The 144,179-nt window shown below is 45.1% G+C and overlaps 1 protein-coding gene across 2 annotated transcripts; it reads right to left on the bottom strand.

Moving 5' to 3' along the window:
* Positions 1 to 4,034: 4,034 nt before the first annotated feature.
* On the bottom strand, positions 4,035 to 104,391 carry DDX54 (DEAD-box helicase 54). 2 transcript variants are annotated; one of them, XM_085635628.1, is made up of 20 exons: positions 104,138 to 104,391; positions 70,626 to 70,752; positions 53,737 to 53,807; positions 47,466 to 47,654; positions 46,544 to 46,593; positions 46,163 to 46,204; positions 45,471 to 45,566; positions 44,789 to 44,910; positions 44,330 to 44,391; positions 32,174 to 32,305; positions 30,741 to 30,951; positions 19,844 to 19,978; positions 19,373 to 19,594; positions 18,824 to 18,897; positions 11,492 to 11,683; positions 9,670 to 9,812; positions 9,290 to 9,406; positions 8,744 to 8,848; positions 6,664 to 6,761; positions 4,035 to 5,654 (listed from the first exon to the last, which is right to left on the bottom strand). In XM_085635628.1, exons 1-20 carry the CDS (start codon positions 104,261 to 104,263, stop codon positions 5,407 to 5,409), a joined length of 2,562 nt encoding a protein of 853 aa, XP_085491754.1. In that variant the 5' UTR covers positions 104,264 to 104,391; the 3' UTR covers positions 4,035 to 5,406. The 2 variants fall into 2 exon arrangements, with proteins under 2 accessions (XP_085491754.1, XP_085491753.1); XM_085635627.1 differs by having other exon boundaries at positions 70,626 to 70,755.
* Between the last annotated feature and the right edge of the window lie 39,788 nt (positions 104,392 to 144,179).

Below are 144,179 nucleotides of genomic sequence, written 5' to 3' on the forward strand. Positions count from 1 at the left end.
ATATTGTACCATTTAGTTATGCCACAATCAGACACTTAGTGGCCTTACCTCAAGAACAAGTAGTCTTCCCCACTCTTCAGGGTTATTGTATTATATACATTCATGGAAAGACTTAAGTGCGTTCACCCAACACGCTGCATTCCACACTGCATTTTGAACCTGAATTTGGTCATCACTATGTTAGTGTTTCTTTAAATTGAACCAATGCACTGCTATCTACTCAACCACTTATCCTAAAGGTTGTCATTTGTGCTGTTTACATTAAGCAAAATGTAAGCACTAGCAGACAACCATATGAACAGGTACACATTGACTATATCTACAGGTGCATAGTGTTAAGGTTGTCTTGCGTACCCACTCGAACTATGTGTCTAAGCTATCATATAAACCCAACAAACATTAAGACTACACTTTCAGGAATCATTCCTAGTTTGAGGCAAACTAGAGTAGGAAACATTCTCTCATCTTAGTGAAAGAGGATTTCAATAGGACAGGAGATGTAAGGCCATCATAACAAACCATAGTGTCTTATATTTCTGCAAGCTTAGGCCATTCTTCCATCAAAGCGACCATTATACACTGTATTGTACAGTCCATTCAGCTCTGCTGTTTATTAGCAAACTGCACATTAGACAATGAACATATGTGACAAGAAAAAAGCTGCACCGTTGGTAATGTCTCGTTAGTGGACATGCACTAAGTAGTAACGTGGTCCTCCACATTTCTTCAGCAAACACTACTGTGTTGATATTCAGGTTAGGCAAGAACTATTCAGAAGATAAACTACATTAGAAAAAGGTGTTTCTAACTCCTCATTCTTCACACACAAGCCACAAAAAAGTGTCTCACAACCAATGCATTGTATGTGAAGCTAGAATAGATTAATGCTGGAAAAGGAAATAAGTTACTTACCTGTAAATCCGGTTCTCCAGCATTGGTATCTTTCACAGATTCACATGCTCGAATCCTTGTCCGCTTTCGGACTGAGAACCCCCGGTAACATTACCAACAGCAGTACAAACATGCCTTTTGTATTAACATTCATTGTTTTCCCTAGTCCCTCTCGTGGTTTCTGAGGTGGAAGTCTTTTACAGATATCTGCAATCATGTCTTGCAGTGATGTGAACATTTTCATTGATACTTGTACCAATTTTTCGGTTACCTGCATCCCTAACTTTCCTCTCTTGGCCTGAAAGTGATCCACATATTCGATCTGATCCTCTATGTAGTGTATATTCAAATCCTCTGGAAGAGCTGCCCTTTCCTCCTCACCTGCACTTTATTCTTCACTAAAAAACGCCTCTATCTCATCTAGATCAGGTACTGTACTTCCCTGATAAAACTGCAACGAACCTTTGGTGAAGCATCCTGTAATATCTTCTGTGGCAGTTTGAAAAGCACAGGAGACACTTGCATTGTCTCCAATATTGGCTCTACTCCTTAAATACTAAATCTTATCAGGATTTTTGGTTTAATGCCTATTGACATTATTTGTTTTTCTTCAAGCACCCTTTTTCCACTCGTCTACGGTATTATTTTTGTTGACAATTCTCCCGTCAACGTCAATACACACGACAGTGCTCTCTTGATTGACAATACTTCCTTTGACGGCAATACACTCGTAGGTGGCATTGCCTCCTTTGACGACGATGATCCCTTTGTGGACAATACATCCTTTTGCGGCATTGCCTCCGTCAATTATTTCTTTGCACTCGTCCACTCTGCCATCAGCGATCTTCCATTAGTTGACGTGGAAGGTATATCTAACCTGGTTCCCTCCCTCCATTATATTCTCTGCAACACTCAATGTCGTCGGCGCTGACGTTGACTACTCCAAACCTTTTCCCATCCTCGTCGACCTAGGACTAGTCGACTTAAATATAACTCCTTTTTTCGGTGGAGTTTTGGCATTTGTTAATGACTCAACCATTTGTTTTTTCTTATGTATTGTGTGCTCATAATCCAGTAACTTGTGTTTCTTTGTCTTTCGTTTGTCACCTGAGTTTTGTTTACCAGATGTCTAACTCCTATCAGCAGAGTCAGAGGGTCCTTTCGTCTGTTTTTATTTTATTTTACATTTTTGGTATTTCTTTTCTAAAATAATCAGTGCCAGCAGCCTCTCACGATCTGTCAGTGTTTGAACTGAAAATGTCTGGCATTGGGCCCACATCTCACACGGTGACGATCTGGCATCAAGCGAACACCCGTCTGGGATGGTCAAATGTCCTTACCAAAGCCACGCCCCTATGGTATACCAAGAGACTGGGACACTTATGTCATCAACCCGGCTTTGATAAATGGGACCTTATAGGAATCTCCACTATTGGAGATATTATTAAAAAAGGTTTGATTATCGGGTTTGAGGAGCTTAGGGAAAGATATGGAATGGCCCGAGGTGAAATGTACAGATACTTGCAAATTAGACACGCCCTCATCACAGCAATACCCAATCTCACGGATATACCCGAGGCATCACCGCTGGAAGATCGATTACTAGACGGAACACTACACTCAAAAGCTATATCACTGACATACAAAAAGTTGTGCAACAACATACCTGACAAGTTCCACAAACTACGAGAGCAATGGCAGAGAGACTTGAGACTCATTGACGATGAGGACTGGCAGACGGCACTAATGTCTCCCAGAGAAGCAGCAATTACTCTCTGTTTCAGATTGATTCAACTCAAAATCTTACACAGGTCGTATCTAACCGGGGTTACTCTAGCAAAGATAGGCGCCAGACTGGATCCGCTGTGTCTCCGGGGCTGCCAGCACACTGCCACCTTTTATCACACGATCTGGGAATGCCCGGAAATACGGATCCTGTGAAAGGGAGCCACGACCCATATTCAGAACGCCTTAGAAAAGGAAGTCACCCTCACACCGCGCCTGGGTCTTCTTAATATATGGGAACCGACTGACCTCACAGAGGTGGAACAACTAACTAACTACACTGGGTTACACCCTTGTTAAGCGTGAGATTGCGAAGGGATGGGGGTGCGGTGGCTGCGCCTATTACCCGAGTGTGGGTGAAAGAAACAGATAAATGCATGATTGCAGAAACGGAAGTATTCAAATTGTGGGGGTGTACGAAGAAGTGGGATAGAAAATGGGGCAAATGGAATGCTTACCGTGGTAACCTAAGTGTATCCCCAACAGTGGAGCTACAAATGCAAAGGGAAGAATGTGATGATGAGATATAATGTTTGTAACCATTTCTCCCCACTTACGAGGAAGCAACACTGTACAATCACTTGAAATGTCAACTTGATAATGTATGTGACTTATGTTGAATTAATAAAAAGATGAAAAAAAGAAAATGTCTGGCAAATACTGCACTCCACTGGCTTGCGCTCTGGGTGCAGGCACTGTAAACATTTTAAATGTGGATCCTCCACATAAATTCTTTTTCCCACAAGACTTACATGCCTTAAATAAAGATTTTGTAAGCGCTGCCTCTGCCATAACTAAAATTGTTGCATCTTTACAGATCTGTTAAATAGTGTTGCTCACACCTGCATGTGCAGAAGAAAATCTGACGGAAGCATCAGCAGGTGAACTGCTGAGTGTGGTGGGTTCCTAATTGGCTGAAGTTCGGATCAATATAATGATGATGATAGGTTAGAAAAAGTTGCAATGAATGTTAATGTAAAGGCATGTTTGTACTGCTGTTGATAATGTATACCAAGGGGTTCCAGTCCAACGACGGGTGAAGGATTCAGGCACATGAATCCATGAAAGATCCAGTGCTGGAGAACAAAAAGTGCCCTACCCGTGGTGAGAGTTTTGAAGTTTCAGCTATTCAATAACCACAGTACACTCTCCCATCATCCCAGTCAAAATGGGTGCTTTCATACGGTTGTTATACACTTGAACATAAGTCTCAAAAGGAATGATGACATAGTAGAACACAGTCTGAAGATGGCATTCACAATGTGGTGGCTTTGGGTCCTACTGGCTTTAGCTAAGGTTGAAGTTCAAAGAACCTTTAAAGCTGAGAACAAGCTATTTTGGAAAAAAAAACATTGGATGGTATGGTAATGCACAACAAATGTATTTAGAATGCTGAAAAACAATTGCTACAAGGGAGTAGAATGTACCATATCACCTTCTATCACATTCCCCTTCAAACCTTGAGACAACCGTCTAAAAATGTGCAGCTCTTACGGTATCTAAACATTTCAAGTTTTTCCCAGATGCTTCTAGCTTGTGTCTCTTAACCATTAGGAGGAAGGGCACTTCTTCTTGATGCTGCTTCAAAGGACCTGTTCAGCGTCATTTAGCTCATAAGGCACAATGAAGAATCTTCTAGTATTTATTTTCTGGTGTTACAGCTGGGGGAGTTAGAGAAGTGTGTCTTTAACTCATGAATGTTTATTCTGTGGCACTTCCAGGGAGTTGTACAGGAAGAAAGCCATTGTTCTTTCCATATTTAAAGACTTCTCTAGGTTTTTTCTGCAACTTTCTCAAATACCAGAAACATCTAGAAGGGGAAGGTGAATCATTCCAATTGTACGCAGGAAACTTTTATCAATTTTTGGCAGCACAAGACTTCTGCACTAGGTTTTCAAAATAATGCAAAATACTAAATTTGTAAATAACTCTCTCACAAGACACAACAACCTAAGTCTACATGGTAGGCAACCTGGAAGTTTTGCATTCAGCGGATGCCTAAAAGCCAACTGGTGGCCTCTGTTCCTCAGGTCTGAGTGCTATAATTTGTAGCTCATCATCCAATATGCGTTGAGAGGTAAAATGCCCTGGAGAATGTTAAAAAAGGTGAAGCCTCAAGACATACTGCTGCTAAATTGAAAGGTTTAGCATAAGTGTCACAGTATAGCAGTGATTTGGCTTTCACCAGAAGCTATTTCGATCGCTTTCGTAATTTGTATCTTGAAGATATTCAGTATAAATCATGTACTTTTCAATATGAACAACAACTCAAGTCTCCACTGGTGATACCTCCAACCCTAATTAATGGATCTCTGAATGCCATATGAAACCAGCAAAGGGGGGGTGAGGGGGGCAGCAGAATGGAGAAGCCAGGCCATCAGTGACCAGAATTGTGCATAGCCATGCTGCTCACACTTTTATTCAATGCAGCAGAGTCTTTGGTTACAACAAACAAACACTTTACAGCTGAAATCCTTGATGTAAACAAGGAACAGACTAAAGTGGTTTGTGGAGTAAAGGTTCTTGGTCCAGTAGAATGGCACATGATGAAAAGATAGTTCAGAGTTCAGTGACTTAAAAAAGTGCCTCTGAGATGCTGTGCCATCTTCTGCGATGTTCTTTCTTGACCACAGCACATTCAAGTCAATGCAACGGTTCTACTTGGGAGAACGTCCAGATCAGAAGCTTCCCATGGGATACAGCTACTCTCACAACAGAGGTCTGGTGGTGCTACTTGTGTCGCCCTCCTCTTTTACCGGAGGAGCCACCTCCTCGCCCATGTCCGAAGGTTGTCCGGCGTCCATTCTGCCCTTTGTGTCGGTTATTCATTTTGAGCTTCTTCAATCCTCCGCCCTGCAGGAAGCGTTGCTTTTCCTGGACCTTCCTTTCCTTCAAGATTTGCTGCTTGTTCTTCAGCTCAGGACGCTGTTTTCGATGAGCACCAGGCGTCCTGGAAGTTGAATCTTGGCGTCTCCCTCCTAAGAGGAAATAAAAACAAGTTATGGTAATTAATTCTTTAACAGGCTGCTGCCAGTCAGAACTGCCATTAGGTAATCTTGATTTCTTGATGATCACTGTCAAGCTCAGGCACTGCAACGACACAGCATCCTGCTGGCATGTCTTGCAAATGGCCTTAAAATTCAAGTTTAGAAGCCAGTTGTCTAATCTATGGTCCACATGAAGGGCAAGAAATGCGGCCAAGGGCAGCCAAGCAGCAGAATTCTGCAATTGTTAAATTCGATAGGTGGAGTACTGAGGGACACCAAGGTATCAGGAGTTGCAATAAGAGCACCACTGCAGTATTGAGACTCCACATACACTGATGTGGAGTCTGAAAAGCATCAGCTTAATAAAAATATTGTCAACCTATGGATGCCACTTATAACACCAACATAAGACTTTTTTTCATAGACTATGCCTGAACAAGGTATCAACATTTCCAACATGTGCACAAATTTACTCGTTTGCATTCAACTAGGGCTATTATTTTAATCTTCTGTGGACCACAACATGTCAAATTTTCTCTGCTGTTTTACAACTGAAATCTTATCAATCCAGATCTCTTCAAATTAAGTACAACCCAACCACTGTATGGCAGGAATATGTACAAACAATCGTGACATAGAATAGATACCTGCTGCAAAACCATGTCAGCCAGGGACTGGAGTGCTGCTAAAAAACAGGCAGCCATTTAATGGAGGTGAGCTGAAGCCAATCGAATAGTGAAATGGGAGACCGAGCCGGGGACAACAGCCAAGATGAAAAGAACCCGTGAGGAACTGGAGAGAAAAAACACCTCAGAGAAAGGGGGAAGACCTTACAGGAAAATAGAATTATAGGTGGTAAGTAGAGATGATCAGAGTTTAAATCTGGACAGAAGAGAGAGGACAAGGAAGGGACGTGGGAGAATTTACTGTCCACTCTGAATCAATGGACTAATCTCCAATGTTTACCTGCCTGGATCTATTTTTGATACTAGCTGCTTACCTCTTCCCCTGCGCCGCCCGCCTCCTGACTTGCTGCCAATCTCCTCCTCCTCGGAGTCCCGATCATCGATCTTGTATTTCTTCTTCCAGTCCTCGTAGCTAGTGGCCAAAAGTGAAGGAACAGAATACAGCAAAACTGCCACCCTAAAGCTACTCAGGCAAGACAAATATTCCGCTCTGTCTGCCCGTAGCTAAGTGCACTCTCTCCCCACTCCTGAGTGGGTGCTTTAATCTATGCCTTACACATTGACCTCCATCACCCTCAAGTGTCAACAGCTACCCGTTTGTGCATTCTCCAGGAAAGACGTCCATTCCTGCTCCACCCATCCAACTGCTAGATGTGCCTTCATCCACTATCTTACCCTTACATACACACTACTGGCTGTGCCACCATTAATGCCCTCTTACATCCAAGTGTCCAACATTACCTTTACCCGGCTCCTTACCTAGCACTATCCACTGCTATCTGTGCCAGGTAATCAAAACCCTTTCTGCCAACAGTCCTTGCTAATTAAGCAGTTCACTCAGTACGCTTAACACAAACATTAACTTCTGTTAATAGTGTCCCACATCCTTCACTGGTGTGCTTTGTCACAGTCATGGACCCCAACAGTCACTGGTCCTATTGTGCCAGCTTCAATTACAGCAATGCTGCAAGTTCAGCAAGATAGTCACAAAGAGAAACGGAGAAATCAGTGACCTAATCGTGGAGCTCAATGCACAGGGAAAGGTTTCACATCAGCCGCTCCAAACTAAAATCGAACCTCACCCATTAAAACAAACAGATGTACACCTACCAAGCACAAGATATTTCCGATGTCCGTAAATCCTCCTCTCCAGATCTGAGAACTAAATCACATTTCAGAAACGGTAACCTCCTTCAAATGTGCGTCTAACAAAATATACATATGCATATGGTCTTGGGATCTGAGCTTGCACTGCGCCAAATCTAGTAACCAAGCCACTACTCAAAAAATGCAACTTTCATCTCACTTCCAGCTACAAAGTAGCAAAGCGACCCTGGATGCTCTGTTTCCCATCTGCAGACTTAAAATCCACACACTAAAACAAACAGCTGAAATCCTCCCATAACAAAGAATCCAAGTGCCCCAGGGTGAAGATACTGCCCTGCCACTCCAGCTGTGCCAGCAGGATTCACTACTACCTAATTAAGTAATACCCAAAAGACCGTGAGAGCAGTATATCTACTGCGCCAGATCTAATCAACATGTCTGATCTCAAAACAGGATCCTGCATAGGAATACCACCCAAAATGTATCCAAGTTGTTCCGGTCCTAATTCATGTCTCCCTTAAAAGCTCCTATCCTACTTCCATCTCTGCTGCTCTCCGGTCTACTCTATGCTGACAGCGTACTCCTTGGAGCCCCCTTCATGCGATTCGGAAGCTACGGAGAATTAAGAAGAAAGCTGCGAGATAACTTCAGAACCTTAGTATCCATACTCACATTGCCTCTTCAGTCTCCTCAGAGTCTCATGGCCAGACATATCAAAGCAATGTGCATAGCTCCCAGAGGCACTTGCGGCTTTGCACTGCTCCTCCTTTAGCACAAACTCTGTTCATATCATAAAACTAGAGTTTGTTTTGACTTAGGCTCCACTGTTCCATCAAAAAATACTGCACTGATGAAAATTGTCTCAGCTCATACAGCTAAGATAGAGAACTCACTCTCTGCTAGAGTACGAATAATTTATAACCATCTTAAATTCCGGAGGCCATTAAACCCTGGTCGTTCCCGTGCACACGTCTATTTAATTCTTACAAAGCTAGATATCCTGATACACAACTGTATCTTGCTCTCACACTTTTCTTCAACCTCATGCTTATGCCTTCAAGTTCATGCGGAGTGCTGCTGCATAATGTGTAAAGTGTATAGACAAACCTCACACACCTCAATTAACTCCCACATTGACCAGACTACTAGGAACACTCTTTCCAACCATGCACTTCAAAAGAGTGCCTGTGAGCAAACTGGTGCACCCCATCAAGGATGAAAAGTGCTATATAAATACTAAAATACACCTGGCAGGCGATTGGTGATCCTTATCAACAGAAAGGATACATGTTCTTCTTGTAGGAGCTGCTGATGATTCGGCCACTTTCAGTCTTTATCTTCTTCCTGTCATCCTTTCCTGTCGCACCCACAAATTTCTTCTTCTTACGGTCCCTGGAAATAAAAGGAGATCATAATGGAAATGAGCTGTATAAGAAAAAAACCTTGTATATAAATCAGGGCACTAAGTAGGTCCCAAATTTATAATCCATACCCCTGCTCAAAAAAACCTTTCATTTTAAAAGCCTAACCTTAAATTCTACAATATTCTGGTTAAATTAACATATTTTTTTTTTTACAACCAATTTTATTGAGTTTTGTAGGTAAGAACAAACAGCACCATTCAGAGCCACATATGCATCATCAGAATAGGGAGAAAAACACATCTCAGTGACATCAAGATTACAGAAGGAAATCACTAAAAGCATCCACGTATGCCTGAAGTAAATTAACATTTTAAACAGAACACAACACCTACCAACTTTGAAACAGACGGAATAAGATACCTAGGGAATATTCTCTCCTACGTCCAGCATGTCATGGCTCTCTACTCACCATTTCAGCACCTGCTTGTTCTTCTGCATGTCCTCGGTATGATCACCAAGCAGGTCGAGCACCGCCCGTGAGGCCTGCTGTTCGAATGTGCTGCCGCCATCTGCACCAAGACTCAACCTGAACGATGGGGAGAGAGGCAGTTAGAACAAATGTACATGGCAAGAAAGGACACCCTCCATCCATGCGACTGGGAATGCAAACTGTCTCCCGCAAATAATACATTAATGAGATCACTGAGATTATGTTGCATTCTAGTAAATGGTGAGTTGGAAATCACTTGCAAATCAAACGATTTCGAATCAAAAATCATTATCTAATATTCATCACCACACAAATACAGCTTGGTACCCAATGAGATTTGCACAGCAACACTCGCTCACCCTCGTTCACTGTCAAAGTCCTTGGGTCGATAAGGGATGTAGAATTGCTCGTCTTGAGACTGCTCTTTCTTTTGCTTCTTGATCACGCCATCCTCTTCCACAGGCGATTTTCTTTTTCTCCCCACGACTGTGGAGAACACTTCCTGTGAAGAAATCAGAGCTGAGAATGTAGGAAAAATCAACTAAGCGAGATGTGAGTCGGGTCTCACAGCTCAGTCCACTACCCAAGAGACCTCATGATCATAGGGTTCTAATACCGACAAGTCCATTCAGTATTTCGTCCATCTGAGGTTGATAACATTAGTATTTTTGTGTTGGGTAAAAATAAACATCTGCAGTTCAGCAGCAAGATGCCCCAAGGGTTGACCATGCACTGTACAAATACACATTAAGTTTGTGTGTCAGGAGCATCAGTGAGAGAGTGATTGTGCCTGGGTCAACACGGTGTGCAGGCACATTTTAGGAATCATTACAATCGTCAGCCCCTGAAGAAGGGAGTGCATCCCAAAATGCATTGGGAATTCAATTCTGTTAACGGTTGTATTCACAACAATTCATCATGTATTGTACGACTTATATGATATATTTGGTAATAAGATGTTGTCATAAGCATAATTGTAGACTGCTGGAATGGTCTGTGTATTAGAACAAAACACAGCATTCGTGTATTAACAAAATGGACTAATTCTTCAAAAAGATCAGAGTTTCACGTTATGATTTCAGTGGTTTAAGTTTGATTATTGTTTGCGATACATTCTAACACGGTGCTCGTGGGGTCAAAAGAAACATCATCTTTGGCAGTATTGACAGTTTGAGTTTGTGTAGAATGGTCAACATACACACCCACTAAGGCACACACTTATTTTGAAACAAAAGTAGATAGAGTAACACACAGTCCACGATAACTCGAAAAAAGGCAGTAGTGCAAGGGTGCCACACTTACACTCAAACAGGTAGAAAGCTGGCAAAGTTGATTAGGAAATGTAAATGATTAGAAGACCTTGGGAATTGCCTATACACAGGTTAGCGTTAGTCTAAGTGGTAAACGTTCTTTGTAGGATCTCACCTTGTTGACCTACTGAATTTGCCAATGCTTGATGCGGTGCAGCGTGCAGGTATTTTGGGGTGGAAGGGGAGTAGCACACGAGAGAATGAGAGCAAGAAAACAGAAGCACGCTCATAGAGTGACTCATAAAAAATAAATGAGCTCTGTAAATGTGTGCATTGAAAGGTTACCAGTCAGCCAATCAAAAGTAAAAGAAGATCTGCTCCAGCGGAGGGACAAATACAAGAAGAGAAAGGCAAAGTATTGGGAAAGTAGTAAGCAAATGAAGCAGTGACAATAAAACTAACCAGTGGTAAGCAATGGGCATGCCTCAAGTCCACTGTACTTTTTAGGTGTTGTCCACAAGAGGTCTTCCACAAACAGGCAGCTAGGCTGTGTCTGTAGACTAGAACTAACAAGCATTGGCATAGCCAATAGGTCTCGCCTTTGGGGCCTTACAAGTGTTTAGCCATGCAACAGTTGCATAACTAAATACTTATAAGGTCCCAAAAGCGAGACCTATTGGCTATGCCAAGCGGCCGCGAAAGTGATCGCGATCAAACATCAAAGCGGCCGTGGGGCCGCGAAAGTGAAAGTATTCGCGGTAAAGCGTGGCGCGCGAGCCCGCACACATGCACTGTAGCTCTAGGCTGGCCTGGTAGCACTTTTTGGAGCCCTCTCAATAAGTCTCGCCAGACCAGCGCATGCGCTGGGTCAGGCGTGACCTAAAAATTTAATAATATCTGGTCTGGCAGTTCATGCATTCTGGAGACAGACCTCTATGTTGTCCTCTTCTGCCTCCTGGCAGACGGGTGTGGAGCGTTCCGGAGGGCGCAGAGCTGCCGCACACGCTGCCTTCTCCTCTTGTACTCGCTGGAACTTGACTATGGCCTGGCAATCCCGGTCGCGCTTCGCTCTCATGACGCAGCTCGCAGCAGTCTTGTTGGTGGAGTTGATTTCAAATATAGTCTGCAAGGAGAAAGCAGCGATAAAAGGTGCATGATTAACTAGGAAATCCAGTTATAAAAGTTAGTACTTCCTTCCTGGTGACAATTTTCAACAGACTCAACGTAATATTCGACTCTTCACAGGCTATATATACTTTTATCATACTTGTTCAACAACCACACTATATTACAGCGATGCTCTTAATTTCTTATTGCATGGGTGTCAGCTCCTGATGTGCACAACTCGTTTATGAAGATGTTGAACATATGACTTTCCTTATCCAATGGGATGGCAGAACCTTGACCTGTAAGATTCCTTTTGGCAACTGCAGCTGCCACAGGGGAATCAAAGGAGATCAAGAACTAAGGAACAGGGGGTTTGTTTGAGGAACCCTTCTATCTAGAGATACATACGCACCAGTCTACTGGTGTAAAACACTGGATTTATCTGTGCTAATAAGCCCCGGCCAATGGACATAACCATATTAGGTCTCGTTTCAGGTTCTATTGCTGAGGTGGAGTCTGCTAGACCTGAATGTTAAATCTGATGACTTCCATAAGAAAATAGTATGAAAAGGGTAAAGGGCCATCGGGGGATTCTTCAAAGAGGAAAGGATATTCTGAGGCACCCCTTCGAAGTCTAGCCAGTCACCCCAAGGGGTCTCAATGGGACTTTAGGGGGGGTTAAGTACATTTGAGAGGCCTAATGGATAGGAAACTAGTTACTTAACTGTAACAATAGTTTTGAGCTTGATGATATTTTAGGTTCATCTGCTGTGCATTATTCCACCCCCTAGTGGTTGTGACTGGAATGGTGTTTCATAAAAAAAGTTTTACTTTAAGCGTTGATTATATGCTAATACCTTATGACTCACTGCAATGTTGACTGAAAGCCCAGGATGCCAAAGTACACAACTTCTATCTTACGGATCTTATTTTTGTTTTAGAGTGTGGGAGCGAGAAGCATTCGCAATGAAATATATTATAAAAGTTCTTGCTTCTAAGAACAACTTCCAAATTCCTTGTGCACCCCACGTCAAATGAAGGAAGGCGGCTGCTCATCTGGTGGCTTAGTGGACTAATGTGTCCCCTGTAGGGGCCGGTCTTCAACCTCATGGTCACAGGTTCAAATTCCAACAGGTCCACTCAGCCATTCATCCTTCTGAGCTCAATAAAATGAGTACCATTGAGTTGGGTAACAATAAACATCTGTTATTCAGCGTTAAAGGTACTCTTGGGTGAACGTGCACTTTACAAATACACATTATGCTTATGTTAGGTTATCTTCTTGCAAAGGAATGAGCCCCCGAAACTAGTGCAGACCCACTCAGTGCCAAACTTCCCTTAAAGAAGGTTGCGTCTGAACCCTAGTCAGCCCTAAAAGGTGCCTCTATACCACAAAAAGATAGATGAACAAATGCATTAGATCAGGCTGGGGGCAATCCAGCAACGTTGTAGAATTGTGCAGGGGTGAAACTAAAGGCAGCAGCGACTTGGTTTCCTCGGGGTAGCTTTGCAGAAGAATCCACTTGGTCTGATCCTGGTTTGGGGCGAGGCAGGCACTTTTAGAGTGATTACAGAACTAAAGCTGCATCACCTCTTTCTGAAGGCACTGCTTTTCTTTTTTCAGCACAGCCTCCAGACATGGATTCGTCATGGTCTGATCACACGCCACAGGAGTGCCTCTCTACACCTAGCATTTTCCCGCCACATCGCTAGCTATACTCAAAGTGCCCCTGACTTAAACCTTGCCTTCTGAAATGCTCTGCCACGTACAGCTTCTCCCGATTAAAACCGGGGAATGGTTCTAAAGTTTCGCGGAAACCCCAAAAGGGGAGAACAAAAACACACTGTGAGAAGAAGAAAGTTTGTGAAAATCCAAATTTTCTATGTTGCTGTGAAAGGGTCAGACATAAGAACGTAGGTAAAGTTGATCCTGTGGAGGAGTCCTTTCGGCCACACACAGCTGCAGCCAAGTAAGAAAATCTGAACACAGTCACCCATTTCTCAGGGGAAGAGTATTTTTTTGTAACTTTGATATTCGTAGGATGTACCAATTGAAAGAAAAGACAAAAAGAAACCATTTAAAGTAATGTATAAATTACAGAAAAAATGGTGTGTGAGGTCCAGCTTGGAACCTGGAAGTATTCTAAATATTATTACGTTAGAGGGGGATCACTGGCTGGAAAAAGTGTGAAAAGAACAATGGACAGAAATAAAGAGGGCGACGGGCCACTCAAGATATCACAAAATGAGGGAGGGCAGAATAAGAATGATGTTAGAGTCACAAGGAGGATATAAAGAATACAGAAAAAACAAGCTTTATCTTAAAATAAACAAGTAAGCACACTGGCAGCCACCTCATTTGAGATGCCAAGAGCCTGACTGATCACACAGTCCCAGTTTTCCTATTAACCTCTAGAGCAGTACAAATGAGGACAAGGAACAGAGGAAGAGAGGTGCTGTAAGGAGAGATAGCCTGGCAGAAAGATCAACAGGGCATCGGAATGGAGCTAAAGTGGAAGCATCTGCTCTGCTCAGGTGAATATTGGGTCTTTTAGAAGGGAATGAAATACATATGGGTGCATGTGACAATGGCACAGGTGGTGCTCCAAGAAGCAAAATGTGGTGATGGGTGACCTAATATTTAGGACTACCCTTGTTGACTACCTGGAGGAGAAACGCTTCCAACGGAGCTTAGAAATGCCAGAAGAGGAAAGAAGATTTTCCCACATGCTGAAAAACACTGTTGTTTTGTAAAATGTACACATGCGATTTTCTTTTAATGCTCGTGAACTACGGAGTGTTTTTTTTTCATTATAAAAAAACAAATGTACTTCACCTTTAGGATATACTCCTGTAAGTACTGTGAATTAATTTAAATTGCAAATTAATTTGCAATGCTTTTCACAAACGGGAATATTAATCTTTTCCCTTGAGAGTATTTTGTTTTGGCTACTTGGTTAATTTTCTCAAACTCTCTGGCGTTACAAGGAACACCTCACTCCTTTGTTTCCATGATAGGGTCTGGATGGAATGACGTCTAAGCTGCCCAAAAGCAATTTAATGTATCCATAAGGCTCAATTTTGTCTATTTTGTGGTCAAGTATTAGGCTGAGAAGCCTGTGATCCTGAAAAGGCCTTACGAACAAGGAATCCTGGAAACACCAGCTTCACAATTCTATTATTATACCACCTGTGAAACAGCGGATTGGTTGAATGACAAGATTGCAGATCAGAAGCTGGATCATACAGATCAACCAGAAGTGATCAAGTATTTGTTCAGGATGAGGTATGTGTTGCCTTACCTGGTCAATTCAAAGTCTTGTATATGGGAATGGCTTTGTAGAAATGGAGCATGTGTTGGAAAATGATGAGATTCATTGGATTAGGTTAGACACAAACACAGGTCAGTCTTCAGAGAGGTCAAATGGTTTGCATTCACATGCTGGATGCAGGCAGCGAAATAAACATGGGGACAATTTCCTTAGATGGCAAGAGTCATGTGTACTTGGCGCTCAATTGAAGAGATAATGGGGGCATGAGGAGTCAATTCGTGGAATAGAGTCCTTAAAAAATGTTGCCAGTTACCTTCACTAATGGTGAAAGCCAAATGTAACCAAGGTTACAGGCCAGAACTGACCGAGAAAGAATTTCAAATCAATCAGTCAATCAATTAATCAATCAAACAGGACTCGTAAATTGTGGCTAATCACCTGTGAGGGTATCCAGGTGTTGAGAACTCTGTTGCTAGGGAGGATTCAGTTGAACAGCCAGGTTTGAGTCCTTTCCTGAATTCCAGGAGAGAGAATGAGGTCCGGAGGTGTAGGGGGGAGGTCGTTCCAGGACTTCGCAGCGAGTTAGGAGAAGGAGCATCCTCCACTGTTGCTTTGGCAGGTGCGAGATGTGAGCGAGGGAGGTGGAGTGAGGTTGTCTGGAGGGTTGGTGGAAGTTCAGGCGGTGGTTGATGTATGCTGGTCCTTGATTGTGTAGGACTTTGCAGGTGTGGATCAGCATCTTGAACGGATATCTCTTCTGAATGGGAGAGCCAGTGGAGCTTCTTGAGGTGGGGAGTGATGTGGGTCCACTTTGCGAGGTCGAGGATGAGTCTGGCCGCGGAATTCTGTAAGGTCTACAGTCTCTTCAGGAGGAGCGAGGTGATTTCTACGTAGAGTGCGTTGCTGTAGTGCAGCCAGCTGGTGACTAGGTTTGTCTGGTGTTGATGGGGTGCCATTGAAGATCTTACAGAGCATGCATAGAGTGAGGAAGCAGGCGGAGGAGAGTGTGCTGATCTGGTTTTTCATGGTGTGTTTGCTGTCCTGGATGATGCCAAGGTTACAGGCAAGGTCTTTCAGAGTGGGCGAGGGTCCGAGTTCAGAAGGCCAGCAAGTGTCTTTCCATGGGGAGGTGTTGTGCCTGAAGATCAGCACTTCTGTCTTGTCTGTGCTGAGTTTTAGGCAGCTGTCTTTCATCCAGTTCACCACACTCGTATTGCACCTGCAAAAGTTGGCACAGTGGTGGAGGGGTCTTCTGATAGCTAGAGGATGAGCTGGGTGTCGTAAATGTAGGATATGATGATAGTCCATGGGTTCTGACGGACAAGCCTTGAGGGATGCCGCAGATGATGTTCCTAGGTTGAGGTGAAAGGTAGTAGGAGGATTCTCTAGGCTATTTCGGTGAAGGAGGCAATTCATTTGAGGGCGTTTTCTTGGATTCCAATATGGTGAAGCCTCTTGGTAAGGGTGTGGTAGGATACTGTGTCAAACGTTGCTGAAAGGTCGAGGAGGATAAGGGCTTCTGTTTCTGTTCGGACACGGAGGGTTCTGATGTAGTCTGTGGCAGCGATCAGGGCAGTTTCAGTGCTGTGGTTGGTGTGGAATCCAGATTGCGAGGTGTCCACAAGATTGTTGTTCTCCAGGTGTTCCGTGAGTTGGCAGTTGATGGCCTTTGAGGACTTTGGCAGGAAAGGGGTGCAGAGAGAATAGACAGTAGTTCTTGAGATTGCTGGGTTAGGCGGATGGTTTGTGAAGGGGTTGACTTCTGCGTGTTTACATTCTTCAGGGAAGATGGAAGTGGTGATGGATGCGTTGAAGATGGCGTTGAGCTCATTGCTGATCATCTTGCTCCCGAGGTTGAAGATGTGGTGGAGCCAAGGGTTTGTGGGGGTTCCTGAGGGGACAGAGTTCATGATGGCTGTGATGTTTTGTGTGGTGAGCTGGTCCCAGGTGGTGAGCAGGTGGTTGGGGTCTGCATCTGTGGGAGCGAGGAGGCTGATGATGTCAGCAGCAGTGGGTTGGGGTTCGAAGTTTGTGGAGATCTTGTAGTGGAAGAAGTCCGCCAGGGTATCGCAGTGTTCCTGGGAAGGGGTGAGGAGGTTTTCAGTGGCCGGGGGGGTTGAAGAACTCTGACAATGTTGAAGAATTCTTTGCTGTGGTTAGAAGTGGTTTCGATGCGCTCCTTTTAATTTCTTTCAGGTGTTGGTGGTATTGGTTGAGGGATGTCTTTAATGTAGCTCGTCTGTGGGCCCCTTGCTGGTGCGCCATTTCCTATAAAGATGCTTGCAGTTGCATTTTGTGGTTCTCAGTTCTGTGGTGTACAACAGCCTACCAGGCCATTAATAAGCTGTCAGGTAACTAGAATTAAATTACCACATCATAAAATCATACAAAGAACCCATCTCATGCACACAGTACAGCAAAGAATATACCCAGAGGGCTGACTCCTGCCTCAGAGACCATGAACATGCTGACCATACTATAATCTGGACCTGGAATGACTATGGAAAATTGTGCTGTGCTACAAGTGCATCAAGGCAGTGCCTTCTGTTTGAAAATAGTGAGCCATTTATTTACATAAAAGAGTATTACTGTGTCATTTTACACCAATCTACAACGCAGCATGATAAAATGGCAATGGAAGCACGTTATACAGACAGCAGAATGTGAGGCAAGAATAAGTGACATTGTCTCTTTCTGCATTATGCCCATTTTCATGGATTACCAATGTAATAAATTGCCTCTAGGAGTGCTACATGCCAATGGGTCAAAACTGAAAAAGCAAAGGTGACGACCAATAGCAACATGGTTTTGGAAGAACATCTGAAAAAATAGCAAGGCCTCATAGACCCAGTTGTTGAGAGATCTCCCACAAAGAGAAGAGGTAAAGATGGATATGGTGGGCTAAGACTTTTAAAAATTATGTGACATCAATGGGCCAAAGTTCAACGGTTTTTGTTGATCAAGGGAATTTAACAAGCAGTTTTTTTTATCATGTAACAGCAAAAGAAACTGGTGTAGCTTTTTAATAGGGGGAAGGTGCTTGCTAATAGTTAGGCAAGTTTTAAGTGTTGCCCCAAGATGACCTAGAAATAAAATAATATGAAACAACCTCTTGGGGTACAACATTACGAAACCTGCAAATAGTGCCTCTTTTTTTAACAGACTGCATTAGAAGTCCTAAGCTGCTCTGTTCTATATGAGCATTACACATGGTGAACCTAAAAGGAATAAACAGCAAAATATTACCTAGAAGATAATTTTGGCAACGGACAGTATTTTCAATGCACCTATAAGAAAGTTTATGTGAGCACATATTTTTACTTTGTGAACAAAAAAGTAGTAAACCCAACAATATAATTACAGCAAAGTTAAACAAATGAACGTGCAGGGGTTACTAGCGCATAGACTTAGCCAGTTGCAAAGACAAACAGGACACACTTGCTTAAGAAAAAAAAGCCATAAACCTGCAATAAAATATAAATATGTTCGTAAATAAAGTAAAGAACACACGGGCTCAAATTACAAGCTACACATCAATGTAATCGGCAATGAAATGCCAATGGCCTTGAAGGACAGTCCATCCCAGCAAAAGCAATATATGAAAAAAGCCCTGAAACGCATGGTAGAAGTGAGATGAGCGAAAGCTTCCACTATCTGTACTACCTCTTGCATTTACTTTTTTTAAATATTGGTTACGTGAGGTCTCCAAAGCAAGCTAAAGATGTCTGAAGCAAGACCTAAAAAGAAAGAACGTCAAATCATCATGCTTCTGGAAGCAGGACCCAATGCTGAATGTGAACGAGCCAAGCAATCTGTTAAATAAGTGTTTTTAAACACTGCGAGGCAAAAGGGAGCACGGGTTTTCATTCTGCAGACATACTCACCGTTTTTGATCGGTAGTTCTTAATAGAGTCCACAAATTTCAGTCTTTCCAGCTCCTCCTCCACCAAATCTGAACCTTTGTTAGAAAAGACAGTGATACAGTTAGCACTTCCTACAAGGGTTTAAGGAGAAAACGCATGCGCAGTAAGGCTTTTCTCACAATTGAGCACTATATGCAATAGCAATGAAAGCCTAGCCATTGGGAGTTGTAGAGAATAGGGCTGAAGCATTGGCTGAGGAGGAGCTGTAGGTAACAAGAGTGCCCAATGGGCTGTAGAAATCTGTGTTGGGACACAAGCTGCGGAGACGCTGCAGGAACTGTGGCAAGTGCCTTGGCTGTGGAGGAGTGGGAGGTGGTGGATAAGAATGCAGTCTCTGGGGAAGTCAATGGTGCAGGAGTACTGGCCATGGGGCAGTAATACCCACTGATTCTGGAAGCTTCATTGCGAAGTGATGGAGAGTCCAAAGAAAGGCGCTGAGACTGTCACATTAGTGCTGGTTGTTAGTCATAGCGCATGCACATCATTGAATGTGAAGGGGTAGTTCCTTACTGAAAAGGGGATGGATGCCCACACCCGTGAAATCTGTTTCCTTGACACGCTTGATGGATTCTGGCGATGGGCTAGGCCGGGACTTGACATACTGTTTGTAGGCATTCTCAGACACCCTCTTCAGATTCTGCAGGTCTAATGAGGCTTCGTGATCCGCTATTAGTAGGGCCTCCTCATCATCAATGATGCTCTGTGGGACTCTGCCAATCACTCCATCAGGGTCTGAAAAACAGCAAAGCAGGATGAGAACCCATATAATGGACATTAACCAGCAGGGGGCGTCTTGCACTAACCATCACCACTAACATCACCAGCCTAGTAGTTTTGAATGGTTTCCTCCTGCCAAACGCCAACGGGGCCAAGTAGTTACATGTTAATAGCAAAATCCTTCTAATCCTCGGCCCGTTGCGGGCACAGTTGCCATGTGCCCTCACTTGCCCAGGCCAGGCCAAAGGGGAGCTTTATTCTTACCCGCTGGAGGGTCTTGAGGATTAGCCAGCTTTAGGGGGCGGCCCAGGAACAGGTGCAGATCAAGGATGTACGGTATCTCATCTATCGCAACCAATGAGTAGGCAGTGCCACTCCGGCCAGCCCTGGCAACACGACCTGAAAGAAGAAAAGGATGAAATTAGGGAAGGTTAAGAGTAAAGGAGGGCAGTGAGAAGGCTGAATGAAAGACAATTACACTGAAAGAAGCAATACAAGATCCACACTAATACCACTCTTTCTTTTAAATTATTTATCCTCACCTCACCACTATTGTTTCCCTGCTTTTGACGCCGATGAACACTTTTTTCTTTTCTCTTGTCCACTTTTTGCATTTCTGATACTCACACTTTCCTAGTTTTCTTTTCTTCCTCGTCAGTATCTTGGTCTGAGTAAACTTTGAACTCACTCCTCCTGCTGAGTGTTCTACAATATCTTTGTGTCTGCTTCTATTATATCTTCACATGATCTAACATCTCACTTCTATCCAAAGAGCTCCTTCCTACCCTACAATTTCTAGCTCAATGGCACCAATTCCACTGCTCTCTTTCCAATTCAGCACTGATGTGATCTCATTCTCTCCATCTTGATGTGATTCGTATGGAAATGGCGTTCTTTCCTTTCCTTCATCTAATGCACCTCTTCTCCCTTCATATCTAGTTCTCAGGCATCTCTACTTTTGCCCACAGGTTGCGAGTCTGGTTCTTTCTTCAGTCACAACTCTTTATTGCTTCTAGATTTTAGCTTGATACATCTGTAAAATGCTCTCTTCCCTGACCTTTCAAACAACTAATATTACCATCGCGACTGTCATCTTCCATTGGCTCAAATACTGTTCTCAATCTGCTGCCCTCCACAGCTTGAGACTTAGACCCTCTTCATTTTTATTTTTAACACTTACATTCACCCCCTACTACGCATATCTCTCTCTAGCTTATCTTTATTTGTCATAGTTTTCTTCTTACTTTCAGTTCCTTTCAATTTCATTAAATCGATGGATTACTATCACTTGAAACAGACTACACTCATAAAACCTACTTTTTGTTTCTAAGCTTAACCTTGCCCCTCTTAACCTTCCTTGTGAAAAGTCTCACTTACAATTTTTTTCTCTTCTGGCAACCAATCACTGGAACTCTTTCTCAGTATCGGTTTCGCTACTACTCTCCATTCACTAGGTACCGGTATAACTCGGTACTCTTCTAAAATTTCAAATCAATTAATTTTTTCGCTCCAAGCTCTCTGTATCAAATTCTTGTCTAGTCTGCAACTTTTTAAAAATATTATTTGTTGTAAAGATCCCCGGTGTAATCTGCATATGTTCTCAGCAATTACTCAGAATCTTAAATCTCTCATCAGCATCAACTTTCTCTCCCCCATCACTTCTTTGCTATTCCTGGTGTTCATTATATTCTCCCAGTATCTCTTGGTAGTGACTCATTGTGCTCTATATGGGATATGCTACTTACCAGTATGCATCTGTTCTTGGCATGTAGAGCTGCAGAGCCACACACTTAGGATAGTAGATCGCCATCTGGTGTTGGGCTCGGATGCTTGCAGGTTGTTGTCTTCGGAAGAAGTCTTTGGTCACGAGATAGGCGACTCCTCCCTTGGACTACAGTGCGCATGGGCATCCACTCCATCCTCAGATTGTTTTTCGCCATGATGGGAAATGATGGGAGTTTGTAAAAAAGAGAGGGATGTCCATGTGTAATGTCTAATTAAGACGATGCTGGAACAGATACAGGTCCCGGGGAGGTGGGTGGGCGTGTGTGGCTCTGCAGCTCTACATGCCAAGAACCGATGCATACTGGTAAGTAGCATATTCCGTTCGAGGCATATGAGCTGCAGATCACACACTTAGGTTAGACTGTATAGCAGTGTCTCCCCTAGCGGTGGTCACCTGTATCAGTTGCAGCAGTTTGGAATAAAGTTTTAAGGACAGCCTGACCCACAGAAGCTTGTTGTTTTGCTTGCACGTCAACACAGTAGTGTTTAGTGAAGGTGTGTGTTGTAGACCATGTGGCTGCCTTACAAATATCTTCTAAGGGAATGTTTCCTAAGAATGCGATGGAAGCCCCTATTTTGCGTGTGGAATGCGCTCTAGGGGAAACTGTTAGTGTGTGTTTAGCCTTGTGGTAGCATATTTGGATACATTTAACTATCCACCTGGCTATCCCGGATTTGGAAATGGGGTTGCCTTTATGTGGTGGAGAGAAAGCAACAAACAATTGTTTGGTTTTGCGGAATGATTTGGTTCTGTCAATGAAGTAAAGCAGGGCTCTTTTAACGTCTAAGGTATGAAGAGCTCTTTCAGCTATCGAGTCCGGATTTGGGAAGAACACTGGTAGCTCGACTGATTGGTTAAGATGGAACGGAGATATGACTTTTGGTAGGACGTTAGGATTTGTTCTAAGAACCACTTTGCTACGGTGTAGTTGTAGGAATGGTTCTTGTATGGTTAAAGCCTGGATCTCACTTACCCTTCTAAGGGATGTGATAGCAATAAGGAAAGCCACTTTCCATGTGAGGAACTGTAGTTCACATTTATGCAGAGGTTCAAATGGGGGTCCCATGAACCTTGTAAGAACAATGTTTAGATTCCACACTGGAGAGGGTGGTAATCTGGGAGGAATAATTCTCTTAAGGCCTTCCATGAAGGCTTTGATCGCAGGTACTTTAAATAATGACAAGTGTTGTCGATTTTGTAAGTAGGCTGCTAATGCTGCTAGGTGGAGACGTATGGATGAGTACGCTAAATTACATCTTTTGCAAGTGTAGTAGGTAGCAAATGATGTTCTGGATGGAGGCATCCAGTGGGCGTATATCATTGTTAGTACAGTAAATGGCAAATCTTTTCCATTTTGCAGCATAGCAGGCTCTAGTGGTAGGTCGTCTGGCCTCTTTTATAATATTCATGCAGTCTGGTGGTAGGTTGAGGTAACCGAACTCTAGGACTTCGGCGTAGTGGGCAAAAGAACGATGGATTTAACCCAGATCTCTTGACTGGGGGAGAATGTCTGCATTGTCAGCATTCCGTCCATCATTTGTTTGTTGTAACGCTTTTCGCCCTAAGTGGGATGGGTATTCCCAGACGTGTGACCCGTGCTCACTACGCCACTGGAGTCAAGCTATCCTGGCTGATGACGGCTGATAGCCAGAAACCGGTCCTAGGATGCTTGATTCCGGTCCAGGGAAGACATGGCTTGGCAGTTCGGGCTGGACTGTTCCCATGAGGCACAGGGTCAAGACTGATTTGCATATGGCCATGTCTAAACTGGGGTGGCGTAGTGGGCAAAAGAACGATGGATTTAACCCAGATCTCTTGACTGGGGGAGAATGTCTGCATTGTCAGCATTCCGTCCATCATTTGTTTGTTGTAACGCTTTTCGCCCTAAGTGGGATGGGTATTCCCAGACGTGGGACCCGTGCTCACTACGCCACTGGAGTCAAGCTATCCTGGCTGATGACGGCTGATAGCCAGAAACCGGTCCTAGGATGCTTGATTCCGGTCCAGGGAAGACATGGCTTGGCAGTTCGGGCTGGACTGTTCCCATGAGGCACAGGGTCAAGACTGATTTGCATATGGCCATGTCTAAACTGGGGTGGCGTAGTGGGCAAAAGAACGATGGATTTAACCCAGATCTCTTGACTGGGGGAGAATGTCTGCATTGTCAGCATTCCGTCCATCATTTGTTTGTTGTAACGCTAGGACTTCAGGAGCCAGATCGCTAGATTCAGTTGACCTGGATCTGGATGTCTTATTTCTCCATGGTTCTGGGTTATTAGGGACGGGGAGAGATGCAGTTTTTGGTGTGGAACTAGAGAGAGTTCCAGCAGTGTTGTGAACCAGGGCTGGCGTGCTCATGTGGGAGTTACTAGGATCAGCTTGAGAGACTGTTGCCTGAGCTTGCGTACCACGAATGGAATGAGTTGGAGAGGCGGAAAAGCGTACGCAAATCTGCCTGACCAATTCATCCATATCGCATTGCCCTTCGACTGTGGGTGGGGAAACCTGGCAGCGAAGGTTGGGCATTTTGCGTTTTCGTGTGTGGCGAACAGATCTATGTCTGGTTGGCCCCATTTTTGGAAGAAGGGGAGTAGGACTTGTGGATGTAATTCCCATTCGTGGATCTGTTGAGTCTGTCGACTCAACAGGTCGGCAATCTGATTGTGGACTCCTGGAAGGTGTTCTGCAAGCAGGTATATGTTCTGGGGAATGGCCCATCTCCAAATGTTCTGTGCGAGCTGGGACAGCTGGAGAGAATGTGTGCCTCCTTGTTTTTCTATATAATACATGGCTGTGATGTTGTCCGTCCGGATGAGGACAGTTTTGTTCTGGAGATGTAATTGGAATGATTTTAGTGCTAGGAATACTGCCAGTAGTTCCAGGTAATTGATATGGAGCCCTTTCTGTTGAGTGGTCCATTTGCCCTGAGTGGTGTGTCCTTGAAGATGGGCTCCCCATCCCGTGAGAGATGCGTCGGTTGTCAGCACTATTTGTGGAAGAGGCTCTAAGAACGGCCGCCCTTTGGACAGGTTTATTGTGTTCCACCATTTTAGAGAACGATGTGAGCGGCTGTCCACCAACACCAGATCTGTTAGTTGTCCGTGAGCCTGATTCCACTGACGTGTCAGACACTCTTGCAAGGGACGCATTTGAAGTCTTGCATAAGGCACAATGAAGATGCATGACGTCATCATGCCTATCAGTTGCATGAACACTCTTGCTGGAAGAGAGTGTTGGGTTTGAAATTTTGCGATTAGAGCTTGTATATTGGCTATCCTGGCTGGGCTGGGATATGCTAGGGCTTTGGAGGTATTTATGGTGGCTCCCAGATATTGATGTATGTGGGAGGGTTGGAGATGAGATTTGGGATAGTTTATTGTGAATCCCAAGTTGTGTAAGATTTGAATAGTTTGGTGAGTGTGTAGAACGCATTTGTTGAACGAGTTGGCTTTTATAAGCCAATCGTCTAAATATGGGAAGACATGAATTTGTTGTCTTCTGAGATGCGCTGCTACTACTGCTAGGCATTTGGTGAATACTCTGGGCGCAGTTGTTGCCCCGAATGGAAGGACTGTAAACTGATAGTGTTGTCCGTCCACCACAAATCTTAGGTACTTCCTGTGAGCAGGATGCATGGGAATGTGGAAATAAGCGTCCTTGAGATCTAGTGTGGCAAGGAAATCGCCTTGTTGTAGTAGTGGGAGCACTTGTTGAAGAGTGATGATATGGAAATTATCTGAGTTTTTGTACAGATTTAAGAGTCTGAGGTCGAGTATTGGTCTTAGAGTCTCGTCCTTTTTGGGGATTAGGAAGTACAGAGTATACCCCTGTATTCTGATGTTGTAAGGGAACGGATTCTATTGCGTGTTTTTGAAGCATTGAGAGAACTTCTTGTTTGAGGAGCGTAAGATGGTCTGGTGACATGGAACGCTGCTTGGGTGGTATGTGTGGGGGGGTAGTGGTGAGTTCCAGGCAGTAACCATACTGGATAATTTGTCTTACCAAGTTGTCTGTTGTGATGGAGTTCCAGACAGGTAGGAACTGTTTGAGTCTTCCCCCGACTGGAGTGGAATGGTCTGGGGGGAGTGGAGGAAAGTCACTGTTTTGTGGCGGGAGAGGTACAAGTGTTGGTATTGCCTCGACCTCGTCCCTTGGTGTTGTTTCCTCTATATCCTCCTGTGAAATATCCTCTACTGGGGGATGTTTGTGTAGAGGTTTTGAACGTGGAGGAGGTGTCTGCTCCCATATTTTTGGAGGCTCCTCTGTAGAAGGAGCGTCGAAAGGAGCCGCGTGGTTGTGGAGACTGCAATGCTCCCATGGACTTAGCAGTCTCGGTGTCTTTTTTCATTTTTTCAAGTGCAGTGTCTACTGCTGGTCCAAACAGTTGTTCTTGATTAAATGGTTGGCTAAGTATGGTACTTTGTACCTCTGGCTTAAAGCCTGAAATGCGTAGCCAGGCATGGCGTCTAAGGAATACACTTGTGTTTATTGCTCTAGAGGCGGTGTCTGCGGCGTCAAGTGCACATTTAATTGACGCATTTGAGATAAGTTTTCCTTCTTGTAGAAGGTCATTTGCCTGGGTCTTGTATTGGCCTGGCAGGTGTTGTAGCAGATTCTCCAACTCATCATAGTGAGCCCTATCGTAGTGTGCTAATAGGGCTTGGGTGTTGGCAATACGCCAATGATTAGCAGCTTGTGTTGCTACTCGTTTGCCCGAGGCTTCTAATAGTTTGGATTCTTTGTCGGGGGTGGTGTATCTCCCGTGGTTTGGGAGTTGGCGTGTTTCCTTGCGTTGGAAACGACCAAAGAATCCAGAGGGAGCTGTCCTTTGATATAACAAAAGGATCTTCTGGGGCAGGTCTATATTTTTTCTCAATTCTTGGGTTAAGTACCCTGGCACGGACGGGGTCTTTAAATACTTCTGTGGCGTGTTTTATGACCCCTTTGATCATGGGTAAAATTTGTACCGACTTCTGAGACTGTTCAAAAGTGTCTAAGAGGAAGTCTTCCTCGGGTGCATCGGAGTGCATGGTGACGCCATGGTAAAGCGCTGCTCTGTGTACTAGTTGTCCAAACCCCAGGTGGTCATCTGGAGGTGATGGTTTGGAGGGATATGGTGTAGGGTCAGGCATATCTGGTAGAGGGTATGCCCAATCATCCAATGGTGCGGTATTTGGATCCGTGAACGGATCATTAAGATCACCAGGGTCACCCCCTCCCCCTAGGTCATCATCATCATCCTGTGGAGGTGGTGTATGGGATGGAGATGGTAGAGGTAAGGGTGATGTAGGCAGAGGGGGTGGGGTAGGAGGTCATATGGGAGAGGAAGGAGGAATAGGTGATGTTGCCGAGTCCTTCTTTTGAATAGGAACTGGGAAAGGTGGTGTGTCCAGTTTCCGTTTCTTACATGGCACTGCAGTGACATGCCCAGTTTTTGGATTAATATAGATCTTTTTTTGTGTTGGATCTGGATGGAAAAGTTCTTGTTCTTCAGGAACGGATTTTGGCGCCGATTTTTTCGGTTCCGATCGAGGTTTTGGTTGATCGGTGCAGTCTTTGGCTTTAGGAGGTGTATAATAGTCCTTAGCCGGTGGTTTCGGTGCCGATGAAGGTTTCGGTGCCGAAGTTGAGTCTTTCGGCTTGGGAACTTTCGGTGCCGGTTTATCTATGGGCCTCGATGGTTTCGGTGCCGAAGGTGTCGGATCCGATTTCGGTGCCGAGAGGTCTTTTGTCTTCGGTGCCAAAGGTGCCGGGGGTACAATGACATGTGGCGTACTCGGGCCCGATCCACCGGAAGGCTTATGTTTCTTCGGAGCCAAGCCCGGAGGCGGTGCTTCTGAAGGATGTTTTCGGTCTCGACTGGGGCCAGCTGGCAAAGTCTTGACCAATGCCTTTGGTTTTGGAGGGGTTGGGGCAGGGGTACTCACGCGCTGCCCCGGAGTAATGTGGTAGTCTGCTTCTGAGATGATCTGAAGTTCCTCGGAATCTTCTTCCGGGACATCGGGACCCTCATCAAAGAGGTTTTCTGGTTCCGGGGCTGGTCTGTGTGCCATGACCGAATGGTCTTTTTGGATCGAAATGTGGCGCAGGCTGGACAGCTGGCTTCGTCGTGTTGCGGTGATATGCACAGGTTACAGACTTTGTGATGGTCACTGCGCAGAAATTTTGCTCCACACTGGGGGCATTTTGTAAACGGCGTCCTTTCCATGAGCCGTAGGCCTCACGGCGTGGATAGGCCCAACCGCCCGCGTCGAAGTCCGGAATCAGCCGATGAATTCGATGTCGAGGAAAGGTGCTTCGATGTAGTTGTATACGTTTTTTCGCTTCGAAAAGCTTGTTTTTGAGATTTTCAACCGGAGTTGGAAAGTTACATCCGAACCAATTGGCGGAAAAAAACAATCTGAGGATGGAGTGGATGTCCATGCGCACTGTAGTCCAAGGGAGGAGTCACCTATCTTGTGACCAAAGACTTCTTCCGAAGACAACAACAACCTGCAAGCATCCGAGTCCAACACCAGATGGCGATCTACTATCCTAAGTGTGTGATCTGCAGCTCATATGCCTCGAACATATGGTTTTCTGATTTGATTTGTTTCACTCTCCATTCATCACCACCAAAGGGTCCTAAAAGCCTGCTTCCATTATCACGTAACTCTAGAACATATAAGAGCATTTGTATCCTTCGATTCCCTGCATATCTCCTTAGTGGCTGCTAATCACTCATTAAATATCGTCAATTTGTGGTACAATTAGTGTCTCTTGCTCTCTCTATTTAATAGGTTCTTAGGCTCTCCCAACATCTTTTCTCATGAGTACAGCCATCTAAACATTTCTCACTAGGATCCATCTCCTCTTGTCAGTGGTCCCTACACTCTTTGCACATCTCCGCAGTTCTACTTAACGTCTGTGCTTCTCTCTTGAGCTGGTTTGTATGCTGCATATCTCTTTAGTGGAGAGCTGCAGGAAGAAGTAGTTTCTTATTCTGCTTGCATATTTCTTCAGCAGCTTCTTACACTATCTAGAAAACGGTCATTAGTTATTTACATTTTACCTGACTCTTCCTTCAGAAGCTCCATGGAATCTTGGATCTCTGTTCAGTTATTTTTAAGCTTCTCACGAGTAGTTCCTTGTACACTATATACATCTCTTATCAGTTTTTCAGGCTGTCCATGCATCTCTCCTCGTCCATTTGTAGACTGTCAGTCATTTACATTTACCAACTCCTTAGAGTCCCCTGCATCTCTCCTACTCAACTCTAGGCATGGGCGATAAATCCAGCTCAGACAGTGGAGTTTGCAGAGTTTTGGCCACTTAGCATTATGCAGGCAAAGCAGTGTTCTGCCCAAATTTCGCATTTCTGAGTTTTTTCTCACACACGGTTCACCAACGGTAAGTTGGTGAGTGAGAAATGGCGTCCTGTCACGGGATTTCTGGGTGCTAGGAGGGCACCTGGTGAGATTTTCTCAACGCAGGTAGTTGCAACCGTTCTTGGTGAGAAAGCTGCAGATTGAGTAGAAGATCTAGTTGAGCAACAGCAAAGATCAGGGCAAGCAGCGCGACTTACCGATTTCTGCCAGTTCTCTTAACTCTGCGGAATCTCGCAGAGTTTTCATGTAACTCCGCGGAGTTACGCCCACCCCATCTAATCTCCTTAAGACACCCTTAGATTTCTACCCATTAGCACCTTAGGGTGTGATGCATTTAATACCATCAGTTACCTAGGATGTCTAGTACCTCGCTTTATTAGTTCTTTAGACTGTCTGTACATTTCTCTTAATCAGTTCCTTAGGTAGTGCCAGTATCACACCTTATTTGTTAGTGGCATGCATCTATTCTCATCTGTTCACTGTGCTGCCCTGCATTGCAGCTCTTCAGTTCCTTAGGTATTTCTGCATCTCTCCTTATCAGTTTCCTAGGTTGTCTAACATCTCTCATCAGTTGTTTATGCTTACCTGCATCTCACATCAGATTACTAGCCTGCACTGTTCCTCTCATCAGTTGCTTATGCAGTCCTGCATCTCTCATCAGTTACTCATGCTGCTCTGCATCTCTCATCCATTTCCCAGACTGCCCAGCATCTCTCCTCATTTCCTTCTGCTGCCCACATCTCTCCTCATCAGCTTCACGGTTGCTGTTTCTCTCATCATCAACTAAAGCTGTCTGTACATTTCTCTCTAGAGTTGCCTTCACTCTTGCTGCTTCAAGACATTGGCCAGGAAAACTAAATTGCGATGTGCAACGGATACAAGATAAGGAGACTGGCAATACACTGGCTGAGCCCCAAGACACCTAGCATCGAAGACTGCATAAGGAATGTAGGTGAAAGGGACATAGCAGAAGGAATTAGGATGAAATTGACAAGTAAAAATTAAAAATTACTGGCAGCTTTGAAAACACTGCATGAGCTAACGAGATGCCAGGAAAATCCCCCAGATGAACGCCCACCTTAACTGTACGGAGAAAGATATATTAAGAGGGGGTCAAAAGAAAGACAGAGAAGTCATTATGTGCACAATTGTAATGACAGATAACTTTGAACACAGATTTGCAATGTGCTGTTGGCTGCGATATATTTCTTTCCTCTTGATTAATGTTCATATGTTGCGGTTTGTAATTTAAAATCAAACATTGAATACACATATATTTAAAAATGAAAATGGATTCAATACCAACTTTATCTTGTATCTGTTGACATCACCTTAACAAAAAGCAACAACAGAAAAGCTTCCCTTTCTGATACCTTGTGCCACACTTTGTAATCCCGCGGTGCTACCATTTCTTCGTAATAGGCACCCACCTTCCTACATGAAAGGCAGCATTGTCTACCTCACCAATGTCCAAGCACTAAGGGCAGCAACTGAAGTATTGAGCTCTGTATGCTTTCTTATAGGCGGGAATCTTAAGACTTACATCCCACTCTATCACGTGCTATTTACTTATAAACCCCCTCAAAAGTGTTAATGTTAAAATACAGCTGTGTGGGATGTGTTAAAACAGAAAAGTAAAGCACTACATTGAAAGTCACATCACAATCCAAACACAATCCGTGCGGTGAGAGGCAGATGAGCAGCCCTGTCCATAGAACCCTGAGTGTCTTCGAATGAATAGTTCTCAGAGGAAGAAGAGTTGTTGGCTTCCATGTTCGTTCAGCTTTTGTCCCCATTGCTTTCTGCATTCTCATTCTTAAACTTACAGCTATTGAGAGGAGAATTTGATACTGACACCCTCCTGTGTTTGGCTTTTCTCTGATTGGGCCTAAGGGATGCCTAAGGAAATGAAGCCTGTGCAAGATCCCAAAGCATTCATGAACAATTCCAACCAACACTTGCCACCAAACATTCTGGCCAAAAGTAAGTGCACCTCACAGATACTCACCCACTCTGTGCAGAAAGAGCTTGGCCTTGGGTGGCACATTGTAGTTGATCACATTGTCCAGCATGGGTATGTCAATTCCACGGGCAGCTACATCTGTTACAATCATCACCGAGCACTTGCCATGCACAAACTTGCCAATGTTTATTTTGCGAGCTGTCTGATCCAGAGAGCTGTAGATGTGGGAGCAGTTTATGCCCTCTACAGTTAACAGCTGAAGAGAATTATCAGAAAGAGATGACAGTTTGAGCAGTTGAGTGTCACGGTACACATAATACAAGCATTGGTAAATTCAATAATTTAGGCTTTTGTATAGAAAAATGCTTTCCATCATTAACTACTCAGGCCAGCCACTGCATGGGCCACAGCAATGAAAGCTTTTCATAAACACACAGGGTAAGCATGGCATGAGGGGCAGAAATGCTTGTTTGCCTCACACGCAACGAGCACCGTATGGGCAGACGCAGAAGACGATTCACAAGTATGCACAGAACACAGCATCTCTAATCAGAACTACTCAGTGAGCTTCAATACGGGGCTGCCTCTAATTTCAGCCTAAATAGCCTTACGGCCAGCTTTATGTAGTCTCCCTTAGTCCTTTGGACACCAAGTTTCATACTTCTGCCCAATGTAATTTTATCAGCAGTAATAGAGTAGATTTGGGGTGCTTCAAATACAACAAACCAAGGCACAGCCCCAAGAGAACAATTTGTGGACCACCTAAGACCAGACGGGACAGGGAAATAAATGTGTTCAGCAGTGCAGTACCATTGCACGCTCATGCTTTCAGAGCTTTGGCCTCAGATGGCTACAGTGCCAGTGTTTCTTCAAAAACAACTTGAGGGCCAAGTTTCTTCCATGCTTCAACTCTACCGATTGGTCCACAAACTCTCCTCCAGTCACCACCTGTTTTGTGCATGCCGCCTGGGCACTTAAAGGAACGCATGCCTTAGGAGCCATATTGGGAGAGGGAGCTTCCATTCCAAGTAGATTAAACATCACTTTGCATAAAATAAAAGCACTACACCTTGCCTGAGCTGGAAGGGTAGAGTAGGCAGAGCAAGCACAGACACAGAGACAAAGTAGTCATCACAGAGTTGGAGAAACAACAAATGGCAAATGGAGCTAGAGAGATGGAGGTGTTGGAACCAGTCATACAGGAGAATACGGAAGGCGGAGCAAGCTAAGGTACAAACGAAGAGTACAAGACCAGGAGTAAGCACTGGAAATGGGCGTAGATAATCAGGAGGTATACATTTCTAAATGTCGCTCTAGCTCGGATTTGAGATTGTGAGGCACAGAATTCCTCTTGCTGGCGTACAAAGCAAAGCAATGCAAGTCATGAAGAGGTGAGAGATCAAGAGGATAAACAGGAACGTCAGCTCTGCCTCTATGTATGAGTAAGCACAAGACACTGACCCTCACTCAGGCCTTACCTCCTTTAGGTGCTCTGCATGGTGTTTTGTGGCAATAAATACAACTGTAAGTTCTTGTGGCTTCACAACATTCCGTAGCAGGTGGAGGAGAATGGCAGGCTTGTCATCAGCACGCATAAGGAAGAAAGCAAGCTGCAAAAATGAAAGACATTGGGATCATCTAGCATGTATCAGTACTTTGGGTACTTTGTCTTTGTGATCCTAACCCCAACATTTTAATATTACAATTCCTCTTACTTTATCACATCTGCATATGGATAGAGAAGACGTCTGCATCAGAAATAGGTAATACATCTCAAGAGAACAGTATATACTGTATTCCTGCCTTTAAGCAACGACAATAGGGATGCTATATTGAGCACATAATATGTTCTCAGGCATAAGAAGATTTTGAGTTACTGTAAAAGATAAATTCACACTTAAGGCAAGCCCCTTATTTTGTTAATGCATAAGTAGAGTCAGAATATCCCCAGATGTGAATAGAAGTTCTTTTTCAGTGAAGCTATTGCATTACTACTGAGCTACTACATTTAATGTGAACAAAAATATTTTCTCTTTAAATATTGGCTGAAAAGACAAAGGTTAAAGTAAAGTTATGGTTAGCACTGCTTACAAGTCTTTGATGTTCACTGAAAAAACACACAGTTAAAGTGTAATTATGGTTACAAAAGGAAACCTAAAAAACCCTGAAATTCACCAGTTATCGTTAAGTGAATTAACCATAACTCACACCCCCGCCAAGCGCTGCTATGACCTAATTTATAACAAATGACAATAAATGACATGTTTGATGGCATCACTGATGACATCTCATATGACAACCTTGATGACATCACTTAGAACACCTATAATGAAGACAAGTTGTGAACCATAAATCAATACATAACACAGGAATAAAAAGAGCCTCGGTCCAGATGCAACAGAGACAAATTGTCTCATGGACGCTGGGCTATGGACAGGCCTTGCAGTCAACTTCAGCTGCGTGCAACTGAAGGCCTACGCAGCAAGATTGGAAACCGAAATGCTCGGAGTGCAGGGCCCAGCCGTATAACAGGCAATGTTGCTAAAACCCACTATATAGGGCTGAAAGCTGTATGTGGTGATGGTTGGCTGTTCACTAACATTTTGATGCAGGTGTTGGGAGACTGCCAGGCCCTGCACCACAACAGGTTGAACAGTTGAAGGTTCTATGCAGTGGGGACTGGCTGCCCTACATGGTTGGGGCATGGTTGGACCATAGGCCTCCACTGCAGAAAGCCAAATGCCATAAATAGTGGGGGTTGGTCACTGCTCAGGGTTGGCCAAAGGCCATATACCCTCTGTAGGTCTGGCCGTGAAGCCAGCTCCACATTGTGCACATTGCAAAGGTTATACACCACAGGAGCTGCCTGCTGAGGGCTGGCAGTAGCACCTGGCAAAAGCAAATACCCAGCAGTCAACCTCTACTGGGCACAGGCAAAGGCCGTATGGAGTGTGGATTGGTCACTCAGAGGGCTGGGTACACAGCCTGGTCCCATGGCTAAGCCCTGCTCTGCATGGCCGAAGGCAGAGTATTATTAGTATCTCTATATGCGGTTATCAGGGATGTCATTTTTATATATTAGAAATGCAATAGATCTCGCATTTGCGAGAGTTAGAGCTACTTGCATTTTAAATGACAATGTTTTTTACCTATGTGTTTTGTTTAGGAGTCGAGTGGAGGTATGTGGTATGGAGTGGAACTTTGAAACTTGGATTGAAATTGTTAGTTGTGGAAGTGTGTGGTAGAATTGTGCTGTGCTGGTCTTAAGTGGTGCTGGCCTGGTGCCGAGGTGATGCAGCACTTGTGCTGAGGTGTGATGTGCCGGAGTTACTGCAGATGTAGTGCTGCGCTGGTGCTGTGGTCGAGCTGCGCTGGTGCAGAGTTGGTGGTGCACTGGGGCACTGATGCGGAGGTAGTGCTGTGCTGATTCTCTGCTGCTGTTGAGGTGGTGCTGTGTTGTTTTTGATGTGGTGCTGGTGTTGCGCTGATGCGGAGTTGGTGCTGCACTTGTAGTGGTGCGCTGATGAAGAGGTAGGTGGTGCTGTGCTGATACTGTATGGTGCTGTGGTGGTGCTGCACTGAAGCGGAGGTGATGCTGTGCTGATGCTGAAGTGGTGCTGTGCTGGTGTTTAGGTGGCGGGGTGCTTGTGCAGAGGTGGTGCTCAGGTGATACTGAGGTGGTGGTGAGAGATGCGGAGTGATGCTGTGCTGGTGCTCAGGTGGTGCTGAGTGATGCAGAGTTGGTGCTGAAGTGATGCTGTACTGGTGCTGTTTTAATGCTGAAGTGGTGCTGCGTTGGTGCTGAGGTGGTACTGCGCTGATGTTGTGGTAGGGCTGCACTGGTGCCGAGTTGATGGTGCGCTGGTGGTGCTGTGCTGATGCGGAGATGGTGCTATGCTGCTGGTTACTGCTGAGGTGGTGTAGCGCTGGTGCTCAGGTGGTGCTGCACTGGTGGTGGTGCACTGATGAGGTTGTGGTGCTGTGCTGATATGGTACTACCTGATGCTGAAGTGGTACTATGGTGGTGCTGTGCTGAGGTGGTGCTGAGGTGGTGGTGTACCTGTGAGGAGGTGGTGCTGAGTGATACGGAGGTGGTGCTAAGTGATGCTGCTCTGGTGCTGAGGTGATGCTGCACTGCTGCAGAGGAGTTGCTGTGCTACTGCTGAAGTGGTGCTGCATTGGTGCTGTGGTGGGGCTGCGCTGGTGCTGAATTGGTGGTGGTGCACTGACGTGGAGGTGGTGCTGTGGTGATGCTGAGATGGTGCTGTGGTGATGCTGAGTGGTGCTGAGGAGATGCTGGTAGGGTGCTGAGTGATGCTCTGGTGGCGCAGAATGATGCTGTGCTAATGCAGAGGTGGTGGTGCTGCTCTGATGCGGAGGTAGTGCTGTGCTGTTAGTGAAAGGATGCTGCACTGGAGGTGCTGTGATGGTGCTGAGAGATGCCTAAATCCAACTAAACATTCAAATGTGTTTTAGAAAGGCCAGGAGGGGTCAAAGGATAGATTAAACAAAGCCACGCCAGTAGAGGCCAGCTGGTGCCAAAGCAAAGCTGTGACCCAGGAGGGACATGGGCCCTGGGGCAAGTTGGATTTGACTTTGTCTAGGGCTTGTGGAATTTGCTGAAAGAAAAAAAAAAGGGGCAGCTATGGCATTACACAGATCTTGTGAGGCAGAGATAGTTTGAGAGCAGACAGAAGGATTCACAAAATGGTTAAGGATTTTGAAAAGTTCTATAGATGAATTGCCTGCTTGCTCGATTTGAGTGATAATATGCCCTTTATGGGATACTTTGATATGCCTGTGATAGGAAGACAGAGCTAGTCTGAAGGCATATTTATCAATATGATATTTCGTTTTTAGCCAGCGCCTTTTTAGGTCTCGCTCTCGAGACCTATTGTCGCCGAGATGCCTCTAAAGGGAGACAGACCGGGGCACACGCAGCGATAGGGATCGGGGTCTGTGGACGCGCTTCGGAGATGCGCTTGCGCAGACGCACACACAGACACACGCGCGCGCACACACACCCCGCCGCTGCCGACCCCCCTCACCGCATCCGCGGCTGCCTAACGCGCGCGCGCACACACACACACCTCGTTTTTAATAGCGTATGGAGAGATTGGGCCGCCGTGGCCCCGCCAGATGACTTCCTGGAGCCGGGCCTGGTGTAATCAGGTCAGCGACACGGCGCAGGGCTCTGTGCCAAGGAGACAAACACATCGAAAACACCTTGGTAAAACCTCTCCTTTTGTGAGAGCAGTCTGTGCTTGCTGCCCGGGACTTCCGCAGAAGGCCCCCCTCCCAGGCTGCGGTACTGTCCGTTTGTACCATTCTGGCGCTCAGAAAAACAACCACTTATGCGTAATTTTTTTTTAAAAAAGTACACCGTGTCCCGTTCCAGACATTCCTCGCCTCTTACTGAGAACTCCAAAATTAAACGTGTTAAAAAGAAGCATTTTAAAGAGTCGTCCCAGGACGCCAGCCCGCCCCCACAAGTCCAAGAATGGACACATTTACAGAGAAATATCAGCGCCCTCATGCGGAGACACAGCCCCCCCCTCCCCCAGCGGCTGTCCCTGGCAACGCTCTTGCCTCAATGTACATTAAAAACACCCGGCTCGGGAATTCTAGCGCTCTACGAGCATTGCTAACTGGTCCCAAGCGCCTCGAGGCGAGATAAGCGCTACAGCCCCCCATACATCACCAGGCCTCAGGAGCAGCGTGGGCACAAGCAGGACCTGTCGGCGCAGCTCTGGAAGAATCCCCTGCCAGCGGCCCGGCTACATTTATAAATTATATGCTGCTCCCCCTCGCCTCCCCGTCTCCAGACGGATCGTTTACAAGTGCCCACATGCTCGTGCCCGCGATCAGCCGTCCAAGAACACGGACACATGCACGAGGATGTCTCGGCTTCCGCCCCGCCCGTTCACAAACTCTCACTTACACACAGTCTTTCTACACACTACCCACCACCCGCCTGGTGCACAAGAGTCGGGCTTGCACTTGTGCAACAGTGAAAACATTTAGGGTGAAACGCTGACGGGGGGTGCTCGTCACAAACTTTAGGGAAATTCCATCCTCCTTTTATGAGTGCATTACTCCGCAGGGCTCTAAATCCAGCCCTGAGTCACTCGGATATAAATCTTCTGTCAGTGGGGGGGCATTCCTTCCACATTTGTGCAAGTCTGGGACGCCACGTGTTGCAGGGTTTATTAATTATTATGACCAATCATCACTTTCCTGCTTAGGAAATATTCAGACATTTAGTCTTTCCAAAAGAAATGATGAATCCCTTCTCAGTGAAGAGGAACCCTCTAAACTGATGTGGGTGCTGGGGAGGAAAATGTTTTCCCAGTGATAAAAATAAAACAAACAAGCATTGGCAAAGCCAATCGTACTTCCTATGCCGGTGATGTACAGACAACGTGTTGGGGACTTTTAGAATGCTTCGACCGGCCATATTAAAAGAATAAAAAGTATACATTTATATACTTTCAAGATGGCTGCTGCATTGGGGGACACGACACGCTGAACATTCCTCGTCGCCATTGTTGGCTCTGGCAATGGTGGAACATTTTTAAAACCTCCTGGCATTGACAAAGGTAGTAACGGGGGCTACTGTGGAGCAGGAGAAGAGTGATGAGGAAGGGAAAGAAGCCTGGCAAATGGGGTAGAAAGAGGGCAACTTCCAGGGCATCACCAAGGCCTCCATTCTGTGCCTGGAGGACCACCAAGGAGTACTGAAGGGAGGGTCTGGAACAACGAGGAGCGAGGGAAAGAGCACAAGCAAATAAAGAGCAAGAGATGTGGGTGACGTAACAAACTAAAGCAAAAAGAAAGTAGTTCCATGACATCAGAAGTGGAAGAATACTCCCCATCCAATCAAAACCAATGGTACGCAAACTATGCTTCAGAGGGGTGGCACGGGTCAAACAGGAGAAGGAGGAAAGCCATCCAGTTAAGAGAAGGGAACGGAGACTGTCGAGTAACCCATTCTATCAAGTAACTTATGACGCAAATCCACTCTGGGCCGCAGTACACAGAAACCTGCCCTCATCAGTGTGCCGGAAGGCACTGACCTTAGGGTCAGGATCCAATGAGTGATCACTCTTCCGCCATGACAGTACCTGCCCTCAACCATTGGCAATAAGTATATATTGGCCAATACTAGAAAGAGATGGGGCCTGTGGAGTGCGACAAGTGAGGAAATAAACTCCTCTGAGGACTGACATCTGCAGATCGAAGGAGATCTCTAAAAATGATGTGAGATCTCTTAATATTCTGCCATGAGTCGATCCTTACGTGCAGTCTCTGGGTCCCATGCAGATCTGGTCCTGGGACCAATCTATCATTCAATCAATCCATCCATCAATCAATCAATCAATCCATCAATCAATCATTCAATCCATCCATCCATCCATCCATCCATCCATCCATCCATCCATCCATCCATCCATTAATCCATCCATCCATCCATCCATCCATCCATCCATCCATCCATCCATCCATCCTTCAATCATTCAATGCATCCATCAATCAATCCATCAATCAATCAAATGAATTAATCAATCCATCAATCAGCATTTGTAAAGTGCAGCACAGCCACCCCTAAGGGTTTTTGGGCTCTGAGGGTGAGGTGTCCCTGGCAAAGAGCCAGGTCAGCGATGGAGGGGCAGGTCGTCCAGGTCTTGAGCTTCTTCTGAAGTCTGCCAGGGAGGGGACTGTTCAGCGATGGAGGGGCAGGTCGTCCAGGTCTTGAGCTTCTTCTGAAGTCTGCCAGGGAGGGTGTTGTTCAGTGATGGAGGGGCTGGTTGTTCCAGGTCTTAAGCTTCTTCAGAAGTCCTCTGGGTGGATGCTGTTCAGCGATAGAGGGAAAGGTCGTTCCAGGTCTTGATCTTCTTCTGAAGTCCGTCAGGGAGGGCGCTGTTCAGCGATGGAGGGGCCGGTCGTTCCAGGTCTTGAGCTTCTTCTGAAGTCCTCTAGGGTGGATGCTGTAGGAGAGTAGGATCTGCCTCTTATTGTTACCCCCACTTTTTAGGTCTCGCCTGACCCAGCGCATGCGCTGGTCTGGCGAGACTTATTGAGAGGGCTCCAAAAAGTGCTACCAGGCCAGCCTGGAGCTACAGTGCATGTACGCGGGCGCGCACGCCACGCTTTGCCGCGCTTTGCCGTGATTACTTTCACTTTAGCTGCCGCACGGCCGCTTTGATGTTTGATCGTGATCACTTTTACTTTCGCGGCCGCACGGCCGCTTTCCATAGCCAATAGGTCTCGCTTTTGGGACCTTATAAGTATTTAGTTATGCAACTGTTGCATGGCTAAACACTTATAAGGTCCCAAAGGCGAGACCTATTGGCTATGCCAATGCTTGTTAGTTTTTTGCAGGAGGATTTGCCCTGTCTCAGCTCCTTTGTGAACCAGGGGGTAGGGGGCTAGATGGTAGGTTTTCTCTTTGTTATAGAGGTGCAATGCTATCAAAAACCTGATATAAGGATTTATTAAATTGTGCTAATGCGATGTGGATATTGAGATCTGGGAAGGGCACTGGCTATTCGAAGACATTAGTAAAAGCAGCAGAGGTCACCTGACGCCATTGTCGCAGAGTTTTATGGCCTCCAAATGTGGTTTTGACTGTCCCCACTGAGTATGGCATCCGAAACTGGAGTAGGAAATTATCTGTCCAGGTGAGAGCTAAGGGAAGGTCACATCATAGATCTCTAGCATTAGTAAATATTAAGTCTAGGCTGTGACCAGCTGCATGAGAAGGGCCTTTAACTTTTTGATGTAGTTCTAACAACCCATGTTGGAGATGAATTGTGCTACCTCTGGGTTAGAGAGATCTTCCCCATGATAATTGAAGTCTCCCAACAGCAGGAAATAATGTCGACAATACGTGAGTGGCAATAAGCGCAGATAGGCGTTGACTAAAATCTTTCTTAGGCTTTGAGGGGGGGGAGGGGGGCGAAAAACAAGTGCTCCTTTCCAAAAAGTCTCCAGAAGGAAACTCCAGTTTGAAAATACCCAATTCTACCCAGTCAGAAATTAATGCATCAACAAGTGATACGTTAATCGTATCTTGAAAAACAATCGCAGTTCCACCTCCCAACTTGAACTCTCGGTCAGATCTGATCATACGGTAATTATCTGGGAGCGCAAGCGCAACTGAAGGAAGGGTGGTTGTGCACACACGCACGTTTCTGTCAAAAAGAATACTTCCGGGAACAGGGAGGAAATTAGGTCCCAAATTTCAATGCCGTGCTTAGAAAGGGATCTAACATTGCATTGAAGGCTATTTGGGCTGGCGAGGCTACATGGTGGCTACATGATAACGTATGCGCCCTAGTAAAAGCAAGGGTTTCTGAGGAATCAGCTTGGCTGCCAGAATGCATATCATGATCAGTGATCACACCCAAATTATTCGAGGAGTACGCCAAGCAGGTAAACCTGCATGTCTGACAGGTTACCAGCCCTTCTTGGCTACAAGGGAAGTGATTTTAAACCGCAGGTTTCTCCTGAGGATTGATTAAAGTCTCTCAGGTTATAGAGAGTATTAACTGAGTAGCTGATGCGGAGTCATTAACTTCGATAACAGACGGGGCAGTGGGCCTGGTGAAGGTCGGGCGCAGGCATGCTTGCTGTTGGCGTACCCGCTGCACGCGGCCTCTGCGCATAACGAGTCAACAACCTCTTTGTGTGTGCCCCCAAGTCAGCATTAGACCAATAACTTTAGAAAATGTAATGCGGGCATGGCCAGCTTTAGGGCAGTGCGACTGGTGCGTCCGCACTGGGCGCTGACCTGTGGAGGAGGCGCTGACCTTAGGTGGGGGCACTGTGTTTAGCAATAACTTATAAATGGAGAGATGAGGGGCACTTTTTCCTGTTGGTAGTGAGAGAATCCAGGGAGGCACTGCATGCGGGAGCCATGCTGGAAGAATCAACCAAGAAGCGTGGCAGCTGACAGTTTTCTCAGTCAACAATTGGCCCCAGAGAGACTGCAGTGGACCGGAAAGCAGCCACATAAACAAAGACGTTTACAGCCATTTCAAAGAAAAGATAATTTTAAATAAAAAATCTAAAAGTACATTAACTTGGCTGGAATTTATGACTAGTGAGGGGTTTTTGGGTTCAGGGATAGGTAATGTTTAGGGGTGATGAGTTATTAAGGGTCAGGAATGGGTAGAGGATAGGCAACGAAAACAGTTTTTTGGGATGGATGGAGTTTAGGGGTGGTGAGGGTTTTATTTTTAGGTATCATAAATGGGTGGAATGCATGGATGGTGAGGGGTTTTTAGGGTACATGGAGGAGTGGAGTTTAGTGGTCTGTGGTGTTTTTAGGGTTCAGGGAAGGGTGGCATATTGAGGATTTAAGGGGCTTTTGGGTTCATGAATTGGTAGAGTTTAGGGCTGGCGGAGATTTCTAAGGTTTAGTGATGGGCAGAGGTTTGGGGTGGTGTAGAGTTTATAGGGCTCAGGATTGGGTGGAGTTTAGGGTTGTAAGTGGTTTTAAAGATTATGGGATAGGTCGAGTTAAGGGGTGCTGAGGGGTGTTTAGGGGTCATGGATGGCTATATTTGAGGTGTAGTGAGGTTTTTTAGGTTGGGGTGGCACATTACAGGCTGCAGCCCTTAGGGACCCTCTGTAGGATCAATGCCCTGGGTACTTGTGGTACCATTTAGTAGGGACTTTCAGGGATGCTAAAGGTTTGGCCAAATGGGGGAACAGCTGTATAGTTTTAGGGAAAGAGATCTGGCTCTGGGAACCTAGATAGCAAGAGCCCAGTGGACTTTCTGTCAAAATTGCATCAAATACCAGGCAAAAAGAGGGGTGGTCATGTCAAAAGGGGCACTTTACTACACTAAGAAGTCAGTGGGCTTTCTGTAAGAGGGGTTACTTAGTAAATGCGAATACTTCTTCTTAATCCTAGGTGTCACCACCTTAGCCTTTACTGATAATTATGTGGGGCAGATTTTAGTATGGGTAGAAACTGGACCGTGGAGAGAGTCTACACTAGGAATTTCTCTTCCTCTTGTACCACATATATTTTGTGGTACTTAAATGCCCTATGGATGACCTCATCTGATGGAGAAGCTCTAGCTGGATATTGGTTCAAATCTTGACCCCCCCCCCCCCACCAGGGCGTCAACACAGAAGTCTTCCCAAGGGCCATCAACTACCCTTGTGTCTAAAGGCAGTTGTATTGGTCCATGGATTCACATAGACTGCTAGTGCAATAATACGTGTGTGGGGTGTGGGGACCCCTAAAGTGCCTCTGGTGGGGGAGGGGTTGTGAATGCCTGTGGTGGTGTAGGTGAAGGCAGAGGTAGGGTAGATGGAGGAGGTGGTGGTGGTGGTATCGGGAAATGTGGGAGATGGCTTGTGCTCAGTCCTTCCTTGGTGCCTAATCCAAAGAGACCTCCAACAGAAGCTGCTCTTTAAAGACAAGCCTTCTTTTATGAGGGATGGTCTCTGAGGGCTTAGGTTGAGATGGTTTTGCCGAAATCTTTCCCATGGTGGGGTGGATTTCGATACGGACAACTTTTCAGATCCAATTACCGACAAAGCTTTCGGCATCGACTGGTGGCACCTTCGGCATAGACTTCAGGTCCGAGCGAGGATGTGCAAAACCCTGGGTTCGAGGATGGCCCAATGTATGTTGAGGCTTGCCACCCTTTGGGGAAAGGCGTGGTAAGCTCCAAAGCCCCCTCTCATGCCGATCAGAACCCAAAAGTGGCAGATGTCCCGGGGTGCCCATTTCTTTTGTTCATGCCCGGGACTTGATGCCAACTACAGTAGTGGTGTCAATCTACCTCAGCGTGGGACTTCTTATGCAGCCTTGTTTCAACACATGGCTCTTGGAGACGGGTGTCGTACTTACGAACCTGGGCATCTTTTTACTACGAGGGCCTGCGGTCTTGGGCATCGGTTCAATTACTTTTTCCTTGTGCTCAATCGCTCAAGGAAACTTTCTCTGGGCTGGGTGATTGCTGAGGTACTAGGACGTAGGATGAACAAGTGTGTTGCCAGATTCAGAAACAAAGGGATCCTTGCCCCCAATAATGCCCAGAGTTTCAGAACATGTTTGTCAATATATCTTGCAGTGTGCCCAGCACCTCTCTCTGCGGTACCTTAAGATTTTATTTGAGCGGAAGGGGAGAGGGAACTGACCTCCCCCTCAGACTTACATTCTCTAAGGGCATTATAATGTAGAAGAATCTATCGGACACTTCCCTACCCTGGTACACCCTACACTTTTGCAGACCTTAACTGTTGAGACTGCACACAGACTTATATGGGGAATGACATCAGTGTGAAGGTGAGAGTATAACCTATTGGTGTAGCTGCTAGAATGCTCTTAATAGACAACTACAGCAGTCTGAAGAGCAAGTGCATGAGCTTTATTGTACAAAGCACATGAAAACTGAACGGACTGTAGTTGCCTGGGAGAATTTCGGGTGTTGTTTTAGTGCTACTGAAAAGGCATATTGAAAGCAGTAGAAAGTTTAATCTAGCCCACTTCCATCCAAGAAGATTACTTACAGGCACACTAGTGATAACCCATCCATCTGGCACAAACGTCCACCATTTCAAGCTGACACCACCAAGATTTTCTAAATGCACTTGTCACTGTTAAGAAAACTGTTAACAGGACTTTGCTCAGGAGGCACTGGTACCCACACATACCAATGGAGGCTAAATGTTTTGTTTTTGGTCATTCAAGCAAAGGCTGCTCTCATTTATCCAGTTGATGATGTTGATTTGTGTCCAAAATCTGTTGTCTTGCCAGAAATGTTGTTAGTACAGAGTTGAAAAGAAGGTGATGTGAAAAAGTAACAGTATATACAACTGACGAGTAACAGTATATACAACTGACGGACCTGGACATATGAGGGTCATTATAAGGAAATATATGAGGATTTTTTGAGATTGTAAGGTGCCTGCCAGGCAATGTTTGATTGTAGCTTGCAATGACCTTTATAGCTATTACAGAAGACTGAAAAATGGAGGTATTGTGGGATGATGGCAGGGTTTTTTTGCCATCTGGATGCTTTTCCCTTAAAAATAGACCCCAAAATCCACAAGTAACAACAAACATCCTCTTCATGCCCTTACACCTTCAGGTTAACTGTTTGAGAATCAAGCCACCATACAGGAATCGGCAAACAATATTTGGTGGTCTCCGCCTTGTTTCTAGTATGGAATAATCCATCTTGTCATATTACACCATCATCACAATTTAGCGCAAACTGACATGTCATTGGAGCCTTTACCTCAGAAATGGTAGACTAAATGGGAACTGCATTTGAACTCGGTGCCTTCAATGGTCCATCCAGTCAAGGGGTTTACAGCAAACTGCAGCGGAGCATGGAGGCGATACATATGTATGTGCAGAAAAGTCATGTGTCCGCATATAACAGTCCAGTGACTTTAAAGGAACTGCAGAAGAGCACTAAAAATTACAACACAACTTGTCTTCTGCATGCTTTGATATCCAGACTTACTCAGCAGCATTTGTAAGCACTACTTTCAACTCACAAAAAATAAGGTGACGATATTGTCATTGTTGCTTAGTCCCGGATCTACATATCTTTCAGCATTCATTTAATTCCTTCACCAATTTCTCTCCTATTGCTTCTTACCCGCAACTGATCACTCAGCTTGGTATCCACATCAAGACGGATAAGAACTGGCTCTGTGAGACCTGCAAAAGATAACATAGATGGATAGGTGTGAATAAGTGAGATAAAGAAAGAGGAGAAGAGAGGGACAGTCAGACCATGGCAGCTCTTAAAGGAGGAAACGAGAAAGAATGCTAATATAGCTAAGCTAAGAGAAAAAGAAAACCCAGTTAAAAGAGAAGAGGAGAAGGCAAATGGAGAAAAGTGAAAAGATGCAAGACAGGAACAGTACATGGCAGCAAGGAGACAGGTGGAGAGAAAGTTGAAGATCTGCGACAGATAATACATCCACAGCAAGCTACATACTATGATCTCCAGCAGAAGCTTTTCAGACTTGAATGGAATGCAGACAGTAAGGATTAAAAGCTGGAACCCATGATAGCCAAATCAAAGGTAGTAAACAACTTGTCTGACTCCTACCTGCCTGGGCAAACTCCACTAGCTGTTTAGGGAGGGTGGCTGAGAAGAGCACGGTCTGGCGATTCTCTGGCAGGCGCGCGATGATCTCTTGCAACTGCTCTGCAAAACCCATCTCAAACAGTCTAAAAACACAAAATCAGGGGGTAATTTTAATGGAGGAAAATGGGGCCACTTTCAGAAAGTTATAGCTAGGGATGATGATTAAGGTCTGTGGTGGGTACAGTCAGCAGCAAGATCTGGGGCAGAGGAGGGAAAGAAGGGCGGAGGCGGGTATTATTAACATCATGGCGGTTTCTGATATTTGCCAAACTGGACAGCAGGATGATCAAACTGCCAATGGGCAACAATAAAGTTTGGTGCAAGGTCTGCAATTGGAAGACCGCATGAGCGGTGGCCAGCCCAATGAGGCCTAATTATGAAAAAGTAGGTGCTAATAGAGGACAGGCAAATTGCAGAATGTAATCCCTTTATGCTCGAATAAGCGGGAGAAGAGGAACTTATTTTTCCATCTGCACTTCCCATACAGAAGTCCGCTGGGGATCTTCTGATTATGGGAGGCCGTGTGGCGACCCTTTCTTCAAGAGGGGAGTTTCAGTTGCCCCCTACCCATGGTCCAAGCGAACCTCCCTGACCATGGGAAGGGAACCACTGAAATCCATCCAAAATATCATTCATTACTGACCTGTCAGCCTCATCAAAGACCACATATTCCACACTGCGAAGTTTGAGGTTCATCTCTACTGCAACATGCATCAGACGTCCAGGTGTGGCAATTATTCTACAGGAAAAGAGGCATGGTTGATAAATGGGACCAAGACGACATACAAAATGTAAAAATATTGAAAAGTCTACATAAGCCACATGGATTGGTGATTACAAACTGATTGCAGTATACATGTCCAGTCACCATCCACAGCAACAAGTTCAACAACTGTCACTGATGGCGTGAGTTGAAATCAGTCATTGCAGACCAACTTACGGATGAGCATAAACACCACAAATAGAACCTTTTAGATTAGCAGTTTCAATGCACTAGTTATGTTTAGTTAGTATTGTGGTTAAAAGAAGCATACATTATCAGTTGTTTAGCTGCCCATGCACATTCAACCAACAGCAAATAAACCAACCCCTTACATGAAGAGTCTTCCGCCACATCATGGGGCAAGATAAACTTGCCCTAACCACGTTTAATGTTGCTTTTATGCACATTAATTTAACCATAGCACTAACTACCCTTGCTTTGCTTAACCTTCCTCTCCTAAGAACTATAACTGTGTGTAAATACTTTTTTTTGCACAAATCATTCATTAGCTCTCCTACTCGCCAAAAGAGGCACGCTCCACAGCTTTTCCACAATCTAAACTTGAAACTTACATGTCTGGATTCTCATGCAGAGCAGCAAACTGGTCCTCCATTCTGTGAGGTAAGAAGAAGAAACATTTGTTAAAGCACAATCAAGTGTGTAATAGTATAATAAAGGGGAGCCCCAGGGATCATTTTACTTCCAGCAGCCAGAAATACAAATCAAACTAAAAGGCATATTCTTAGATTGGCCAAAAGTGTTCTACTAGCACCACACTGGCACCAGGAATTAGTATGCACTTAAAAGCACACTCTTAATCCCATGCTTGGACGTGTGGTCTATATACACTGAAGTTGGGTGCTCCCACACTTTGGCACAGGGTCATTGCAGCTCTGCTGAATCTAAATAAGTGTTCAATATTAGCTGATGAAATACATTTTATAAGTCCATACCTGTCTCCTCCAAGGATCAGAGCAGTTTTGAGGCCTGTGAACTTTCCCAGCTGCAACAGGAAAATGAGGAAAGAAGAGAAGCAAAACACATAAAGAAACACGTTTCAGTCTTAAATACTAGAAGCAATACATTAGGAGAACAGTTACAATATGTATGCTCCTGAAAGCTGTAAGCACTAGTTGAGATGGGGGGGACGGGATCACTGTGCAAAAGCAGTGTTGTCTGTGGGAGAGTAATGTAATGGAGCACAAGCTGTAGGGAATGGTACAGAAAAATCAGGCTAAGGTTTAGATGCAGGGAATGGTGTAGGGACACTGGATGTGAATGCGATGTAGGAAACGGAGAGCTGCAGCAAATGGTGTAAAAATTCTGCATTTGAGGGGCTCTGGGAATGATCCAAGGAAATGGATTTATGGGAGATGTAGGGAATAGTGCAATTACTCTGGATGGGGAGGTGAAGGTAATTGTGCAAGAATGCTGAATAGGTAACTGTAGGTAACGGTGCAGGAGCCTTCACTATAGAGGAGTTGTAGGAAACAGTGCAAGAACATCGGACATGGGTGGGAGAGGTTTGGAATAAATGAAGAACGCTCAATCTAGGCCATCTGCAGGCGGACTGCGTTACAGACGCTGAAGGGAATGCTGTAGGCATGCTGGATGTTCGGGCGCTATAGGGAGTGGTGCAGGAGTACAGAGTGCAAAACCTGTAGCAAAAATAGTATTAAAGTTGTTAATTAAAAACTGCAGTGAATAGTGCAGGAACATCAAGTACAGTGGAATTCAGGGAAAGTTGCAGGACCACTATAGAAGCAGTATAAGCGCACTATGGTTGAATTTGCCAGCTACAAGAAATGGTGCAATAGTAATAGCTATGGTGAAGCAGAGGGGAAGCCCAGCAGAAGATCTACTTCCTAAAGTTACCTCCTTGGTGAATTTGAGAGTCTGTAATGCCAGCTCACGTGTTGGCGACAGGATAAGTGCTCTTGCACCAGTCTGCGCACTACGAGCCTTTAACTTCTCAAACATGGGAATAAGAAAACATGCAGTCTTTCCACTGCCTGTTCGCGCCATCGCAACCACATCTTTTCCATCGAGGATCACTGGCACAGTCTGAAAAACAGAATAAAGCAAATTTTCCATGATATCAACAGGATGTCTCCTGTAAGAGGCACTAAACACAGGGGCTACAATCACCAACATAGCACCGATCAACTAGTCTTAGCAATCCCACAACATGAATTGCAACAATCACAGAATCTAAAACAGGACTGGCTCACACTATGGATCATCAAGGAGTGTGCGACAGTCACAAGGTCAACTACAAGGGGCGCTACCAACTATGATTGGTAGAGAATGGGTTCCAAGTCAAACATTCAAGCACAAGTAGTTAAGTGCACTCCGACTGGTACACTGGGCATGTGTCAGTCATGTCACTAGATACAGGGATGCTACAGACTTGCTGGTAAAGGATATGGTGCTTCAAATCAAAAGATCAGACGTGGAGTACTACAAACTGTTACCGGAACAAGGTTTAAGAGGATGTTGCCAGCCAAAGGATCAGACAGAGAAGAACATGTAATAGAGGATTAGATAGGTACATTAACCACTGGCATACTACATAGGTAGTAGTATCAGACACGGCTCTGTGCCTGGTGCAGAATGCATCACAGCAGAAGGGTCACACTAGCAGTACCATACTGGCACAGAGGGTATGTCCCAGCAACAACAGACATGGTGCCACTGGCAATTTGCTGATGTTAAGACACCCTTGATATGTGCAGAAAACTGTTCACCAAAATACAGATCCTGGTTTTCTCAGATATATGCAATTTGGGATTCTAGGGTGTTATTCAAATGTCTGTTTTACTAGATGGACTCAGTTTATTATTAAAATTCAGGGTTTCTTTGCACTGACACCGTAGAAATTTGAGTACCCAAGATTAAAGCAGAAGCCAAATGTTCAAAAATGTCAAATAGAACATACCTAAAACTGGAGCTTACAATGACACCTGTACTTTCCAATACAAGCTCGTCCTGGGGGGGGTGATCGTTTTATTGGGGGTGCTGAGAACATTGGTCATGATGGCAGTATATGGTGCGTGGAGCAATAAGGCTGGCGAAATGACTGATTTGCACTGGCATTTCTGTGGCTTACCTGGACACATATCGGAGCCTATTTTGTGCTCCTTGTTCGCTTTTGAACATTTGTGGCTGACATGGCAGAATCACCCAGGACTGGTGAGCACAGCCTGAGTTTGAGCAAGGAAGAGGTAGAAATACAGCAAGAGAGTGGCAGACTTTCCTGGACTTTTCCCGCCAGAGCGGATGACCCTTTGAAAGAAATGGCAATAGGATGGATTGGGGCAGTGCTGCCAACTACTGGCTGATAGTTCTGTTCAGGCTTGTAAGATTAGCATACTTTTAACCTGAAAACCGGATTTCCCTTCTTCTCTTGCTCTCCTTTTCTTACCTTACTCTACTTTTCTCCCATGTCATCCTGACCATTTTATAACATTTCTAACAGAAGTTCTAGTAGCTCTAACTTGGTACCTTCATATCCACCTCCTTGAGGTATTGTCTAAGTGTTCCCCTTCACCTTTTTAATTTTTGAAATGTTCCTGGGTCTAAGTTCAGCTTCACCTAGGGCTCGCTGATAAGGCTCTTTTCTGTGGTGTAAGATGACAGATTGTGAGGGGGCTTTTCTCACTGCATCACTTAGGGCCTTCCGCCCCCTTTCTATCAGCCTCAGGGCACGTGCCTTGGCCGCAGAAACAAGTCATGGATGTTGATTCACCAAATTGTCAGCAGTGGACATCACACAATATTGGACCTGAATGTTATCACAGAAAGTGACACACGATCTTTGACCCTGAATCTTCTAAGGAATTGACCTTAGCTTTACATCACAAAAATTGACATTGTTGAAGCACCATATTAGCTAATGATTAATATAACAACTTTAACACATGCAAATGTCCATTTTAGATAATACCTTTATTAGGATGCCAACACGATCTGTGAAAGTAGTGGGGTTTAATATTTGCCCTGAATTGTAGCAAGCAAGTGAATCATGTTAGCCAGTCTATTCCTAGATGGCTGTCGGGGGGAAGGGGGTGGGGGAGGGAGGTTAGGGTGTCGTGGAGGGATAGGTGGTTGAGTCGGTGGAGGGAGGAAAGGGGGAGGGCTGGAGGGGTTTCTCGGGGGTATGGTTCTCCCCACCCACACCCTTAGACCAACTGGAGTTTTCATATAATGTTGCTAAAAGTCATAGGTTGTCTAATGGAACTCATCAAATATTCAAGTTCTTGAATGGAGTGCTGTTGTAAAGCGCCCTTTTTGGATGGTCAACCCCCCGCTCCACCCACCCCCCCTCCCTTTTGCTGTTAGATGCTGTGATAATTGATCTGAAAGTGTGCAGGGCCCTACTAACCAGACCCTAGCACCAGTGCACTTTTCCTTAAACTGTAAATGTTAACTGGTATACCCAACTGGCAAAGTACTTTTAGACCCCTGTAAGGCCCTAGTACATGGTATCAGTGGTACCCAGGGCAGGGTTGTAAAATGGGCACCAGGGCTGCAGCACTTATTGTGCCACTCTGAGTGACCAAAGTGAAACCAAAAACTGCTGGCCTGCAATGTCAGCCCTGCACGAGCGGCTTCGCTGCTAGAGTTCACACTGCACACACCATGTATGAAAGGGTCACCTCACTGCATTTAATATAAGTCAGTCACCCCTAAGGCACGCCACCTACAGCCCAGGAGGCAGGGTGCATTATGTTATGTGCGCGGAAATATATGTGCACGCATATATTGCTCTGTGGTAGCATTCTTAATGTAATTCTACCACAGGTGACTGACACTCCATAGGATAACATGGGCTGAACACTGGACATGTCCAGCTCCCTTATGGAACGGACAAAGTCTCCCCCTGCCCCAGGTACTGTTTTACGCGGACAGACTGGAAAACTAGCTATTTTAGAGGCGTATACTTCCACAAGGCTGACCACACCTCTAGGGTGCTGCAGCTGAAGTGTACAGCCGAGGATGGTTTTGGCCATCTTGAATTCAGGGCAAAACGGTAGGTTCTGACTAGTCTAGTGACGTACAACCACCGGATGTGGTAACTACCGGGTGGATTAAACGCAGGGCTAGATGCCCATTGGCTACTAGTCCTCACACCCTCTAACACCCCCTACATCCAAGATTTAAGGGGCACCCCAGACACCACAACCTCAGATATGACGTGATATTAAGAACAGACCCATTTCCATGACAAGGCAGGACTCCACAAAGAAAGGCGCTAAACTCTGCACCTGTGGCAGCCACCCTGCACCAGCTGGATTTCAACTCTACCGAGACAAGAGACTGCTTCCAAAAGGGAGGCGAACCGCTCTGCAAACTCCAGACTTCACAAGAACTACCTTGGGCTAGAGGAACTAGTCCCATGCAGTTGGCAGGCGCACAAACTGCTAAGTGTACAGTACTGTCCACCGAGCCGTCCGGCGTGGCCTCTCAAAAGTCACTGGGCAGGTGGATTCTGGGAACTGAAGTCGCGACCATCAGCAAGGCTCGGCTTTCTACAACGTTCCCCTGGTCCTCTGGGAGAAGATTTCCTCAATGCAGTGCTTGCAGGTACCAAGGCTTGTTGGTTGTCAGTCTAACTACTACCTGCTTTATTCGAAGCTTCAAGAGAAGGGCTCCACATCCATGATCTAACAACCACTCCTGTGGCTCCATCGTAAATATTCTGCACTTGTTTTTACCCTCTCTTAGCATGCCTACCAGCTCCAGTTGCCGCGGATCCGGTTCAGCACAACAGATAGCCAGAAGCAACTCTGCACCGAGTCCTCTGAGCCAGGTAGATCCGATCTGCCTGGAGACTCCTGTTCCCAGGCCAATTTGTTGCATAAGTTCCAAAGGGTTTTGCTCAATTCACCCAGCAAGTACCTTTTTGCTAAGGTAACCATTTAAAGACCACACACCTGATTGACAGCTCCATTTGACAGCTAAAGTACACCTCTGCACCCTGCTCCCCTTAGTCAGGTAAATTGTGCTAGCTGTTGTGAACTGATCTAGGGACTCACAAGACCGTAACCTCAAGTGGGTTCTGTTGAACTCACACTCTAAGTAACCAATTGCATATATGTGTTTTTGCCATTGACCGCAACCTTAATGTTATACACTTCCAAGTACTGATTTATTTCATGCTTAAAAATTGATAACTCTGGTTATCCTTTATGTATCGACTTCATTTTTGTGTCTAAAAATCAGCTCTATATTTATGAATTGGTGTCCGATTTCTCTCGAGTTGTGTCAATTACTTATTGTCCATGTTGAGGATGTGAAATGCTTATCCATTTTCCTATAAGTAGCCTGTCTGATCTTTGCCACTCTACCAGGACTGAGAGAAGGTGTACAAGAGAGTACCAGGGGTTCATCTTTGTGTACTGAGGTAGTATTACATGGTTAGGCACCCTTGCCATATCACACAATACTTTCACCTTGCAACAAGTGCCACGCCACTAAAACCTGATGCGGACCAGCAGTTGACCTCATTTTTTTCCATATGTTCTATGGACATCCCATATGCCAAACGTTACCTCCACTGGGCCAGGGTCAGCATTTTATCCTGGGTACCCCCATATGCCAATCGTGTCCCCTATGCTACAAATTGCATTTAATACGCCAGTGCCAGACTTTTGGCATTCAGGTTTTCATGTATCATTGGTGACCCTTGTGTCAAAAATTGCCTCTAGTGCGTAAGGCCAGCATTTTGTCATGGTTGTCTCCATCCCATATGCCAAGGTTGGCCCCTATATACCAAAAATTACTTCCAACGTGCTAGCACCAGCATTTTGCCACAGGAACCCCCTAGGCCACAAATTCTCTCAAGTAAACTAGCATTGTTCCATGGGTTCCCCATAAACTAATAATGATTCCTATCATGTCAGTACTGGTATGTTACCACGGATTCTCACTATGCCAAGAATAACCTCCCATATGCCAGTAGTCTTTCACATATGTGTGTGGCATGCTAGGAACTGCCTCTATTAAGGTAGCGCAGGTATTTCGCCATTGGTGCCTCTATATGTCAAGAATTACCTTCAGTATGCCTGGGAAAATGGCAGACTCACAAACACAACACCACATAATCACTGATGCTTACTTACATTCTATTCACTCACTCACACTCACTAATTCATTCTTACTCATTCACACTCACTTATTTATACTTACTGACACTCAATTTCTCATTCACTCACATTATTTGCACTCTCGCTGTCATTCTAACTTACTCTCATTTATTCTCATTCACTTCGACTCAATCATTCATACTCACTCTCATTAACTCTTACACTCATTCCCTTGTACTTTTACTCACACTCATTCTCACTGTTGCACTCTGACTATCACACGCATTCTCACACACTCTCTAACACTGCCTCCATCTCATTCATTCAATATCACTCACTAATTCGCACTCGCTACCTGCCAGTGGCTCCCACTCATTCACTTTCACTCATACACACATGCTCACAAAGACACTCACCCATACACAAGTTTCTCTCTCACAAGCATGTTCTTGCCCACAAGCATGAGCACAATATACAATTAAAACATTTTTTTTCTTACATCAGCTGTCAAGGGAGTTCCTGTCTCAGCTTCCGGTGCTCCATCATTATTTTTACACCAACAGTGAATAATAGACTATTATACTCCACTGGTATAATTTAAAAAATGGCCAGAAAACAGGGGGGAGGCACTATGAGGGAGAGCACCCCTAGGTTACTGGGACAGATGACATCTCTCAAATCAGAGGTTGCACAGGCAGTGCCAGAGGTCGCAAGGGGTAGGTGACCACTAAATGATATTCATAGTCACGGCTTTCACTTAGCAGGGATAGTGTGTGTGTGTCAGTCATGTAGAACCTAATGCAGCCAGCGATCATCTCAACAAACTGCAGCTACGGTCTGCCAATCATAGATGAGTTGATACAGAGTGCGCGCCAGGAACCCTGAAGAGAGCTCTGAAGAAATATTGACACTGGTCATTGGAAAACTTTCTGCCAGGTAAACATTCTGCATTCTTCAACATCCAAGAGGTTAAACTGAATTGCTCATGCACCAATTTCCAGGGCTCAGCCACGTCAAGAAAACAAATTGATGAACTAGCAGATATTCCATGTTCATACCTTCCTCTGGATAGGAGTGGGAACTTTATACCCTTTCTTCATCACACCTTTGTACACAGGGAAGCTTAGACCTAAGAAAGAGAAAAAGTATGACATCAGCTCAGTACGCAATCTCTATTTTCACTAGACGCCTGGGATGGACTGTTATGGAACAAGTGTTTTCTCTTTACCAGGAATTAAAGTCCCAGAACCCCAGTTTAGCCTGCTGGAAATACAGTTATGTCTTTTCATTTCAAAATTAACAGTCCAGAGACATTGCTGTTGATTTCACATACTAAGTGTTTTCACCTTATATGAAGTGCTGAAGGGTCGAAGTCCAACTTCAGATGTTACACACGGACCTTAAGGTTCAGGTATCTATGTATTCTACTCTACATGGTTCACACAAACCTCTTCCTCAAATATAACCTAATCTTGGTTTCCTTCTGCAGATGTTACAATTACTCTTGTGTTGACTTATTGTAGATAATCTCTCTCTTTGCACAACAATTCAAAATTTCATAACATTTGGTGGCATTTTGTTATTAGCCTGCTACATTTCTTAGGTGAAGAGACAAGTGCTTGTTGAGGTAAAGAGTGAGTGCAGAGTCTCATGTGCTGGTGGAATTATACAGAAATTTTGCAACACTGCTATTTGTAGCTCTCCTAAACGCAATATTTCCCCATTTTCAACACAGTCTCAAGTGAATACTACAACTTCAATGGTCAAACCATCCTTACGCCATGATGTTCTTTCTTCATCAGTATTACAAATATAAGCAGAGCATCCACAAAGTACATATTGTAGCTTGTGCAGGTACAGGCAAAACGATTTATAATTATTGATGACACTACATATGATGTGCAAGGTCCTACTTGTATTTTATGAGGGGCCCAAGGTAATTCCTCCCTCTACCACCCATCACATATTCTATAGTGCACTAAGAATGGTAGTTGGGATGAACTGACAAAGTGTGTTGAATTTGTCTAGGAAGGAGAACAATACTGTTCTTTACAGTGCTTTTATAATAAGGTCAAATAAGTTTGGGTCCTTAGAATGGTCATGAGGTGCTACTGTCCACTAACACACTACTTAAATGTAAGTGTATTGTATCACTTTAGATATTGTGCTGTGCTGCTACACATTCAGTTCAAATTCATCCAGGTGTATAAAAGCTGTAGCAGTCATTCAGGATATTGTAGATTGCCAACTAATAACAGCATGTGTCTAGAAATATGTTGGAAGGATGTTTTTTTTGGAATTGCGTGTGCTATTAGACTTTTTTTTATGTAAAAGAAGGATTACATCAATTTGTGTAACTTCAATGATATAATTTCTGACTTCATTATTCCCCATGTCCTTCTCGACCTAGATTGCGATTTGCGGACATTTAAGAGCCAGGAAAAACACCACATTCTCAACACTGGTGTTTGCCCAACAGTGATTGTTGTTGTTTTTTTTGTGTTTTTTTTTTAACAGGGGGTGGAACTCCTGCTTGCCCCTGCTCCATGCCCCACCATGCCCAAAGCCATTTCACCACCGCCAACTTTAGGGCTGTTTAATTAGGTGCTGCAGTGTAGGCAGTGAAGTGTGCGTCGGAAAACTAAACGCAGCACGATTTCTGATTACCCTAGATTGCATAACGTAGTAAGCACTGTGCGTGTCAAAAACGTTTTTGATCGCGCTAAGTGTATAGAAGGTGGAGTTAACATTAAGGTATTTCTTGAAATGTGAAATTTGCGGTCTTTTCAGCTTTTCTTTTGTACCCAGTAGAAATGCAGTTAGCCTTAAATTGAGCAATTTTAGTGACTTTCATTTTGTATACCTTTATAGCTCTTGTAATTGTTGTGGAGTGCAACATACTGATTCTTAGGAGTTCTTTTGGGGGTTTCTTAAAGATGTTTGCACACACATTATATAGCCTTAATGTGAATAAATTAAAGCAGTTTTCCCGATACAATCATTCTCAAGGTCTTTACCAATATCATAGATTTCATAATGTAAAACTGTATGTGTGAAAACATGTTTGATGTTAGTAAGAGTGTATGGAGGGTGAGGTTAACATTAAGATACTACCTTCAATGTGGAATTTGCTGTCTTTCCGGCTTTCATGTTATACCCAGGAGTAACATGCAGTCACTTAACATAATTTTTTGGAACAATGTTTTTCATATCTTTATGACTCCTATAATGGTTGTGATATGGAATACACATGGATATTATATTATATGGCCCTAAAGTGAGTAAACTAGTTCCTTCAATATATGAATGTAGTGTTTTAAAAACGTTATCTTGTTCGGGCATGGCCTAAGCAGCAATGGAGTAAGACGCGTCTCCTTTGTTCTCTGCCCTAGCCTTCCCAAACAAAATGCATAAACACTCCTTTGGTGGGGACTCAGAGGAGACAACCAAGATGTGTTGACTCATGAGTCCCTGGGGAGGCGATGTGTCAGTTCTGCTTCAAGCAGAAGTGTTGCATCGAATCTGGACTGCAAGTTGAAGCGATGCGTCAAAATCCAAGACGGTTCTGGTCTGCCGGTGATGCGGTGGAAATCTTGGTGCAAAGTGTGACACGTAGAATCCGGATGCGCTGGAGGTCAATGCGGCAAACAAGCAAAGTGTTTGTTTTCTTCACCCGCGGTCCCACGATGCACGGATTCTTTCAGCCGCACAACAGGGCCTGCGTTGGAGTCAGTGCAGGGGTCTCAGACTTTGGAGTCACGGTGCACTGAACTCAGGCTGCGGCGGTTTATTCAGCCGTGGGCAGGTCCTGCATCGAGCTCTTCGCCCGCACGGCAGCAGTGCGTGGAAATGTCTCCCACACGGCAGTGATGTATCTGAAAAACAGGCAATGGAAGGGTGATGTGTCGATTAAGTCTTTTGCAGCTTTTTGTAGCAGGAACAACCTCCAAAAGAACTGGAATTGGCACCACTTGGCAGGTCAGAACTCCCAGCAGTGGAGTTCAAGGATGCTGCAGGTGACGTCTTTGAATGCCTTGAGACTCCTTAACAGGAGGCAAGCTTACACAAGCCCTTGGAGAAACTTCACAAGCAGGATACAAAGCAAAGTCCAGTCATTTTCCTCTCCAAAGGGCAGTACTCCTCCTAACAGATCTTCAGCTCTTCTCCTTGGCAAAGTCTAATCTTGATCCAGATGTATTCTGAAAGTCTGGGGTTTTAGGTCCAATACTTATACCCCTTTTGGCCTTTGAAGTAGGTATTTTTCAAAGGATTGCCTTTGTAGCGTACATGTTCTTGTCCTGCCTGGTCTTGGCTCCAGGCACACTCCAGAGGGGTAGAGACAGCATTGTAGGAGGCTAGGCGCAGCCCTATCCAGGTGTCAGTGACAATGCCTCCCACCACTCTAGCTCAGGAAGACCCATCAGCCTGGTGATGGGCTATAAGGATATGCCGCACACCTCAACTTCCTTTGTGTGACTGTCTAGAGTGAATGCACTAAAGGCCCTTGTCAGTCTGAACTAGACGATTACACAGGCAGAGCCACAGGATGATAAAACAAGAAAATGTGTGCTTTCTAAAAGTGGCATTTTCAATCGCTCAATTTAAAAACCAAATTCACTAAAATATGTGCTTTTAAATTCTGAGTTCAGAGAGCCCAAACTAAAAATCTCTAGCTTTTTCCAATTGAAAGTTACAAATGTAAAATGTTACACGGAAGCCGATAGCCTATGGGAGAGCTAGTTCATGCAATAATGAAAAATGAAATTGGTAGGATTTCACTATGAGAACATGTAAAGCACACCAGTACATGTCCTACCTTTCACATACACTGCACCCTGCCCATGGGGGTACCTTGGGCCTACCTTAGGGGTACCTTACATGTAGTAAAAGGGAAGGTTAGGGTCTGGCTAGTGAGTGCTCTTGCCAGGCCGACATGGCAGTTTCAAACAGCACTCACAGACATTGCAATGGCAGGCCTGAGACAAGTTTACAGGGCTACTCATGCGGGTGGCACAACCAGTGCTGCAGGTCCGCTAGTAGCATTTGATTTACAGGTCCTGGGCACACATAGTGCACTTTACTAGGGACTTACCAGTAAATCAAATAGGCCAATCATGGAGAACCAATCAGAATTACAATTTACACAGGGAGCCCTTGCACTTTAGCATTATCAGCAGTTGTAAAGTGCCCACAGTACATAAACCAGCAAAAACGAAGTCCAGAATAACATCAAAAATACAGGTGGTAGAGGCAAAAAGACATGGGAAACCATGCCAACGATGCCAGGTCTAACCATAAAAATATAGTTACATCCCAACTTTAGTGTGCACACTGATTTCAAGGGTACTGGTCAGGCTTTATAGTAACCATCTGTGAATGAAAGGTTCTGTCAGGTTGGTAAGACTTTAAACCCCCCTTGCCACTCGAGCTTAATACAATGGGAGCAGATAGAAAGACACTCTTAAGTTAAGAGGTTAAGGTTATATTGCTCAAGGTTTCCCAGGAAGAAGAGTTTGGTTTTATTACCAGGGCCACTGGAATTATGAGGCAGGATTTACTAAATTATGTGGCAAGAAAACAAAAATTATGCGGCTTAAAGCACCACACTGTGGTAATATTACTTCATTATTTTGTCCTTTATAGGTCTCGCCTTGGCAGCATATGCGCCATCTCTTCCAGACATGCTGTATCTACTCTGTGGGCTTACAGCTCGTCCATCGCTTTTCATTGGTTTTGTTGTGTGTCCTTCCCAAAAGCTTTCTTCTATGTGGGTAATGTATAATTTTTTGCCCGTCCTTTTGGTGTTGCTGTCCACAGAGCAGGGGCCTATTACTTATATCCGTTCACTTTGCTGTATGTCTGTTTGTTTCTGCTCACTACTTTTCCGTTGGTTTCTGCAACTGTTGAGTACTTTATAGGAGTGCTTAACATGAGCACCAGTTGCATTACACAGAGATTAAGTGATTTACCCACAATCACAGGATCTTGAGCCTCTCACCAAGACTCAAACCAGTTCCCCAGCTTCAAAGTCGGCCGCTCTAGTCCTTACACCACACACTCTTCTCTCAAGATATAAGATGGGTATGCGTTCCAAAGCAGCGTCGCCATCTTTTAAGATGCTTTTTTCTTAGGTTTTAGCATTTACCAGTTAGGCCTCTCTCGCCTTACTGTTATGTTATCTTAGCTTGTAAAGCGCGACAGCTGCCCCAGCAAGGGGATGTCCCGGCGCTATTGCAGGAAAGACAAACACAGCAGAGAGCATGCAGGAAACTAGGGAGCAGGGAAAAGGTAGGTCTTGATGGCCTTTCTAAATGCAAAGTAGTTGTCAAGGCCACGGATCTGCACAGGGAGTGAGTTCCATAGGGTGGCGGCTCTGTAACGAAAAGAGCAGCCACCAGCCCGGGCTCTACGGGGTCGGGGAACCACCACCAAATGCTGACCCTGTGAGCGGAGACATCGTGAGGGGGTATAAGGCAACAGGAGATCAGCCAGAATGGGAGGCGTGGCCAGCTTCAAAACCTTGAAAGCGATGCATAAGGTTTTGAATTCAATGCGTCTGGCCACCAGTAACCAGTGCAGACGGCGGATAGCCTTAGACACAGAGCAGAATTTGCTATGACCTAAGAGTGTTCTAGCGGCTGCATTCTGTGCCCTTCGCAACCTCAAAACCTCCACCTTGTTGGACACTAAATAAAGGGAGCAGGCATAGTCGAGTCTTGACAAAACCGTCGCCTGAATGATGACCTGACGCGTTGAGGCATCGAAGAGGCCCAACAGGGGTCTAAGCCCCCGGAGGAGTCCAAAACATGTCCCGGCCGTTTTTTTTGTTTGGACTCGATAGTTTAAGGAAGAGTGAAGCCATACTCCAAGGTTTTTTACTACCTGTTTAGGGGAGGGGGGTTTACCGAGACTGGTTGGCCACCAGAGATCACTCCACCGACCATGGTCCCAACCCACTAACAATACCTCTGATTTGTTAGAGTTCAGTTGGAGGCAGTTGCTGTTCATCCACTCGGCCACTGCCGCAAGGTCGCCCTGAAACTTGAGGGCGTCCCGCTCGGTGTTATTAGAGAGTGCCACCACCAACTGAGTATCGTCAGCGTAGGAGACCATTGTCAGACCCCTAAAGCTGGCAACTGCGGCGGCTAAAGGTTGAACATAAATATTAAACAATAGGGGACTAAGGGAGGAGCCCTGAGACACCCCTTGTTTAACTAGATGTTTGCCAGAGGCAAATGGGGGGGCAATAACTGTGAATGACCTCTCATGAAGAAAGGTCATTTCCGGTGTTCCGGTGCCAACACCTGTCTGAGTGCGCTTTCAGGAGCATCCGCCAGTTGAAAGGGCACGGTGATCTGTTGGCGGCCTAATTAAAAACTCAGACAGAAGATAAAAGACGGGGAGGCGTTAGATGTGAGAGTAGCCATCATAATATTCCCCAGGGAAATTCTCCTCATTAGCGCACCAGTGAGCTGAGCATGCCAAAGCCAGTTGTTGCGAGTTGCCTCCTCTGCCAGTCTGTACCAGACGGTTCTAGGCTATGTAAGCAACCGCCTCCTTCAAGCACATTGAAGTGAATATTAATGGGGTGGTTACGTAGCCGCCGTGCCACATTTCATGGACAGATCTGCTTACTTAGCTCTTTCGTGTGGCACCGTGAATCTCCAATCCCAGCACACCTCCTTGGCTTTCCTTATTGTTGGTGAGATTTGTCACGTCAGAAATAACTTGGGCAACTGCAAAAATAGAATCCATCGTCTGCCTCAGACCTCTCCTGGAGGTCATATTTGTACTGAATTTTGCCCCACTCTCGGCTCATGTGTCACTTGAAACGCTGACTCCAGTGCTGGACAATGAAGTATACATCCCTCTTATGAGACGTTCTACTAGCTTAACTGTGAAAAGTACTTCATGGCCCGATCCTCGGAAGGGAGGGTTTGATAATCATCACGTGACTAATTAAGACATGTAAACCACTGGCTACTACCACCACTCCCTAGGATCAGTGCTACATTGATAGCTCCTTGGGGGGAATAGAGCCTGGCTGCAGTTCAGTCCCTTCAACTAACACCCCGCCCCAAAAGGTCAAAGGCAACTCGGTGACCACCGGCAGGCTCTGCCAGGCCCTGTGCCCAACCTTCTGCAGGTAGCCAACTCCAGTAGCACACGGCCCGCAGTTGTTTCTTTTTATTGCCCCCGCCACATAAGCCTACAGATCATGAAATGGATGCCACCGTTTTTAATTTTTACAGGCCTAATGTCACCAGCTGAAGGTGTTTGGCAAATGCAACATTATCTAAGAATTCAGGTTCCTAAAGTAACCAGCATTTGAGATTGCATGATGATACACTATTCCTTCTGTGCCTCTTACTCCAACCAATTTTCTATTCCCATAAGGAATTGCATTTAGAATCCTTTCTGAGCACAGGGTGAATTTCATTTACCGGTACATTAATCATAGTACAATAGTACATCTTCTGAAGATTTCACTAGCAATTGAAAGCAAATGGACTACTTATTGTAGACCACAGGGAAGATAGCTTCTTCATTTGCAAATACAGCAGCAGACCTACACAGAAAACCAGTAGCAATGTGCCATGACACCACAAAGAAACCCAAAAAAGGTGGTAATTTGGGAAAAGGGTTATCATTAGAGTGCACCCCAGGCAAACTTGTCATAGTAATGGTCAAATAATCTGACTCTGTCAACCTATAATGGAGCAGGATACTGCTGCATGTTGTTCAACCTTCACTCTTCAGTTATGGGACATGAAGAACCACGCTGCTAGAGACTGCCCCTGGGTGAATGGTCCCCATTTCCTTCGACTTAACCTGACATGCCAGATGAGAATGAATAAGTGTACAGGAAAGGCAATAACTTACCCAGTTGGCCACACCTCACTGAGTGCTAGAGAAGCAGAGTGCCTAGTATTGCAAAGCAGTTATCTACATGTTCACTGATCATTCTCTCTGCATATTGTTTCACCTCTAAAATGTGGTGCACCAGCAACGCTTGTTCACTATGTACACGGAGTGGTACCATAAACGGGACAAACTCAACTGAGACACAATACAGCAAGGGCTACTGTCTGGACTGATTAAGATGAGTGTATTAAAGGGATGATGTAAGTACATCTGCATAGGAGTATGGTGATAGCGAGATATTTTAATTTACCTGACATAAATATAGATACCTTGTAAGAAATGTATACTAGACAGGCCTGAACTGCCGAAATATGCAATATGTGATGTATACAATTACGAGAGAAATGCCTAATAAAGTTTGTTTTAAAAAAACTTCATTGTGGTGCACCAGGGTTAAGCTACCATCCTTCTGAAAGTCAGAAACACCGAGTTTCAATGCAAATGCTGATGGGAAGTGACAAAGACCTATGTATTGTAATTTGCTATTTACCCCTCTTAACGCTGCTAACGCTGGGTTCCTACAGTTTAATTAGATTTTGTAAGGTCTACTCAAAAGGAAAAGGGAAGGGTACACCAGAAACAGTCTCCCAGAATAAGTCGGGTAACGTTTAGAAGGGTAAAAGCAGGCAACTTTAATATAATACTGGGGGAAGTAGGAGAATAATTATATAAACAATAGAATCCGTGGGTCTATAAAACACAACTGAGAGCCAATGAGAACAACATAACAAGTGCAAAGAAACAGTCCTCATGAAGAGGAATAAGTCCCATCACCCACCGAAGTGGCATGCTTCATCATATGGGACCTCCTCTTAACTGCACCTAGTGCAGTTAAGGAGCTACAACTCCTTTGCTAGTGTCAAAAGAAGGAGGAGCTTCACGGATGTTTTGAAATAGATCTACAAAGATTAAGGTCTCCTAACGTTTTGAAGAAGCTACCTAAAGTGTGGTGTGACTGAGTGTAAAAATAGTGCAGTGTATGTAGACAGTGAGATAAAATTAACTACCTAGAGACAAATAGATTTATTCAGTATCTATAGGTGTCAAAAAATAAAACCAATGTACATGTGAATAGAAGATCTATATGCACATTAATAACAGACATGGTCAACATGTTTCAGCCGGTAATGATCTAACATTGTGATCACGGCTTTCTTCAGGACCAAAGAAGTACTACTGCAACAAAATCATAAACAAAGTGCAAAAGTGTCAAATTAAACGATACATCCTACATATGTACTTGCTGCTTGCAGAGTGAGTAACACTGTAGGGATACACGGAAAACCCCTGTTAACAGAAAAGAAAAACAGGAGAACAAAACAGAGTAATATACTTGCATTGCAAACACGGCCCTCAATAGTATCTACCAACTAAGAAATTAACCAGTGGTCATAGAGAAAACAGACATAGGTTTTCTTACCCGCATCTAGTCGGGGATGTATTACAACGCTCCTGGTGACGACTCAGGGCGTGAGACAGCGCTCTAAACAAAAGTAAACAAAAAAGGGGGAAAAGCTAAAAACAGGAAGAAGCCGGCGTGGCAAGTCTCATTCCTTCTAGTGGCATAGAAGATATAATTGGCATACAATCTTATATTGCCACAACACGAACTACAAAAACTAAATACCATGACTGATCAACAGGAGAATATTTTGAGGCAGAAATACACCGTAAAAGATAATCGGTGCTATTATCAATACAGGATGCAAGGAACATGCTGCACCGTCACTCGAGATGGAAGAGCAATGCGAGATGCGGTCAGTAATTAAGCCGTCATCTCTAACACTATGGCAAACAAAGAGGGGCGGCTGGTACTCAGCGTCTCCATAGAGCATGAGACGTATGGCACGTCCTGCTCCCAAACAGTATAGAAAAGCTGATAGAAACACGTCATTTCATCTAGCCAGGTTAAAGATGGTAACAATAACGAAAGGCATAACGCGATCATGGGTAAAGATATGAGCCAGCAAATGTCAACTACTGAACGGTTAAATCAATTAAACAACAACCGCTTACCTATCCGTCGCTATCCCGGACGGTCTTCCTGATCGTACCGAGCGGTAGCGACGGTAGACAAAGCGTGGCTTTTTAAACACCAGTCCGTCGAATCCACTGGCGGAGAGCGAACTCGTCGCGTGATAGGAGTGTAGTAGTTTCAAGTTACGGAGCCCGCGCAGGGGCAAACTCAAATGAGCTGGGAAATGTAGTATAGTCTGCCAATCTCAAGCCTATGGATTGGCTATGGTGCAAGTTTGTGGATATCAATACAATAGTCCACAGCAATAAGCGTGGTATGGAAAGTTCAATTCAATTCGACTAAAGAATTATGAATTCACAAACACGGATGAGTGTGCGCAAATATTGCAATACATCTCTATGCCGTCGTCAAAGCCAAAAATTAATTAGCCACCAGAACGTTATACAGAAATACTGCTGCAAAGAAGGAAAATATAATGGATAATACAACCATATTCATGAGTAACAAAAGTCAAAAGGAGGGGAGAAATCACACTCCTCGGGGCATCAACGGATTGCTATGGCAAGAGCACAGGGAAGATAAAACCGACCAGATGGCAATAAATGGTCGCAAATGCATGATGGTGTCTAGTCACCTTTGCTATGTGTACTGACAAGTCACATCGTGACATTGATATGTCAACAAATCTCAATGTTTGGAAAGCAGATCAAGTATATAACTGCGAGACATAGCAGCCAAATGCGTTTAGCGTAGGGAAACCCAAGGAATCGCATCATTTAACCCCACTACATCACTATGTAACTTGAACACCCAGCGCTGTTCTTTTTTAAATAAAAAGGTTGATAAATCCGTGACATGCAGGGGAATGAATGGTTGTTCCAAAATAGTCCAAGAGATTTCATCCGGTTTATGGTTAAGTTCGACAAAATGGCTAGTCAAGCGAGTGGATTGTTTCCTGCACCTAATGGTGCTTTTATGTTCCATAAGTCTCAGCTTGACTTTCCTGGTTGTCATCCCCACATATCTCTTGTTGCAGGGACACGTGATAAGATAAATAACCTTATCACTATTGCAATTTGTATGTTTAGTTTGTCGCCAGGGTTTGCAAGTGCCAATATTGATCTCGGTGGTGTGTTTAGTTTGTGGACACACAGCACAACTCCGCAAGCAAAATGCCCTAGAACAGGTGGCAATTGCCATAGTGTGTTCAATGGTGCAGGTGAAGTATTTCTAGGGCGAGTATGCACAAAAGTGTCACGTAAATTGGCACTTCTTTTAAACGAAAACAGGGGCGATGGCAGTTGTACAAGTCCCACATTCAAAATCCGCCAGTGTTTGCGAATGATCTTTTGAATTTGGTTTGATTGAGTGCTAAACGTGTTGACACAAGTCAGTCTATTTGCAGGAGTTTTAGGTACAGAAGCTTCCAACAGGGCATCCCGGTTGTTGTTAGATGCCTGTTTGAACGAACGCCGAATCAACCGGGAAGGATATCGTCTCTCTTGGAGATTCTGAGATAGAGCATCTGCATGTTTTTTTAAATTGTTTACCGTAGAACAATTATGTCTTAACCCCAGAAACTGACCAAAAGGCAGTCCATCTCGTAAGGATATAGGATGGAAGCTGTCATATGATAGGATGGAGTTTCTAGCCTTCGGCTTGGTATAAAGTTCACTTGCCAGGCCATTATCATATGGAAAGATGCGGAGATCCAGAAACGGTAGACTCAGCTTACTTGCTTCCATGGTGAAGTTGAGAAAATTGTTCTGGATATTCAACCACCCATGGAATGCATTTAATGTGTCTAGATCGCCTTTCCAGATGACAAAAATATCATCAATGTACCGTTTCCACTCAATGATACACTGGCGGTAATGATTGTCCGTGTTAAGTACACAGTTCTGTTCGAAAAGGTGTACATATAGGTTGGCCAGGCTGGGGGCGAAAACACTGCCCATTGAAGTACCGGAAATCTGAAGATAAATCCGGTTCTCAAATTTGAATTTTTTTTCAGTCATAGCCAGCCTGGCACATTCCATAATAAAAGCAACTGGTGAACTCAACTCTAAAGCCCTGTCATCCAACAACCTTCTTATAGCTGAAAGAGTCTCCAACTGCGGTATACAAGTATATAGGGATTCTACGTCAAAACTGACGAGAAAATCCGTGTCAACATCAAAACTGATGTTTGGTAATAACTGTAAAACCGCCTTAGTGTCCTGAAGATAAGTAGGCATAGTTTTCACTAGAGGCCTCCGGAAGAAATCTACAAATGTGGAAAGGGGTTCCAGCAGAGACCCTAATCCTGAGATAATAGGTCTCCCAGGAGTGGGGCGTTGTGTTTTGTGCACCTTAGTTAACACGTAAAAGTAAGGTATTATTGGATGTACAGTAACTAAAAATTCAGCCTCACGTGTAGAGATCCAACCTTCAAGTTTGGCCTCATCGACTAGCTCAATGATTTCTCTCTTGAGTCTGGTCGTCGGGTCATTTGAAAGAAGTCTGTATGAACGTTCATCGTCTAATTGTCTCAAACACTCTAATCTATAATCACATGTGTTGAGGATGACAATTGAACCGCCTTTATCGGCGGGTTTGATGGTAATGTCAGTGTTTTTAGAAAGCGAAGTTAAAGCCTGTTTCTCAAGATTAGTGAGATTCTGGTATTGCCCAACAGGCACACCCTCCAAATTGGAGATATCCTTGCTAACTGCTGTTTCAAAAGCAAGAACATGTGCAGGCAAAGCGTGTATCGGGGGATTAAAAGTAGATTTCACTCTTAACCCACTGTCTCCGTTAGGTTCACCCAGTTCATTGGCCTCATGTGTATTGTCCTTAAAGAAAAAATGCAGCCCGATTTTTCGAAAAAAGCAGGCTAATTCACATTGAGTAGTGAAAGGATCACCCTTATTCGTGGGCAGAAAGCCCAAACCTCTGTTAAGAACCTTTAGAGTTGAGTTCACCAGTTCCTTTTATTATGGAATCTGCCAGGCTGGCTATGACTGAAAAAAAAATTAAATTTGAGAACCGGATTTTTCTTCAGATTTCCGGTACTTCAATGGGCAGTGTTTTCGCCCCCAGCCTGGCCAACCTATATGTACACCTTTTCGAACAGAACTGTGTACTTAACACGGACAATCATTACCGCCAGTGTATCATTGAGTGGAAACGGTACATTGATGATATTTTTGTCATCTGGAGAGGCGATCTAGACACATTAAATGTATTCCATGGGTGGAACAATTATCTCAACTTCACCATGGAAGCAAGTAAGCGGAGTCTACCGTTTCTGGATCTCCGCATCTTTCCATTTGATAATGGCCTGGCAAGTGAACTTTATACCAAGCCGATGGCTGGAAACTCCATCTATCATATGACAGCTTCCATCCTACGGGAGACAATTTAAAAAAACATGCAGATGCTCTATCTCAGAATCTCCAAGAGAGACAATATCCTTCCCGGTTGATTCGGCGTTCGTTCAAACGGGCACCTAACAACAACCGGGATGCCCTGTTGGAAGCTTCTGTACCTAAAACTCCTGCAAATAGACTGACTTGTGTCAACACGTTTAGCACTCAATCAAACCAAATTCAAAAGATCATTCGCAAACACTGGCAGAATTTGAATGTGGGACTTGTACAACTGCCACCACCCCTGTTTTCGTTTAAAAGAAGTGCCAATTTACGTGACACTTTAGTGCATACACGCCCTAGAAATACTTCACCTGCACCATTGAACACACTATGGCAATTGCCACCTGTTCTACGGCATTTTGCTTGCGGGAGTTGTGCTGTGTGTCCACAAACTAAACACACCACCGAGATCAATATCGGCACTTGCAAACCCTGGCGACAAACTAAACATACAAATTGTAATAGTGATAAGGTTATTTATCTTATCACGTGTCCCTGCAACAAGAGATATGTGGGGATGACAACCAGAAAAGTCAAGCTGAGAATTATGGAACATAAAAGCACCATTAGATGCAGGAAACAATCTACTCGCTTGACTAGCCATTTTGTCGAACTTAACCATAAACCGGATGAAATCTCTTGGACTATTTTGGTACAACCATTCATTCCCCTGCATGTCACGGATTTATCAACCTTTTTATTTAAAAAAGAACAGCGCTGGGTGTTCAAGTTACATAGTGATGTAGTAGGGTTAAATGATGCGATTCCTTGGGTTTCCCTACGCTAAACGCATTTGGCTGCTATGTCTCGCAGTTATATACTTGATCTGCTTTCCAAACATTGAGATTTGTTGACATATCAATGCCACGATGTGACTTGTCAGTGTCTAGTCACCTTTGCTATGTGTACTATCATGCATTTGTGACCATTTATTGCCATCTGGTCGGTTTTATCTTCCCTGTGCTCTTGCCATAGCAATCCGTTGATTCCCCGAGGAGTGCGATTTCTCCCATCCTTTTGACTTTTGTTACTCATGAATATGGATGTATAATCCATTATATTTTCCTTCTTTACAGCAGTATTTCTGTATAACGTTCTGGTGGCTAATTAATTTGTAGCGTTGACGACGGCATAGAGATGTATTGCAATATTTGCACACTCTCATCCGTGTTTGTGAATTCATAATTTTTTAGTCGAATTGAACTTTCCATACCACGCTTATTGCTGTGGACTATTGTATTGATATCGACGAACTTGCACCATAGCCAATCCATAGGCTTGAGATTGGCAGACTATACTACATTTCCCAGCTCATTTGAGTTTGCCCATGCGCGGGCTCCGTAGCTTGAAACTACTACACTCCTATCACGTGACGAGTTCGCTCTCCGCCAGTGGATTCGACTGACTGGTGTTTAAAAAGCCACGCTTTGTCTACCGTCGCTACCGCTCGGTACGATCAGGAAGACCGTCCGGGATAGCGACGGATAGGTAAGCGGTTGTTGTTTAATTGATTTAACCCTTCAGTAGTTGACATTTGCTGGCTCATATCTTTACCCGTGATCGTGTCATGCCTTTCGTTATTGTTACCATCTTTAACCTGGCTAGATGAAATGACGTGTTTGTATCAGCTTTTCTATACTGTTTGGGAGCAGGACATGCCATACGTCTCATGCTCTATGGAGACGCTGAGTACCAGCCGCCCCTCTTTGTTTGCCATAGTGTTAGAGATGACGGCTTAATTACTGACCGCATCTCGCATTGCTCTTCCATCTCGAGCGACGGTGCAGCATGTTCCTTGCATCCTGTATTGATAATAGCACCGATTATCTTTTACGGTGTATTTCTGCCTCAAAATATTCTCCTGTTGATCAGTCATGTTATTTAGTTTTTGTAGTTCGTGTTGTGGCAATATAAGATTGTATGCCAATTATATCTTCTATGCCACTAGAAGGAATGAGACTTGCCACGCCGGCTTCTTCCTGTTTTTAGCTTTTACCCCTTTTTTGTTTACTTTTGTTTAGCGCGGTCTCCCGCCCTGAGTCGTCACCAGGAGCGTTGTAATACATCCCCGACTAGATGCGGGTAAGAAAACCTATGTCTGTTTTCTCTATGACAACTGGTTAATTTCTAAGTTGGTAGATACTATTGAGGGCCATGTTTGCAATGCAAGTATATGACTCTGTTTTGTTCTCCTGTTTTTCTTTTCTGTTAACAGGGGTTTTCCGTGTATCCCTACAGTGTTACTCACTCTGCAAACAGCAGGTACATATGTAGGATGTATCGTTCAATTTGACACTTTTGCACTTTGTTTATGATTTTGTTGCAGTAGTACTTTGGTCCTGAAGAAAGCCGTGATCACAATGTTAGATCATTACCGGCTGAAACATGTTGACCATGTCTGTTATTAATGTGCATATAGATCTTCTACATGTACATTGGTTTTATTTTTTGACACCTATAGATACTGAATAAATATATTTGTCTCTAGGTAGTTAATTTTATCTCACTGTCTACATACACTGCACTATTTTTACACTCAGTCACACCACACTTTGGGTAGCTTCTTCAAAACTTTAGGAGACCTTAATCTTTGTAGATCTATTTCAAAACATCCGTGAAGCTCCTCCTTCTTTTGACACTAGCAAAGGAGTTGTAGCTCCTTAACTGCACTAGGTGCGGTTAAGAGGAGGTCCCATATGATGAAGCATGCCACTTCGGTGGGTGATGGGACTTATTCCTCTTCATGAGGACTGTTTCTTTGCACTTGTTATGTTGTTCTCATTGGCTCTCGGTTGTGTTTTATAGACCCACGGATTCTATTGTTGATATAATTATAGTGATTAGGGGATTGTTCTCGTGCAGGTCTTTAAATTTCCCTTAGACCCCCTTTTGAAATTAATTTTTGGGAAGTAGGAGAATAGCCATTAATGTTGCCACCAGCTTCAGAACTGCTACAGCCTTTAGTAAGGAAGGACAGTTCAGCACCAGAAATTCAACTAGAAACATCTGAGATACCAAACTCAAAACAGGCTCACTGGACTACCCTGAAAGCTAAATGACATACACAAAAGAACATCCATCCCTAATGTCAGAAATGGAAGAGGAGTACAGCAATGCTTTACTTACAGTTCAGAGGTGCTTCAGTTACATTTCAGAGCTACAAGAGCATTTTGTGCAGTTTATTTTTTGCTTTTAATATTTGCCCAAGTAAGTAATGTGTTCATACACAAATATATTTTTGATATTACTCTAGCCACAACCCTCTTTTGATCAAGAAACTAGAGAAAAGCTCAAAGCAAGATTAACGGATGTGTTTTTTGTGGGGAGGGGCACTTTTGGTTCTCTCTCCGATTTCAAGTAGCAATGGGTGACTTGGAGAATTTCATGATGCATTGAAGGAGAGGTTGTACACAAGTATAATAAAGTTATGTGTCTGGGTTTGGTTGTGATTTAGATGCAACACACCCACACACAGATCTCTATCCTGGTATTCAGGGATTTCCATTTGTAACTGGTGGGTACCCGGGTCCTGTTATGTAATACATTTCCTAAAACCTTCACAATTATATTATTATTGAGGTGAACCTCAACTTGCTTTCCAGGGTTAAGAGGTCTCCATGTCCACACCTACCCATAGACTGGAAGCCACCAGACTTTTTCTTCTTCTTGTTCTGCGCCCGCACCATCGCTTGGAGGTCCGGCTCCACATCCGAGGCGTAATCTGGGGCTGGGAATGCAGGAAGTTTCTTGCCAGACACCTGCTGCGAAGGAAACACAAAAAGTAGACTAGGTATTAATATATCTCCATTTGGTTCAATGACCACAAGCAACCTTAAACTTTACAGAGATACAAGGGTACAATGAACTGCTGTCCAGCAGTCTGTACATTAGTCAAGACGGAAATACTTTGTGATACATTATGCACCCTTATGCTACAGCCTATGGGAATCAACACTACTGGAGGAGGACTGCAGATATCCCACTAACCTTTATTCAGACTTCAGCTTCACATTGATTACAACCACAGAGAAGTCTAAGCTGCACAGCAGCTAAACCACTGCACCTACGAAGCAGGTTAATCCAGACACTAGCTAACCGGCAGGTATAACAAGCATTAGCAAAGTCAATAGACCTGGCATTTGCAAGCTGGAGCGATGGTTATTTATTTTTTGAAAACATAAAGCTTTAAATTTCAAGAAAAACAAAAGAAAACATGTTGCCTAAATGTCGGCCAAATGCTTGCAACAAAAGGTTTTAAAAAAATGAACCATGAAATACACTTTTTTAAAAACAAAGGAGTGGCCCAGTAGCAGAAAGCAGCTGTTAGGCTTAAAAAAATAAAAATAGAAAGCATTAGCAAAAGTCGACAGGTCCCACATTGATAACCTATTGGCTTTGCCAATGCTTTACATCGATCGTCGTGCAGCATTGGGAAAAGCAAAATGCATTTTGGTGATGACATGCAGCATCACCAAAATTCTGAAATGCTGCAATAATGCAAAGAAACTGGCACAGGCATCATTGCACTGACGTCCTCATGCATGCACTTGCATGTATCATCAAGCATGCACAGGCCAGAGTAATGATGTGGGAAGCAATTTTTATTTTTATTTACTGATTGAAGATCACGTACGCCACATGGATCAGTAAATGCAACTTTGTTAGCAAAAAAGCATTTTCTGCACTGCAGAGCTGCTTGGCACCAAATGGCAGATGCTAGGTCCTACAAAAATAAAACTGAATACTTAAAAGTTTGGAGCAGCGGAGGAGCCGGAGGGGGAAGTGTAGGAAAGTAGGAGCTGCTTTCATGGTCACGCCCACCTTTTGCCGGTGTCAATATGTTTTACTGACTAGTCTGACTGGGATCCTGCTAATCAGTACCCCAGTCTCTGTGCTTCTTCCCTAAATTGGAAATGGGGAGTACTTAGGTACACTCCAGATTGGCTACTGGTGTACCCTTGTAAGTCCCTAGTATATGGTACTAAGGTACCCAGGGCATAGGTACACAAGAGGTCTCCCATGGGCTGAAGCATGTGTTAGGCCACCCATGGGAAACCACTCAAATTGTGACTATAGGCCTGCCATTGCAGCCTGTGTAAGCTGGTGCTAGCACCACTTACGACAGATAGAAGTTTCCTTATATATGAAGTCACTGCACTTAAAACCTTTAAGTCACCCTTAAGGTAGGCCTTTCAATCCTGAAGGCAGGGTGCTCGGTTCTAAGTGTGAGGGTGCCCCTGCATGAGCCGGACACCCCTACTACCTTCGGAGTCCATTCTACCGGGTTGTACGTGCAGGAGCCTTTAGGATACATAGAGTGGCCATGCACCATTACTCGAAGGCTATCTCTAAACTGGCTGTAACAAACCCAATCATGATGTGGGAGGTATGATTCCATGAACTGTAAAGCTCCTACAAGAGGCCCTCAGTGCTCCCAGTGCCAGTCTTCTAGACCCAAACAGCAAACTATGGCTACTGCTGACCAGAGGCACGATTCTGCCCTCCTGCTGCTGAGCCAAGCTCGAGCAGGTGAAGGCAGGGCAATAGGTTTCCTGTCACAGGGAGGTGTGACCACCTCCCAGACAGGACTTAGTGTATTGGAACAGGGTGAGGGGTGCTTGCCAGCACCACTAGTCTGCTTTGAAGGGCATATTTGGTGCCCTCCTTGCATACTCCAGTTGAAACCAGTTCAGGGAGCCGTTGGCTCCCGCTCTAGCACGAAATTGGACAAAGGACATGGGAGTATCCTCCCCACTGTCCAGCCCCTCCTCTGGGAGATACCCCTGAATCACCCCAAGCTTTTCCTTAGGGTACTTAAGAGCTTACCTGTGAGTGGATCCCAAGATTCGTTATGGGACAAGATTCAAATCCAAAACAACTTTAACTTCAACCGTCTGGGCACTCTGGACTTCGCTTTGGGAACCAAGACTGCATCTGGGAAGACTCATACTGCTCCTGGTCTCGTCGTCCTGCAAGTCTGATGCAATATCTGTGCCTGTGCTCCATACTGGTTCTTCACAGGGCCTGTGGACATCCAAGATAACCGAAGGAATCTCCCTTGGAGTGAAGGAGTCACTATCCTGACTGGTCTGCTGATCCTGGGCTCCCACAGACTCCGAAAGGCTCAGCAACACAGGGGATGGTTCTGCAACTCCCTCGAGGCCTACACTGTCTTCTCACTGAGTTTGAGGCCAGTATCCCTCTTTGGAACTGCTGGCATAGAACCCTGTGCACCACGTCGACATGCCGTTGCCACGGCTTGTTGACTTTCTCCTCCAGAGATCTTCAGGTTCCAAGAAGTTCCAGCCTCAAACATCTCCTGCAGCCAAGATCTTTGCCTGCACCACATCGGTTGCACCATGGGCCTTCATTCTTTGGTGAGCTGATTGAGGTCATCTTGCGACTCCTATGCCTCCGGCCTGTGGGTCCTCTCGAGGGTCTTCTTTGGCTCCAGTGGGCTACCCTGCTTGCTCGGGCCTGCTCTGACTTACCTGTTCCTTGTGAGTCACTTGGACCTTGCTGGTCCCGACAATGCACCTTTTTCTACTACTGCATTGGTTGCCGTTGCAATGGCTTGTTAGTGCCCTGCCAGACACTGACCCCTTGGCGCTCGACATCTGACATGGGACAGCTTGTGAACAGTCCTGGTCTTCCACAGCGTCTCCTGGTCCACACAGCTCCAAATTCAAGGGCACCGTCAACTCTCCTGCATCTCCGACATCGGTGGGCATTTGTTTTGCGGGCCTCCTGGTCACTCCTGAGTGGTATATACTGTCCCCTCAACTTGCAGGTACCTCTAATCTTGAATCCACCCTTGGGTTCCACCCGACTTCTTCACCTTCTTCACCAGCGGCATCTTTTCTGAAGTCTTCCATTGTGGTCTACGGCGGTTTCCGACGCCACTTCCCACCTATGCACCCCGCTTCCCTGGTGTAGGTATCCTGGTTCCTGGGGTATTTACGGTGGGGGGACTTTCCAACCTTCCATCTTCCATGGAGTTTCTTCAGGGTCCGCTGGGAAGGGTCCTTTTGCTCTAACACTGCAACCACGACATACCTATTGATTTACATTGAGCACGTGGCTATGTTCCCACTCCGCACACAACCTCTGTGGGTTCCTAGATACTCACCTTGGGTCCCGGGCTCTTCTACATCTTCTGGGTCCATTCTCGATTTGAGACGTGGTTCGCATTCCAATATTTTAGTATATGGTTTGGTCTCTCCCTGGGGACCAGTGTGTATTTGTGCTATTTACGTGTTCTATTTCCAAAGTATTTATGTGTATTGTATTTATATCTCCGGGCAGGAGATATTGCAATGTGCTAGTGAGTGTTTATAATAAATACACATTTTTATAACTACACTGTGTGGTTCCTTTTTCACGTAACCTATACCATAAGATTAAGTACTGCTAAAACAAGCTGCTTTACACTCCTTCTGGGCTAAGCCTGAAGGCTGCACTCCACAGCTACGTCTTAGAGAGATTTCTAAGGTTGTCTAAGATGACTAAAATCACCATAAGGGTTGTCTGGATTAGTGCAGGGTGCTACACTTAAATAGGAGAGCACCATATACTAAGCCAGCCTCCTACAGGAAGCAGCTGGATTGAGCAGGACTGAGGAAGCTATAGGGAGGGGGCTAGAGGTGGGAAGCAACAGGGAGAGGGCGAGGTGGAAATCACCAGGGAGTGGGTGTGAGGGAGTAAGCAGCGAGGAATGAGCAGGGCGGGGTAAGCAAAGGGAAGTGGGCGAATTAGGGAAAGCAGCAAACGAGGGAGAGAGCAAAACCGAGGGAAGTGGGAACAGCACACAAGAACGAACAGCATATGAGGGTAAGAGCAACATGGAGTGCAGTGGGCAGATATTTGGCGGGGAGAAGTACATGAGGTTAAGAGCTGGAAAACACATGCACTCTCGTAGAGTGCTTAACTAAATACAAACAATGTATTTCCCTAAAAGTGAGCAGTCGAGGAATACAAGTCATCCAGTCAAGAGAATGGTAAAGAGGCTATGCTTCAGGGGAGGGACAAACAAGATTGGTCAAGGCAAGCTATCGAATAAGAAGCAAGCAAATGAGAGGGACACTAAAGCCAAACAATGATAAGCAATGAGGAGGCTCTAAGCCCATTGTCGGTTCTTGGTAAGCCCGCAACAGGTCTTTCGCAACCAGACAGCTTGTGCAGTCTGGTAGGCAAGACCTAAAAAGCAACATAAGAGAGGGCATGTGTTAAAAACAGAATGTTGCAGAGGCGGCAGTAGCCGGGGGTTGGGGGATTTCTTAGTGGAGCGGGTTGAAATTCAAAGCAATGGAGGTGCCGGAGAGCAACGGAGGAGCGAAGCGTGGCTAAAAAAAAAATAATGAATGGCAAACAGGGAGGAATGGGAGAAGCAATGGACGAGCCACGGCAGGAGCAACACACTAGCATGGAGAGATGGAGAAAGCAGCACAAGAGGAAGAGAGCAGGAAAACGTGTGTTACAATGGAGTGCAGAAAAGCTTTTTAAAAGTAAAACTCCGAATCTGAGCAATGGAAGGCTACAATCCATTCAATTAAAAGGATGGCGAAGAAACGTTGCTTCAGAGGAGCAAACACAAACAAGCATAAAAAGGAAGTAAATAAGGCTGACAAGAAAGACAATTAAACATATGCAGTGGGATGAGTAAAATCTCACAGTAAGTATTGGTGCTGCCCGCAACAAATCATTGACAAAAGCAGAGACCATGAAAGCAACACAAAAGTAGAGTATTGGTCCACCAGCCCCTGCATGTAAGTGTACGGCTTTTTAGGCAGATGTGCTTGTGATCAATTAAAATCCCACCACTCAGAGTGCCATAGAGCCAATGGCTGATGTGGTCTGACCTACTGCCTCCATACTGCAGTGGGAGGAAGCAAAATGTGAACAACAGTTTTACAAACTAATAGATGAAGACTGCTTACCCAAATTCACATCAACGTATCTACATTTATGTACATTTTTTATTTAAGATTTCTTATTGTTACAAGAGACTGGTGAAAATGCTAACGCCACCTGTACACCTGATATAAAAAAATCCCTCTTTCAGGCAGACTGCACGTAAACCACTAGATACATGTCCTTTTCACTGAAGTTGGAAGGCAGAGAAATGCTACAAAGAATGGATGTACTGCAGAGGGTACAAATACCCATGACTCTCAAATGCACTGCAGGTGAACCCAGATTGGCTTTACCAGAAACCATCAAATTATATCTGTATCTTCAGCACACTGAAATTCACATATTACAGAGAAATGCAACTAGAACCCTGTGAATATACTGGTAATTACCTCACACATAGCATAACAAATCTCATCACTTGTGACATCACAAATAACACTACATTTGCATAGTGCTTAATTTGTAAACGTATAAGGTCTGGGGGCCCAAAGTTTTCCCTAGGAGCCAGAGGTCAGCACTATCAAAGGTAGGGGTGCCAATCACTAAGACTGTGTAGTCTTAATTCCACCTCATGCTTCTTTAACCCACCACCAGACACTTCCTGACCCTTTAGCTCACTATTTCAGGTTCTTTTAATCCCTGCTTCCTCCCTTTGTCATTTTTTCCGTCTTTCTCTTCTTCCTTCTCTCAGCCTTTGTTTTTCTTTCTTTTGTTCTGGATCAAAGACTGTTGAGGAAAAATAAGTGCCCATCCCCAAAAATAAGTGCGGGTGGGCCACACCTGAAAACACAGGCTCAAATTTAACATTGCATTTGCACCTTAAGTGACAATAACAGATGTCAATCAATGCGGTTCGTCTCAAGCATCAACTGGGCTCAACAGTGTTGAGAGTTAAAAGATACAGAGACAAGAGCCCACTTCTGCGAGGCCATTAGGGTTGTAGGAACAGGACTTGGCCTCTCGTCAGGGTCTTCATGTCAACACCTCTATCCATTACGGTATACCCAGTTTGCTCTGGGGTGCAGGGAATGGCCTTCAACCAGGTGCTGCACTTCACCCAGGCCCTATAATTAAGGCCCCCAAAGCTCACTAGGCACGTCTTACAGCTGTAAAGTCCTGGATGCAAGCCATACATTCAAGCCCTATACACTAGGGTATTAAGCTATAGTCCATGCATACTATGCAAAGAGAATTACTTTTGGTCAGATAGGGCACTGACTACCTCAATCCACACAGACATAATATGTGGGGTCCTAAGGGAAAGTCCGTTCGTTTTAGGATTTGTATTGAATCCATAAAGTCTCATTGGCTGATGATTTTTTAAGGGAATTTCCACGTTTTCTGAATATCAATAATTTATTTTTGTTTTGAAAATAATCAAACTTTATCCGTTTTTTCCAATGATGTACTTTGACCTCTGTCATTTGGCAATGCATAGTGTGGGTTCTGGGTGGAGGGTAGCTGCACTGAGGATTTGCGTCCACAGTACAGGTTCTGATTTATATAAATGTATAAAGATGGTCAAACCATTAATGCAGCCAATACCTATTCTCCACAGTGCATGACGTTTGGCTGTGCACAACAAGATCAGAAGATTATGAGGGCAAGCCACTGATGCCTAGCAGCAGGACTAGACACAAAGCTCGCATGTGTGCTTACGAAGAATGTGTAAATAAGCGAGATTCCTATGCAAGATTGCCGTGTCTCAATGTGCGTGCATTGGCTGACGCGTGTGTCCCTTGTTAGTGGGTATGCACCGGTAGACTGCAAGGAAAGGAGGAATGTTCCTATAGTTCTATCTCGGAGTGTATACATACGTTAATGTGTATGTCCCTTGTTAGTGGGTTTTCCTATTGTCCCATGATCAAGACGAAGATCCCTAGTTAATGTGAGGGACTGGTACACTGTTCTTCGAAAGGAAAAGAAAGTATAAAATACGTGTGCTATGAGATGAACAAGTGTGGAACTATGTGGCCAAAGCGACCAATCTTGACAAAATGTGGAAGAAGGGATAAGTCCTTGATTAAAATCCATATGTCAAATAACAGATGATAAACTCTGTTCACCCCCTGCTGCCCCTGTGTATATGTGTAGACTTAATCTAATGAATTAAAAACACGAAAAAATTATTGTATGAAAAACACATTTTCTTATGTGCATTCTGGAGGAGGAATGGAAGAATTACGAAGAAAAGGGTAGGGAACCCAATTCCGCAAGCCTGAGACATCGCCCCTTCCTTTCCTCCGGTAAAAAAGAGAGAGGGTATAAAGTCCACATTAGAAATGATAAAAAACCCAAGGAGAGTCAATATGTACAACAAACTGGTACACAAACGGCAGATCTGATGTATGAACTGTCGACATTATGAGACGCACTAGATCAGATACTGGTGTTTAATATTGGACCCGAGTGTTCAATCGCAACTCCGTTTTTTTTTACAGATATATATATATATACGAAGGATTTCAGCATAGTATGCTGTCTCAGTTTAGTTGTTAATCACGTGACACAGGTGTATGACACAATGCATTATAAAAACTGAATGCGGACTGCGTTTCCGCATGTAATCAAGGGCATTTCACTGCCCGAAACGCGTCATAAAGCCATTCTGCAATAAAGAAGGTTCCTGCCACGAATTTTGGGTCCGTGACTCTCTTTCCAACCAACTGGATGCAGGAGGGAGCCATACTCTGATCGGATATATATATATATATATATATATATATATATATATATATATATATATATATATATTTATATTACCTACTGGCGGTCGCCAGTAGGTAGTTATAGTTAGGACCACGTTTCCATAGGAAATCCGCAACATTCTATTTTGAATAACTTTGGCGCCGGTTGACGAATCCTCGGGAATTTTTCAAAATAGGTGGGGCGCTACGCTCCGCTCCTACCCTGAAAGTCTCGGGGGGATTCGTCAAGCGGGGGCTGAGATAAAAGGGGGGTCCCAAAACGTGTTTTTCCCATGCATTTTTCCATAGGACCTTTAGACAAAGCTACAGCCCGAACGGCTGAACAGAATTACTTGAAATTTGGCAGAGAGGTAGTCCTCAGGTCAAGGAAGTGCCTTTTGTAGGTTTGGTGTAAATCTGTTCAGTAGATTCTGAGAAAATAGCCTTTAAATCAATCTATATATCTGAGCCAGCTTACGGTGCGCTTACGGTGCGCTTACCGTATGCGTACGGTGGCGTGCGCGAGCGCGATTCTGATTGGCCCTTAGATCTTAGTAAACATTCGAATCGGTCGAAACCAGGAAGCAGCGGCCGCCATTTTCTCTCTCGCACTCTGACAGGGGGTTGAAAAACAAAGTGCAAATCATGTAAAGGGGCTGTTTACACAGCTCCCAAGCACCTAGCCATGTCGAGGGAGTCCCCAACGATCCCACAAGTGAAAAAAGGCAATTTTAATTTTTTTGAAAATTTCGCCGATTACGCGTACGGTAAGAAATAATTTAAATAAAAAAAATATATATATCCACATTCTCCCCACCCCGTGTGCAAAAGGTGCCCGAAGGGCACCTTTTGTGCATGGCTCATCAGAGATAAACAAAACATATATTTTACCTGTCACAACGATGCTCATCATATGACCTCCATGTGCGCACGGTGCGCGAAGCGCATCGTGCGTTCATGGCCCATCTAGCGTAACGTGGGCACGCGGTGCGCGCACGGCACGAACTGCGTTAAGTGGGCGCGCACGCCACAAATGGCGTAAAGTAACTTAGCATTTAAAAAACCGTACAAATTCACTGAAAAAACCATAGGTTTCACACATGTTATAGTTAGCTGGACATTTTACTGATAAAAAACCAATGAAATTCCCCCGTTATAGTTACTGTAGGCAACTATAACTCACGCGACCGTAATCCTCTGCTGATGACATATGTGTCTTTATGAAAAAAAAATATTTGTAATATATGTATAGCTAAAATTTAATGGAAGAAGACATGGGCAAATAAGTGTCTAAATACAGTATTAGCATCAGCAGAGGATTACGGTCGCGTGAGTTAAGGTTGCCTACAGTAACTATAACGGGGGAATTTCATTGGTTTTTTATCAGTAAAATGTCCAGCTAACTATAACATGTGTGAAACCTATGGTTTTTTCAGTGAATATATATATATATATATATATATATATATATATATACACATATATATATATATATATATATTATCTACTGGCGGTCGCCAGTAGATAGTTATAGTTAGGACCGTGTTTCCATAGGAAATCCGCAACATTCTATTTGGAATAACTTTGGCGCCGGTTGACGAATCATCGCGAAATTTTTAAAACTAATGGGGCGCTACGCTCCGCCCCTACCCTGAAAGTCTCGGGGGGATTCGTCAAGCGGGGGCTGAGAAAAAAGGGGGGTCCCAAAACGCGTTTTCCCCATGCATTTTCCCATAGGACCTTTAGTCCGAGCTACAGCCCGAACGGCTGAACAGAATTACTTGAAATTTGGCAGAGAGGTAGTCCTCAGGTCAAGGATGTGCCTTTTGTAGGTCTGGTGTAAATCTGTTCAGTAGGTCCTGAGAAAATAGCATTTAAATCAATATATATATATATCTGTAAGCGCGCTCCGTGCGCTTACCGTAAGCTTACCGTACGCGTACGGTGACGTGCGCGAGCTCAATTCTGATTGGTGGTTACATGACTGTAAACATTCGAATCGGTCGAAAGCAGGAAGTGTCCGCCGCCATTTTCTGTCTCTCGCACTGAGAAACAAAGGTGGGGAACGTGAAAAGGGGGCAACGAAGAGAGTTGCAGACCCCCTAGTGTTTGTCAGGGGGTCCAAGAAGGACCCAAAAGTACGAAAAATACATTTAATAATTTTAAAAAAAAATCGCGGAGTGCGCGTACGGTAAGCTTACCGTACGCGTACGGTAAAAAAAAAAAAAAAAAAAAAAAAAAAAAAAAAAGAGAAGTAACAATCACATTTATTAAATAAATTAAAGGACCCACAAGGGAGAAAGAAACAATTGTTACTGTGTAAAAAAAGGCGAGGGGCGCACGGCATGGACTGCGCAACGTGGGCCATGTCATGTCATGAGTGATGTAATATGTGACGTCATCAGCAGTGCATTGCGGGCGCGCGAGTTATAGTTAGCTGAACTAACTATAACGGGGGAATTTCAATGGTTTTTTACGAGTGAAATGTCCAGCTAACTATAACATGTGTGAAACCTTTGGTTTTTTCATTGAATTTCTAAGGTTTTTTAAATGCTAATTCCTAACTATAACGTGTGTGAAACCCATGGTTTTTTCAGTGAATTTGCAAGGTTTTTTAAATGCTAATTCCTAACTATAACGTGTGTGAAACCCATGGTTTTTTCAGTGAATTTGCAAGGTTTTTTAAATGCTAATTTTTTTATTTTCTTCTATTTTTTAAACATATATTTTTTTTAATTTTCTATCCTTTTTTTAAGACTATGGTTAAATTTTTAAAATTCTATAATATGTTTTTTTAAAAATATTTTATAAAATAAACAGGTAAAATTTATTAGCAATACATTTTTTCCTTTTTTGTAATTTTTTTTTTAGTACGCGTACCGTAAGCTTACGGTAAGCGTACGGTTTACGCAATGTCCGTAATTTATCTACGCTGTTTGCGTATAGTTACGCAATTTGCGTAGCCGCGCGTACTCCGCGTGGGACGCGTACGCGTGTACGCTACACGGGCACGTTACGCGGAAGTGTCGGGTAGTGACTGTTATGCGCATGCGCGCAAGCGTGTGTCTTTTTTACGCGCATGCGTACTTTTGCCGTAAGCGTACCGTAAGCGTACGGTAGGTCATGTGATCATGAAACACAACTTTTGATTAGTTGAAACTACTTTCAGTTCTAGAACTCTCCTACACCACACCCATTCCCCTCATTTCTGCTTGTGATCCCTTAGGAGAAGGAGCTGGGTTGTCTTTGTGATACGATGGCAGATCAGCAGAGCCCTTCTGAGAGTGAGGCTAGCACTAGCAGCACTACCTTGAGGCAGAGAGCGAGGAAACAAAAGACCTCTTATGTATGGGATTATTTTACTTTTCCTGAAGGCCAGCAAAAGGTAAATGCACCCTTAGTGACTTGCAAGCTGTGTCAGCGTGTACTTTCAAGAGGTAATCCTGACAGGAAGTATTCCTTTGGGAATCATACCATGATGAGGCACCTCAAGGATGTACACAAAAGGACACATGCTCGACTTACTGGAGGTAACCCTTCAGTAAGTCAACCAAGCACATCCACAGCAGCTCAGCCTGGACCATCATCTGCAGGGCTGAGTCCTTCTTCTGCAGGTCAGGTGAGCCCTTCATCTGTGGGGGGAGCATCTCCTTTTGCTGGCCCTCTGGAAATTAACCCTCGATTTCTGAGGGTTGATATTCGATGCGCCTCTTGTCATGATCTAATTTGTCATAGGGAGACCAGTGTTTCCCTAGTGAACCTCAAAATAGATCAGCACACTTGTCGCAGAGACTAATTTTCCCAATCTTTCTTTCCTCTGTCCCTGCATGAACACAACGGCTCTTTTAAGAGCCAACCTTATCTTTCATCTTTTTTTTATATATGTTTTTTAAAACTTTTTTTTTTTTTTTTTTACCGTACGCGTACGGTGCGCGCATTTTTTATTTTTTTTTTTTAAAACACTAAAAATCAATTATCACATTACAAGGTCTTTGAGAGACTACAATTATTATTATTGACTTACCATACCCACTCCAGCAAGGGCATCCAGCCTTAGTGATGCTGAATGTCTTTGCATTACAGACTGAAACCTCAAACCCCACTCGCTTGTAAATACTGTGCATGATTATACATGGAAAGGAGCTGGGTGTGTGCTAAGAGTCTGCTTCTGCACCAAAAAAATCGCTCCCCCTTTTTCCTACTAATGCAACTGTGAAATCACCAGAGCAAAACGCAATAAATCTCTGCCTGTAATTCCTATTTGCACACAGAGTCATGTTTTCACATTAGTCACAAAACGAAATTTCTTTGCCAATTTGAATGCACACTAACTGCTCTTTTTTTTTGGCAAGTGATAATCACTTTTACAGACTGACACATTATGAATCCACTTTTCAGATTTTTTTAAATGCACATGTCCAGACTGCTTTTTCAGACCACCACCATGTGTATCCTGGGTGACTGCCTACACTCCAGCAAGGGCAACCAGCCTTACTGATGCTGAATGTCTTTGCATTACAGACTGAAACCTCAAACCCCACTCGCTTGTAAATACTGTGCATGATTATACATGGAAAGGAGCTGGGTGTGTGCTAAGAGTCTGCTTCTGCACCAAAAAAATCGCTCCCCCTTTTTCCTACTAATGCAAATATAAAATTACCAGAGTTGTACACAATAAATCTCTGCCTATATTTCCCAACATGTGTAACCTGGGTGACTGCCTACATTCCACCAAGGGCAACCAGCCTTAGTGATGCTGAATGTATTTGCATTACTGAGTCCAACCTCAAACCCTTAAACTATTCATTTTTTATACCAATACACCTTAATTTATCGTGAAAACATAGTCCATATTATTTTACATGTTCCTCACATTTAAATTTCTCCCAAAACAGAAAATAATAAACGCAACTTCAACAAAAAGAATTACATTTCTATTATTCATTTCTTAATTTACCATATACATCCCCTCTCAAACTCTAACCTCACCTTTAAAATTAGTTAGTTGTGAAAGAAATGTGGCACTCAAACAGCAGATTATCAGAGCCAGGATCTCTGTTCTCTACACCTCTCTCCTCTCAGCAGAACCAGATAATGGCAAAGTTTCCCTCTATTTTTCCACACATATACATGTAAGTTTCAAATCTCAGTGCTTCCCCCTTTTTTTCAAATGTAATCACACATTTCTATTGGTTGAAAACCAACCCTTTTCCAAAAGTACCCTTCCCCCAACTTGACTTCTGCCTAGTACCCTTCCCCCAACTTGACTTCTGCCTGCTACCATAGCAACAGCTCATGGAACACTGCTGTGTGGAGTCAGGTCAGAAGTTCGCCACACAATGTTTCAATTCCACAGAGCAAGAGTGCTTGACTTTTCAAACCTAACAGCAAATCCATAGTACTGTTCTTTGGTAACACATTTTTCTGTACCAATACAAAACATGCTTCTATTAATTTACACATACAGCCTAGTTTTTATTCTAGAATGGTATGAAACAGCCAATCAGTTCTTTTTGTTTTGAAAAAAAATATGTATGCCTCCATTTCCAAACTGTCTTTCTTTTCATATTGCCATTCTACTGAAAGACACCTCCTGAGTGCATCCAGTTCTCCTTTGAAGATGTTCACAGTGTGGATTGTAGGGCACAGCTATGTCTTCTGGAGTGAAAAGTTTGCAGAGAAAACAGGTATGGTGAGAGACCTTGCTTTGCCAAATGTAGACATTAAATGGATTGGTCAGAGAGGGTTAAAGTGGCACCAATTGATGCCATTGGTGAAATCCTTCATGCAAATCCAACACCCTGACCTCATAATAGTGCACTGTGGTGGCAATGACCTAGGCACTTTGACTGGGGTAGGTCTGGAAATGCTTATGAAGGACACCTTTGCACAACTGTTTTCACTTTTCCCTAAAACTGCCTTTGTGTTTTCTAACATATGCCAAAGGCAAAAATGGAACTGGTCCAATCATTTCTGTCCGCAGATTGACAAAGCAAGAAAGCACGTCAACAAATCTGTTTCTGCTTTCCTCCGTGACTATGGTATGGGTTCCATTTACCACAACAACTTGCGTTACGACATGCAAGACATTTATAGAGGAGATGGTGTGCACTTCAATGATGAAGGGAACAGAGTCTTCCTCTTGAACCTTAGACTCTGCATCGGTACTTACTTGTAGGTACCACAAAAAAATCACTTAATAAACACAATGGCTCTTTTTAGAGCCCCCTAATATCTAAACACTTAAATCTGAATTTCATTTCTTTTTTGTATTTTTTTTTTACCGTACGCTTACCGTAAGCTTACCGTACGCGTACCCCGTGATTTTTTTTAAAATCAATAAATGTTTTCTTTGTACTTTTCTGTCCTTCTTTGACCCCCTTACAAATGTTAGGGGGTCTGTAACTCTCTCCCTTGCCCCCTTTTCAAGATATCACTCTTTTTTTACCGGAGTGAAATACACAAAATGGCGGCCGCCGCTTCCTGGTTTCGGCCGATTCGAATGTTTACTAAGATCTAACAGCCAATCAGAATCGCGCTCGCGCACGCCACCGTACGCGTACGGTAAGCTTACGGTAAGCGTACCGTAAGCTGGCTCAGATATATATATTGATTTAAAGGCTATTTTCTCAGAATCTACTGAACAGATTTACACCAAACCTACAAAAGGCACTTCCTTGACCTGAGGACTACCTCTCTGCCAAATTTCTAGTAATTCTGTTCAGCCGTTCGGGCTGTAGCCCTGTCTAAAGGTCCTATGGAAAAATGCATGGGAAAAATGCGTTTTGGGACCCCCCTTTTATCTCAGCCCCCGCTTGACGAATCCCCCCGAGACTTTCAGGGTAGGAGCGGAGCGTAGCGCCCCACCTATTTTGAGAAATTCGCGAGGATTCGTCGACCGGCGCCAAAGTTATTCAAAATAGAATGTTGCGGATTTCCTATGGAAACAGGGTCCTAACTATAACTACCTACTGGCGACCGCCAGTAGGTAATATATATATATTACCTACTGGCGGTCGCCAGTAGGTAGTTATAGTTAGGACCACGTTTCCATAGGAAAACCTCAACATTCTATTTTGAATAACTTTGGCGCCGGTCGACGAATCCTCGCGAATTTCTCAAAATAGGTGGGGCGCTACGCTCCGCTCCTACCCTGAAAGTCTCGGGGGGATCCGTCAAGCGGGGGCTGAGATAAAAGGGGGGTCCCAAAACGCGTTTTTCCCATGCATTTTTCCATAGGACCTTTAGAACGAGCTACAGCCCGAACGGCTGAACAGAATTACTCAAAATTTGGCAGAGAGGTAGTCCCTAGGTCAAGGAAGTGCCTTTTGTAGGTTTGGTGTAAATCTGTTCAGTAGATTCTGAGAAAATAGCCTTTAAATCAATATATATATCTGAGCCCGCTTACGGTACGCTTACCGTACGCTTACGGTAAGCGTACGGTGGCGTGCGCGAGCGCGATTCTGATTGGCTCTTAGATCTTAGTAAACATTCGAATCGGCCGAAACCAGGAAGCGGCGGCCGCCATTTTCTGTGTTTCACTCTGAAAAAAAAAGAGTGAAAACAAGAAAAGGGGGCAATGAGGAGAGTTGCAGACCCCCTTACATTTGTGAGGGGGTCAAAGAAGGACTGTAAAGTACAAAACAAACATTTATTGATTTTTAAAAAAAATCACGGGGTACGCGTACGGTAAGCTTACGGTAAGCGTACGGAAGAAACATGGCGTGCGCGAAGGAGATTCTGATTGGCCCATAGATCTTAGTAAACATTCGAATCGGCCGAAACCAGGAAGCGGCGGCCGCCATTTTGTGTGTTTCACTCAGAAAAAAAACAGAGAAAACAAGGAAAGGGGGCAATGAGGAGAGTTACAGACCCCCTAACATTTGTAAGGGGGTCAAAGAAGGACAGAAAAGTACAAAAAAAACATTTATTGATTTTAAAAAAAATCACGGGGTACGCGTACCGTAAGCTTACGGTAAGCGTACGGTAAAAAAAATAAAAAAAAATAAATGAAAAGCAGATTTAAGAGTTTGCTCATCATATGTCCTCCATGTACGCACGGTGCGCGAAGCGCATCGTGCGTTCATGGCCCATCTAGCGTAATGTGGGCACGCGGTGCGCGAAGCGCACCGCGTGCTCACTGTGCGCGCACGGTGCGCGAAGCGCACCGTGCGCGCATGGAACGAACTGCGTTAAGTGGGCGCGCACGCCACAAATGGCGTAAAGTAACTTAGCATTTAAAAAACCGTACAAATTCACTGAAAAAACCATAGGTTTCACACATGTTATAGTTAGCTGGAGATTTTACTGATAAAAAACCAATGAAATTCCCCCGTTATAGTTACTGTAGGCAACTATAACTCACGCGACCGTAATCCTCTGCTGATGACATATGTGTCTTTATGAAAAAAAAATATTTGTAATATATGTATAGCTAAAATTTAATGGAAGAAGACATGGGCAAATAAGTGTCTAAATACAGTATTAGCATCAGCAGAGGATTACAGTGAATATATATATATATATATATATATATATATATATATATATATATATATATAGATGGAAAATTACACATACATACAGATATGTATGTGTGTGTGTGTGTGTGTGTGTGTGTGTGTGTGTGTGTGTGTGTGTGTGTATGTATATATATATATATATATATATATATATATATATATATATATTGATCACATATACACACACATACACGAGGTGGTACAATATACGAATCCGTTTATTACTTTATTGATGTCCAGCCAGCGGCAATGTGAGGTGACACAACAAAGGTAGAGTGATTTCACCTGCTGTACACACAAGCTAGTAGAGGAGCAATCACCCTCTCTTACTGCTGCTCCTGGTAACAGGTAAGGAGGGCTCAATTTAACTCTCTCCTTCCCAGCCACTTCCTGTTTTATTCTTTTTTTTTTTTTATCTACATTTTTCCCTTGCCTTTCTTATGGCTAACTAAACTTATTATACATGTACTGCTGCTTTATTTTGCTTTCTCTACCCAGCGTATTCCACTTTTTTCCCACCAACCTATTTGTCATCTTCCTTTCCCACCACCTTTACAAACTATTGCAAGCCCTTATAGGTTTTTATAACTAGATTGAGGCTTTTTTTTTTTAATCTCACTACGCCATAGCACTTATCGTGACCCAATAACTCCCTGAAGTTCCAACCTGCGCCACTGCGTGGATGAAGCAGGCTCTGCAAGCCTTTGTTTAATGCTGCACGTCTCCACACATGCGCTGAGAGAGTGTATTTAGTTACTCCCAGCAGCAATCCTTAGATCTTTGACTCCCGCTGGCTTATTGGCTTTAGTTAGGCCCTTTATTGTCAGATTCTCACGCACCATTTTATTCCCTTGTACTATTTACACGATTCCTAGCAACCTTTGGTGGCGGTAACTTTGTTTCTTCGCAAGTGGCACACCATAAATCAGATCTCCCGCTTCAGCCCGCATTTCAACTATTTTTAAGAGCAAGGCATACCTCCCCTAAACAAGAGGAACAAATAAAAAGAAGGAATTCAAGTGCCAATAATGAAAAACAGACAAATTGAGTTTTCACTTTCTGCAGCCTTCCACTATTATGTTTGGCTAATTTATGAGGCCTTACTAAATACAAGAATACAAAATAGATACTAAAAGAAGAAAAGAATAGCAAGTCGTCCCGCCTTGCATTATCCTCACCCTACAATGCACCTCTTAGCATGACAGCCTCAGAAAAGCTTAACAATGAGAACTTCTGTCCTACCCTACCCAAGAGCTCCTCTACCCCAACTGAGTCTATGAACCCAAACTTTTAGGATTGGCTCCCCTTGTGGTTGACTGTACATTGATAGTTTTCCTCCCCCTGGAAAAATCTGTAAGTGGCACCATTCACTCTGAATACCCTCACCCCTCCATACCTCACAAGGTGTGCTCTACATCTCTATAACATATTTCCTGACCTAATTTCCTTGAGCGTGCAAACGTCCTTTTCTTTCCCCTTAGTCTGTCCTATCTTTGTGCCTTTCAGACTTGCTCTGCTTCCATTTTTGCCAATTGCTGTGGTTATCTGGAATGCTTTGCAAAAGTGCTTCTATTAACTCATACATTGCAAGAGCTAATGAGCATAAAGTATACCAATACAGCTTACTGTCTACAGGAAGCTCTATGACCTATCTCTGCACCTTTGTGACATAAGCTGTTGCTGCAATTGCACATTGCTATGGTTACCAGAGTTGCCTTATAGCAAATCTATTCTATCACATATCTGCAGAGCCAATGAGCGCATACGAACCTTCATTGCTGGCCAAACTTATTCAGGTTTCCTTAGTTACTGACAGAATCTCATCTGAAACCTTAATATGAATGCAATGAATTTCTAGTATATAAATGATGAGAATTGATGCTGTGCTGTTGTATTAAAGTTCCTCACTTTTTGTTGCCACGCCCTTAATCTGTTTGCCAAAAAGGCTTGTGTGCTGCCACCAAATGCAAAGTAGGATAGGTCTCTCCTAAAATGTGTTAGATTTTTCCTTCCTTAGTTTAGACATAATGGATTAAATAATGCTTAATTCTCATTTACAGAAGTTATTGTGCCACTTAATTCAGTCACACATACCTGGATATGCTTCTGTTAGAATTAGCCAGTACGTTTAGTCACTGATTTAACAATCGATAGCAAATAAAACTGAATTGGAACACATTGTGATGTGTGCTTAGGATACTATCATTCTAACTGTACCCACAGAGAAAGATCGAACCGCCCTCATTAAAACAGGCTAGCAAAAGCCTACACTAACTTGGTGCCTAAAATCATAGTGAGGTGTCACATTAAATGCTCTCTTTCCCTACTCTAATTCTTCCCGTCAAGGCAGTAGAGAGCTTTTTGGAGGCCCTTGACTCTGGGTGGGGGAGCCAGAAGGAGAAATGCAATCAATATGATAATGGAAAAAAGGCAAATTGATTTAGTTGAAGCAAGGTGCGAGTTCCCGAATTGAACTGAATAAAAAACCTGGAACTATTCAGCCTTAAAAAGGAACTGTGGTTTTTACTTCTATGAGATTTGTTAAAGGTGTTGTAGCATCTGCCTGTTTTTAGGTCGAGCCTAGCGCAGCACGCATGCGCTGCACTAGGAGATGACCTTTAGAAATTGGTGTGCTCTTTTCCACACACTCGTGCATGTGGCGGCATCCACCTTGTGGGAGCGAGCAGCGGCGCGCAGGGGCCATCTGTTTTCAATTAGCTTGGCCACGTGCGCTTGTTGACACACCTCTACTCTCGTTCTCACCCTCGCTCTCGCAAAGCCTCCTTACCTCCCCCAAATGCAATGACCGAAGCATAAAAATACCAGTCGAGCGGCACACTATGCTTAGCATAGATGTTTAGCGTTAGTGTTTTGAAGACGCACCCTAATTACATCGGCGACGCTACAACACCCAGGATGCATTTTACTGTCACACAAAATTCTGACCTCCATGGTGTTTGAGCACCATAGCTTGGTATGCAGGAGATCACAAGGCGTGTTACTTTTCTGCTGCCGCATATGAGTGATTACCTGAGCGGCCTCTCCGCATACCTCTCGTGCAAGCCCGGAGATCATCTCCCTGGCCCGGACACACAGCTGGAAAGTGTTACCTTGATAGGATTCTGACACACGGAACAGCAGGCGCTCACTTGTGAGTTCATGCACTCCCGGCGCTTTGGTGTGGTCACGAGTATTGGTACGTTCAAACTGCGGGACTCTTAAAATAGCTGCAAATGTTGTTGGAATTTAGATTTCATGTAAAATAAGCACAGGAGTCAGATGGTGGACGTCCTAGAGCGCAGAGCAACAGGAACAACTTGGAAGGCTGCGGTTTGGAGATCTGTTATGGTGCAAGGCTGACCACCACACCTCGACCCCCTGCCTACTATCTCATTGAGACCCCATTGTCCTCTCTGGAGTTTCTTATAGTGCCAGTGCTCTCTGAGGTCGGTCCACTGTACGCCTCGGTGTGGTGCTCAGAGAGCCCCCTTTCCCACCATGTACACCCCCCCCTTTCCCACTCCATGGAATGCTCCAAAAGCATGCCGCCCCCCTCCAAGGCACAGGTGCCGCACAAGGCAGGCGCAGACAATGCAGGCTGACAGATGGGTGGGAAGGTTCCTGGGCTGGTGTCAGGCTGTCTGCTGGCTCCGGCCTCCTCCCTCGGCCCTTTCTGTGTAGCTGCACGACACACAATCAGCCCATCACCCTTCCTCCCTCCCTCGTGGTAGCAAAGCATGTTGTACTTAATGCCGTCTTCGTTTTCCATGTTTTTTGTGTTTGTGGCTCTCGCGGTAGCAAAGCTTGTTTTTGAGTCCCGCCTCTGCTAACCCTGTCCATGAGCAGAGGGACCCTCTCTGCCCCTAACCCTGCAGAACCTCTTGCCCTCCTAGGTTGGGCAACTTCTGCAGTCTCAGCAAAGAGGCCAAGGCGCGGTGCATGGGCGTGTGTCCGACACAGAGTGTCAGCATCTCACCGTGCCAATGCAGAGGAGCAGGGTGACTGGCTGCCTTCAGCAGCTGGTGCAGGGTGACTGGCTGCCTTCAGCACCTCAATTGTAGTACTTCACAAACTAGGTAAACGACCTTGCCAATGCGCCTCCTATAGACAAATTTCACCACTCCTTAATGCAGAAGTAAAAATCCTTGCTAAGCTGCTGGCATCTCGACTGTTACCAATAACAACCAAATTAGTACATCCTAACCAATCTGGCTTTGTGTCAGGCAGAAGCACCGCTCTTAATCTGCTGCGTCTACATGGAGGGTTGACTCGATTGGATAAAATTCAGGAAGACACTGTGGTTATGTCGCTACATGCATGGCCTTCGATAAGGTCGAATGCCCATACCTTTTTGAGTTGCTGGAGCGCATGGGCTTTGGCCCTAAGTTCCTGTCCTGGCTGAAACTTCTATACTCCAGGTCTCAGGCACCAGTAGTGGTAAATGGTCGGACATCTCAAATCTTTCCCCTACAGTGGGGCACCAGACAGGGATGCGTGCTCTCGCCACTTATCTTTGCCATTATCCCTGAACTGTTAGTGGCTTGGGTACTGATAGATCTACTGATCCAGGGTCTGTGATGGACTGAATACTGGGAGGACAGAATATCTATACATGCAGACGATGTTTTGCTATCCCTAGCCACTACGAAATCTTCCATTACTAGAATAATAGGCGAGAAGCCTACCCTGCCACAGGTATGTGAAGCACACAGAACCAGAGGGATCCCAGTGGCCCTTACAAAGATTAAAAAATGATGTCAAATACTGGAGGACACAGCCGCTCTCACTCCTCGGCAGAGCAGCCCTCTTTAAAATTATGGCACTACTGCACTTTTTATATGTTCTACACAACACACCATTCCCTGTCCCTGCACCATATTTCAAAAATATAAAAAGTGAGGTTAGACCCTTATTATGGGACAGAAAGGCCCCTCGTATCCATCACCTTGGCAAAACTGACTAGAGGGTGGTATGATGGGGGAATTGCCTTACCAGACATACACAAATATTTTTGGACTGCACAACTAACAGTAGTCAACCAATGGGTTCATCAATCTGTTGACAATCCTGCATATCGGTTGGACCGACTTGTACTACACCAAGGAGGATACCTACAAGCACTGTACACATGCCCAAGACATCAAGACTTGACAGGATCTACTGCACTCACTGTTCAGACCTGGCACATCCAGCACACAGCACTAAAACACTGGGGTGGGGAGACAAACTCACACAGGCTACTCCGCTGTGGGATTTAGAAAGGCTGGGCATGTTAAAAATAGCCCGGAGTTTGATAAGTGGGACCTCATCAGCATTTCAAGGTTGGGAGACCTTTGGTCCAAGGGAAGATACGAATTAGCCGCAACTGAAACTTTCAGTTACCTACAGGTATGCCATGCATTGACGGCAGTGATCCCCCGAGACGAGGTCTTTCCAGAGGCATCACCACTGGGGGAGAGACTATTGGACGACTATACGAGTCGAGGCGCAATTTCCCTTGCTTATAAAAAAAACTATTTAATAACTCTGCAGACACACTCCTTCCCCTACACCCCTGTTGGGAGGCTGACCTAGATGATCTTACTGAGGAGGACTGACCAAAGGCCGTAGCCTCTCCCAGGGAGGTGGCGATCAGAGCACGGTTTCAGTTAGTGCAGCTAAAAATTTTAAATAGGTCATACATGTCCTGTGAGGTTATGGTAAAGATGGGTAGAATGTCTGAATAAACTTGTCGAAGAAAATGTGAACGGGAGGGATCCTTCTTACATATTATTTGGGAATGCCCGATAGTCCAGGTCTTCTGGGGCAGGGTTGTAAACTGTATTATTACTGTATGTGGAACTGCTTCATGGCTTCAGCCAAATGGTGTCTGTTAAATGCTTGGGAAGCCACAGATTTAAATCATATGGAACAATTATGGGTGACCCTAGGTATCTTGATTGCTAAACGAAATACAAGTCATCTGAGGTAAGAGAAGAGGCACTGCGTCTTAAATACTGGAAGAGGAACTTACACTGGTGCATGGTGGTGGAAACCATAACATATACAACCAGGGGCTGCCCTAAAACATGGGAGAAGATGTGGGGGGAATGGAATATCTATGTGGGAAGCCAATGTGCTGGCCCCACAGTACTGTTTCACAGAACTGATGTCAATGACAGTACTACCACTAAATGACACCACCCGCACTGGAACGACTGAAGATTGAGGTATTATGGGAGGCGCAATTGTGTGGAACAGTCATTATGATCCCTGTATCTAATTATGATGGTGTCCATACTGTATTGTTATGTGCCTAATAAAAAGTTGTTACCAAAATGTTTTTTTAAATGTTATATCCATAAGATTCCGAGTAGAGCTAGGCAGATAAATAAGTAAGTATGCACGGAAAGTTGTATCTATCCTTACATTCTACTCAACACTACATGTTTAAATGTTGCGACACATGCAACATTTAAACATTTAGTGTTGAGTAAACAACAAACAGTGAACGAGGGTACCCAGACAGAATCATCCGAGCCACAAGGAAACGAGCGCGTAACCAACATAGAGAAGCTCTACTGGAGGACAACATACGCAAGACTAACATCCCACTTACGTGTGTAACGACATACAACCCAGCCTCTAACCAAGTGGACAAGATCATCCCCAAGAACTGGCACATCTTAAATACTGGCACACTGAGATGGGACCCACCCCTCTTCTCATACAGAAGGGCAGGCAGTCTAAAAGTTCGCCTATTGTCTACCCGCCCTAAAAAATAAAGGCCCCCATACCAGCACAGTCCTAAATGCCTGGGGCTTACTCAATGTAGTGGGCTATTATCCATGTGGAAACCGCTGTGTTTGCCACCACGCCAAAGCTACCAAAACACTGGATCTCGAATAAGGCAAAATCTGGCACCAGAGAAAGCACACTAACTGCAACTCATCAAACGTGATATACCTTATAGAATCTCCCTGCAAACTTCGCTATATCGGGATGACGGGCCATAAGATCAAAATCAGAATAGGGGAACATCGCAGCAATATAAGGTGCAGAAGAAACGCAACCAAGATGACAGACCTCTTTATCCAAAATGGACACACCCCCAATGACATGAGGTGGACTATAATCGAGCAGATCGTGAGCAGCAACCCGAAAAACGACAAGATCCTACTCCAGAAAGAACAATGTTGGCTCTACCGCCTTTCCACCCATATAGTAAAACACAATGACAACATTCCATGGAATACCCTAAGTAACCGCTGATACTCATGTCCACGATTGCCTATCCTGAGTCACCCTTTAAACTTGCAACACACTTGACCTATGACACCACAATCTGGCCGGGCATTGAATGACCATCTAATGGCCCAATATTATATTACACATTAGTCTTGACTGGTGCCTGACGACGTAACCTAGTATTTCCCCAAGGGCGCATGATAGCAAAGAGCCAGTCATTAGTATTTCTTTTATGTCTCACTCGCCTATATTCCACGGCATTACATTTTTGTACAACATCAACGATTATAACTATGTATAATGACTTATGATGAATTTCGCACAATTAAATCTTTATTCAATAAACATCCACAGTCCGGGACATGCACACCAAACGTAGTCCTTCCGTGGGCACACGATAGCACAGAGCTAGTCTTTAGTCTGTTCTTTATGTATCACTCGTCTACATCCCATGGCATCACATTTTTGCATAACATCAATGATTATAACTATTTGTAATCATTAATGATGAACTGCACACAATGAAATCTTTATTCAACCAACATCCCCAGTCCGGGACACGCACACCAAACGTAGTCATTCCACAGTTTCAGCGGCTTCAGACTCTACTCATAAGCACCTGATCGCCGGCGTAACACACCGGTGCTGATGCACGGCACCTGGAGCAGACACAGGGTATTTAAAAGCCCTCCCAGCCACCGGCAGACATCGACGGAATCTCGATGCAGGCCGAAGTAGGTATGGACAGAGGGCCAGAGACCTTGACGTAAGTGGGGTACTGACAAATGGGGGGGTTTTCTCAATCAGCCAGCCGGTGGACTCAAGCCCACACACGGCCAGGCTTCACGCTACATCATCTTTGTTTTTCTCCCTTTACACACATCGTGTGTGACTATAGGTCCGGCCCCCCGACGGGATTCATGAGGCTTGTTCTGAAAAGTTCAGAGTAAGCAAACCTTGCTTTGTTACATACACCACTCTAAATTGAAGTAGATTGCCGCCCTGACGCTACTGAACTATAGCACAGTAGCGCATAATCCGGCATGACTCAAAAGCCACTTCTCCGCAGACGTCTCGATCCGTTTCACTTCTGCTCATTTATCGCATAATGTACGGACACGCTGTCAATTCAGTCACATGATTCAATGTGAAAGATGAAGCCTGCAGTTTCTAAATGTTTAGGTTTGTGTTTATCTACTTTTCCTCCCAAACAGGTACTGAGCTATTAGAGGAATACCTCCTCTTCCAGTTACCGCACCTTAGCGCGTGTGACACATTTTGGTCTTGAACACGCAAAACTATAATTTTTTACCAATTCTAGCTTTTCACCCACATAGGTCCCGACGAAAGCCAGCACAATCCTGAGACCTGGCTGAAACATGTAGACCGCACAGGATATTGGAGACATAATTTACCTCCACAAATATCCGCCTCTCTGTTTTTCTTGGGACCCTTCGGACAGTTTTTAACTTACCACTTTTCACTGCACACTCACTGTACAAAAACCTGCTCCGCTGTAATCAGGCGTTGAAGCTCACCCTAGGTGCATTCGGCGCCTGGGGTGGGACCCGATGATGAAGCATGCCACCAACTAGGTTGGTGGGTGAAGGTATTCATAAAAAACAAATGTTTTTTCCGCAACATAAACATGGAGCTTCTATTATATAGCTAGTTCCCATTGATTTTTGCTTACACTAATAGGGGAAGTGAACTAGCACATTCTTTTCCTCTCTCTCTTGCTTGATACATAATGCGACACATGCTGCACCAGGTTTACCTGTCATCTGAACCTCGTGCACGCAGCCATACCAAGTTTCCCCAGTCCATGCATGAGTAGCTGCTCTAGTCCAGGCTTTTTGGATGAATTCTGGAATGTGCAGTCTTGTTTATTCCATTATAAAAAAAACAAGACTGTAGTTCCAGAATATAAAGAAAAACCCTGTACAATAGCAGTTCATAATGCATGGACCATTTAAGCGTGGCAGTTAAATGTACACCAATCAACATCTTCCACATAGGATATACTACATCCAATAACCTTCGAACCATATAGTTCCAAAAGGGCACCCAGGTACGGACTCAAATTGGAACGCATAAAAGTTCAGTCAGAAGTATAAAATGATATAGAGATGTGCTAATAAAATACAAAATATTATATATAAAGATGCATGGATAAAGGTGATGTATAGAGAATAACTACTATAACAAATACCGAGTTATCCTATTTGTCTTGAAAGTACCACTTTTATTCTAGAACGTTTGAGATTGTCTCCTACATGGTATACTGGTGTGTACCCTTGTCCGGACTGAGACAACTGCATGTGAAACTGCTATCCTGAATTTTTGTTGGCCTGCCAACAAGCTAATCTTCTGTTGTGGTATAGGCCTGTCCATGATAATGCCAACATCCAGAATTCTTCTGGGACCTGGAAGGGTGCACCAAGCATGCTCTCATTATCGATTTGAGACTACTGCTCACATCCTGGATATATCACATAGAGCACTAGTGGCAGTGTACCTAGTTTTGTGACTAACTAGTCCTGAACAGAGCCTTTTCCTTTATCAGAAAGGAGTACGGTCTACTGACCCTACGTATCAGAAACAAGTTTGGGCTACTTACCCTACTGGTGTAAAGATTAGTGTGAGACATCCCCAGACAATGGCACTGACATTCAGAGTGTATGCCTTGTGTGTGTACGTGCCACGAATGTGTAGCACATATAAGGCAACCAAAGTCTGTGCATGGAGAGAGTGCTAGGAAGAGTGGGCTCTATTTTGGATGGCTACTGGTTTAGTACGGTACAAAATGACGGGTGGATATAGCTTTTCCAAACAGTGAAGCGTATAGACTGCATTCTTGTCGCTGGAAGGTGCAGACCAAATGAGGAACAATGGAACAGGGCTACCATTAGAAATTCAGCAAGGTACTTTTAATAAGAGTCTGCCACTTAGTTCTTCTTGAGTTCTGGCATTTAGCAGCTGACAGGGGAGAGGGGTTGGTCAGCAACTTTGTGTTGTTAACGATGAGGACCTTTCTAGGCAGAGTGGCCCTTAAATCTTGCCCCGATTGCTGCTTTAGGAAGGCTGGATGGCAGCTAGATGCAGAAATCTCATACTTCATTGTGCTCTTGTTCTGGATATTCCTTCTTGAGGCCAGCCTCATCGCTACCTGCTGTGAAAGTCAACACCTTGCACAAAGGCTGTGACTGCACTACAGCCAGAATATAACACCTGACAAGGAAACACCCCAAACCGCCTCCAAAACCTTAGACAGTTGATCCATATCCTCGGTCTTGAGTACCTGATATCGGCACAGAGGTCGGCGGTGCAGAAGGCAGGAAACCCTCTTTAATAGGCCTGGTGTCCATAACCGCTAAAAGACAAGAACCCACATAAAACCAGCCTAGAGGGCCTACCTGACAAAGATGAGCACAGATCAGTCGTTATTTAGAAAGCAAGTACAACCCATTTCATTACTATGCGATTTCCAACGTATGCATCAATTTATGTTACGTTTTATATTAGCCTATTAATACTGTAAGTACAATGCATGCTGCTACAATGACGTAATGTAATTTTGAACAATTTATTTTGATGTACTTAAGATTTTTGTAATAATTCTATTTTTGCAATATTTACCAAAGTAAGCACTTTTTTACTATAAAAATAAATGCTTTCTCAATATATATATATATATATATATATATAGTTTTGTACTAAAACTACCGTAATTTATTTTTTCTTGATGCAACGTCAATAATTATTGTTTAAGAAAGCACCACACGTGCCACATCCTCAACATTGCAAACATTCTATATGGACACTGTCATTGCTCTTAGAAACAAAGTTAAGCATTGTGCAGATTTTATTTTAACTCAACATTGCCATTTACTGTATCTTGAGGAAATTAACAAGCGATATTTACATATTATATATATATATATATATATATATATATAAAAAATATATAATATATGTTTGAATTACCAGATTGACAGGTAATGAAGGCCGAAACGCGTCAGGACTGTCGATACCACCGATATATTGAAAGCTAAACTTTTTTAGGTAGAGAGCAGCTCCTATATACGGCACCTGCAACACCAGCCACACTCTGAATCTGCTCACCTTAAATGTCTGTTTTTCTAGCAAACAAGTAATTTTGAGGAAGCTAGAAATACTGCCCAAAGTCTTCTACAGTCTCTGTACCACTCACTCGGCACAGGTGCATCAACACAAGCCTGTCTGCTCAGTAGCTCAAGGACTCTTTTCAGACAGGACGGTGGGAGCACACTGCCTCACATACCAGCACTCAAGTTGCCCCAATGCCTCATGGTAAATGCAATGCACGAAAACACTTACTGCAGTAGTAGTACCCCCAGCACCCCCCAAAACAAATTGTTGCTATCTACTGATGAAGGAATTAATCCAGAAACATGTGTCTAGAATTACAAAGCACAGGCTGCATTAACAAGGGTGAAAAAGTGAAGACTACTACCTTAGTAAGTATTATCATGTACTGCATTTACCATGATGCATTGGGGCAAACTGAGTGCTGGGATTTGAGGCAGTGTTTTCTCACCCTCCTTCTACCAGAGTTGTGTAGTGCCTTGAATGTGTTTGAGGAGTTTGGATTGAGCGCATTTGTGTATCGGGAGTCAGTAGAGCTCCCTGAGGTGTGGTGTGCTGTGAGTTGTATGTGGGGGAGGTGGAGGAATGAGTTGGGCTGCTGAGTTCTGGGTGGTATGTAGTCTTCTAGTAAGTTGCTAGGTGACCTCAGCATAGATGGTGTTCCCATAGCCGATCTTGCTAATGACTAGGGTGGGAGTAACAGTTGTTCGAGTGTTGATGGTGAGCCATTTGAAGATCTTCCTCAGTATCTTAAGGGTGTGAAAGCACAATGCAGTGACGGTGTTAACTTGTGGAGTCTTGACCAGTTGGCTGTCGGCGATTATTCTGAGGTTCCTGACGTGGATTCTGGGTGTGGGTCCGAATTCAGTTGGCCACCAGCTGGAGTCCTAGGGTGAGGTGTTCTTGCAAAAGCACACTACTTATGTCTTGTCTGCACTGAGCTTAAGGCAGTTGGCTGTCATCTAGTAAGCCACTTCTGTCAGGCAGGCAGGGAACTTGTCTCTTGTGTTGGTGGTCCATGACAGAGAGAGTATGAGTTGCATGTCATCGGCACTGGATAGGATGTTTATGGGGGTGACGTTGGCAAAATGAATCATGCATGCATTGAAGAGAGTGGGGCTGAGCAATTAACCTGGAGGCATTCCGCGGATATGTTTGCAGGCTTTCGAAAAGTAAGATGCCAGAATTACAGCTGGTTTTCGATCCTTTAAGAAAGGAGCAGATTCAGCAGACAGCGGGTCCCTGGATGCCAATCTTGTGCAGGCACCTGATGTGGATGGGATGTGAGACCATGCCAAATGCTGCAGCTCTCAACATGCATACGAATGTTCACCCAGGAAGCACTTGGGTGTGATGCTCATCTTGAATGGGAGGTGTTCCATGCAGCAGGTAGGGGTGCAGGTGGTCGAGCTTTAGGTTGAATAGGATGGTAACTCCACCTCAGGGCGTGTGCTGATGGCCTTGCACTGCAATCTTGTAACTGATGGGAATGGCTATAGAGATGTCCGGTTTAAAGATTGAGTTTAGCCATGTTTCCGTGAGGAAGAGCAGGCCCTGAGAATGGTCATGCAGTAGGTCCCATATCTGCATGGCATACTTGGTTAGCTAGCGAAATTATGAGCATGCATGCGAGCATGGTGTGTTGTTTGGTCTGTGTAAGAGGGGGTGGCTGGTTTGTGAAAGGGGATGATGGGGTGGTGGACGTAGGGTGTGGGAAAGTGCATTATAACTTGCAAGAGGCGCAGGTGAACGCCCCTTCCGTGTTGTGTGGTGTGGCAGCAGTACAGCAATCAGCGGCCGAGGTTGAGACACAGAAAAGTGCTGCAGAATAGCGATGGGTGGGGGTAGAACCAGGGTTCCTGGCGCTGGGAGCAGCTGAGGTGCAGACAAACTTGCCTTCAGCATGCCAGTAATGGGCCTGCTGTGTGTGGCCGCACTGCAGCTGCCATTAAACAGATCCTGGGAAGAGGTGGGCACGCAAGGTACCATATGTGGGAAACGAGGGCAATTTGTGCATGAGTGCACAAGGGCACTTAGTGAATGGTACTGTGTCAAGATAAGAAGCTAAAGAAAACAAATGACAAGCACTTCCTAAAGTGGAAAACCATAAACTAGCAATTATACTGACGCAATAACAGCAAAGTAAATGCATCAAAGAGGAAAAGGATCACTTGACCCGAATCACAAAACAACCAATTCAAGCAATGGCACACCATGAAAATCCAATGAAAGTCAATGGCTAAGAGGTGCTGACCAAAACTCCCCTCTCTCCTTGCACTTCTTTGAATTTAAAAAAAAGAAATATTTAATAGAGACGTGGTCATAGAATTATTAAAGCAATCTCAGCCAAACCTAAAAATTGTTTCTCACGCCTCAACTCAATGACATAACACCACTTAGAACTCCACTCTGGGTTGCCACATCGCTCCATGTGAGAAGCGCAGCACATCTCCTGTTTTTCCATTAAGATACCATTATCAATGTGTACATTTTTCCTCTGTGATCAAGTAGACCCGAAAGACTGCCACGGACGGTCTCATGGTCCAGGAAAATGAGAGCTACCGTGTCTCCCCTGACAAGGATCATTCGGATGGCGTCTGTGGCGGCGAGGAGTGCTGTTTCTGTACTATTGTGGTTGAACCTAAATCCGAACTGCGTGGCGTCAAGGAGGTGATATTTGCTGAGGTAGTCGCTGAGGTGGTGGTTTACTTTCTATATAACCTTTACAGGGTATATACGGCTGGGTCAGCGGATGCTTTCTTGAGTAGGGGCATGATGGCGGCATGATTCCAGGTGTCCCGGAATGTGGCAGAGTCAATGGAGGCATTGAGGATGGTTGTTCGTGCTTTGCGGTAGGAGTACTTTGGTGAAGTTGTCATTGGGGCAATGGTTAGAGGGAGCACCCAAGTTGATGGTCTTTGTGGTAGCAGCGAATGAGATGGTGGTGAAAGCAGGATACGAGGTCAGGGTTCCTTCATTGGCCGCGATAGGAAGTTGAGTGATGACGGGGTCCAATTGTGGGTGGAATTTGCTGCGTATCAAGGTGATTTTGTTACAGAAGAATTCTGAGAACTTGTTGCAAAGTACATGTAAAAGTTGATGTTGCTTGAGGAGGCGCAGTGAAATCTTTGATGATAACAAAGATTTCCTTACTGTTGTTAGCACTGGCATTGATGCGATCTACCAGAGCTGTGCGCATGGTATGACCTTTCATCAGCCTTAGTTCCTCTGTATACCAACTTACCTGGGGTCAGGTTCATGCCGCTGGGTTGCACTTGATGTGAACCAGGGTGTTGGCGCATGTGGTGATTCAGTTGCTGAGATTCTTGATGGCTTTCGGCAAGTTGCTGGTGTGATCGGGCCAGAGCTCGTAGCAGACAGAAGCCCACTCCTCTTCTGTGATGTTTTAACAGCTGCCATAGGCGGTTCCGGTGGTGGTAGGTCTGCGGTGGTGCGGAAAAAGTATGCTGAAACTGATGAGGGCGGAGTCTGTTCAGGTCATAGCTGCTGTCTTGTGTACTGTGAAGTTGCTGATTGAGGAGAAAATCGGGTCCAATAGGTGCCCGATGATATGGGTGGGTTCAGTAATGTGCTGAGTGAGGCCAAGGTTTCTGAGGTTTTCTAGAACAGCTGAAGAGTTTGGGTCTGTACGGTTATTAGGTTTAACTTTTGGTGTCTGAGGAAGATGAGGGTGCTGATGTTAACGATGAGGTGTGTAAGAGTCTGTGATGTTGCTGGAAAAGTTGATGACGGTTCAGGTGGTCTGCATACGATTGTTCACCCAGTAAGCACTTGGGTGTGATGCTCATCTTGAATGGGAGGTGTTCCATGTAGCAGGTGGGGGTGCAGGTGGTCGAGCTTTAGGTTGAATATGATGGTAACTCCACCTCAGGGCATGTACTGATGGCCTTGCACTGCAATCTTGTAGCTGATGGGAATGGCTATAAAAATGTTGGGTTTAAAGATTGGGTTTTGCCATGTTTCCGTGAGGAAGAGCAGGCCCTGAGCATGGTCATGCAGTAGGTCCCATATCTGCATGGCATGCTTGGTTAGCTAGCGAAATTATGAGTATGCATGCGAGCATGGTGTGTTGTTTGGTCTGTGTAAGTATGAGGGGGGTGGCTGGTTTGTGAAAGGGGATGATGGGGTGGTGGACGTAGGGTGTGGGAAAGTGCATTATAACTTGCAAGAGGCGCAGGTGAACGCCCCTTCCGTGTTGTGTGGTGTGGCAGCAGTACAGCAATTAGCGGCCGAGGTTGAGACACAGAAAAGTGCTGCAGAATAGGGATGGGTGGGGGGAGAACCAGCGTTCCTGGCGCTGGGAGCAGCTGAGGTGCAGACAAACTTGCCTTCAGCATGCCAGTAATGGGCCTGCTGCGTGCGGCCGCACTGCAGCTGCCATTAAACAGATCCTGGGAAGAGGTGGGCAAACAAGGTACCATATGTGGGAAACGAGGTCAATTTGTGCATATGTGCACAAGGGCACTTAGTGAATGGTACTGTGTCAAGATAAGAAGCTAAAGAAAACAAATGACAAGCACTTCCTAAAGTGGAAAACCATAAACTAGCAATTAAACTGACGAAATAACAGCAAAGTAAAAGCATCAAAGAGGAAAATGATCACTTGACCCGAATCACAAAACAACCAATTCAAGCAATGGCACACCATGAAAATCCAATGAAAGTCAATGGCTAAGAGGTGCTGACCAAAACTCCCCTCTCTCCTTGCACTTCTTAGAGTTTAAAAAAAGAAATATTAAATAGAGACGTGGTCATAGAATTATTAAAGCAATCGCAGCCAAACCTAAAAATTGTTTCTCACGCCTCAACTCAATGACATAAAACCATTTGGAACTCCACTCTGGGTTGCCACATCGCTCCATGGGAGAAGCGCAGCACATCTCCTGTTTTTTCATTAAGATACCATTATCAATGTGTACATTTTTCGTCTGTGATCAAGTAGACCCGAAAGACTGCCACTTCCAAAATGCATCAAATAAGCAAAAGTCCAAGACCAAAAACACGGCATCATGTCTACAAGAAACAGTCTGACAACCCATCCTTAATGTCACCCTTTTAGCCTTAAAAATCCTACACAACATTAACCATGACCTTCTCCCCCACTACTACGCTGCTACTTTCTCACTTCTATGGACGTAGTTACACATTTTGCAGTGGAACCGGTGGTCCAAAAACCAACCCTGCACGGTGGACGTTCTCTGTGCCATACTGCATGCATTTTGCTGAGCTGTTTTCCCTCTGTGCCCAATGTTATTTCAATCCTCCCGTGCTGCCCTGGACGCCTTGGTTACTTCAATGTGCCACGAACAGCTACGAGTGTCATAGGTGTCCTATGTCCAAAATTGACTTTCCTTTTGTACATCTTTTTTCTCCCCCAAGTATGTATACTCAACACAACACTTATAGAAACTAAATATTTTAAATCTCAGATTGCCTAATTTGTTAAATAAAAGACCAGAAAATGGAAACTTGAAGTATAGGCGGCAGTACGTATACGACTAATAAGGTCACTTATTCGGGGGACTTCAGTTCCACGGAAACTCCTAGGCACGATGAGCTACTTTTTGCGGCAATAACTTCCACGTGGCTTACTTTATTCGGTGGGGTAATTAATTGCCTGGGCCCATGACGACTTTGCTACTCACCTCACCCACTGCATCCTCCTCCGGCACCTCGAACTCCCCCCCACTGTCGCTGTCCCTCTCGACCGATGCTCGGGAAGGAGCCTTGCGCTGAGTCCTGCGGGGGGTCCGGTGCTTTTTCTGTGCCATGATTGCAGTGTTCCGTACTCCCTCGCCTGCGGTGAAGCCCTCAACCCAGACTCTAATTCTGCTCTACCAGTGTTTCACCACCGTGCCAAGGCTGGGCACGGACAGACACGCTGAGTCCTGTAAACAAAGAAGACGGACAAACGTCTGACTCTTAGTACAGACAGCGCCATCTTGGGAAGTGCCTACCGTACCCTTTGCTTTCAACTACCGAGCGACTGTGAAAGAAATACCAGGCTACCAAGAAGTACGTCCCGAATAGCAAATGTTTCTTTTAATATGACTATCCTTAGTACATCAGTAAAATACATTAAGTGCACAAAGTTAATTACACTTGATAGAGTTAAACACACTGAATAAAAAGTGTTTGAAAGTATATATAGAAACATGATCAAACAACACTTTATGTAAGGGTGTTAATTACATTCCTTCAGTGGCGTTTAAAAAGTCTGCCACGGGTCCAGTTCCCCGACCTCTTGTAATTTTAACAGCGTTGTCGTGGTCGTCCCTTCTTTGTTTCCAGAGCTGGTATGGATTTCATCCGGCCTATCTCATAACCATCTAGAGCGCTGACTTGCCTTTTACAATGTTTCTGCAGTTGTGCCATGCAGCTTCACGAAACAAATTTAACATTGTTCACGTTCCTAGGCAGCAATCTTGAATTTGGGCAGGGAATGGGTTTAGTCTCTGGTGCTTTCCTTTGTAGCATTGGAGTACTACCTTTTATACCCCGTGAGCTTTGTAGGTCTCTCTAACAAATATCTTGTAGCTATTTATTGGCGAAGACCTCTTTAGACCTGCTAACTTAATGAAACGTTTCACTGTGTGAGAGGGGCGTGATCACGTGCCCGAACTGCTTCTGTAAGAGGCACTTCTGCCTCATCCACTTCCTTACTCCAAACAAGCATTGCCAAAGCCAATAGGTCTCACCTATACAAGCGCTCTTGGCTTTGGCAATATGTTTTTTGCCATGTTGTACACCAGTGCGGCTAAAAGTTAGTGGTGTGAAGTGTCCTAGAGTTGAGTAGAGTGCTGTAGATTTGATTTAGTGGAGTGGAGTGGGGGAGTACAGTGTCGTAGAGGGGAGTAAAGTTCAGTGGCCGAGAGTGTCGTAGAGTGCAGTGGCATAGAGTGGAGTGGAATGAAGTGAGATAGAGTGTAGTCGGTGGGTTGGATTGGGGTAAAGTGGATTGGATTGAATTGAGTAGGCAGATTGGATGGTGTGGATTAGAGTGGTGGATTAGATTGGTTTAAGGTGGAATGGAGTGGATTGGATTAGAGAAGGGTGGTTTGGAGTGGGGTGAATTGGAGTCGAGGGGGGGATGGTGGATTGGAGTGGGATGGATTGGACTGGAGTGGATTGAAGTAGGGTGGATTGGAGTGTGGTAGGCTGGATGGATCGGATTGAACTGGGGTAGGGTGGAATTGATTGGGGTAAAGTGGGTTGGTTTGGAGTATAGTGAAGTGAGGTGGATTAGAGTGGGGTGGATTAGAGTGTGGTGGATTACACTGGAGTGAGGTGGATTGAAATTGGGTGGATTGGAGTGGGGTGGATTGGAGTGGAGTGGGTGAGTTTGAGTGCGATGATTTGGGTGGGGTGGGATTGATAGGAGTGAAGTAGACTGGATTGTAGTGTGGTGGAATGGAGTGAATTGGATTGAGTGGGCTGGATTGGGGTGGGGTGGACTGTAGTGGGATAGATTGGATTTGGCTGGATAGGGATGGATTTGGGTTGGGTGGATTGGATTGGGGCAGATTGTTTTGGAATGGAGTAGCACAGATTTGAATGGTTCTGATTGGAGTGGGGCAGATTGGAGTGAAGCATATTGTTTTGGATTGGAGATGGGCTGATTGGAGTGGGGCAGATTGTTTTGGATTGTAGTGGGGTGGATTAGATTGGATTGGGGTGAGGTGGATTGGACTGGATATGGGTAGATTGGATTGGGTGGATTGGATGGTGTGGGGTGGATTGGATTGGAGTGGGGTGAATTGGGATGGGGTGAGTTGGATTGAGTTGGAGTGGAGCGAATTGGATTGGGGTGGATTGGAGTGTGGCAGATTTGAGTGGGGTGTTTTGGAGTGAGGTAAATTGTTTTGGATTGGAGTGGGGAAGTGGACTAGAGTGGCCTGATTGTTTTAGATTGGAGTGGGGCAGATTGTTTTGGATTGGAGTGGGGCATATTGGATTTGGCTGGATAGGGGTGTATTTGACTGGGGTGGATGGGGTGGGGTGGATGGATTGGAGTGGGGCAGATTGTTTTGGATTAGAGTAGCGCAGATTGGAATGGTGCTAATTGGAGTGGGCAGATTGGAATGAAGCAAATTATTTTGGTTTGGAGTTGGACTGATTGGAGTAGGGCAGATTGTTTTGGATTAGAGTGGGGCAGATTATTTTGGATTAAAGTGGGACAGGTAGGAGTGGGGAAGATTTTTTGGATTGGAATGGAGTGGGGGATTGTATTGGAATAAAGTGGATTGGATTGGGGTGAGGTGGATTGGACAGGAGATGGGTAGATTGGATTGGGGTGGATTGGATGGTGTGGGATGGATTGGATGGTGTGGGATGGATTGGATTGGAATGGGGTGGATTGTGGTGGATTGGAGTGGGGTGAGTGGGATTGGGTTGGAGTGTAGCAAATTGGATTGGAGTGTGGCAGATTTGAGAGGGGTGTATTGGAGTGGGGCAGATTGTTTTGGATTGGAGTGGGGAAGTGGCCTAGAGTGGCCTGGTTGTTTTGGATTGGAGTGGGGCAGATTGTTTTGGATTGTAGTGGGCAGATTGTTTTGGATTGGAGTGGGGCAGATTAGAGTGGGCTTATTGTTTTGGAATGGAGTGGGGTGGATTACAGTGGGGCAGATTGTTTTGGCTTGGAGTGGGGCACATTGGAGTGGGGCACATTGGCTTGGATTGATTGGATTGGGGTGAGGTGGATTGGACTGGAGATGGGTAGATTGGATTGGGGTGGATTGGATGGTGTGGGATGGATTGGATTGGAATGGGGTGGATTGTGGTGGATTGGAGTGGAGTGAGTGGGATTGGGTTGGAGTGGAGCAAATTGGATTGGAGTGTGGCAGATTTGAGAGGGGTGTATTGGAGTGGGGCAGATTGTTTTGGATTGGAGTGGGGAAGAGGCCTAGAGTTGCCTGATTGTTTTGGATTGGAGTGGGGCAGATTAGAGTGGGCTTATTGTTTTGGAATGGAGTGGGGTGGATTACAGTGGGGCAGATTGTTTTGGGTTGGAGTGGGGAATATTGAAGCAGGGCAGATTGTTTTAGATCGGAGTGGGGCAAATTGTTTTGGAATGGAGTAGGGCAGATTGTTTTGGTTTGTAGTGGGGCAGATTGTTTTGGATTGGAGCGGGTCAGATTGGAGTGGTGAAGATTGTTGCTGATTGGAGTGAGGTAACTTGGAGTGTGACAAATTGTTTTGAATTGGAGTGGGGCTGATTGTTTTAGATTGGAGCAGGGCAGATTGGAGTGGAGCAGATTGTTTTGGATTGGAGTGAGGCAGATTGGAGTGGGGCAGACTGTTTTTAATTGGAGTGAGGCAGATAGTTTGGGATTGGAGTGGGGTGGGTTGGGAGGATTTGAATGTGGTAAATTGGATTGGGGTGAGTGGTTTGGATTGGAGTGGGGCAGATTGTTTTGGAGTGACGTGGGACTGATTGCTTTGGACTGGCGTGGGCAAATTGGAGTGTGGTGGATTGGCATGGATTGGATTGGGGTGAGTGGTTTGGATTGGAGTGGGGTGGATTGGTTTGGATTGGTCTGAGGTGGATTGGATTGAGTGGGGCAGATTGGTGTGCGGTGGATTGGAATGGATTGGAGTAGAGAGGATTGGAGTGAGCTGGATTGGAGACTACTGCACAATTATGTATTAAAACATCATCTCAGAAACTACACATAAGAAAGAAACAATGTTGCTTTATAATAAAATAATCCTCATCTTTTGAGAATAGCGCTCATGAGCAAAAACAAAAGAAAACATGAGAGTGAAGTGAGGAAAGAAGACATGGCAAAATAAAAGAAAGTTTACTAAAGTAAATACATCTTTGCAATTTAGTTTGTTTTGCTGGCAAGTTTTGGCCAGTCACATGCCTTCTGTTTGCAGGGCGCTAAAAGATAAACAGAACAAAATAGTGCCTCAATCACATCAAGAGCAGCGGGCATGCACTGATTAAGTTGAATCAATCAGTGTTTGGCCTGCCTTGACGAGTTATGAGGCTGTAATAAGAGTGCAATGCAAGCCAACAAATGGTAAGCAACGGTAGGGCTCCAAGCCCTTTCTGTTAATAGTGTCTTGCAAGCAAGACGCATGGCTCAACCTTAAAAACAAGCCCCAAAAAATTGAACAAAGGCTTGCTGAAGCTGCTTTTGGCGATGTCCTGGAGTGCTTTCACCCTCCTTAATTGACACTAGCTACTCAGAGCCCCTAAAACCGCTGAAAAGCTAGTAGTTTCTGGCTGTTTTCCCTCCCACCCAGTGATATCAGCTCCTCACTGGGCGCTCGTGTGAGGATAGCCGATATCCATATCTTGTGACACATTGTGTGAGTTGGCCAACTGCTTTTCATTTGTTCTTGTCAATTTAATTAGCTTGCTTCCTATTCTCTCTTCCTCTTCTTATGTTTGCCTCTCTTTTAGCTTATTTTACCATGATTGGATGATGTATATACTTCCACTACTCACACTCTGGGAACTAATTTTCTTTAGCATGTGAATACATGTGTTTTCTGTCTCTCGCCCTTCGTGTGCCACTTTCCCCTAATACATACATGCCAACATTTGAGAACAGGAAAGTGGGAGATTTTGAAAACAGAATCAGTGGAATATATTTTCCCCACTGATTTCTGTTAAAGCAGACGCGGTTTCAGGCAGGAGACAGTAAAATAAAGCAATTTTTGGCTCCACAAAATCATGAGTCTCCCGCCTGAATCAGGTCTGTTGACATTAATGCTAACCTTACCATCCAGCACTCTCCATGTTTCTCCCATCCTTCCCTTCTCACCTGTAAAAGCACAGCAACAGACATATTTTTGCTATGATTGAATAAAGAGCAAACTTTATTGGGTCAGCTTTGTTTTACATTCTATCTTCTACATGTTGCAAAAATCCCAAGCTTTGGCACACAAAAGCACCTTTTATGGTGTTGGGGGAGGCGCAGGCTGCTGCACACACTCAGCCTGCATGAGAGGCAGACGTTTTACTTAACACTTTTTGGATAAGAGATGCCTCTGCCCCCGGAGACCCTTAAATCTTGTTTGTTTTAGATCCAAGTCATGTGGAAAGTAAATGGCAAGCATTTTTAGGTTGCAGCCTCCCAGACAACGGCGCTGTCTTGTTTGCTAAAGACATCTTGGGGACTTTCACAAAGTTGACATAGAAATGCATTGCACACGTTAATTACTATTGGTTTTGTGGTTCATAACTCACATTTTCTGGCTTTATTTGCTTTAGGCTCTTCAGGTTCAGTTCGTACCTCCCATTGCCTAAGCCTTGTTTACTGTATTCTTCCACAAACTCCCTTGCAGTAACCTTTAAATCTTGTTCTTATGTTGTCATATTTGATGTGCATTCCAAGACGGAGGTCAGATGCTGGCTTCCGAGGGAGCTTGTTTACTTTTCTTTTTCTGACTTTCGAAGTGAGAGGATCTAGGTGACAATCTTGCTTCATACTGTGGGTAGAAAAGACGTTTGCTCTAGCACACAATAACATTTCAATCAACTGTGTAAGTATTTCAGAATATATCTGAGTTTGGAACACAAATGAAGCAAATTCTTTGCTATTTCTGAAGTGTATTAGAAACAAATACTTTAATCGATTGTGTGATGGAACAACGCATGCCTCAACAACGGATGCTTGAATCACGCGGTCTTAACCACGACTATGTCTTTACTACACATTCCTTTACTGCGCATGTCTTTACCATGCAATTTTGTGGTAAAGGGACATCTGTGATAAAGATCACACTCTTGCCCCTCTGCCATGAGCCCTAAAATTCGGCCCTCTCGTGGTCTATTCTACTCGCCCCAGCCCTATAAACCTCCCCGAACCCCTATCCAGAACCTTAACACTCGACCCCCCAACCCCTAAAAACGACTCTGATCCCAGCCCAACTCCTGAGCCCTAAAACCAGCCCCCACCCCATAAAATCTACCCTCACCTGGCCCCTGCCCAGCCCAATTGCCCTCTTAACTAAGAAATTTCGCCTTTGCTGTCCCCTGCCCTGAGCCCTAAAATTCCCGACTCCTCAGCTCTGAAAGCCACCTGACCCCCTGCGCCACCAAAATAAGCCCACCCCAAACAAACTACCCAATCCCCTGCCCTGAGCCCTAAAAAACCCTGCCCCCAGCCCTGAAAACTACCCCGACCACCAGCCCCGAAAACTACCCCTCAACCCAGACAACTTACCCCCACCCCCTGCCGGAGCCCTAAAATTCCCAAGCCCCCACTCACCTCACCGCCTCATCTCCATCTTTCCTCTTCCTGCTTCCTGCTCTTCTGCCGAGCTGCAGCCAGCAACTAGACCGCGCATATGCCTTAACAATGCATATTCTTAGATCTTGGCCAAGGCGTTGGCTAATCGCCTTCTGCCTCACATATCGACTCAGGCTGGGTTCATTCCCCTGAGGGCAACCAGGCACAATATACGGCGGGAGCATGTGGCGGTGGCGGCACTCTTCTTAGCGGACATGGACAGGGCATTCGACTCCCTGAGCTGGGTATATTTATTTGCATTACTACGCAGACTTAATTTGGGCCCACGCTTCCTTTCCTATCTAATGCTCCTCTATACAGACTTGACGGCGACAGAGCGGGTGGCGGGTGTGTCCTCTTCCATCTTCCCGATTCAGAGGGGCGCGCGACAGGGATGTCCCCTGTCTCCGTATTTATTCGCGCTAGCTATGGAGCCATTGGCCGCATGGGTGCGCATTGATGCACAGGTCTGGGGCTTCGATTGGGCTCCGGAGCTCTCCAACAGAATCACATTATAAGCGGACGACGTCCTGTTTTTCCTCACGGCCTTGGACAAGATGAGGCCGTGACTCCTACAGATCATGCAGATCTTTGGAGAGACGTCGGGACTGTATATGAAACCCCGCAAATCTACGCTGTGGGTTCTGGGAGATCGACCAAGGATGGGCGTTTGGGCGAACACAATCCAGTTAGCTGCTGGAGGATTAAAATACCTGGGAGTGTTCCTGACGGATGTGCCGGCCGTTTCTTGCGAGCGAAACCTGGCACCGGTGTGGGAGCGGGTCCGCGCGGATCTCAAGGCCTGGACTCGTATGCCCTTGACGCTGTATGGCAGGTCAGCAATTTTCAAGATGGTGGCGCTTCCTAGGCTACCCTACCAGCTACAGAATCACCCGTATCCGATCCAGCCCAGATGGTTCCGGCTGGTGAATTCTGTGCTGGGGCAGTTTCTGTGGGAGGGGGGTAAAGTGCGCGTGGCCCTAAGAACATGCTTCCTATCTCCTGATTGCGGAGGGCTCGTGTCCTCGGACATCTTTTCATATTACCAGGCCTCGCACCTACTTGTCCTCAATGAGTGGTTGTACGGCGATAGGAGGGATCCGGCATACGCACTGGAACGACTGCTCATGGGGTCCCATACATTGCATACCATCTTGTATTCGGTGCCATTGCGCGGCAGGTTGCCATCGGCCACGCGGGTGGTTTTCCTGATATGGCGGCAGGCGCTGCGCCCTATGGGTTGGTGGAATACTTTGATTGGGGAGACCCCCCTTTGGAACAATGGGCACTTACCAGAGCTAGTGGCCCTACAGGGCCTCCGGGGATGGGATGCTATTGTTATCTCGACCCTAGGGGATGTTATGAGAGGCACGACATTCAAGTCTTTTCAGGACCTACAGAGGGAATTTTCTACGCTCCAGTCACAATTCTATAAGTATCTCCAGTTTTGCCATGCCTTGTCCCCTAGCCTAGAAGGCCTGGAATCTCTCCCTGAATTCAGTCCACATGAGGCGAGAGTTTTTATGGGAGATTTGGAGACCAAGAAGATCTCCCGGATCTATCAATCCCTAGTTACACACTGTTCCACCACTCTTCAGAAGCTGCGAGGTGACTGGGAGGCAGATGTGGGCGCGTTGGAAGAGGAGCACTGGAGGGAGGCCCTGGCAGCTCCTAGGGAAGCGGCCATAGCGATGCGCCTTCACCTCATCCAGTTAAAATATTTGCATAGGGTCTATTTTACCCGGGCTCGACTGCACCGAGCGGGCTTGATCGCCTCCCCGGAGTGCCTTAGATGTGGTCGGGAAGAGGGTACATTTATGCATACTACCTGGCATTGTCTTTCCCTGGATCGGTTTTGGAGGGGGGTGTTTTCCTGTCTGTCGGTGGTCCTGGGATGGGAGCTTCCGCGAACGCTGCGGCTAGCTCTGCTACATGTCATGGAGGGCATAGGGGGGCAATATTTACAAACGACACCTCATGTGACTTGGCTTCACACTGGCAAAGCGAGATATCACTAGGGCATGGCAGGCACCGCGGGCCCCATCGGTGACCGCATGGAAAAACGGATTAGATTTTTGTATGGGGCTGGAACAGCCTATTTTTGTGGCCAGGAGCTGCCCACGCAAACATTATAAAATATGGAAAAGATGGGCGGATTACCGGGGGATGTGGCTGGAGCCGCCAGCAGCTGTAGAGGCTCATCCACTAGGATAATTCTTGATGTACGCCGGGATGTGGGGGCGCAGGGTGGGGGGGGGTCCGGGGAGGTGTGTGTTATCGTGCTAAGATTCTATTGCTCTGTATCAAGGCTGTGGCAAGGACTATGTGGACAATGTGCGACTTCGGGGGGCGGGGAGAGGGAAGGGGGAGTTGGGGGGGTCTGGTTGTATTATGTTATGCATTTCTATCATTTGTTTGGACGACACCTACAAAAGTCGGTTGCTCCTGTAACAATGTACAGTATGATTCAGCAGATGACTCTGGTGTGCAGAGCTCTGCGACATGTATGCAATTGACAAATAAAATATGTTTAAAAAAAAAACAATGCATATTCTTGGTTAAGGCATCTGCGTGGATAAGGCAAGTGTGGTTAAGGCAAGCGTGGTTAAGCTTGCGATGTCGGAACACATGTGGCTGAGGCTGCGGTGTTCCGACTGTTTACCACGTTAATACGATCAAAACAAATCATTACACTAGGTGATGAAATTTCTACACATTGTCATTTGTGCACTGTATGATTTTATTAGTAAAACTGCATGTCAGTGCAAATGTAATGGTCATTTCAATTGAAAATGTGTTTTCTGTAATGGCAGCTCGCTACCATACTATGCATACTTCACTCTACACCACTCCACTCTACTCTGCACCACTCTACAACACTGCACTCAACTCTGCACCACATCGCTCTGCACCACTCCACTCTATGCCACTGCACTCTGTGCCACTTCATGCTACGCCTCTCTACTCTACCCTGCCCCACTCTGCGCTATGCCAATTCACTCTTCACCACTCTACTCTACACCACTGTAATCTTTGCCACTGCACTCTATACCACTCCAGTGTAGGCCACACCAATTTATTCTGCACAACTCCAGTCTACGCCACTGTACTCTACAACACTGCACTCAGTGCAGATACACTTTATGCCAATGCAATTTACTCTGTAACACTCAACTCTTTGCCTCTGCACTATACACCAATCCAATGTACGCCACTCTAATCTACTCTTTACCACTGCTCTCGATGCCACTGCATTCTACAACACTTTACTCTAAGTCAGAGGTCTTCAAACTTTTGTAGGTTGAGCCCCCCAGCTGAATTTTTTTAGATGTTGGGCCCCCCCACCACCTGACAGAAATTTCTGGAATCTGGTACACTACACAAATCGAGTGCCACGTGCATATCACGGGCCATATCCGGCAAGTAAAGTTCAACACAATAAGAGTGTTCAGTAAACTGCAGGTTTGTGAATGGGTGTGGTGAAATGACAGAGGCTTATTACACAGCTCAAAACTCAATTTTCCAAGATAAAATGTGCGCAAATTCTTTTTACTAGGATGCTTTGTTTTATACAGGACATAGATTAGTAATAACACCACGAACATAAATGTGACGGGTATGCCGGTTTCTAGCCACATAGACTGTCAATCTCTGGATGGACTTTTGCTACTGCCATCCTCAGGTTGAGCTCCACATCCAGCCTTGAACGGGACTTAGTCTTTAATACCGCAAGTGCTGAGAACCCAATCTCACTTAAATAGGATGAGCTGAAAGAGAAGAGAGTTTTGATAGCAGTTTCTCTCAAAGCAGAATATTCTGCAGACATTTTCAGCCAAAACAGTGATTGTAAGGGAGACAGTGTTATCAGATTTTTTGAGCACTCCCTAGCTCAGAGTTGGTACACGAGAAACAATTCTTCCCTAGAAACCATTAACAAATGTTTTAGGCAGCATTATAATGGGATAATTGCCCACCAAGCAGTTATGGATCCGAAGAGAAAGGTGAAAGTCCACAGAGAGGGCGCTGAAAGAACACCTAATTGAGAATTCCTTAGTGGTACGATAAGTTGCTTGCCGGGGGGTTTAGGACACGTCGGGCTTATGTTTAAAAAAACTGATAATAAATTAATGATGTTGCCTATTTTACTTCAGAGCAATGTTGTCTGACAGGCTTTGTGGTGGCAGGGACATGTTAAGGAGTATGTGTGCCCTGGGCCAATACTATTTTGGGGGCCCCTGTTCAGAAAAGCTTTGAGATTAAATGATTCACTTTCAGCTCTGCCATATCCTCTTTAGCCAGGCTACTAACAGTGCACAGGCGCTATGGTCGAAATTCTAAAAGTGTTTACATCTATTATTCAGAGATAGTTATTTATGTTTTCACTGTTGTAACAAAGCAGCAGCCCACTAATTTTACAGCGAATGATATCTGGGATATCCTCCGATTTATCATTTGTGAGGACCCATTTTGATCTATATTAAACTTTCTTATGGTTGTTGCATGAAACAAAAACATTTCACTGCAAATAGTAATAGACTCTCTCACATCAATCACATTAAAAAGAAATGAAACAAAACAGTATTTACAAGAATCTGTTTAGGAATTATTCCAGCCCATCAGGGCAAAAACAGAGCTGCCTCTATCAAGGAACCCCCTGAAAGGCTGGATTGCAGTGCATGTAAATGTGTCCTTTTGTAATTTAGGACAAAAACCTTGATGGGGCACGACATGACCATACTTGTGTACAGGGCCGCAACTAGACCCCGAACTTCAGGTGGGGGCTAACACTCCCATCCAGGGCGGGCCCTAGCACTGGTCGCACACAGTGCAACAGTCTGTTTTGGCAGCCCCCTCCCTCATTTCCTCCTTCTCCATGAATTTCCTCACTACCACTCACCAACAATGCACCCCATCTCGCTATAGCACCTTTCTGGCAAACATTTCATTTTTATATAGCGCTACTCATAGTTTACCCACACTCAGTTCTTTGATCTGGATGGTACACGTTCTTTGTAGCAGGCACATTACACCTCTGCGCTGTGTGGGTGGCAGGAGTGCCCCTGTGAGTGCAGGGTAAGCCATGCAACAGTGTGAGAGTAGGGTAAGAGGAGCGAGTGCAGGATGAGTGAGGTGACCATATGAATTTGGGTGCGGATGTAAGTGCATGGTTAGTGATGGTCTTATTTGAGTGAGTTTGCACATTGAGCAGTAAGGGGGACATGTGAGTGAAGTGTTGCATGAGTGCAGGTTGAGTAGTGTGCTCGTGTGACTGCAGGGTGAGGCACAGGGTGAACAGCACAAGTGCATTGTGAGTGCAGAGTGATTACTGAGTTCAGGGTGAGCGGGTGATCAGTGTGAGTGCATGGTGATCAGTGTGAGTTTATTGTGATCGCTGTGAGTGCAGGGTGAGCATGAAAGTGAAGGGCGAGAATGAGGAGCGAGTTGTCTGAATGCAGGGTGCATTCCCAGACACTTGAAGTAACTCAGCAGGTTATTGACGGCAGCGTAGGGTTTCAGATATGTTAAACTATTGCTATTATGGCATTAACCAGGGATCAGGGTGGAGGAATTAAATGTGCTGATCTTGCAACAAACTTCCAGTTTTATGATTAGGGTTGCCAGCTCATTATTTTGATGTCCCAGGCAGTACAAAAATAAACAGTCACTTAAAGCCGTATTGTCAGCACTTGTCTGTGCATACTTTGAACAGCAAATATAAATAGTAGTACTTTTAATTGTGTTCTACGGTGGCCTGAATGGTCCATGACTGATAATAAAATGGAACAAAGACAGAAAAGTCACATTTCAAATGTATATATACTTATTTATTTATAAGCATTTTTAGTGTAAAGACAAGCAATTTGCAGGCTGTTTAAAAAACACATGGCTGGCTGGCATTTTTCTGTTGGTAACTTGAAGCCCTGTGGGTGTTGGCGCCTGCCTGTGTAAATTTAAGAGAAACTTTGTCTCCTTTCTGCTAAGAGCTAACCCTCCCAGGACGGGGTTAAACTCGTAGAGCTGAAATGCTTCAGCTGCAGTGGGAGGCAGGATGTCTCCTTTGCTAAAACTGAAAGAAAGGAACCGCAGTCATTTCAGCTGCAGTGGGAGGCAAGAAGTCTCCTCTGCTATGAAATCGAATGGGAAGGAACAGGACTGTCTGTTCGTTTGCTTTCGGTTTTAGCAGAGGAGACACTGCCTCCCACTGCAGCCCAAGTATTTCAGCTCTACTAATTAACCCCCTCCTGGGAAGGTTAACTGTTAGCTCTTTACAGGACAAAAGCGCAAGTCGTGCCTTATCTATTTGCCCTCCCTCCCCCTCCAATTCTCTGTTACCAGAGCTCGCCAATAAAAATTTCCCATTTGAAATGGGTGAACACTTGCAACGCCGCCGGACAGTAAAGGACCAACAAAGGTCAAATCTTAGTGTGGAGTGCGCCCCCCCCCCCCCCCCGAGATGGTGTCGCGCCCCCCTTGGGGTGCGCGCCCCACAGATTGAATAACTCTAAGTTATTACACTATATACCACTCTATGCAACTCCACACTACCCTGAACCACTCCACGCTATGCCACTTTACTCTACTCTGAAACAATCTACTCTATGCCACTGCACTCTACGCCACTCTACTCCTCTCTGCGCCACTCCACTCTATGCCACTGGCCTCTATGCCACTCTACTCTGAACCATTGCACTCTTTGCCAATGCACACTACACAACTGCAAAGTATGTCACTGCACTCTATGCCACCGCACTCTACTTTGCATCACTCTGCTCTATCCCACTGCTCTTTAAGCCACTCTAAGCCACTGCACTCTGACACTCTACTCTGAAACACTGCACTCTCTACCACTGAACTCTACGCCACTCTATTCTGCACCAATCCACCCTACGCTACTCCACTCTATGCACTATACTCTACTCTGCAGCACTCTATGCTACTCTACTCTGCACCACTCTACCCCTGCACTCTATTCCACTCAACTCTTCTCTGCACTCTGCACCACTACACTCTATGCCACTCAACTCTACTCTGCACCACTGCCCTCTGTATCACTCAACTCTACGCCATTCCACTCTGTACCACTCTATACCACTCTACTCTATGTCACTGCACCCTGCGCCACTCTACTCTGCACCACTGCACTCTACTATGCATCACACTAATCTACACCACTGCTTTCTACGTCGCTGCATTGTATGCTGCTGAATTCAATGCCACTGCACTCTACACCACTATACTCTGCAACACTACTCCAAAGCACTCTACACCAATCCACTCTACTCTATGCCACTCTACGTGACTCCACACTATGCCACTCCAATACATGACACTCTCTGCCACTCCACTCTTCCACACTCTACTCCTCTCTTCGCCATTCCACTCTATGACACTCCATGGAACTCTCCTCTATGCCTCTAACTTTTAGCCATGCTGAACAGCAGCCACTCTGGTGTACAACATGGCTAGCTAAACCACATTGGCAAAGCCAATAGCTCTTGCATATGCGAGACCAATTGGCTTTGCCTATGTTTGTACTTTACATGCTGAAATTTCCTCAGACAGCTGTTATTTTAAGTACCTGCAACTAATCATCTGTGCCGGTCATTCTGTCAGTCAAAAAAGCTTTATTCGGCCAGAATAGGCCACAAAAACACATAACAATAAAATAGCAAGCAATAAATAAACACATTACACAAAGTTAAATAAGGAGACATCTCCAGTCTAGGATAAAACATGTCAAAAATCCATAGAACAGTCTTAAGTTAAAATCATCATAAATGCATCCTATTTAAAATACACCAACACCAGCTTATGGATTGATTTCTATGGAGACCAGGTTTTCCCATATCTAATTGCACCTGGATAAAATTAATTGCCTTCAAACAAATTCTCAAAGAAGGCAGTGACTGTAAATAAAACATGACAGGCCTCTGTTGTCTAAGATTGGTCTCTTTTAAGAGAGGTAATACAATATGTTTCCTTATATCTATACATTTTTACAAAAAACGCATAAAGTGCAAACTAGATTTGACAGAGAAATCATCACATGGGCACACTTCTAGGCTTGTTCCATAACTAACTGATCTGGAAATGCAACCATAAAGTGCAATGTGCTTAGTCTCAATCTAGTCAACAGAACCTGGTGATAACTATTATTAACCCAGATAAGGTACATTTCCATGCCTGGTCCCAATTTGAGGATGCTATGCTTAAATAACATGATTTTAGCATTATCTATGTAATCTCTATTGTGTATGCTCCAAGCCCAGAAGCGATCCTTTAGTGTTTGTTTAAATGATGGTAAAAAAGCTGCTGGAGTGGTATACAATTCAACTATACGCAGACTTTTGCTTACACTCTTTATGTACTCCAGCCAAGGGATCTTGGTCGCGTTAGCCAAGTTCATGCAGTCACTAAGCACCTTACGATTAAAGTCAGTTTTATGTTTAGTCCAAATGGACGTCCACAAAAGAAGCGGTAGAATTTGAATAAGATCATTGACATAGCCAAGGCACAGTTCCACGTGACAAGTATGGGTAGCAGTACTTTGCGGGACCACCAAGAGTCTGTTAAGGCAATCATGTCCAACTTTCTGTATAGCAGGGTAATCCTTAATACCCCAAAGTCCAGAGACATAAATTGCTATTGCTCAACATTTAGCTTTGTTACACTGCCACTAGTTCCCTTTGAGGTTTAGATCCTAGTTTATTTGTAAACTTATAAAGCGCCTCAACGCTTCTAGCAAAATTAGCAGCCATTTTAACATCTAATGGATTCCATGTACAGTTTCCAACAAAGAGCACTCCCAAGTATGGAAAAATCGGAGCAGATGTGATTTGGACCTCTTAAGGATAAATGACCTATTCCTATTACACCTGGGGACAAATATAATCATAATATACATTTTAGAATAGTTTATTGGTAGATTAAAATCTTTAATACAGCTTACAAAGGTATCAAGCAGCTTCTGCAACCCAAGCTGCATCCTGGCAATGAGCACTACATCGTCTGTGTAGAGTAACACGGGGACAAAATGAGTCCACCCATGCAGAGCATCCACATTTAAATTAACAAGCTATTTTTCCAAACCATTTATATACAACGTGAATAAAAAGGTGGCAATATACAACCTTGTCACACTCTCCAGAAAAGGTGAAAAGGGTCAGTATTCTAGCCCATTAAACCATACCTTATTCTGGCTGACACTTCACTGTGTAATTGCCTTAAGGAGCTAATTATGTTTGCCTCAACTCCCATGCCTGTCATTATGCGCCAAAGCTTTGAACGATTTACGAGGTCAAAAGCTGATTTTAAATCCATTCAAGCAAGGTAGACGTTCCCTGATCTTGCTAAGGTGTATATTTTTGATTAATAGATGTAAATTGGGCCGCTGGTCATCAGTGCTTAAACTTGCCTGAAATCCAAACTGAAAATCTGATGCTATATCATTATACTGGGATCAAATCTCTAAATGATCTAAAATAATTTTACCCACAATCTTAGCGATAGAGTTGATCAGTGAGAGAGGGTGATAATATTTTGGTTTGCTTCTGATTCCCTTTTTAGGTCTCGCCTGGCGTTGGAGTGCATGCGCTCCTCGCCTGCAAGAGCTATAGTAAAAAGTTACTTTTGAGAAGGGGACTCAAGCCCCGCCCCTCATTTCCATTGGGTAGCGTCAGCATTTATGGTAAACGCTGGCTTCCCATTGGAAAGGAGGATTTTTTGTTGCCTCCCTTTCGCTTTTTGCCGGACTGGCTCGCCTGATTCACGGCTGTGGTAAGGACTTTTCTTATCTGCTTGTTTATTTAACAAGCAGATAAGAAAAGGCTACACGACAGCTCAGAGCTCGGAGCTCAGAGGCGCACGGGGTTACGGGGAGGACAAAGCAATGGCGAGCGCTTGTTTTTCTTCATTTGTGCTGCCAGTCTCCGTGTAAAGTAAAAGATTAAAAGGAAGGGACGAGCCACGGGTCGGCGTTGACTCTCTGCTAATCTCTCTTGATTTCATATATATTACGCAACTACTTGTTTAATGTTCCTCCAATTCACAATATTATGTTTTCTTTAGTCCAGTGCAAAGATAGCTTCCTCTTTAATTCTTGTTTGTGCTTTTAAAAACTTCATATTCGCTCCCGGACATCAGGAGGTATTACTGGGCCTCCCAGTTGTCCGCCATCAACCATGCTACATATGCTCCCGGTCCAAATCCGGCTTTCGAGATGGACAAATATCAGTTGGCTGGTGGCAACTTCAACAGAGCGCTCTACTCTCGGACGGCGGGGAGGAACCTAACGGGACCCACTAAGATTGCAGTACATGTGTGGAAGGATGCCGATGTGGCTGTGGGATGGAATGATCGCCTGACACGAGCGACCCCCTTGTTTGCATCGGACAGATTGGGATGCCTCTGGACAACGAAAGGTTTTGAGAACTGGGATACGATTGGCATTAGCAGAGTGGGTGATCTTTGGGTGAAAGGTGCGGTCAACTCCTTTGCGGTGCTTCAGAGTGAGTATGAGTTGAGTGAGAGGGAGTTCTTCAGATATGCACAGGTTCGCCATGCTTTGCTGTCGGTCTTCGAGGCCGGTTCCACAGTCCCTGCATCTTCACCACTCGAGGACTGTATACTTGATGGTCATCTGCCCGATAGTACGATTTCCTTGATTTATAAGAAATTAATCATCAATCGGGCGGACCTCCTGGTGTGTCTTAGGGAGGCCTGGACCGGAGACGGGTTGGAGTTGGATGACGAAGACTGACAGTCCGCACTGTCCTCCCCGAAAGAGGTGGCCATCTCTGCCCATCTCCGTCTCGTCCAGCTCAAAATTCTTCACCGTGTTTATGTGACGGGTCCTCGTTTGGTTGTGATGGGTTTTTCTTCGGATGGGTTGTGTAAGCGTGGCTGTGGAATGAGCGCCACCTTCCTTCATATACTTTGGGAGTGCCGCGAGGTTGCGGCATATTGGCACCGTGTGCATGCTGTAATGGAGTGTGTCACTGGGGTCGCTCTGTTGCCTGAGGCTCGTCGATGTTTGTTGAATGTATGGGAGCCGAATGACTACAACGTCGCCCAGGCCCGGTGGGCGGCACTTGGGAACATGATCGCAAAGAGGGATATTGCGCAGCTTTGGGGTTCCCGATGGCCTCCCACAGTGTCAGTGTGGAAGGAGAACATGGACTGGTGCATGTTCAGAGAGAAGATGGTGTATCTGGTTCGGGGTAAGCCTGGGGCGTGGGGTAGAATTTGGGGTCAGTGGAACACCTACCGAGGTAACATCTGTACGCCCCCTTTTGTAGATACTCCGGACATTTCTCTGTCCCCCTGACCCTGAAATTCCTGGAATACTGTACCCTTTTATCTGATTGTTCTGACTTCCCCGCTGCCTCCCCCCCCCCCGGTCATCGCTGTTGTCCTCCTGATTCTTTACCTGGTATGGTGGGACCCCCCCATCGGCGCTCGACACCGTCTAGACTGTTTCTCGCCTTGAGTTTTGTTTCTTTGTTTGTTCTTTTCCTTTAAAATTTTAAATATTTGTATCCTGCCTAGCTTCTGAGTTGCAGATAATGTCTCCTGTAACCCTGCCGAGCCTCTGGGGATCAGTCGCTGCTTCGTGACGTCAAGCAATTGACATGCATATACTAGCGGCCGGCCCTGGTGGTTGTAGGCCCATATTTGTAATGATGCTAATTTGCACAATAAAGTTTTTCAAAAATAAAAAATAAAAACTGCATATTGAATTATAGATGAGAAACTGAATAACAAAGATATTGTCCACCAGAGGTTTCCGAATGACATATAGACAACGAGAGCGAATTTCGAGCTGTCTATGATGGCGCTCGGCATCCCGAGGTGAAAATATCCTTGTTATATAAAGTTAATCCATCTTTAATTTTATGTTGTGTAATCCTCCGCCCAAATCATCTACTTCTCCTTCCACCACATAACTGGAGCAGAGGAGTAACGGGGAAAGCATATATAACATGTTAAAAGATATATATTAACAACAAATCCCTTGGCTCGTGCCTCGCACCCCAGTGCCATCTGCGCATGCACGCTCCGTGCCAGCCCTCTGCCGTGCACCAACCACAGCTGTGCGCTCACGCTGGGAGCAGCTCAGCGCAAGCCGCCGTCAGTGCGACTTTATCTCCCCTCTGCGTGGGGTTGCAGAGGCCTGCTCCGGCAGGAGAGAAGGGAGTCGGTGCAGGCACAGAGCCAATCATGCTCCCCCGTCTCTGGTGAGACTGCCAGCTGCCATGCCCAGGTTTGTGGAGACCAAAGAAGGCCAGCCTTGCCCTGGGTGATGCCACCACAGCGGCTAATCACTTTAGTAACTACTGTTGCGACATCATTGCAGTGAATACCCGGATTTTGTTCAGGTTATTCACGTTAAGAGGCTTCCTATGGAAGTAATATGTAACACGACAATACATTAATGTAAGACACAGGCGAATGGATGTGGTGAGGTAAAGTGGAGGGTCAGAAGAAGGGAATACATTGGTTTCTTTTAAGCCCTAGCTAGCGAGCAACCAGGCGTGTCGGCTTTTGTTTTTAGAGCCTTCTGCACTGTGTTAGTTGTACTCTTTCTTGGGTGCTAGCAATAAGATCAACTAAATGACAAATTCCCTGTGTTTACGGTTGGGGTGTCTAGGGGCGAGCTAAGTAGGTAGGAGTAGCTGGTACAGAGTCAAAAAATACCGTAGACCCTACAGTGACGTGCTTGGAAGTGTCACTGTTTATGGCTTCTGAAGCCACTGGACAGATTGAAAAGCATAACATTTAGTTTTTTTTGCCGTTTTATATAGTGCAAATTCGACTCTAAGGTATCAGAGCGCTTTACATGAGCACCAGTTGCATTACAGATGGACACGTACATTTTTTGGTACGGTGATTTGCCCAAAATCAGAGGATGCTGAGTCTCCCACTGAGACTCGAACCCAGTTCCCTAGCTTCAAAGTCTGCTGATGTGGCCCTTACGCCACACCCTCTCCCCATAACATTAATGACAATGTTTGTTACACAGAAAATGTGCTTCTGTGTCATGATCAAAAATGCAATAAGTCTCGCCTTTCATTAAGTTAAAACCATTTGCTTTGCTATACAATACCATTAGCAAAGCAAATGGCTTTAACTTCATCAAAGACGAGACCTATTGCATTTTCAATGCTTGTTGAATATAGGCACAAAGATAGAATGTGACCAGGACTTGAGCCGCCCTACCTTACAGAAAACATTGAAGAGATTGGTCAACAAATGTGCCCAGAATTCAAACGTTTCTTTATATAGGTCTACGGGAACCCTGTCGGGGCCCGGTGCTCTTCCTGCAGGGCACCTATTTATAGCCATTATGACTTCTTGCAGTTCAATACTCATTCCTTTTGTATGCGTCATCGAGCCATCCTCTCTTATGGCAAAGCAATTATTTAACAAGTCAGATTTACCATTCACCCCGTTAAAATGATCGACCTAGGTATCAGATGCAATCGAGGTCTCAATCTCTGTCTCTGTAGAATTATTTTAAATAAAGGGTAATAAATCACCAGCCAAAAAGCCCAGGAATCTTTGTGAATACAAGCTGATAATAAAGACTCTGAGTCCTTAGTTCTAATTTATTTGTTCTTAGTTGTTATAGCCAATTTATAAGGCCCCCTACACTGCTGAGGATGTTTGGTGTCTCGTGGTATCATTTTGAAGGATTTTAACACCTGTGTTTTCGAGTAATTTGAATCAAACCATCTGCAAGGTTTCTGCAAACAATACTGGCAGGGTCAGCTATACCCTAATGGAATTGCACAGTGAATTATAACATGTAGTATCTTTAGTGGTCCTCCTTCGACATTCAAACACACAGATATTTCTTCCTTATTACATGACAATATTGCTGAATAATTTTGATTTGATAACCCTTTCCCATTTCTGCAGTACGCCTTTATTTTTCGTGGCAACTAAGGTGCAGGAACCATGCGAGTCTCCTTGCAGGGTTGGTTCACTACAATCAAAAGATATTGAGAGTAAATTATGGTCACTAAATACATTATCTAAGACTATATATCCACAAGAAAAACTAAACAAATCACCAGAGAACAAAATAAAATCAATAATGCTAAATGTTCACTACTCATATATGCTGGCTTTAAAACCGGCAATTTAGAATATGAGTGAAAATCAAACTGTCTGTGTCATTTGTAAGCTGGATCACGCTCAATTTGTTTTGAAAATTCTGTGCAGGGCTTTCCTGCGTGAAATTTGAAAAAGATGCAAGATTGGAAATATTGAATTCAGTGTTGAATTGAGGGATGTATTGGCTTTACCAATGCTTTTTTAACGTTGCAGTTCTGTCTCCCCTCACTTTTTATCATCATTTAATACTAGAAGTGAATTCTTTATTCACTTTACTAAAAACATGCTAATATAAACAAAATAAAATGGCAATCATACAGGAAAATACAAACTAACACAGCATCATCCATCCTCAGATACCACCATTTTTTACCTCAGCCAGGTCTTTGTTTTTGCGATCCCTTGGTGGACCTGTAGCACCTGCTCCACTACTCTCATTTCGATCAGTTGATGTACCACAATACATTGTCCTCACAGGGGAATTTCCCCATCAGTGGTGGTCAGTTCCTCCCTCACTCGCCACAGCTGCATAGGCATACGTTTGTCGGCTGTGTTCCATGAGTGAGAATACCGCAGGAAGTCCTTCCACTTGTGCTACTACCTTACCTTCACAACCTTAATGTATTTGTCTTCTTGAGTGGCTGATGTAGTTTTCTCTAGGTCCATTGATGTGGGGCATGCCCCCTGGGTGATTAGATGGACATAGCCATAAGTGTCATCAATTGATGGGGTCCTCCCCTGTCTACGTGCCTGAGGGTGTCTTGGTAAATAGTCTGCAAGGTTGCTGATACAATCCTAGAAATAATAGTTTCATGGAAAGTTTCAATCCAATGTTGAAAGATCAGCTGCAGTTGGAAATGGTTTACAAATTGAATTGGAAGCTTGTAGTGGATGACATGGGAGGCGTACAGAACCTGATTGGTTGAATAAACTGGTCACCGACCTCTTGAGTGGCGTCTTTACTTCATTTTAGGAGAAGTAACGTTTTCTGCTTCTTTGTGGAAGAAAGCCAGATAACGTGGTTTGTTCTTGGTGGATGAAGGGCGTAGTGGAGACTGGAAATGATGCAAAGAAAGTCGTTGAAAAGGTAAAATAAAGTCAAGATGTTTACTGTCAGAGGCTGTTGCAGGGATTCTGCACATATACAGAACTATGCACAGGAAAATGAGACCTCAGTGAATAGGGGTGTACAAACCTACCACATTAGTACCCAAAATCCCAAACCGACTAGCTATAGTGTCTCATTCGTACTCCGATTAGAGCGAAGCTACCAATGATTAGACAACCCAGAACACGTCACTCTCTCTCTGGAATCGCGGGAGCCAGACAACTCTTTCACACACTCACTCATACTTGTCCACAATGCAAGTAATCAGAGACACAGTATAGTTCAAAATGTTTATTTTAACTAACACGCTCCATGGTACAGTACACGTGCCATTACTAGCAGCAAAATGCATAAACACAATATAGTCAGCATTGTCACAATTCCATAGAATACAAACGGAGATATAATTTTATAAAGACCGTGGAAAAGGACCAAAAGACCTAACCACCCTCCCTGTTGTAAGAAATAGATTACTATAAAAAAGCAGACCTCTGGGCTTTGTCAGTAGACCCCATGCCTCAAGGCCTAGATGAAAGGTTATCTAAACCAAGAGGACACAGTTCCTATGGGCGGGTGCAAAAAGTCACCAAGCCCTAAAAAATTAAAAAAGGGAAAGCAGAGTGTGAAAATTTCCTAGATTGGAAACCCACTCATGAAACTGGAAGACCACTCTTTGTCCTCTGTTGCCCTCACACACCCCGAAGGATGTCATGCTTCATCATCGGGCGGTTGCTCCTCGTAGGGCCGGCGCTGCAATTCCCTACAGGCCCCGCGAAGGGTCTCTTTGTCGGAGATCTTTTGAGGACCGCCGGATGGTGCATGTGGGTGTGTGGGGAGTGGGTTGTTGATGGAGGGTAAATGAAGTGCGTGCTAGTTGGTGTGAAAAATATGTAAAAAAGGGTCATCATGCAGCAAATTTTATTAGATGTACCCTTAGCAGGCTTTGGACTGCTGAAAAATTATGACCCTAGAGGCACGCTATGCCCAGGGGTCATAGGTCATAGGTCAGTCATAGGTCAACATGTTTCGCGCTTCTTCCGCCTATAAGAGGTCGATGGCGCTTCGTCAGGACCAAATTGTTAAAATTAAGTGCACGTGAAGGTTGGTGAGACATAATAAAATACCCTCAATACCGCTCTGGGCCACAAACTGTGTTCCTCAGTGTGGTCACAGGTTGATGATGAAAAGTGGGCTCCAGGTCAGTATCTAGGAAAAAGAAAAAGAAACAGCAGTAGGGATGTCTATCAGTAAAACTTGATACAACATATGTGTGCCACAGTCGTGTGCACATCTTACCCACGTTAAAGCAGGCACTCAAATCCATAATATACATGTGGGCACCACAACCGTACATGGCATTTTACACAATTCTTCACCTCACAGCACCCATATTGTAAGTGATATCTGAGTTCCTATCTGATGGGCTAGTGCGAGGGAATCTCACTTAGAGTGTAGAACACTAATATCGGCAGAGAACCTCACCCGTAAGAATTACTACTCCGCACGGGGAAACCTTAGCTACCCAGGAGTCTTACCTAACTGGTCGGACACAAATACTCCTTCGGCTAGGCGCATGATCCACCCGTACGTTAATGGGCTGAAACAATAAATGTATACAAACGGAGTAAGATGCATATCATTAGTCTCGAGCTGTTAGGGTCGTCAATCCCCTCTACTCACAGATACTCATGTTTAAGCCCAGATGGTCACGCCAGTGTACCTGCCCTATCCATGCGACTGCCAGTAAAGGACTGCCCTCGGCAAAATACGCCTCTTAACTAAGTAGCTAGAACTCGTGTATAGATGGTTTCCTTATCTGGGCTCACAGCTTGACTGCGCATGCGTGAGGCACCTCTGGTTGTACGCGTGCGTGTGTCGAAGTTACTACACTACTATGCCCCAATCAGGGCAGCCCGTTTCTAGCTAGAATCACGTCACTAAAACGTAAAACCTTGACGAAAAATATCGCCATTTCGCCCACGCTCAACAGAAGTTGCAGCCCATATATATAAATATAAATATAAGAACTAATAAAGTTCTGAAGCCCCAGCCCATGTCGGTTCGCTAACCATATAGTGCAAAGTGGGGGGTAGATTACAAAGGTGGAGCCCTCATGCAGTGCCCATGTTATTAGTACTAAGGATTTGTGTACCCAAAGTAGAAAAAATAGAAAGTCAATGATCCCACGGCTAAGCTGCCGTTCTAAATATATATCACACAAAAAGAGGGGGGATCTAGGAGCCAGAAAGGTCCAGTGTCCATGCTCCCTAAATTCAATATCTAAACCAAGAGGACACAGTTCCTATGGGCGGGTGCAAAAAGTCACCAAGCCCTAAAAAAGAAAAAAAGGGAGAGCAGAGTGTGAAAATTTCCTAGATTGGAAACCCACTCATGAAACTGGAAGACCACTCTTTGTCCTCTATTGCCCTCACACACCCCGAAGGGTGTCATGCTTCATCATCGGGCGGTTGCTCCTCGTAGGGCCGGCGCTGCAATTCCCTACAGGCCCCGCGAAGGGTCTCTTTGTCGGAGATCTTTTGAGGACCGCCGGATGGTGCATGTGGGTGTGTGGGGAGTGGGTTGTTGATGGAGGGTAAATGAAGTGCGTGCTAGTTGGTGTGAAAAATATGTAAAAAAGGGTCATCATGCAGCAAATTTTATTAGATGTACCCTTAGCAGGCTTTGGACTGCTGAAAAATTATGACCCTAGAGGCACGCTATGCCCAGGGGTCATAGGTCATAGGTCAGTCATAGGTCAACATGTTTCGCGCTTCTTCCGCCTATAAGAGGTCGATGGCGCTTCGTCAGGACCAAATTGTTAAAATTAAGTGCACGTGAAGGTTGGTGAGACATAATAAAATACCCTCAATACCGCTCTGGGCCACAAACTGTGTTCCTCAGTGTGGTCACAGGTTGATGATGAAAAGTGGGCTCCAGGTCAGTATCTAGGAAAAAGAAAAAGAAACAGCAGTAGGGATGTCTATCAGTAAAACTTGATACAACATATGTGTGCCACAGTCGTGTGCACATCTTACCCACGTTAAAGCAGGCACTCAAATCCATAATATACATGTGGGCACCACAACCGTACATGGCATTTTACACAATTCTTCACCTCACAGCACCCATATTGTAAGTGATATCTGAGTTCCTATCTGATGGGCTAGTGCGAGGGAATCTCACTTAGAGTGTAGAACACTAATATCGGCAGAGAACCTCACCCGTAAGAATTACTACTCCGCACGGGGAAACCTTAGCTACCCAGGAGTCTTACCTAACTGGTCGGACACAAATACTCCTTCGGCTAGGCGCATGATCCACCCGTACGTTAATGGGCTGAAACAATAAATGTATACAAACGGAGTAAGATGCATGCGCATGCGTGAGGCACCTCTGGTTGTACGCGTGCGTGTGTCGAAGTTACTACACTACTATGCTACTAATAGTGTAGTAACTTCGACACACGCACGCGTACAACCAGAGGTGCCTCACGCATGCGCAGTCAAGCTGTGAGCCCAGATAAGGAAACCATCTATACACGAGTTCTAGCTACTTAGTTAAGAGGCGTATTTTGCCGCGGGCAGTCCTTTACTGGCAGTCGCATGGATAGGGCAGGTACACTGGCGTGACCATCTGGGCTTAAACGTGAGTATCTGTGAGTAGAGGGGATTGACGACCCTAACAGCTCGAGACTAATGATATGCATCTTACTCCGTTTGTATACATTTATTGTTTCAGCCCATTAACGTACGGGTGGATCATGCGCCTAGCCGAAGGAGTATTTGTGTCCGACCAGTTAGGTAAGACTCCTGGGTAGCTAAGGTTTCCCCGTGCGGAGTAGTAATTCTTACGGGTGAGGCTCTCTGCCGATATTAGTGTTCTACACTCTAAGTGAGATTCCCTCGCACTAGCCCATCAGATAGGAACTCAGATATCACTTACAATATGGGTGCTGTGAGGTGAAGAATTGTGTAAAATGCCATGTACGGTTGTGGTGCCCACATGTATATTATGGATTTGAGTGCCTGCTTTAACGTGGGTAAGATGTGCACACGACTGTGGCACACATATGTTGTATCAAGTTTTACTGATAGACATCCCTACTGCTGTTTCTTTTTCTTTTTCCTAGATACTGACCTGGAGCCCACTTTTCATCATCAACCTGTGACCACACTGAGGAACACAGTTTGTGGCCCAGAGCGGTATTGAGGGTATTTTATTATGTCTCACCAACCTTCACGTGCACTTAATTTTAACAATTTGGTCCTGACGAAGCGCCATCGACCTCTTATAGGCGGAAGAAGCGCGAAACATGTTGACCTATGACTGACCTATGACCTATGACCCCTGGGCATAGCGTGCCTCTAGGGTCATAATTTTTCAGCAGTCCAAAGCCTGCTAAGGGTACATCTAATAAAATTTGCTGCATGATGACCCTTTTTTACATATTTTTCACACCAACTAGCACGCACTTCATTTACCCTCCATCAACAACCCACTCCCCACACACCCACATGCACCATCCAGCGGTCCTCAAAAGATCTCCGACAAAGAGACCCTTCGCGGGGCCTGTAGGGAATTGCAGCGCCGGCCCTACGAGGAGCAACCGCCCGATGATGAAGCATGACACCCTTCGGGGTGTGTGAGGGCAATAGAGGACAAAGAGTGGTCTTCCAGTTTCATGAGTGGGTTTCCAATCTAGGAAATTTTCACACTCTGCTTTCCCTTTTTTTCTTTTTTAGGGCTTGGTGACTTTTTGCGACCGCCCATAGGAACTGTGTCCTCTTGGTTTAGATATTGAATTTAGGGAGCATGGACACTGGACCTTTCTGGCTCCTAGATCCCCCCTCTTTTTGTGTGATATATATTTAGAACGGCAGCTTAGCCGTGGGATCATTGACTTTCTATTTTTTCTACTTTGGGTACACAAATCCTTAGTACTAATAACATGGGCACTGCATGAGGGCTCCACCTTTGTAATCTACCCCCCACTTTGCACTATATGGTTAGCGAACCGACATGGGCTGGGGCTTCAGAACTTTATTAGTTCTTATATTTATATTTATATATATGGGCTGCAACTTCTGTTGAGCGTGGGCGAAATGGCGATATTTTTCGTCAAGGTTTTACGTTTTAGTGACGTGATTCTAGCTAGAAACGGGCTGCCCTGATTGGGGCATAGTAGTGTAGTAACTTCGACACACGCACGCGTACAACCAGAGGTGCCTCACGCATGCGCAGTCAAGCTGTGAGCCCAGATAAGGAAACCATCTATACACGAGTTCTAGCTACTTAGTTAAGAGGCGTATTTTGCCGTGGGCAGTCCTTTACTGGCAGTCGCATGGATAGGGCAGGTACACTGGCGTGACCATCTGGGCTTAAACGTGAGTATCTGTGAGTAGAGGGGATTGACGACCCTAACAGCTCGAGACTAATGATATGCATCTTACTCCGTTTGTATACATTTATTGTTTCAGCCCATTAACGTACGGGTGGATCATGCGCCTAGCCGAAGGAGTATTTGTGTCCGACCAGTTAGGTAAGACTCCTGGGTAGCTAAGGTTTCCCCGTGCGGAGTAGTAATTCTTACGGGTGAGGTTCTCTGCCGATATTAGTGTTCTACACTCTAAGTGAGATTCCCTCGCACTAGCCCATCAGATAGGAACTCAGATATCACTTACAATATGGGTGCTGTGAGGTGAAGAATTGTGTAAAATGCCATGTACGGTTGTGGTGCCCACATGTATATTATGGATTTGAGTGCCTGCTTTAACGTGGGTAAGATGTGCACACGACTGTGGCACACATATGTTGTATCAAGTTTTACTGATAGACATCCCTACTGCTGTTTCTTTTTCTTTTTCCTAGATACTGACCTGGAGCCCACTTTTCATCATCAACCTGTGACCACACTGAGGAACACAGTTTGTGGCCCAGAGCGGTATTGAGGGTATTTTATTATGTCTCACCAACCTTCACGTGCACTTAATTTTAACAATTTGGTCCTGACGAAGCGCCATCGACCTCTTATAGGCGGAAGAAGCGCGAAACATGTTGACCTATGGCTGACCTATGACCTATGACCCCTGGGCATAGCGTGCCTCTAGGGTCATAATTTTTCAGCAGTCCAAAGCCTGCTAAGGGTACATCTAATAAAATTTGCTGCATGATGACCCTTTTTTACATATTTTTCACACCAACTAGCACGCACTTCATTTACCCTCCATCAACAACCCACTCCCCACACACCCACATGCACCATCCGGCGGTCCTCAAAAGATCTCCGACAAAGAGACCCTTCGCGGGGCCTGTAGGGAATTGCAGCGCCGGCCCTACGAGGAGCAACCGCCCGATGATGAAGCATGACACCCTTCGGGGTGTGTGAGGGCAATAGAGGACAAAGAGTGGTCTTCCAGTTTCATGAGTGGGTTTCCAATCTAGGAAATTTTCACACTCTGCTTTCCCTTTTTTTCTTTTTTAGGGCTTGGTGACTTTTTGCACCCGCCCATAGGAACTGTGTCCTCTTGGTTTAGATATTGAATTTAGGGAGCATGGACACTGGACCTTTCTGGCTCCTAGATCCCCCCTCTTTTTGTGTGATATATACTAGATGAAAGGTTCACATCACAGGACAAGCACAGCTCTTCAAGTGTCACTCCAAGTGTGTCAAAAGAAAACATGTTTTGCTTGCCATATTAAAGCACACGATTTCCAGTAGTGCAGCTGTGGATAGTGTGTTATGTGTAGGTGCGAGGGACTGACCAGAACAGGATAACAAGGGGCATTGTTGATCAACCTTGTACCTCGTGTACAGACTAAACCTCAGAGCAAAGCAGAGAATGCGAAAAGCCGACAGTTCTCATGTGAAAGGTGCACAAACAGTGTCTTGCAAAATATATGCTTGCAGTTTCGTGCGCAAAAGCAGCCTCATGGCAGCGAAGCTCATGCTAACTTAGCAAATGTTGACAATGGACCCATAAGCTCTACTACACCCCCCCCCCCCCCTTGGTAAGTCCATCGTATATAAGCATAGAAATAAAACAGAGTTCAAAAAGCGTGAGCAGAGATAAACAGGCGTGTCCATAAATTTGCAAAAAATCAAAGACGACAGTCTAAATAAAAAAAAAAATTTTTGGGAGAGGAGAAAAATATTATACTGTGGAAAAGGCACCCGAAACCCAAAATGATGACAGGTGGCCATTTATGCGGTTAATCCATCAGAGTGTAGGTGCACAAGAATGCAACACCCTCCAAAAGAACATCATTATGGTCAGAAGAAAAAAGAGACGCCATCCAATTTAGCAAGGTGAATGAACAAGAAATTAGCATCGCTGGATAACTTGCGTGATATTCAATATAACTTTGAAGTAGGGGATTCTGTGCAGCTGCACAGATATCCCATTGAGCCAAAATTCCAAGTGCAGCCACACTTGCCATTAAGCCAATCCCAGAACAGTCCTGCTCATGAGCCACTAAGGGGCCCATTAGCTGGTCGAAAGCCGGGTCCGGACATGACGTATTGAAAAGGCATAACTCCAACGCCCATGTAAACTGACATCTCAAGCACAAAAAGACGGGTTGCACGCAAGTGAAATACGCAAAAGGGAAGGACAACCCATAAGACACCCTGAGTGTTGCCAGTGGCAATGTAACGAAGCATCCATGCATTCGGTCACGGAGCAACTGGAGCCGTCCCGGTCTGTGTAGTACCAGAAGAGGAGCAGCCATTGCGTGGGAGGCACAGCAGAAGCAGGATTCCAGCGACTAATGCCAATATTAAGGGAAACCCACCAAAGACGCTGGAAAAGATAGAATAAATGAATGCAGGTATTACACCAAATATAGTCTGAAAAGAAGTCACAAGGCCAGAGCCGACGGCCTTAAAAAAATGTGCCAGGCCTTGAGTAGTTGACGCATTAAATATGCGATGGATGAGCTCCCCAAAATGTAGTTTGAGATTAGTATTTAAAAACATTTGAGGAGGAGGAGCTTCGCGCGCATCCAAGATGGTCGCGTGAAACCAGGGCTCCACGGACCCTTGCCGCTCCTCGCAACTTATCCTGACATTATCCTGGATTTGTGGACGGATTCTGGAAGATGAACCTTGGCTGAATCCATAACTCTTCTCAGAACGAAAATCGGACCGGGGAGACCTGAAATACAGCGTCTTGCATTTCGGAGGCCCACCTGGAAGCTGTGCCCGGTGCTTTGGTGAACCGTGGGGCCGGGGAGTAGTTGAACAACAACGGCATCGGAGCCTTGCCAATGACCGCGCACCCACTTTCAGTTTCGCTTTTGCACTTCTGCATGTCCTGATCGAGGAGCTACTTTGCACGGCTGGGGCGTCCTCCGGCCTTGGTACTGGACTGATTTGTGCCTTTTTCTCAACTCTCCCGAGCGGGCTCTCGGACAGTCTGTGTCTGATCTGCTGGTGCCCCTTTGCTATCGGTCCGGGCGGACCCCACCGGTGAGCATCGCCCAACATGGGGGGCAAGGGGGATCCCGAGAAACGGAAGACCAAGACATCCCTGCGTGGAGGACCAGTCCAGAGTAACATCATGGATCGCTATACCTAGGGTAAAGGGACCCCCGGGCCGGCGGGTGCCGTCATGGAGGACTCCGGTGGGGGTCCGTCCGTCCCCACGGAATTGTCGCTGCAGGACATTATGGGCGCCATCAACGGCATAAGGGAGACCATCGCCCAGCAGTACGAGGCTCTGACCCGTAAAATTGACACGGTTGCCATTGATGTTACGTTAATCCGGGCGGATCTCTCTAAGACTAACAAGAGGGTTCAATCGCTGGACTTGAGGACATCCACTCTTGTCACGGATGTTTCAGACCTCCAGGCAACTCTTGGCGATCTAAAGTCTGCAACCGACGCGATGTCCCGGCGGCTGGAGGATTTCGAAGGTCGGGCACGACGCAATAATATCCGTGTCATAGGTGTACCGGAGACTTCCAACAATCGTCCGGTGGACCTTATGGTCGAGGATCTCATCCTCAATCCTCTTGCTCCTTCAGGTCTGAGCAAGTTCTTCGCCGTGGAGCGTGCCCATCGTGTCCCGGGCGGTAGGCCTCGACCAGGCGCTCCCCCGAGGCCTATCATTGCAAAACATTTTCATTACAGAGACCGGGATGCGATCTTGCAGGCCTCGAGGGTGCACGGCCCAGTTAAATATGAGAATTCCTCCGTCAACCTCTTCCCGGACTTCACCCAACTCGTTCAGAAACAGAGAATGAGCTTTCAGGGAGTGAAGCGCCGTCTTCGAGATCTGGACATCAAATACTCTATGCTTTTCCCTGCCAGGCTTCGTGTGGAATATGAAGATCGGACTCTCTTTTTTGAACGCCCCGACACAGTGAGTGACTGGTTGGATTCCCTGCCGGAACCGGGAGACCGAACTGGGCGTACTGGCGGTGCCGAGGGCGGTGGGCCTCTGCAGGAATAATTCTTGGTCCTCCACTTTGACATTTCCTTCTGTGCTCAGCCAGGTTCTACTTCAATTGTATATTTTGTCTATTAATGTTTCGTCTGGGTGCGGGCGGGGACGGGTCCCTTTCCTCCTCTAGGGTCTTTTTGTAGCATGGGATTGTTAGGGCGACAGGCACACTGCAAGTTGGGGGGGCTGTATAGTCCGCAGTGGTGCAGGGTGGGGGGGTGGCAATGGTGTGGGGGTGGGAGGGTGGCAGTGGTGGATGGGTTGTGTGTTTTTTCTATTCAAGGCGGTGTTATTGTTTTCTTTCACTTTCAGGTGTTTGGCTGCGTGCCCGGGGACTCCAGCTTCTTGTGTTGGGATGGGGGGGGACGGGTTGAAACTGATGTCTTGGAACGTCAACGGATTGGGGGACCGAATCAAACGTGGGGTTGTGTTGCAATATTTGCGTCGATTGGCCCCTGATGTGGTATTTCTTCAAGAGACGCACTTGGTGGGAAATGTATGTCATGCTATGAACAGGGGGGGCTACCGACTGGTCGCACACTCTGGCTTCACCACTGGCTCCAGAGGGGTGGGCATCTTGCTGCGCTCTTCCCTCCCGCTTGAGATTGACAAAGTTACTCTTGATGATAGAGGGCGCTATGCGTCTTTGACTGGGCGGTGGGAGGGGCAAACTCTTTCATTGGTTTCGGTCTATGTTCCCCCGGGCCTCCAGACCTCCACTTTCTCTGATGTGGGTCGTATGTTACTTGAACTTCCTGATAGTCTCCTGATTGTGGGTGGGGATTTTAATTCCGTGATTTCTGGCGAGTTAGATCGTTACCCTCCCAGGGCCCTCTCTGCCGCCCAGGCGTGGCTCGGCGGGTTCTTGGACACTTTCGGTCTGGTGGACTGCTGGAGGTTGATACACCCGACACAGAGTCAGTACACATTCCACTCCTGGGCCCACGGGAGTCTCTCCAGACTAGATTATTTTCTAATGCCCGCGGCCCAGACCACCCGGGTCCGGGAGGTTAAGCACCTGGCCCGGGGCATTTCCGATCATTCCCCATTGTGGCTCCTCTTCGATATCGGGATGCGATCCGCCGGGCGGATCGCCCCCATTAACCCCTGGTACTTGCGTGACCCCAAGATTCGCAAGGGTCTCATTAAGTCGCTTGATCAGTATTTTCTGGAGAATGAGGGGTCCGTCTTGTCCTCAGTGTCCCTGTGGGAGGCCTTCAAAACGGTCCTCCGAGGACATGCCCTATCCCTGATCGTGGAGGCCAAGAAAGCTAAGAACGGGGAGGTGGTTGCGTTGGAGGCTGAGATATCGGGGTTGGAGGCTGCCTTGGAGATGGGTGTCACTCAGGACGGGCTCCATGCCCTTAACCTGAAGCAGTTCGAATATAAGTCCCTTGTTACGGATGCTGCTCGGACAATGTATAGGGAACAGCAGGGTAGACTGTATGATGCTGGGGATAAGCCGGGTAAATTGATTGCTTGGCTTGATAAGAAGGAGAGAGTGAATCGAGTGGTCCCCGTGCTTCAGACGTCGGAGGGAGTGAGTGTGACTGACCCTGGTGAGATTGTGGAGTGTTTTGCGGACTACTTCTGTGCTGTGTACTCCCCGGTGTCTACTAGAGATGAGGCTGACTCTCGTCACTTGTTGAAGGATATTGCTTTGCCCTGCTTGTCGGTGGAGGAGCGTGAGCAGATGGATGCCCCACTTTCGGTTGACGAGATTGCAACCGCGATTCGTTCCCTTCGCTCAGGCAAGGCTATGGGCCCCAACGGACTCCCGATTGAACTCTATAAACTGCAACCGGATAAACTTGCGCCATTTCTCCGTCGTATGTTCTCGGAGTCGCTTGAACTCGGCTCTCTCCCTGATGACCAACGCCTGGCCACTATAGTCGTGATTCCCAAGGACGGTAAGCCTCGGGACCGTTGCGCCTCGTATAGGCCTATTTCTCTGCTGAACGCAGAGCCGAAAATCCTTGCCAAGGTTCTTGCGAACCGCCTGCTTGCTGTTATTTGCGATCTGGTGCATCCGGACCAATCCGGTTTTATCCCGCACCGGAATACGGCCCTTAACTTGCGGCGCCTACATGGCGTACTTGCAAGGGCGGAATATCTTTCAGAGCCGGCCATCTTGGTTTCCTTGGACGCCACGATGGCCTTTGATACGATAGAATGGCCATATCTTTGGGCCGCCCTGGCAAAGTTTGGCTTCGGGGCGGGATTTATTAATTGGGTTAAACTCTTATACGCTGCCCCGCTGGCACAGGTGGTCGTTAATGGGAGGGTTTCCCGGCCCTTCGTTCTTGGGAGGGGCACTAGGCAGGGGTGTCCGTTGTCTCTCCTGCTCTTCGCGTTAGCTTTGGAACCGCTCGCTGCTTGGCTCCGTTGGGAACCGTCGATAAGAGGGATCCAGTGGGCCCCTGGCTTCGAGGATCGTGTTTCGTTGTACGCGGACGACATTCTCTTGTACCTCACCTCAGCACGTAAGTCACTCAATGTGCTCTTTGACATCCTCACTTCCTTCGGCAAGAACTCTGGTTTGATCATTAACTGGTCCAAATCTTGTGTCTATGCTATATCCGGTGGCTTTCCTCTCTTGCCTTCTCGTTTTCCCATTAAGGCGTCCAGCTCCGGCTTTACGTACCTGGGGGTGTACGTCTCATTGGATCCTGCTGTCCGCTACGAGCATAATCTCCTCTCTCCACTTCGGAGATTGAGGTTAGACGTGGCCCGTTGGCGTAAGCTTCCCTTGTCTCCCCTCGGTCGTGCGGCACTTTTTAAAATGATGTCTCTTCCCCGATTTCTTTACGCACTTCAGAACTCCTTTGATATTATTCCGGCGGCCTACTTCCGGGAAGTAGAGAGCTTACAAAGGAGACTTGTTTGGGGCGGTCGTGCACGTATTGCTCTTGCAAAACTGACTCTCCCCTGGTACGACGGGGGCATCGCGCTCCCGGACATCAGGAGGTACTATTGGGCTTCCCAGCTATCTGCTATTAACCATGCAACGTACTCACCTGGTCCGAATCCGGCTTTCGAAATGGATAGATTTTTGTTGCCTGGCGGCAACTTTAACAGAGCGCTTTACTCTCGATCGGCTGGGAGGACCTTAACCGGTCCCACTAAGATTGCAGTACGCTTGTGGAAGGCTGCGAATGTGGCCATGGGCTGGAATGATCGCTTGACGGGCGCAACCCCCTTGTTTGCGTCTGAAAGATTGGGAAGCCTCTGGACGACGAAGGGATTCGAGCGTTGGGACACGATTGGCATCAGCAGAGTAGGTGACCTTTGGGTGAAGGGTGCGGTTAAATCCTTCGCTGCGCTGCAGAGTGAGTACAAATTGAGTGAGAGGGAGTTCTTTCGGTACGTTCAGGTTCGCCACGCTTTGCTCTCGGCCATCGGGGCGGGGACTGCAGTCCCTGTGTCTTCGCCACTCGAGGACCGCATACTCGACGGTCACTTGCCCGACAGTACTATTTCCCTTATCTATAAAAAACTAATAAACATTCGGGCGGATCTCCTCATGCGTCTGCGGGAGGCGTGGATCGGGGATGGGGTGGAACTGGACGACGAGGACTGGCAGTCTGCGCTGTCCTACCCTAAGGAGGTGGCCATACCCGCGCGTCTCCGTCTTGTCCAGCTTAAAATTCTCCACCGTGTCTACGTGACGGGCCCTCGTTTAGTTCTGATGGGTTTCTCTGAAGACGGGCTCTGTAGGCGCGGCTGTGGGCTCAGCGCCACTTTTCTCCATGTTCTCTGGGAGTGCCGTAAGGTTGCGGAGTATTGGCGCCGGGTGCATGCTGTCATGGAATGTGTCACTGGGGTCGCCCTGTTGCCTGAGGTTCGCCGATGTGTGCTGAACGTGTGGGAGCCTAACGATTATAATGCGGCTCAGACCCGGTGGGCGGCCCTTGGGAACATGGTTGCTAAGAGGGACATCGCACAGCTTTGGGGTTCCCGGCGGCCTCCCACCGTGTCCGTATGGAAGGAGAACATGGACTGGTGCATGTGCAGAGAGAAGACTGTGTATGTGGCCCTGGGTAAGCCGGGGGCGTGGGGTAGAATTTGGGGCCAGTGGAACGCGTACCGTGGGAACATCTGCACACCCCCCCTCGTGGACTCATCTGATGCTGCCTTGTCCCCCTGATCCTGAGGTTCCCGGACTATTGCATTTCACCTGTAGATGGTTGTGGCTCTCCCGTCGCCCCCACCTCCCCCTTGATCATCCTCATTGATCACCCGAGGGTGGAGTTGGTACTGTGTGGTCCCCCAGCCGTGGTTAGACGCCTCTTTTTCGATAGTTTCCGCCTTGTCTTTTGGTGTTATTTTATTTTTCCTTTTTTGTTTGTATTTCTAAAATTTATGTATCCGGATAACTTCTGAGGTGCACTCAGTACTTTGTCAATTCGGCTGAGCTCCAGGGGGCCCATTGCTTCCTTGATGTTGTTGAACATGTATATATTAGCGGCCGGCCCTGGTGATTGTAGGCCCATGTTTGTATTGAGTCTTTATGTGCAATAAAGGTTTTTCCCCCAAAAAAAACAAAACAAACATTTGAACCTCAGTAGCGGCGCTAGCCACCTGTAGGTTGAAGGTTTCTCGTGCGGAAGTAAGGGGCACTTCTTGTTAGGTTAAAAGTGCCTTTAATCTGCTCAATTTGATGAAATCTGCTTTCAAATTTGCTATTGAAGGCCAAACAGAACTATCCAGCAGCCCACGCAGGGGTGGAAAAAGCACATTATTGCAACAAATTATGCGCTGTGAAAACGTATCAATGTATGGTATGCCAGTAAGCAAGCCGCAGCATTCTTTGTTACTTAAAATAAGATAACTACCGTTAGTAAGCAAAGTGAACGTGGGAATGTTTGCGGGAACTGGTTTACCTTTCAAAACACATGCAAGGTTCGGTGCTGACATGTTACATGCTCCGTGGAGCTTTATGTTTTTGCATACCAGGGAATGACCTACTGTGGAATCACAGTCCTCTCCGGTAAGATATACCTCTGTGTCGTCCTTGAAACATCGATAGGTGAAAGGCAAAGACCGCATGCAGAAAAGCGCTTCCAAGGGGTTCAAAGCAGCCTAAAGGGTAATGTTTCATGCAAGAACTGAATAGAAACAGCCAGAAAGGCAAAGATATAACCCCATGGATTAGCCAAACAGCTGAGTCAGTTTCTGCAACAGAAAAGGGTAAAGGATCTATTTTCTCAATGTGCAGAAGAGTGTAGATAGCATCCTTCATGAACATAAATTGCTGTTTGTCTGTTAAATTAAACGGCAAAAACAAAGCAGTTGCATTCAAATAATCCCATGGTGCCTTCCCCATCTTTAGAGTTTGCAAAGTCCACACAAATTGCATCACAGAACGCAATTGATTTTGACCATGATATAACAGAGACACATCTTGTACAATATCAATAACAGAGGAAACAATATTTTCTAAGGTATATATGTGGGAAGACAGTGTACTAATACTGTTGTAGACAACAGCTCAAACATTTTCTAAGTTAGCTTGGTCTATTTCCCGCAAAAGCAGCTTCAATTTGTGAATGTTTCCAAATGTCATTGTAAGCATTGTATACCCATCTTTTTGTCCTAGGAGCCCTAGTTTCTAAGACAAAATTGGCCAAATTAATATTGAGGGATAACAACGATAAGTGTTGTTTAACAGACAATAGCATAGAGTGCTGCAACCACTGTTGACATAATGTACCAACCAAATAGGTTGTTACCGAATGGGTATCAAGTCTGTCTTGCATTTAGCCTACAGTGGTGTTATGAAAACGGAGCTGTGGGGCATTTGAATTTGACTACCAAACCAACCACCCTAGAGGATAAATTTCAGATACATTAAAAGAATTGTTTTGAAATAAAGCCTGTAACGACTCAATTGTATAATTTGTGTGTGAGCGCCAAAGAGGGAATGGCTGTGGCGTTTATGTTCTTTGCAGTAGCCAAACCAAAGCATGTAGGTTGGTACACTGTATTATTTAAAAACAAAATCTGTGTTGGGATGAGGCAGGCACGATGTAGGGCCTCAGTGCCACGCACTTGCCAGTTCTTAGAACTCTATATGGATTTCAAATCAACTGTGTCCTTCCAATGATCATAACCTTTGAGAGACAGGTCACGTCTGAAAGAAGTGGAATATATTAATTTACTATGGGTCAACATGACTTTTGGAGAGGAAGAACTACTTAGTTTAAAATAATACGACTCAGGATTTGACCTATTAAAGTCTGTAAAGTATGTAAACTTATTTCTAAGTGTTTTCAAGCTTCCTTTTAATGGTGTTGGGCAATGTTCCCACTGAGTGTAATGAACCACAGGACGTAATGTATTAGTCTTGTGTAGGAAATGATGCCCATAATGTTGATACCAGAATAGATCGGCATAATTGGCATAATTCATATTTAAATCTTCAGCATCAAAAGCAGCATAATATTTCAAATCAGAAAATAAGGCTTGTATTGCATGCACATCCAATCATCAGAATGTATGTCCTGTGTCACCACGTCACTCATAGAAACACAAAATATGTATGGTACATTGATGAGCTCAGTCAGACCATGGACCTGATAATCCACTTTATCCCAGATGATACCATCAGAAACTGGGAGCACTGAAATGTTAACAAGAGTCTGGTCACGCTTCATGATGTGGGAAGATGAGTGGGGGGGCCAAAACACCATCAACCAAGTTCACAGCAGAGCGTTCAGGCAAATAGTGACCATTGATAAGTAGGAAAAAAAGAGTCACAAATCCAATTGACATGGAAAGAAAAATCAGGATAAGGACCAACCAGACGTATGTCCGTAGAGCAGTGGTCTTCAAACTTTTTGGTGCCAAGACCCCCTTGTCAAACCTTCTTAGGTGTAAGGACCCCTTCGGACAAAATTTTCTAGAAACTGGTTCTCCTCATCATCAACATCATCTATTGATAACTATAAATGCCCCTGTTATACCTGCCATCTTTTGGCATGTTGCCCCTGTTTTTTTCCTTTCTGACCTAGTTTTGACTCTGTTTTGGCAGGTTCAGCATCTCTGCGCACTTTCTCACTGCTGTTCAGTGTTAAAGTGCAAGTGCTCCTATTGTAAATTGTATTATGGATTGGTTTTTCCATGATTGACATGTTTGACTTACTAGTAAGTCCCTAGTGAAGTGCACTGAGGGTGTCGGGCCAGTAAATCAAATGCTGCTGGTGGGCCTGCAGTACTGATTGTGCCACTCACCCATGCAGCCCTGAAAAAGGTTATGAGACCTGCCATTGCAGAGTCTGCGTGGTTTGTAACTGCCATGTTGACCTGGCAAGTGCACGCACTTGCCAAGCCCTAATCTTCACTTTTCTTACATGTAAATCACCCCTAAGGTAGGTCCAAGGTACCCCTGTGGGCAGGGTGTCGTGTATATTAAGGGTATGGCATGTACTGGTGTTTGTGACATGTCCTGGTAGTGAATTACAGTGTGTTTCATTTTTCACTATGGAAAGGCTATCTGTCTCATAGGATAATGGGAGTTTACTTATAACGTCTTATGAGCATATCTTCCCATTGGGACAAGATAGAGAAATGGGGTATAGCATGCCTGAACTCAGAATATAAAAATGCATCTTTTAGTAAAGATGTTTTTTATGTTGTGTTTGAAAATACCACTTTTAGAAAATAGGCATTTTCTTGCTTAGCCATCCTGTGTGCCTCTGCTGGGTTTGTGGATTGACTGTCTGGCTTTGGAGTGACAGGGGCTGGGGATGTGCATTCTCATCAGACAGCTACTGGGGAGGTCAAAAAGTGTCCTTCCTTTCCTGGATGAGTCAGGGCTGAGCTGAATAGACCTGGGCTGTATTTATAGTAGTGGGAGGAGATTATCTTGCACTAGATTGGGCCTGGTCTGCCTTGGACAATGCTGTATCCACCTCCTGCCAGGAAGCTGGGCCAGAGAGGATGGAACTGGTTTGGGCTGGGCACAGGCACTCTCTGCCCAAAAGCACAAAGAGAAACTGAGTATAAATATTGGAGTCCAGACCCTAGAACTGTAGAACTCACTGGAATCAAGGAACCTGCCAAGAAGAGCTGGAAGAACTGCCAAGAGGAGTACTGCAACTTTCTTGTGTTGTTGCTTTGTTGGTTTGACCTGCAGTTGCTGCTTCTGCATTGGACAGTGAAAGGACTGGTCTGAATTTTGTTTACAAGTTGCCCCCTGTTCTGAAGTCTCAGGGACCGCAAAGTCTTCACTGACCTCTGGGTACCACCTCTGGAACTGTGGTTTCAGTTGCCACAGAGGGGGGAAAGCAACCGACTCCGTCACTGACTCTGCCGCTGGCTCAATGCCCTGAAGGCACCGCAGAGGGCACCGCTGCATCTTGCACCGCAACACTGGTCTCACTGATTATAATCGCTGAGCTGTTGCTTGCACTGTGACCTGTGGGCACTGCACTGTGCACCGCCTCGCTTCACTTCGTCGCCCTGGTCTCACCGACGCCGTCACTAACTTCGACAACCGTGACCGCACCGTGGCTTGGGGCCACTGCTCGGAAGCCTTGCGACACACTACCCCGTCCCACACCGCAGTCTGGACCAACCGACCGACGCCAGCTCCCCACAAAGTGCATATTTTTAAGTACTGTATGTTGGATTTTTATCGTTTTAGTCTTGTTTTGAATATATAAAGTATTGGATATTTTTCTAAACTGGTGTGGTGTCCTTTTGTAGTGTTTTCAATGTATTGCTGTTGGTTATGTGCAAATCCTTTACACACTGCCTCTGCAATAAGCCT

The sequence above is a fragment of the Triturus cristatus genome, chromosome 11 (genome assembly GCF_964204655.1).
Source record: "Triturus cristatus chromosome 11, aTriCri1.1, whole genome shotgun sequence".
NCBI lineage: Eukaryota > Metazoa > Chordata > Amphibia > Caudata > Salamandridae > Triturus > Triturus cristatus.

Bases quoted from the DNA above. Each gene is read 5' to 3' on its own strand.
- DDX54 (XM_085635627.1), bottom strand. From the start codon at position 104,263: ATGGCACAGAAAAAGCACCGGACCCCCCGCAGGACTCAGCGCAAGGCT. The intron at 70,756-104,137 runs GTGAGTAGCAAA...TTTCCTTCGCAG, and splicing joins AGGAGGATGCAGTGGGTGAG to CAGGTGTCTGGCAAGAAACT. The intron at 9,813-11,491 runs GTCTGTCTCCAG...ATTTCTTCACAG, and splicing joins CAGAAGAGGACAACATAGAG to GAAGTGTTCTCCACAGTCGT.